This window comes from Bubalus bubalis, chromosome 9 (assembly GCF_019923935.1).
Source record: "Bubalus bubalis isolate 160015118507 breed Murrah chromosome 9, NDDB_SH_1, whole genome shotgun sequence".
In the NCBI taxonomy this organism is placed as follows: Eukaryota; Metazoa; Chordata; class Mammalia; order Artiodactyla; family Bovidae; genus Bubalus; species Bubalus bubalis.
The window spans coordinates 14,977,488-15,121,666 of NC_059165.1; positions in this window are offsets into that span (position 1 = coordinate 14,977,488).

The window sequence follows — 144,179 nt, forward strand, 5'->3', positions numbered from 1 at the left end:
AGGATCTATTAAAAAAGAGAGAGGTTCTTAAATAATAGCAAAAAAAAAAAAAAAAAAAAAGAACTAACTTCCAACCTATGCATTACAAGACTTTCTAAGAGACCATAAGTCATTGTTCACAGTGAAAATATCCTCTAACCCTATGACTCTGAGTCTACAGCTGACATGGGAAGACATAAAAATAATTCAAAAGAACACAATATCCAATTACCAAATGCTATCTAATATAGAGGAGCAATAGAAAATTATTAATTAGGGTGTAAGAACCCTCAGAAGGTGGTCAGCAAGCCATTATGAAATCTGAAGTTGGGCCAACATTCCAGGTTCCTGTCTCTGCAAACCAGTCAGTCTATGATAAAAAATGAGAAGCAGATAGCCAATATATCATGGCCTCCAAACCCACAGTATTGCAATAGTTTGGATGTAATCAACACAGCTGAGCAGATATTCGCAGGAGAGATTGATTCAACCAACAGCCAAGAGTTCAGAAGCTGACCAAAATACCTTTGCTCAGTTTTTCTCACAGGATTCTCAGTTCATCTGTTACTACATATTTTCAGCCACTTAATTAGTATAGATTCACTCTTTCAGTTGTTTAATAGGAAACAAAAATCACAAAGCTCTGGCCTCTGTACTCTGAGAATTTATCCTATAGATACAGAATGATGCTTCAGTAGAAAATCATATGAAAAGATGATAAAGCAATAAACAAACAGGATAAAGAATTATAAAACAACATAACAACAACCATGAAGTTACCTTAAAAATTAAACACAAGAGCCAAAGATTTTCATAAAAAAAAAAAAAAAAAAACAATCAAACTGAGATAGGTAGAATCAGAAAAGAACTCCTGAAGGAAGATAGCTTTTGGACACATTTTAAGGGGACTTGAAGACAGCAATTTTCAGAAAGAAAAGTACCAGCAAAAGCAAAGATATTGTATTTTTTTCTAGTGGAAAACTTGGGTGTGGAGCAATAAAAGATTTACCCAAACCAGAAAATGTAGCAAACCCTATAGAAAGAAATAGTGTAATGAAGAATCTGTAATTCAACTTGAATTTTGTATGTTGGGTGATTTTACCCTTGAAACAATATAGTTCTTATGTAAAAAGTACTATTTTAAAAAGTTGTATAAAACTTTAGCTATTTTATAGCATTTACTTTTTCCCTCTAGTTGTAAAAGTAACAACTGCTCATGGCAGAAATTTTGTATACAAAAAAGAGGTTTAAAATCCTCCATAATATCATTATTTAGACATAACCACTGTTAGGGCTTCCCAGGTGGTCCCATGGTAAAGAATTTGCCTACCAATGCAGGAGACACAGGAGACATGGGTTTGATCCCTGGATCGGGAAGTTCCCCTGGAGGAGGAAATGGCAACCTACTACAGTATTCTTGCCTGGAAGCAATGTCATGGACAGACAGCCTGGCAGGCTATAGTTCATGGAGTCACAAAGCGTCAGGCGCGACTGAACGTGTGCACACTGTTAACACTTACCGCCTTTCCATAATTTTACCATGAATGTGTATCAATAATATGTCTTACTAAAACATAAAATTGGGTATCTCGCTGCACACATTTTTGTATATTTTTCACTTTCAATATTTTAAAACTAACATCTGCTTTATAGGACTTCTTCTGTTGCTCTGATTTCATGGTGTTTGTTTTTTCTTTTCCCAATTCCCATTATGTTTGGCAAGTAAGAGCAATTACAAAATAAAATCCCTAGTTTTATAGTCTGAAAGTAATAACCCTTAGCTAAATTAATCTCTTATCTTCATATTGGCACATTTTGGTTTCCAAGACTAAGATATTCAGAGATAAATTTTTACAGATGGTTGGATGGCATCACCAACTCGATGGACATGAGTTTGAGTAAACTCCGGGAGTTGGTGATGGACAGGGAGGCCTGGCGTGCTGCGGTCCATGGGGTCGCAAAGAGTCAGACATGACTGAGTGACTGAACTGAACTAAAATAGTTGAAGCATCCTGACAAAGGACTAACCCTTTATTACTTGTTCCAAATTTCTTCTGGGCTTCTATTGTGTTCCTGTTTCACTTTGGAAACTAGAAGTCTTGTCTTTAAATTAATGAGAAGATAATTTTCTTTCCTATTGTCAATGTCATTATCAAAACTCATATAAATGAACTGAATCACACCAAGGGCATAAAGTCCCCAGTGAGCCCACTGATTCAAAATGCGGCACTGGGCCACTTTTCCATTGCTCCCTAAGTATTGTGACATGGACCAAAGTCCAGCATGCCCCTTCCAAAATCAGCTTATCCTACTCACACACAAAAGCAGTAGTTCAGTTTTACTACAGTACCATGGGTGGTAGGGGCATACAATTCAAAAGAGAGATTTAAAAAGTACCACTATGTTCAATCTGGCTATTCAAGATGACAGTTCTTTTTCTTCCTGAAAAGGAAGTTCTATTCATTTGTGCAGTTGAATCTCTTATTCAAAAGTTCTATCTATAGCTTGCTTACTTCAGTATTCACCATAGAAACAGACTTAGAGAACTACCTTATCATTTTGTAGTGTGTTTCACAAATAAAAAAAGGTAGCATTGATGAACGTTTCCCTATTAACTGATGAAGCTTTCCTCTGGAGATGCTCATGCGTCCAGCAGCCTTGGGCAAAATGTCATAAGTAGACAAATATTTTATGCCTGGCTCTCCTGTTTCTGGAAACTTGGGGCAATGTTAAGGAGATGGGGCATTTCAATGAAGATTAAGTCCAGGAGAGATGGTATCTATGCTGGCCATGAGGCAGAAGTGGGTACTTTCTTCTACCATGTAGAGTAGAATGACCCTTCCAAAACTTGGTGACTAGAAATGTCCAATGAAAGCTAACAATCTTGGCAGATGACTTCGATTTTTCATTGTAAAATGTACAGAACATATTACTTATACAGGCCACTTGCAAAAGTATTACAAGATGAATATTTTCAGACCCCACAAAAATTGCTTGTCTGGATTACTCCATTAGACACCACAAAGGGAAATTTTCAGACTGGCAATTTCCTCTTGTGCATAGCAATATGTGCTCATTCTCTATAAATAGGGAAAAAGAAATCATATTTTTCAACTTCCTGGGCACTGGGACGAGAACTGGCTCAACTGGATCAATACTAGTCAAACAAAAGCATTCACTTTAAAACCAAAAGTAATAGGGTTTGCAGAATTCCAGGAGAAAACTTCTGAAGTGAGTTATGTTGAGGAAAAATACTGCTAAATTTTAAACCGTAATAAGAGGCCAGTTTTCTTCTCCCAGATTTCTTCCCTGTGTCTCTTCAAACCACTCAGTAAGTATACAAAGGAGCAAGATACAGAAATGAAACAAAACAGAACAACCCTTCCAAAATAGAAAAGACTTAACCCAAGTCAAGCATGGATATAAAGCAAGAATTCCCCAATTTTTTTAAGTTGTAGCCAATTGAACATTTCAGGGAACAGTACAGTATGAATCCTGAGTCACTATGAATTGATTCAATAAAAAGAGTATTTTAATAGAATGAAACTTAAAAATAATCTGACATGTACTTAAATTATGCATCAAGTAGGTGGTAATGATGCCTAAGCTTCAGAAATACACATATTCTAAATACTATTTCAGTTCAGTTCAGTTCAGTCGCTCAGTTGTGTCCAACTCTTTCAACCCCGTGGACTGCAGCATGCCAGGCCTCCCTGTCCATCACCAATTCCCGAAGTTTACTCAAACTCATGTCCACTGAGTCGGTAATACCACCCAACAATCTCATTCTCTGTTGTCCCCTTCTCCTCCCACCTTCAATCTTTCCCAGCATCAGGGTCTTTTCCAAGGAGTCAGTTCTTTGGATCAGGTGGCCAAAGTATTGGACTTTCAGCTTCAGCATCAGTCCTTCCAATGAGTATTCAGGACTGATTTCCTTTAGGATGGACTGGTTGGATCTCCTTGCAGTCCAAGGGACTCCCAAGAGTCTTATCCAACACCACAGTTCAAAAGCATCAATTCTTCAGCGCTCAGCTTTCTTTATAATCCCACTCTCACATCCATGCATGACCACTGGAAAAACCATAGCCTTGACTAGATGGACCTTTGTTGGCAAAGCAATGTCTCTGCTTTTTCATATGCTGTCTAGGTTGGTCATAACAGCATAGCCAAATTATATGCTTCTGGAGTTTTCTGGAAGAAGAAGAAACAACTGAATGGAACTAGTGAAGAGTACTGGATCCATTATACACGGGAATCTACAGAACTGGGCCTGCTCGCTTTGGGAAAATGGGACTCCAGGGACTACATGTTCAAGAACTAAGAACCCACAGATGCTCTCTCCTATACCACAGTCACCTTCCCGCAAGGCTACATTTCTGCACACCCCTGGGGAACAACATTCATGTGACAGGCATACCTTGGAGAGGTTCGGTTCCAGACCACTGCAGTAAAATGAATATTGCCATAAAGCAAGTCATATGAATTTTGGGGGGTATCCTCATGCCTACAATAGTTATGTTTACGGTATACTGTAGTCTTTTAAGTGTGCAACAGCATTAGATCTTTAAAAAAAACCATGCACACCTTAATTTAAAAAATGTGTGTGTGTGCTCAGTTCTATCTGACTCTTGGCGACCCCAAGGACTATAGCCCGCAAGGTTCTTCTATGAGATTTTCCAAGCAAGAATACTGGAATGGATTGCCATTTCCTCCTCCAGAGGATCTTCCCAACCTAAGGACTGAACCCACATCTCTTGCATCTCCTGCACTTACCACTACACCTTTATTGCTTAAAAAAAAAAAAAAAAACAAACTGCCAACCTGACAATGCAGGCTTACGACAAACCTTGAGTTTGTACGAAACGTAGTATTGGTGAAGTGTATACAATAAAGGGAAGAACAATAAATTGAGATGTTATGCCTATACATTCCACATGACCAGTGACCACTGGAGCTGGGCAGCATGGCAGAGATGTGTCCCAGACAAAGGAAAACGTCATGAGGAGTTGGCTACTGTTAGCTCTCCTCCCTCCACGCACACTTGAATCTTTCACTCAAGCATTTAACAACCATTTGTAGAGAATTGTATCCATTGAGTCTCAGTAAGAGATGTCAGACCACCTGACTCAAACTGGCTTAGTCAAAAAAAGAAACTTCCTTTTTCCTGTAACTGAACAGTCCAGGCATATACTGGCTTTGGGTGAACTGCTCAGATCATCAGAACCCTGTGTGTCTCTCACCCCTTGACTTCGCTTCCTCTGTGTTGACTTATGACAGTACTTTGTGAATTGTTTAGTGCTAGACAAACTACTAAAAGGGAAAATTCTCCCAATTAATAGGCATCATTTTCTCCTACCTTTATTATTAATTCTAAACGCAACACAATCATCTTGCGAGAACATTAACCTATTAGTCAATAGGTAAATAAGTATCTTGAGGAATAAAAATGACCACACCCTTAAATGAAATGGAGGCAACTTAGTCTGAATCAGAGTCACTGGGGTGGAGCTTGAGCATTTTTAGCAGCTCTCTAGATGATACTTCTGAGTAAGATCACTAGCCTGCCTAGTTAACAGACAGCACTGAGAACTAACTTGCCTGAAGTTGTGGTATGTTTAAAAGAATTCAATAGTTACTGTGATATTAAAAATGTATCTAAATTAGACTATTATAAAACTTTTTATTTGAAGAGTCCTAAGAATAGATATTTCAAGTTTTCAAAAACACCTAGGACCCACAGAACTCTCTAAGCTTTCCTTAAATTTCACTCTTAATGTCTATTCCCACCTTCAGATAACTTTTATTCACATATAATTTTAGGGTAATATCCAGAGGAAACTTGAAATTCCTGCCTTATTTTAAATATGTTGGGCTATTTTTGAATTATTGATATGTTTCTTTTTTTCTCCCGGTGTTCCCTTCTTTCCCTCACTTCATTCAAAGAAAGAGGATGCCTAAGAGGGGTAGTGAAATAAAGGCAAAAAGCAGAAAAAATCTAAGAGTCTTTCTGACTTTTGTTTTCAAATGTTTAAAAATTTAAATAGAAAATATCTGGGATAGAGAAAAATATTTGAAAGAAACAGGAAGATGTAACACTTATCACCTCCATTCACCCCCACCACACACACACACATTTACACACACAGATAAAAACAGAAATGAGTCCCCTAGTTGATGATGATAGTGGAGATTTTGGAAGGTTCTATAAGGATGACACTATCGCATGACTTGGCAATAAAGCAACACTATGGTGGACCTAAGTAGATGAGAACACAGAAAGTTCAGAATCCCCCATACTTATTCCCACCCCCACACAGAAACAGTTAAAATTCTCCTGAGTCCCACTTACCCACTTCCACCCAAAGTGGTACTTGGAGGAATTGAAAGAGACACGTGGATACAAACAGGATAATTTTGAACTATCTTGCCTCAACTGACTAAAACTTTTAGTCATTTGATACGCGCTCTCTTCTGGGGGGAAATAATGGACTTGACAAATATGGACTACTGTTTGGAGAGTGCAGGACCACAAAACTTGAGCCATTCATTTGCAAAAGATAATGTATATATTTTACAAAGGGACAGGAAAGAAATCAGGGACTATCAACAAAGTCTTCATATCCATTCAGATACAAAATATTTAACTATACTAACACACTGTGTGTATTAGTTATCTATTGCTGAGTAACAAATTACTCCAAAATTTAAAGGCTTAAATTACAGTGACTCTGTATTATCTCATATAGCTTCTGTCCGTCACAAATTTGAGAGTGACTCAACTGTGTCATTTTTGGCTCAGGTTTTCTCATGAATCAAAATGTCAGCTGCAACTAGACTCATCTGACAGCTGAACCGAGTCTGAAAGACCTCCTTCCAAATGGCTCACTCACAAGACTAGAAAGTTCACCTTGGCTCTTGGCAGGAGGGCCTAACTAGTCCCCACAGAGCTGCTTGAGGATTGTTCCAAAGTGAGGAAGCTGGCTTCCCTCAAGACAGAGACCTGAGAGCTGACAAGGCAGAAACCGCAATGTGGCTTTTCTGACCAGGCTTCAGAAGCTGCACACTTGTCACTTACTCTAGGATCCCATCGGTTACACAGGTCAAGCCTACTGATTGTGGCAGAGGATTATCCAAGTTGAAAAATATGACACGACATGGCTCATTAGGAACCATCTTGGAGGCTGGCTACTATAGCTTGCTGCTTTGTAATATTTCCACTAGGGAATAAAAGAGGCTTGCCTCAAATGAAAAAGAAAACATTCTAATTAAATGTCATCCCTGTCAGTCATCTCAGATATAAAAAAGGCAGGCAGTTCACCTCATTTTCAAAAGGAAACAATGGGTTAGGTTGCACTCTTTGAACTTGACTCTGAATAAACTTCTTCGGTCTGTCTTCCAAATAGAAGGCATCAGGTGCGTATGGGAAGCTTCAGGTTTTTGGCTTAGACGAAAGAAATAAAAGTGAAACCTCATGAGTAAAGCATTGAGAAACCAGCATGGATAATACCTGATTTTTATTTAATATTATTTTGAATGGAAAATAAAAGGGGAATTGCTATAAAATCTCTTCAGATTAATGTCTGTTTCTTAAAACCCTGAAACTTTCACTTATTGCTCTATGAAAACATCCAACTAACTTAGGACTTGGCAAGGAGAAGGGCGTTTTTCCCGATCTTTGTCCAAGAATTTCCAGCAGTGACTGGTGTGTACCAAAAACTAAGGGAGGATCTGTCTACTCCCATCCCTGTGCCCTGGTATTGTATAAGCCCCCCAAACCTGTATCTAACCCTGGAAAGGTGGGTAGAACCTCAAACAGCACAATGAAGGCACGAGCTAAAATGAAGATGCAGAAAAAAAATGTAGGTTATATTTCTTTCACACATGTCTAAAATACCAAGTATTCTGATAAAAATGAAACCAATGCTTGAGAGATGGGAAAAATCCCTAATGCTATCTACAGTAAAAAAAAAAAAAATTGGGTAACTTAACCCATTTTGATCATGCCATTTAGTCAACTCAATTTTTCAAAAAATCTTAAAAGAAAGTTTTAAATGAAAGTAGATAGCAGAGTTTTGCCTCTATTAAAAACAGAAATTATAAAATAAATCATTTGTATGCCAAGAACCACACTAGGCATCTCTTTTCATCTCATTTGTCTCCCGACAAAACTGAGAATTGTGCATTATTATTTCCAATTTTCAGATGAGAAATCTGAGAGTCAGAAAGTTTAAATAACTTATCCAAGGATATTTATTAAAGCCAGGTTGGAATTCCTGACTCCAAAACCTATTTTCATTCCACTAAGCACACTTCTCCGGTACAATGGTCTCCTTCTTTGAACAGAAGCAAATTTCAAATACACTGAGGAAAATATTTACAATAGAAACATTGTAAATATATCATATGTACAACACAGAAGGGGAAGAAAATCATGATCAGTTCTAACTAGTACCCACTATGCCCGACCATACTCTATTATTTATTTATTTATATGCATGTGTATATAAATATATGAAATACATATATATCTCCAAAATTAAGCAATGTGGCATAGCAGCAGCAAGAATAGAATGTGACACTTGACCACATGCTGCAACTCAGGCCGCTAGAGAGAAGCCCTCAGGCCGCAGTGAAGATCCTGCTTGCTGCTGCAACTAACATCTGACCTGACATAGGCAAGTAAATAAAAATAAATAAATAAGAAATGTGACACTTGAAAAATTCCTTCCCACACATGGGCTTTGCAGTCCCAGGTACTGACTGCAAAACAGCTCAAATCACATGTAAGGGAAATGGTCTGTTCATTAACCAGTTCACCTCAAAGGAAACCTCAGTGGCCTTCATTCTACAATGTATTCCTTACCTCCCATATTTCCTCATTCTCATTTAGTTGCAAATTCAGAAGGAAAGCTCAACTCTGAGAACTTTGAATGTTTGTCCTTAATAGCCAATCACCTCTTTATCCGTGTTTTTAATAGAGAAACCAAGGCACGGGAATTCAACTCTTCCTAAGCCACACTGCCAAAGAATTTTGCTTCATGACTCCATGTACCTATAGTACTTTACTTGTCCTTGTAACTTAAGTCATATGCCCAAAGTTTCCCAGGTTTTTGGAAAATGAGGCAGCTCATACACACACACACACACACACACACACACATTTTAAGGTTCTAAAACAATGGAGAAGTTTATTATTTTATTACATTGACTTTGGAGTTATAAATATATAATTACTATTTTATCAGATCATTCTGTGCAGCTGTGTCACTGCTTAGAAAATTTTGAAATAGCTTTTTGCAAAGCAGAGAGAAGGCTGCAGGAAATATTTTTTAAGTGGTTAGAATTCAGCTCTCAGACGAATTCTTTTAAGTACTGTTGTACTTTACCAGTAGCATGCTGGCATTGGTAAGAAAACAAAAATAATTATGCAATTATTATGAAACTCCGTGTTCAACAGTACTTTTTACTTCCCAAAAGGGGAAGAGAAAAAAAAAAAAACAGTCCTTTGCCTCCTGTAAATTTCTCCAAAATATTTGAAGCTATATAAGAAAATTTATAGCATTAGGGCAACATGCTTCCAAGATTTGCTTGCCCTTGACAGATGTGCTGTGCAATTTAAAAGCCAAAATCTTTCCCACAAAATAGGAAAGGCTGAAATCCCATCTGAAACTCAAAACAACTTTTTAAAAAGAGAAAAAAATTTAAGTTTAATTTATTTTTCATTTTATTATCTTCAGTATTTTTAAAAGTATTAAAGGCAGAATTACTACTCAAAAACCTCAACATAAAAAAGGTTTTCTGCTTCTAGCACTATAGAAAATATTTTTTAAAATATTTTAAGGTTATAAAACAATGCAGAAATAGAATGACTTTTAAAGAGACAACAGAAATGACTGCTCTGTACTAATCTAGCAAATTCCCTAGTCATTTGAATTTTTTAAATTTCTTAGAAAAGTGCCACTGTCTATACAAATGTGTTTTTATTTTATTAGATCTGTCTGAGCTTTCATTAGAATCTAGAATAGAAGTATATAAAGTTTCAATTTCCTTATCTAAAGTGCTTTCTATAATTCCTATATTCAACAGAGGACCAATGCAAATATAGCTGAGGTTACATGGAATCCCTTAACACCCCAGGAAAGAATTCCAGGGCATGCTTCTTGGTTCTTCCCAACCACTTTCTTTATAAGTTCATTTCACATCGATCTGACACCTTGGAAAAATACAGGTCTAAAGGGTCACTCAAAGGAGAGATTTTCCTCTGTATAATAAGGAATGGAAATTGAGGACTTTGATACTGTCACAGAGATGACTCTTTGTAAATACTGGGCCTATTCCAAGCCAGAATGAACTGGAACAACGTTATCTTTTTTCTTTTCAAATTATGAGATTGGAATATGGACAGAGAGAAGATCTGGTCAAGATGGTGGGAAATAGGAAAAGAGTGTATCTGACAGAATTCCCCCTTTTGCCAGCAAGCCCCACTTTTGGGGCTTCCCCAGTGGCTCAGAGGGCAAAGCGTCTGCCTGCAATGTGGGAGACCTGCGTTCAATCCCTGGGTCGGGAAAATCCCATGGAGAAGGCAATGGCAACCCACTCCAGTACCCTTGCCCGGAAAATCCCATGAACGGAGGAGCCTGGTGGGCTGCTGTCTATGGGGTCGCACAGAGTCAGACACAACTGACGTGACTTAGCAGCAGCGGCAGCAGGGAACTAGAGCCCACGTACTGCAACTAAGAGCTCACACACAGCAACTCAAATATCCCACATAGCGACTAAAAGGTACCACGCGCCACAGTGAAGACCAGGCACATCCAAATAAATAAATATTGTTTAAAAATGCAAGAGTCTTTCCCACTTTAGACAAATCAGAAATTTTCAGAGCAACAAACTTAGGAAAAATCCCTGGATTTATGCTCGGAGGACAGTTTAAAGCTAACGATATTGGTTACCAGGGCAAAACATGGCGTTTTCAAAGCCACAACATAGTCCATATCCTGCCTGTAACTTTAGGGGCTCATTCTTTTATAAAATACTCTATTGATTCTTTTAATATTTGTTTTTTGAGTCCAGAGGGGAAGTGAAGGAAGATTTCTCTACAGGAGTTATCCACAGCATCCATCCATTGACCCTCCCTGACCTTTGAGACAAAGGTACTATCATGGCATTGCTTAAAAGGCCTAGAAAATATTTCTGTAGGCCAACTTCCTGTGGTAACTAAAAACTGACTAGAGAGTATTTAAAGCATCTTAGAACAAGAAAGAATGAGCTGTTACTACCGAATGTTAGCACAGAGAGTTCCATTTTAAAGTAGCCCAGCTTAATGCAATGAGTATTAAATTAATTTTAATTCTACTACTTTGTCCAGGAAGTAGTAGAAGCTGCAGATCTATCAGGCTCCCAAGCCTGGCTTCTTTCCACTCCACCACACTGCCTCCCTTGAAAGGCTTGGCTTCTTGGAAGCAATCCTTGGGAGCCCCAGGACAGAGCCACCTGCCCCCTCGACAGGGGAAAAGATTAACTCAGGTGGTGCCATAGTAAAGAACCTGCTGGCCAAATGCAGGAGACAGAGAAGATGTGGGTTTGATCCCTGGATTAGGAAGATCCCCTGGATGAGGGCATGGCAACCCACTCCAGTATTCTTGCCTGGAGAATCCCACAGACAGAGGAGCCTGGCAGGCTATAGTCCATAGGGTTGCAAAGAGTCGGATATGATGGAAACAACTTAGAATGCAGGCATGGATATATGCAGGAGTGTGGTGTTGTAGGAGTGCTATGCAGGCAACTAGAGACCCGAATGGGCTTCCCAGATGGTGTTAGTGGTTAAGAACCCACCTGCCAATGCAGGAGATGTAAGAGATGAGTTTTCGATCCCTGGGTTGAGAAGTTCCCCTGAAGGAGGGAGGGCATGGCAACCCACTCCAGTATTCTTGCCTGGAGACTTCCATGGGTAGAGGAGCCTGGTGGGCTACAATCAATGGGGTCTCATAGAGTCGGACACGACTGAAGCAACTAAGCACGCATGCACGCAGAGACTATTAGCACCCGAGAGTCCGTAAAAGGCTTGGGGTGTTTGAATATCCCTCAGGATTCAATTTAGGATTAGAATGAGAAGGAAGGCAATGATCCAGGCAATAGTCATTCTGGGAGGACACAGTCCCTGGTGGTAATGAGTGGATTAAGTTTATCTTTCCTCCTTTCATCCACTACACCAAAACAATTCTGTAAGGATACTGTGCTTTCTTTTATTTCCACCCCCTGCTCTTTCTCGCCTTTTCTTCTTAGTGAAACACTAAGTTCATGCCTTTTAGAACTAGCAGTGAGCAGCTGCAGAAAGTGACCCTTCTCGACTCACGTCCCTCCCCACAGTCAGTGCAAATTCTACCTCTAAACTGGTGCATCTCATCTCATTAGAGGAAAAATGGCACCTCCTAAACAATGGCTGAAGAGAAGGGGTGGGGGACACAGATATTTTGGCAATCAGGTTTCTGTCACTGAAAATGCTGATCTGACCATGAAAATAAATTCTGCAACTGACCATTTGTGAAGTCATTTGAGACAGGAACTGAGTTAAATTGACACAGGTTCACTGGTGGATTTATGACACTGGACAAGCAAGATGCACTTGCTTGGGAGAAGGCTAATACTGCACATTTAAGACTGGCAGCTTCAGTGGAGTGTCCTAGGACAGGGCTGAGCTCAGGCTATTTCATTCAATTGTTAAACAGTCTAAGTTGAAGCCTGGACAAGATGAGCATGACACTAAGACTGTTCACCAGCAAAGATGAACTGCAGGGTTCAAACAGCAGCCTAAGTCCTGCCAGTTAAAATGTCAGGGAGGTGGGAAGGACAGGGAGCTTGGGCTCCTCTTGGGAGTGTGTCCAAGTATCCCTGACTAAGGAGATGCACAGAGTTTTGCATTTTCAGACAACCAAGATAACTGAGAAAACCTGTCTTATATGTAGCTGTATATAAGGCAAAAAACACACCACTTCATACTTGAGTCTTTATGAAATTTCTCACACTCTGTGTTTGCCTATTTTTTAAATAGAAGATCAATTAGCCAACATAGACCTTAATCAATGCTAATTTTAATTGCTTGCAGAGGTCAATCTGATGAAACATTTTAAAAATAGGACAGCGAGTAAGCCCCACTTCTTAGATAGTCTGATAAATCAATAGACAATGAGACCTTGAAATCCTTTTTCTTCTTTAAGATCCTTCAGGTAATTCTAAGGGGCAACAGCCAAGGTTGGATCTGGTAAAATCAGCGATTTTTAAAAGAACAGATTTAGTAAATATTCCTAAGGTTATGATATCCTCACAGTGACAAGTGTTAGGTTTCACTTAAGCATTTATGGGTGACTATGTAAAAAGAATTTAAAAAAATACAATGTATGGTTAGGTTGCAGTGATTGTGAATATTCACCTACAAGAGTCATAGAAAATTAAAACTCTTCCTAGTATTACACCAATGGGTGACTGATACTTGGGGTAAAATTTCCATTGATAGCATCTAGGGATGCCTGGTAAGGTTTTTAATGTTACGCACTGCACAACTCCAAGGGGTTGCATTCATACAACATTTGCATCTCATTGGGGAAATAGGAGTGTAGCTTAATATTCAGGCTTTTGTCTTATTTAGACATACATCATAAAATGTTACCCTATTTTGTACAGAAATTATACCACAGGAGATTCTTTTCTCTCAGTATAGAAAATGTGTTTTGCTTCTTGGCTGACAAAGAATAAAATAAAATATTCTGGTGTTGAAGCTAGAGACAGAGAACTAAGGTGAACATCTGTTCTTCATACCCATCCAGCACCCCTTCCTCTTTTCTATGATATTAGACATCCTCCTTGTATTAGGCAATATTCTCCAGAGAAACGGAACCAATAGGATGTATACATGGAGATTTAGTATAGGAATTGTCTCATATGATTACGAAGGCTGAACAGGTCCACAGCCTGCCATCTGCAAACTGGGGAACTCAGAATGCTAGTGGTGTAATTCAGTCTGAGTCCAAAGGCCTACAGACCCGAAATGTTTCTTCAAAAGCGGAAAACGCGGATGTCTCAGCTCAAGCCAAAAGGGGTTCATATTCATGCCCTCCTCTGAACAGTGACATGGGCTAAAAGACAGATCTTCATCCTGAGGTGCGCCATCTTTACTCTGCAGCATTGGAACCAAGGAGTGTGTGTGTGGATCACGGGTGACAGAGGAGCCGCCAGCAACAAAAAAATCTCAACTTTCAGTCTCTTAAAAGGGATTTATATTACTTTTTCAAATTTTCTCTGTGCTCAGTACCTCCTCCAATGTGAGATCACCTCTCATTCACTATCACACTAGCAGCCTGATCATTTTAATAATTTACCGTTTCAAGGAGCCATGGAAAGAGAAAGGAAATTGCTTTTAGACACTGTCTTATTCAAGCAAAAGGAAATGGTTTCTGAACCACAGAAAACAAATAAACATGCCTCTACCTGGAACTTCACTAGTATTTGCCTGTTGTCTGGCACTAAAAGGTGTGCTTTAACATAATGGGGCAGTGTGTGGCTGGAGATTCTGAATGCTAGCAGGGATATCTAAACTCTGTAAGACGATGTTAACAGTCTAGGACCACTGAACTTGGATGAACTCCCAAATGCTGGGTGTCAAACCACGTGCTAAATATCTTTCCATATAGCAAAATGAAATGCCAAATCCTTAATGGCAGTGCAGCTTTCACAGATTCCAAAGAAGTATATTCTATTACTGCTCAAAACGTAACGCAAGCACACTTACATACATGTATGTACACGACCAGGGTGAATGACAACAGTCATAATACAGATGCTGGGCACTGTGGTGACATTGTTAAGTCTTCTAAAGAATTATACATTTTCTATTCTCATGTCATTGATATATCATTTATCCTTTGCCTGTGAATTGAAAAAATGCGTACTTTGGAACTCTGTGGGATCCTGCTGAATTCCTCAGGACCATGGTCAAACATAGTTAAATGGTTATCCTTTTCCATAATGTTATTCTTGGGCATGGAAAGGAGTATCTTTTTAATAAAGGAAAATTGGCAGGGAGATCTCTTGCAATGCAGTCCTGGTTTGGCACAAAATGGGAGGCGCCAGGGATGCAAACATCTCATCTTCAGATCCTTACCTGGAAAAGACACAAGAGGACACATTGCCCTGGCGACGCGTAGCAGTCGGCTGCACCACGGCGGGTCTCAGGCCTTTGGACTGACCCTCGCTCAAATGGTAGAAATCCAAAGTAAAGCAATGTGACCTGGCAAACACAGGATCCTGGAGCAGAGCGTGTGATTTCTTCCATTCCTATGGAGATCCTCATTTGGCTGGAAGTCCACTCCAGGGACAAAGTGTTTCCAGACCTTTGGCAGAAAAAGAAATGCCCTCTTTTCAACTTTCTCTGTTTCAAAGAAGTAGAATGCTGACAAGAAAATATGAGTATCATCTGTACTATTGCTATAGAAATAATAGCCACATAGATTTTAGTGTTGTACAATAGTGATGTTAACAGTGGCTACTTTCAAGATCATTGAAAGAATGTAATATTCTTCTCTGAGCTATAAAACAAGAGATAGTAGGTGAAATATATAGATATGCATATGTGTTGTATGTATGGTATGAAATATGATAAAATATGTAAACATATGCATATATGCATGATATATGTGTGTATACACACATGTGGTCTATTGAGCATGTAGGACTCATGAGGTATAATCATAAAAAGCCATTTTGTTCCAAATTCTCTCAAAGCCCTCTCGTAATACTCTCTTAAGTTCTCCATCTTACAGGATTCTTGCTCCTTCTCAAACTGGATCATCTTCCTGAAAAAATCAACTGAAAATGGATGGTTTTCCTGTAAACTTTTAAACACATCCCTGGCCTTTTTGTAACTACCACTTCGATAAGCCCAATCCAGATACATTTCCTTCACAGGGACTGAGCCAGCTCCTGGGAGACCAAAGATAGCTCTCTTATAGATCGCTTCAGTGTCTTCTTGCTTTCCAGCATCTTCACTCCACTGGGCCCAAGTGAGCCACAATGGAAGGCAAATCTGAGGTTTCAGGTACTCAAAGTCTTGGTCAAAAACCTTGGCCATCTCCTGGCTCTCTGACAAAATCAGGGCCTCCAGCTTCACCTGCCACATCTCCACTGATTTTCTGAACAGTTTCACCCCAGTGTCTGCCACCTCCAGGGATTCTATATCCTTCAGTGTAACATGATGTTACTGGGAGAAGCATTCCGTACAATTTTACTTACAATGTTTCACTTAATATTATGTTGTTTTCCATGTTATTAAATAGCCTTGAAAACATGAAATAAATCCATAGCATTCCACTGGAAAAAAAAAAAGCCATTTTGTTTCTGTATTCTGTACTCCTCTGTGCTTTTGAGTCTGGGGACATCTTTCTCTGCTCCAGATGGAAACACGAACAATCTCATGCCTTTTCTGAGCACACTTAGGATACAGAAAAATCTTACAATCTCTTGAAGCTGTAAAATAGGATCATGGTTCAGAAACTAGAATTGTTAGTCTGAGATATAAATCAGTGTGGCAGAAGCTAGGTGCTGCCCCCAACCCTGTTCCATCTCATTTACAGGGCTCGCACACCCGTCTCTCAGCTGTTGTGCAGGTGGTCAATGAATGGCTCCCAGAATATTCTCAGGAGCCCCTGAGAGAGGACTACAGGTTACACAGCAGACCTCTCCCTCATATATCACACGAAGGCTAGACTTTTACCTGAAATCACATCCTTGTTCTGCTTTTCCACCTTCCTTATCCTTAAACTTACTGACTTCTTCTGAAGAGCATTCCTCAAAAGGTTGTTTGCCCCTGAACTCTACACTCAGTTTCTGCTTCTAGAGAACTTGATCTAAGACAAAACAAAACATCTCTACTTGTATTTAAAGTGATGATTCTCTGCCATTCACTCAAGAGTTGTCTATAGGAAGGTCATCAACCATCAGAGAAGCGGATACTTTCTTACTGCATTTCCAGCTTCCCACTATACTCACTCCACTCACTGACTGCTATTATCAAATATTTTTCCTACATCTCTTGATGTAAATATATGGTTTTTATTTTTAATAATACAACTAATTCACTGAAATTTGCTGATATTGAAATATACTTCTGGTGGTTCAACAAAAAAAGCCTTACTTAGTCATGATGCTCTGCAGATTTTGAGGCTATATTAAGACACATTTACATCCCTTTCATCTTTATTTCTCTCCTCTATTCTAATAATATCTAGAATTTTAGTTGTAGAATGTTAGGAAGCTTTCTTGTTTTGCTTTTTGTTTTCTTCCCTTTCACCCCCTGATAAATTTTTGGACAAATAAACATTAGTATATCTATTTACTTATATTTATTTCTTATATCTTTGGCTGTATCTCCTAGAGTTTTTTTCTTCTTCTTTTTTGAGTATTTCCTCCAGGAGTATTTACAAAGTGGTTCTCTGTGTGGCAAACTTGTTATGACTGTGAACATCTCCACTGGACCCTCCATGGCGTTGTCGAAATCTGATCATGGGTTGTGGGTGGTAGGCACTCATAAGTAAATATCAGAGTCATTTGAGGGGCAGCCAGCTATCTTGGAGCCTCCATATGGCAAAAATTCAGTTTACAATTGCTCTCCTGTGTACCTCCCAGATCTTGACCCCAAAGTACATTCATACTCTCCTACCACTAGGGTCTCCTTGCCTAAGAGGAAGGTCCTGAGAGTTTGCCTGAAGACATGGCAAACCCGGATACCTTCAACCCGTTCACAGGAAATGTGTGTATTCTTGGTCTTCCAAAGTATCAGCTCCTCCCACTTACTGACTTTTCTCCTCACTAACACCTTCTGACTGCCTCCAGCCCGGTTCTCCCAGGCAAGAAAAAGACACCAAACACACATCAGGTGCTTCCAAATACTCTCTTACTCTCTATAAACTTAAAAGAGATGAGAATACCAGACCACCTGAGCTGCCTCTTGAGAAATCAGGAAGCAACAGTTAGAACTGGACATGGAACAACAGACTGGTTCCAAATAGGAAAAGGAGTACGTCAAGGCTGTATATTGTCACCCTGTTTATTTAACTTATATGCAGAGTACATCATGAGAAACACTGGGTTGGAAGAAGCACAAGCTGGAATCAAGATTGCTGGGAGAAATATCAATAACCTCAGATACACAGATGACACCACCCTTATGGCAGAAAGTGAAGAAGAACTAAAAAGCCTCTTGATGAAAGTGAAAGAGGAAAAGTGAAAAAGTTGGCTTGAAGCTCAACATTCAGAAAACTAAGATCATGGTATCTGGTCCCATCACTGCATGGCAAATAGACGGGAAAACAGTGGCTGACTTTATTTTGGGGGGCTCCAAAATCACTGTAGATGGTGACGGCAGTCATGAAATTAAAAGACACTTACTCCTTGGAAGGAAAGTTATGACCAACCTAGACAGCATATGAAAAAGCAGAGATATTACTTTGCCAACAAAGTAAGTCTAGTCAAGGCTATGGTTTTTCCAGTGGTCATGCATGGATGTGAGAGTTCAACTATAAAGAAAGCTGAGCACAGAAGAATTGATGCTTGTGAACTGTGGTGTTGGAGAAGACTCTTGAGAGTGCCTTGGATTGCATGGAAATCAAACCATTCAATTCTAAAGGAAATCAGTCCTGAATATTCATTGGAAGGACTCATGTTGAAGCTGAAACTCCAATAATTTGGCCACCTGATGCGAAGAGCTGACTCATTTGAAAAGACCTTGATGCTAGGAAAGATTGAGGGCAGGAGGAGAAGGGGACGACAGAGGATGAGATGGTTGGATGGCATCAGCGACTCAATGGACATGAGTTTGAGTAAACTCCAGGAGTTGGTGATGGACAGGGAGGCCTGGCATCCTACACTCCATGGGGTTGCAAAGAGTTGGACACGACTAAGCGACTGAACTGAACTGAAACTTAAAAACAAATTTATCTCTTAATAAAATGCTTGTGTTCAGGCATCATTCTTTAACTTCAAACTTTGGAAGATGAGGGTTCTTTTCTGTTTCTATTCTCCTGAAATAGTATTATTGTAACTTTGGTTTAATAAATATTCCATCACCAAACAAGAAAAAAAATTGCAGCTATGTGTTGCAACAGATGTTAACTAGGCTTTATTGTGACCCTTTAGTAATATATACAAATATCAAATTATTATGTCATATTTGAAACTAATAAAATGTAATGTGAATTATATCTAAATAGAAAAATTTAAAATGATACCATCAGAATATGGAAGTGTTAAAATATGAGAGGAGATTTATATAAATTAGAGAAAAGTTGAGTATAATTATGACAAGAATATAGGAAAAAAATATGAATAAGACACTAATTCTAGGAAAAAGTTACCAAAAATATGCAGAAAAGGAAAAGTAATTCTTACAGTACATAGTTCATTTCTAAACAGAGTTTACATGGTAAAATAATTTAAATCTAGAACAGAACAATAATCCAACTACAATTACACTATTTTACAAGAATGGAAATAGGGGAGAACCCTAATCTTCCAAAATCTTTCCAAAATAATTCCCAAAATGAAAAATTAAGAATTGAAAACACAAGCATACTATTAAAAGATAAAAGGGGTTTTGTTAATTTTATAAAGAGTAAAATAATGTTTGTATCTAAGGGCAGGGAAATGGTAAGAAGTGTAGTAGCAAGAAACTTTCATTTTTCATTTTTAAAAATGAGTATAGATTTCTTTGGAAGGAAAGTTATGACAAACTTAGATAGCATATTCAAAAGCAGAGACATTACTTTGCCAACAAAGGTTCCCCTAGTCAAGGTTATGATTTTTTCCTGTGGTCATGTATGGATGTGAAAGTTGGACTGTGAAGAAGGCTGAGTGCTGAAGAATTGATGATTTTGAACTGTGGTGTTGGAGAAGACTCTTGAGAGTCCCTTGGACTGAAAGGAGATCCAACCAGTCCATTCTGAAGGAGATCAGCCCTGGGATTTCTTTGGAAGGAATGATGCTATAGCTGAAACTCCAGTACTTTGGCCACCTCATGCGCAGAGTTGACTCATTGGAAAAGACTCTGATGCTGGGAGGGATTGGGGACAAGAGGAGAAGGGGACGACAGAGGATGAGATGGCTGGATGGCATCACTGACTCGATGGACGTGAGTCTGAGTGAACTCCGGGAGTTGGTGATGGACAGGGAGGCCTGGTGTGCTGCGATTCATGGGGTCGCAAAGAGTCAGACACTACTGAGTGACTGATCTGATAGATTTCTTGAATACCTATATTTTGAACATATACAAATTTGATAGAAAATTAAAAGCAAATTCTTTAAAATCAAAGGCTTAAATGTGGATTATTTTGTAGATGGCACTGGGACAACTGGTTATCCATAAGGAAAAGATAAAAATAAATCTCTAGGTTAATTAGGTCCCATTTGTTTATTTTTGCTTTTATTTCCAATATTCTGGGAGGTGGTTCATAGAGGATCCTGCTGTGATGTATGTCAGAGAGTGTTTTGCCTATGTTCTCCTCTAGGAGTTTTATAGTTTCTGGTCTTACGTTTAGATCTTTAATCCATTTTGAGTTTATTTTTGTGTATGGTGTTAGAAAGTGTTTGAGTTTCATTCTTTTACAAGTGGTTGACCAGATTTCCCAGCACCACTTGTTAAAGAGATTGTCTTTAATCCATTGTATATTTTTGCCTCCTTTGTCAAAGATAAGGTGTCCATATGTGTGTGGATTTATCTCTGGGCTTTCTATTTTGTTCCATTGATCTATATTTCTGTCTTTGTGCCAGTACCATACTGTCTTGATAACTGTGGCTTTGTAGTAGAGCCTGAAGTCAGGCAGGTTGATTCCTCCAGTTCCATTCTTCTTTCTCAAGATCGCTTTGGCTATTCGAGGTTTTTTGTATTTCCATACAAATTGTGAAATTATTTGTTCTAGCTCTGTGAAGAATATTGTTGGTAGCTTGATAGGGATTGCATTGAATCTATAGATTGCTTTGGGTAGTGTACTCATTTTCACTATATTGATTCTTCCAATCCATGAACATGGTATATTTCTCCATCTGTTAGTGTCCCCTTTGATTTCTTTCACCAGTGTTTTATAGTTTTCTATATATAGGTCTTTAGCTACAGCTCAACTCCAGAAAAATAAATGACCCAATCAAAAAATGGGCCAAAGAACTAAATAGACATTTCTCCAAAGAAGACATACAGATGGCTAACAAACACATGAAAAGATGCTCAACATCACTCATTATCAGAGAAATGCAAATCAAAACTACTATGAGGTACCATTTCACACCAGTCAGAATGGCTGCGATCCAAAAGTCTACAAGTAGTAAATGCTGGAGAGGGTGTGGAGAAAAGGGAACCCTCTTACCCTGTTGGTGGGAATGCAAACTAGTACAGCCACTATGGAGAACAGGGTGGAGATTCCTTAAAAAACTGGAAATAGAACTACCTTATGATCCAGCAATCCCACTGCTGGGCATACACACTGAGGAAACCAGAATTGAAAGAGACACGTGTACTCCAATGTTCATCGCAGCACTGTTTATAATAGCCAGGACATGGAAGCAACCTAGATGTCCATCAGCAGATGAATGGATAAGAAAGCTGTGGTACATATACACAATGGAGTATTACTCAGCCATTAAAAAGAATACATTAGAATCAGTTCTAATGAGGTGGATGAAACTGGAGCCTATTATACAGAGTGAAGTAAGCCAGAAAGAAAAACACCAATACAGTATACTAACGCATATATATGGAATTTAGAAAGATGGTAACAATAACCCTGTGTACGAGACAGCAAAAGAGACACTGATGTATAGAAGAGTCTTATGGACTCTGTGGGAGAGGGAGAGGGTGGGAAGATTTGGGAGAATAGCATTGAAACATGTAAAATATCATGTATGAAACGAGTTGCCAGTCCAGGCAATATAAAATATAAAAGTTAAATAAAAGTCAATATAAAAGTTGATAATACCAATAGTTGAAGAGTTTGTGGAAAAAGAGAATTTATGTATTGCTTATGAGAGAACAAATTGGTACAATTACCTTGAAGAAAAACTATGATAATACCTAGAAAAGCTTGAAATGTACACAGGACATTAATTAAACATCCAGGTATAACCTTCAGACCTAGAGAAATCACTCCACTTGTGGCCAAGGAGAACTACACAAAGATGTTTTTTCTTGCATTGTTTGAAACAGGAAAAAATGGACAATAACCTAAATGTCCATAAATAAGAACCAGATGAATTAGACAGTGGCTTATTTATAGAATGGAATACTATGCAACTGCTGAAAAGAATGAATTGGAGGTACATGGGAAAATTTCAGAAACATTACCAAAGAGACAGGACCGATGTGCAATTGGAAATGGTACATATAATTTTACATATGTGAAATTTAAAAACACAACAATTCTATTTATGTTCATAGACATAGATATATAGAGTAATACTCTCAAAATACTTATGGGAATACTTCCCAACCAGGAGCAACAGGCAAGTTTGACCTTGGAGTACAAAATGAAGCAGAGAAAGGCTAACAGAGTTTTGCCAAGAAAACTCACCAGTCATAGCAAACAACCTCGTCTAACAACACAAAAGATGATTCTACACATGGACATAGCCAGATGGTCAATACCAAAATCAGACTGATTGCATTATTTGCAGGCAAAGAGGCAGAAGCTCAATACAGTCAGCAAAAACAAGATTGGGATCTGACAGTGGCTTAGATCATGAACTGCTTATTGCAAAACTTAGACTCAAATTGAAGAAAGGAGGGAAAACCACTAGACCATTCAGATATGACCTAAATCAAATCCCTTATGATTATATACTGGAAATTACAAATAGATTCAAGGGATTAGACCTGATAGACAGAGTGCCTGAAGAACTATGAATGGACGTTTGTAATATTGCACAGGAGGGGGTGATCAAAACCATTCCCAAGAAAAAGAAATGCGAAAAGCAAAAATGGTTGTTTGAGGAGCAGTAAGAAATAGCTGAGAAAAGAAAAGAAGCTAAAGGCAAAGGAGAAAAGGAAAGATAGAGCTATCTGAATGCAGAGTTCCAAAGAATAGCAAGGAGAGAATAGAAAGCCTTCCTCAGTGATCAATGCAAAGAAATAGAGGAAAACAATAGAATGTGAAAGACTAGAGATCTCTTCAAGAAAATCAGAGATACCAAGGGAACATTCCATGCAAAGATGGGCACAATAAAGGACAGAAAGAACAACCTAACAGAAGCAGAAGAGATTAAGAAGAGGTGGCAAGAATACATAGAACTATACAAAAAAGGTCTTAATGACCAAGATAACCACAAAGGTGTGGTCACTCATCTAGAGCCACACATCCTGGAGTCTGAAGTCAAGTGGGCTTTAGAAAGCATTACTACAAACAAAACGAGTGGAGGTTATGGAATTCAAGCTGAGCTATTTCAAATCCTAAGAAATGATGCTGTGAAAGTGCTGCACTCAATGTGCCAGAAAATTTGGAAAACTGAGCAGTTGCCAAAGGACTGGAAAAGGTCAGTTTTCACTCAAAACCCAAAAGAGGGCAATGACAAAGGATGTTCAAAATACTGCACAATTGCACTCATCTCACATGTTAGCAAGGTAGTGTGCAAAGTCCTTCAAACTAAGCATCAATAGTACATGAACTGAGAACTTCCAGACGTACAAGCTGGATTTGGAAAAGGCACAGGAACCAGAGATCAAATTGCCAACATCTGCTGCATCATAGAAAAAGCAAAGGAATTTCCGAAAAACATCTACTTTTGCTTCATTGACTGTGCTGAAACCTTTGACTGTGTGGATCACAACAAACTGTGGAAAATTCTTCAAGAGATGGGAATACCAGACCACCTTACCTGCCTCCTGAGAAACCTGTATGCAGGACAAGAAGCAACAGTTAGAACTGGACATGGAACAACAAACTGATACAAAATTGAGAAAGGAGTACATCAAGGCTGTATACAGTCACCCTGCTCTTTTAACTTACATGCAGAGTACATCATGCAAAATGCTGATTTGGATGAATCACAAGCTGGAATCAAGATTGCTGGGAGAAATATCAATAATTTCAGATATGCAGGGAATTTCAGAAAAGCATCTAAAGACACCATCGTTATGACAGAAAGTAAAGAGGAACTAAAGACCCTCTTGATGAAGGTGAAAGAGGAGAGTGAAAATGCTGGCTTAACACCCAACATTCAAAAAACTAAGATCATGGCACCCAGTCCCATCACTTCGTGGCAAATAGATGGGGAAAAGAAGGAAACAAAGACAGATTTTATTTTCTTAGGCCCCAAATACTATGGATGGTGACTGCAGCTATGAAATTAAAAGATGCTTTCTCCATGGAAGAAAAGCTATGACAAACTTAGACAGTGAATGAAAAAGCAGAGACATCACTTTGCCAACAAAGCTCTGTAGAGTCAAAGCTATGGTTTTTCCAGTACTCATGTACAGATGTGAGAGTTGGACCACAAAAAGGCTGAGTGATGAAAAACTGATGCTTTCAAACTGTGGTGCTGGAGAAGACTCTTGAGAGTCCCTTGAACCTCAAGGAGATCAAACAAGTCAATCCTAAAGGAAATATCAGCCTTTAATATTCATTGGAAGGACTGATGCTGAAGCTGAAGCTCCAATACTTTGGCCACCTGATGCGAAGAGCCTACTCATTGGAAAAGATTGAAGGCAGGAGGAGAAGGGGATGACAGAGGATGAGATGGCTGGATGGCATCATCGATTCAATGGACATGAGTTTGAGCAAATTCCAAGAGATACTGAAGGACGGGGAAGCTTGGCATGCTGCAGGCCATGCGGTCACAAAGAGTTGACCGTGACTGACAACACAACAACAACAACAAGGGAGGGTAAGAGGGATGGGAAAAGATGGAGAAAGGACAATATTAGATGCATTGGCACAGCTTGGTTACAAACCCCCAAACAAAAATAATCTGGAGCAAACAAACAGAAGGCTAACATTTGTTGAACCTATGGAAGTAGAAATACGGGTATCTGAAACAATAGTTTTCTGTATGTTTAAAATTTTGGGCAACAGTTATGTAGAAGAGTATGCACCAGCTGACCATCAGATATCCAGTCCTATTTCTGGTTTCCTCTGAAGGCAGTTTTATGCTTTTAGCCAAATCCCTTAGCATATTTTCATCTCAGTTCCTTTATTTGTAAATGGAAGGTAATAGCATTTTGCCTTGGAGAAGGCAATGGCACCCCACTCCAGTACTCTTGCCTGGAAAATCCCATGGATGGAGGAGCCCGGTGGGCTGCAGTCCATGGGGTCGCGAAGAGTCGGACACAACTGAGCAACTTCACTTTCACTTTTCATTTCATGCATTGGAGAAGGAAATGGCAACCCACTCCAGTGTTCTTGCCTGGAGAATCCCAGGGACGGGGGAGCCTGCTGGGCTGCCGTCTACGGGGTCGCACAGAGTTGGACACGACTGAAGCGACTTAGCAGTAGCAGCAGCATTTTGCCTAGTCTCTTTCAGTGTTTGAGAGATGACTAAATGAAAAAAAAAAAATAGCCCCTTTGAAAACTATTAAGAGCTAAATAATTAAATAATTGTTACTGTTTGTGTGTTGACATGTAAAAAAACCAGATATCCATAACAAATACTAATGCTAGATTGGGAAACTAATATGAACATACTGTGTATATTTTAACTATGGGTTTTGTACTGCTATTTTGACTGCAAAATTATAGTAGTCATCTCATCCTACTCTGGAGGCTTGACAAGGAGAGGGAGAAAATTGAGTCCCATCCTTCTTCCATCTCTGTCCCCTAAATACTCTAAGGATTTGAAAGATTTAAAAGCACAAACGTCAGCCAGGAACCACTGGGAGAAAAAAAAAAAAAAACATGTAAAGATGGTGATTTAGGATATGTCAGTTAGTCAAAAACACTACTGGCAAAGGAACATGATGCTTGCTTCTATTTGGAACTTTAAAAAGTATTTTTTAAAATAATCACTTCAGTTCAGTCACTCAAGTCATGTCTGACTCTTTGTGACCTCATGGACTGCAGCATGCCAGGCCTCCCTGTCCATCACCAACTCCTGGAATTTACTCAAACTCATGTCCATCGAGTCGGTGATGCGATCCAACCATCTCATCCTCTGTCATCCCTTTCTCCTCCTGCCTTCAATCTTGCCAGCATCAGGGTCTTTTCAAATGAGTCAGTTCTTTGCATCAAGTAACCAAAGTATTGGCGCTTCGGCTTCAGAATCAGTCCTTCCAATGACTATTCAGAACTGATTTCTTTTAGGATGGACTGGTTGGATCTCCTCGCAGTCCAAGGGACTCTCAAGAGTCTTCTCCAACACCGCAGTTCAAAGGCATCAATTCTTCTGCACTCAGCTTTCTTTATAGTCCAACTCTCACATCCATACATGACTACTGGAAAAACCATAGCTTTGACTAGATGGATATTTGTCAGCAAAGTAATGGCTCTGCTTTTTAATATGTTTTCTAGGTTGGTCATAGTCTTTCTTTTAAGGAGCAAGCATCTTTTAATCTCATGGCTGCCATCACCATCTGCAGTGATTTTGGAGCCCAAAAAAATAAAGACTCTCACTGTTTCTATTGTTTCTGTATCTATTTGCCATGAAGTGATAGGACTGGATGCTATGATCTTAGTTTTATGAATGTTGAGTTTTAGGCCAACTACTTCACTCTGCTCTTTCACTTTCATCAAGAGGCTCTTCAGTTCCTCTTCACTTTCTGCCATAAGGGTAGTGTCATCTGCATATCTGAGGTTATTGATATTTCTCCTGGCAATCATGATTCCAGCTTCTGCTTCATCCAGCCTGGCATTTTGCATCATGTACTCTGCATAGAAGTTAAATAAGCAGGGTGACAATATACTGCCTTTACATACTCCTTTCCCAATTTGGAACCAGTCCATTGTTCCATGTCTGGTTCTAACTGTTGCTTCTTGACCTGCATACAGATTTCTCAAGAAGCACGTCTGGTGGTCTGGTATTTCCATCTCTTGAAGAATTTTCCAGTTTGTTGTGATCCACACAGTCAAAGGCTTTGACATAGTCCGTACAGCAGAAGTCGATGTTTTCCTGTAACTCCCTTTTTCTATGATCTAGTGGATGTTGGTGATTTGATCTCTGGTTCCTATGCCTTTCCTAATCCAGCTTGAACATCTGGAAGATCTCAAATCACTTACTGTTGAAACCTCGCTTGGAGAATTTTAAGCATTACTTTGCTAGAGTGTGAGATGAGTGCAATTGTGTGGTAGTTTGAACATTCTTTGGCATTGCCCTTCTTTGGGATTGGAATGAAAACCGACCTTTTCCAGTCCTGTGGCCACTGCTAAGTTTTCCAAATTTGCTAGAATATTGAAGGCAGTACTTTAACAGCATCATCTTTTAAGACTTGAAATAGCTCAACTGGAATTCTATCACCTCTACTAGCTTTGTTCATAGTGATGCATCCTAAGGCCCATTTGACTTCAGACTCCAGGATGTCTGACTCTAGTTGAGTGATCACACCATCGTGGTTATCTGGGTCATTAAGATCTTTTTTGTATAGTTCTTCTATGTATTATTGCCACCTCTTCTTAATATCTTCTGCTTCTGTTAGGTCCATACCATTTCTGCCCTTTATTGTGTCCATCTTTGCATGAAATGTTCCCTTGGTATATCTAATTTTCTTGAAGAGATCTCTAGTCTTTCCCATTCTATTGTTTTCCTCTATTTCTTTGCATTGATCACTGAGGAAGGTTTTCTATTCTCTTCTTGCTATTCTTTGGAACTCTGCATTCAGTTAGCTCTATCTTTCCTTTTCTCCTTTGCCTTTAGCTTCTCTTCTTTTCTCAGCTACTTGTAAGTCCTCCTCAGACAACCATTTTTCCTTTTTGCACTTCTTTTTCTTGGGGATGGTCTTGATCACTGCCTTCTATACAATGTCATAAACCTCCATCCATAGTTCTTCAGGCACTCTGTCTATCAGATCTAATTCCTTGAATCTATTTCTCACTTCCACTGTATAATTGTAAGAGATTTGATTTAGGTCATACCTGAATGGTCTAGTGGTTTTTTCCTATTTTCTTCCATTTAAGTCTGAATTTGGCAACAAGCAGTTCATGATCTGAGCCACAGTCAGCTCCCCATCTTGTTTTTGCTGACTGTATAGAGCTTCTCTGCTTTTGGCTGCAAAGAATATACTCAGTCTGATTTCGGTGTTCACCATCTGGTGATGTCCATGTGTAGAGCTGTCTCTTGTGTTGTTGGAAGAGGTGTTATGCTATGACCAGTGCATTCCCTTGGCAAAACTCTGTTAGCCTTTTCCCTGCTTCATTTTGTACTCCAAGGCCAAACTTGCCTGTTACTCCAGGTATCTCCTGATTTCTTACATTCAGTCCCGTGTGACGAAAAAGACATCTTTTCTTTGGTGTTAGTTCTAGATAACATTGGAAAAGAATGTAAAGGAAGGGGGAACATAAGGAGCATCTGGCATATGTACTCTTTCCAGTTGTACTTTTCTTAATAAATGAACTCTCTTCAAAAATATTTGTTAGATAGAAGCAATTAATGCTGAGGCTCTATCCTTGCTCCACTAATTAATTACAGCAAATGAGCCTGTAATGTGCATCATAACAACTTAATAAGCTGGCCCAAACTACTTTAGATTCTGCTATGCTAGTATTTCATCATGGCTGGGCTATTTAAAATAGTTAAGTAATATCTGAACATTAATAGCTTTTGAATGAGCTGTGTCCTTCAAAAGAAACTCTGGCTGAAACAGATGTGCTGTTTACCTGGAAGGAATGACAGCAAAGAATGTTGTAGTAGAAGTGAAGACAAGGAAAGGAGGCTGAAATGGCCAACATGAGAGTTTACACAAATTATCATCTTCGGTAATGTAACATCCCAACCCCCTGCAGCCATCACCCTGGCCAACCAGATGCCACTCCAAAAGGTCCTTCACATTTTCCATGCTTGTTGGACATGTAGAGTTGAGAATCCAATAGCTGCACTAGCCTCTCTTTTTTGACACTGGTTACATTGTCCATTTCTCCCTCAAATGTCTAAGTGAACCTGGATCAAATTGTGACTAATACAAGCTCTTTAGTGATGTCTTTGCTTTTAATGAAACCTTAAAGGCAATTAGTGACTCACTGAGTCGAATAGACTTTGTACATCTGGGGATGACTTAAAATATGGCTTACTGTCAATGAAAGAGCCAAAGGCCCTGGATCAGCTGTGAATTATCTAAGACAAGATTATCTGAAACAAAAGCCCTGATTCCTTTCAAACCAAATGTCAATATGTCTTCAAGGTAATAACATTTGCTATCAGCCTTCAGCAAAAGTCAAGCATATCCTGGTCTCTCCCTCCTTGAAACACAAAGAGTTTACCATCCATAAAGGTATAATTCAGGAATTTACAGAAAGGAAGGAGAAAAAGGGATATCAGAGAGCCAATCTGGAGCTCAAGGCGAGCTCTGTAAGGTGGTCTTTTTGGCAGCCTCTTTTTTCCTGTTTATTTATATCAAATTTCTCTAGAACATATAGCCAGGGCCCTTCAAGACAGAATGGAAAAAGCCTTGAAACAATTCTCTCAAAATATTTTTTAAACATGAGGTGTTTAGAGGCACAGAGAATGTGCCAAGTTGACGAGCCAGAAGAAATTTTAGAAGCAAAGGCCAGTAACAAAGAGAAATAATTAATTGCCTCCCTTCTAATTTGTTGTGAAACCCATTATCTCTAGGAGGGAAATGGGAAAAAATGGAGACACACACAGAAAACAATCTATGTTCAACCTAAGGGCCAATTCAATAATGGTAGAAACTATATTTGATCACAGTTCTTGATGTCTGTCCCAAAATACATTCTACCCTCAAATCTGTGATGCTTCTGGGATGAGAACTGTATGTACGTATGCTTTTAGAAGTGTTATTTTTTGGTAAATTTTGTGGACATAGTCACGACTGGACTGTAAAACTGGCTTTCTCATCCATTTACTCTCTCATACCTTCCCTCTCATCTCCTCCTTTTTCCTCTGCAGGATTTATTTTAGCAAAACCTTACTCAGATGTCAAATGAGAACTATTTCAAGTGTCCTCTCTCAAGTTTACATGTAGTTTTAAAAGTTCATTCCAAAACTCCAAAGCCTCCAAAACTCAAAGGAGTACAGCACCTCTAGAATGACAGGGACAAGGATGAGAGGCAGGTAGATGGTCAGGCCTCAGGGCCCTCTTAGTAGAGCACTGATGCATTTCCTGCTCAGTCCAACCCTGAACACACAGGAGCAAGAACCAACAGGTGAAGAGAGAGAACTGCACTGTGTGTACTCTTGACCCATGGAGTAGAGGTCAAAGGAATTAAAGTCTGGAGAAAGCTGTCCTTGATTTAGACATTTTCTTAAGAATGTTTCCTGTCTAGAAAAATATCCCAACAAGCCATTTGGAAAGATATAGGATCATTTTAAAACCCATTGATGCTTCAAAGGATAAAGAGGTTCAGTCGACAATATATGACTAACTAAAATGTTTTTCTCCAACAAGTAGAGCCAGTCCTTTCTATATACTGGTGTCACTGACTGGCAGGCAATAAATCCATCTGGCATTTTCTTAGAACAGAAAAATGAAGATAGGGCCAGATAATCTTGCTTGTCAGATTTCTGTGACTCTTGCTATTCTCCGGCTTTTCTATTCTCGACCGTCATACTGCCCAGGTGGTCTTGACCAAAGCCCCAAATGATCAAATCTGTTGGCTTAATGAGTTTATCCAACTCACCTAACTGTGGAAGCCTTCTCTGAAGTTCCATCACTGCACTTCACAGAATAGCTTGGCAGCCTTGATTTCCAAAAACAGAAAAGGCCTCTAAAACAATAACTCATTTGATTTGAACCAAATTTTATCAATGACATATCAACTCTAGAACAGTAATTTCATTCAGAAAGCAAACTTCATCAGGATAAGGTCTCTCTAGCTTGCTCTTTCTCTCAGCACTAAGGCTGAGGAAGATATAAATGACATAAAATATCTAAAGTGAAAGTAAAGTCGCTCAGTTGTGTCTGACTCTTTGCTACCCCATGGACTGTAGCCTACCAGGCTCCTCTCTCCATGGGATTCTCCAGGCAAGAATACTGGAGTGGGTTGCCATTTCCTTCTCCAGGGGATCTTCCCAACCCAGGGATCGAACCTGGGTCTCCCTCATTTCAGGCAGACGCTTTAACCTCTAAGCCACCAGAGAAGCAGATATCTAAAGATATATCAATCATACATTCCAAAATAATTGCATAATTTTCCTTCAATCTGTTCACATTTATTATATATTAAGTCATTTAATTACAGTAAAATCCTCCTCTTTACTTTGAGTTGTTCCTTTTATGACCAGGTAACTGAACAATTTAAGAAAATGATTGTATTAAGTTAGCCTAAGAAAAAGGAATCTGATTTCTCCATGACATTAAGCAGCAAAAATGTTATGAAAACTGCTAGTGAAAAAGTAGGATATGAAATTTGTCTCTATGTTATTAAAATAACCATAATAAAACAAGCAACAGAAATTATTATAGATGGCCAATAAACATGTGTGTGCATGCTCAGTCACTTAGGTGTATCTGACTCTTTGTGACCCCCTGGACTGTATAGCCTACCAGGCTCCTCTAACCACGGAATTTACTGGGCTAGAATATTGTAGTGAGGTGCCATTTCCTACTCCAGGGGATCTTTCCAACCTAGGGATCAAACCCATATCTCTTGCATCTCCTGCATTGCAGATTTTTTTACCACTGGGACACATGGAAAGCCCCCAGTAAACATGACAGATGCTCAACTTCATTAGTCACCAAGAAATTGCAAATTAAAATCACAGTGTGATCCTACACATATACCAGGATGCCTAAAATGGAAAGATAGAAAAGGCCAAGTGGAAGTACCAGAGTTCTCATACACTGTCGGTGGACAGGAAAATTAGTACAGCCATTTTGGAAATTTGTCTGGCAGTACCTATTTAAACTGAATATGCACATTCCCTATTGACTGACAACTCCAATTTTAGGTATACTCCCAACTGAAATTTGTATATACATTCACTGGACTACTTTTACCAGATTGTTCATAGCAGCAATTGCAATAATCTCAAATTGAAAACAATCCCAAATACACATCAATGGTTGAGTGGATAAATATTCACACAGCAGAAAACTCTACCACAATGATGGTAAATGATCTACAACCACACACAACAACATCAATGAATCTCACAAGCAGAGTGTTAAACGAAAGAAGCCGGACACAAAAGGGTACATAATGCATGACTCCATTTACATAAAATACAAAGACAGATGAAACTAACTGATGCCTTGTTTGCATTTATGAAGGTTCAAAAAGGGAGACAAGTGCCCAGAGGATGGGAGGACTCGTCATCCTCCAAGATCCCGCCTTCTCCTGTGCAGGGCCCCCACCCCAAGCACTACACTCATGATAAAATGAAGACAGCCTTTTAAGTGAATACTGATGCTGAAGCACATGAAGCAGGCACAGAGCCACAGAGACATGCTTGATGTAGCCTCTGGGGCAGACGAGGACATTGTGCTGCTCCTCCAAACACAGACCCCTGAGACCATCAGAAATCTTTGTCTTTAATTCTCCAATTTACAGCCCCGTTAAAGCACAGAAAATACTTTGATTTAGGCTATGGTTAGAAATGGAAACTTGTTAGTTGTGATGTGGCAGAGGGAATGAGTTGGCAAGGGGTGTCAAAGAAGAGGAGTGGACTTATTTAATGCATTTCTAAAAACCATTATAGACTTTTACTTTACACATAATCCTTTTAAGAGAAGTTGCAGGTAGACAAGGCACTAAGGTTCCTTTCAGTATGGTTAAACTGTGCACAAACAGACCACATGAAGGCTAAAAAGATATAAACAAGAGGATACTGCTGCAACTGAACACGACCACAGCAGAGAGAATCCGACACATGATGTGTCTGGGAGCTAGTTGTGTTGGGAATACCTGGCAAATGTACAAAAATGGAGTTAAACAAAGGTTATTCTTACTTGGTCAAAGGAGGGGTTTTTTCCCCTAATTTTTTTCTTCTTTTTGTTGATTCCAGACCCGACAACCTTCTCCATGAAAGGGACCCTTCTGATCTATCTTTGTGCCCCTACAACGGGGCTGGTACAAAACATTCTCAACAAGTGATGTCAAATGGAAGAAATGTCACTATTGATAATTCACCCTGAAGCTCCCTCTCTCATCAGGGATTCCTGCTTTCCACCCATCTAAAGGTTTGTGACAGAAGCCCTCCCAAAGGGTCCCTCCACATCTGTTTTTCTGTCTTCCTCACCTGCAGGGTCCTTCAGAGGCACTTTTAAACTGCTTGTTTCCTACCCCCTGCAACACTCACCCTTTCTGCCCACAGCCCTCACCTACCTAGCGCTCTAGGTTCGAAACGTCTGAGAGCAGTGCGACTCTGGGAGACGCACAGATGGCTCATAGGCGAGGACTGCTCTCAGCCCCGCCTGCACACCGGAGGCACTCAGGAAACTAGCGGAATGTACTGAGGATGGGACTCCACTCCTAGAAATTCAAACTTGGTTTGTTTGGGCAGATCCCTGGCAGCTGGACTTTTTAAAGTGCAACAGTTATTTCTAGTCAGGTCTTGAGAACCACGGCCTTGAGGATAAATGCATATTCCCTAGATGTGGGGAACAGCTGTGAATGAAGCAGAAAACACAGGGCAGTAAATAATGGACTCTAGACATCTTAAGAAATACAGGAAGGAAGTGGGAGTGAGGAGAGAACTGAGGTCCTGCCCTTGGCAGGGTTTAGGCTCCAATGAAAAGAAGCTGGCAATTCCCAGATACACCTCTACTCAGTCCTAAGCAGCTGCCAACCAGTCAGCCTCTGACGGTTCTATTTGGAGCACTAAAGCCCAATTTTAATCTGATGGAGGAAGGAAAGAGCAGGGACGGAGTATGCGATTCTGCATATGACAAGTTGAGGAGGCCACGCGGAGGAGAACTTCCAGCAGCACAGCCCCTTTGGCCCCTTCTCTTCCTGCCGTTGCCCACCTCCAACACCACCCTCCTGTCCACTGCATGTGTTGTGTCTGACCAGCGCCGGCACACATTCCCTTCTCACTCTCTCTGGACAATTCTTTTTATCATACAGTGACATCTGACAGGAGTGTTTTGGTGGTTGCCATTACTGCTTTAATTTTAAATTTAGATTCTATAATAACTCGTCACCGGGAAGACACCCCCCACCCCAAGTAAACTTCAAGCACAGGCTTTAGAACTAAAGCTACCAAAGTTTGAATGCTGATTTGATCATTTCTCAGTCTTAAAATATGGGCCATTGCTTCCCTGAGCTTCAGTTATTTTCAGTCTATGAGACAGAGACAATATCTACCTTGTAAGGTTTCCTGAGGATTAAAGAAGATCATAAAAAAACATTGCTGACAATGGGAAGGTGCATAGTAAGCATGAGTTTTCTCACTGTCTAGAGAAGACGTCTCTCTGACCTTCACTGTCCAGTATGGTCACCACTAGCCACCTGTAGCTATTTAAATTTTAAATGAAATTAATTAAAAGCATTTAAAATTAGAAGTTCAAGTCCTAGTTTCTCTAGTCACGTTTCAAGTGCTCTATAGCCACACACAGTTAGTGATGTGCACACACACACACACACACACATACACACCCATATTTTACTGGCTAGCACAGATTATAGATCATCTCTGTCACTGTAGAATGTTCTAATGGACAGCATAATTATACCATCAGGCCTGCCTAACTGCAACGACAGTGAAGGCAGGAGCCACCCATGTAACCCGCTGGCCAGCAGTGAGGTTCAGGGCTAAATCCTTCTGTCAGAATAGTCTATTCATTGTGTGTTATGAAAGTTGCTCAGTTGTGTCCAACTCTTTGCGACCCCATGGACTATATAGTCCATGGAATTCTCTAGACCAGAATATTGGAGTGCATAGTCTTTTCCTCGTCCAGGGGATCTTCCCAACCCAGGGATCGAACCCAGGTCTCCCACATTGCAGGTGGATTCTTTACCGGCTGAGCCACAAGGGAAGCCCAAGGATACTGGCGTGAGTAGCCTATCCCTTCTCCAGCAGATCTTCCTGACCCAGGAATTGAACCAGTGTCTCCTGCATTGCAGGTGGATTCTTTACGAACTGAGCTATGAGGGGAGCCATTCCATTCATAGCATTGCTGATATAGAGACTAGATCGGTAGTTGCCAGAGGTGGGGTGGTGGGGAGTGGGAGAAATGGGTGAACTGTTTTTGTTTTGTTTTTTCAATTTAAATAAATTGAATAAAAATTAATTAATTAAACTAAAAGTATCAGCATGCTAAAAAAAAATTAAGTAAGTAAAAAAGAAGATGCTGAGGAACCTGAAAAGAAATATGACTTACTCAGCAATTTTGCCAAGGCTGGACAGGTTATGTTAGTGTTCAGCTCTGGGTAAGCAAATAAATCCATCCAAGGTTGTCAAGCAAAGGGTATATTTGCCATGAATTTTACTTATTATTCACACACAGCTTCTAGACACTGCGTTGGTCAATTTTGAATTCATTTCCCTAGCAACCTGGGCTAAATTAAGCAATACGACAGAGCCATGAGGCAGGGAGCCTTTCAAGAACATCTTAACCCATTATCTCAGACTTTAAACTTGCCTTTTATCTTAGTTGCTGTGCCAACAATTGTCTGCATCCCCAAGTCACTAGTTCAGGTCCTGACTTGTTTAACAGAAACACAAGAATGCGATGGGTCACAGGGTGTGGTTGTACAGGCTGCGCACTGCACAATTCCATGGGGTACCGTTTACAAAGGCCTCATAAATGTGTATACGTAGTCCAACAGCTTCCCAGAAAACAGCAAAGTGCCTTGAATAAGGAATAGCTTTTTCTGTCTTTTTAAAGGTACTGTATATGTTAGCTGCAAGGGCAACTGCACGGGCCACTCTGTAGCTAGCGGCCAGAAACAAAGAATTCAGAATCCTTAATTTGGGGATAATTCAGCATTGGGGCCCAAGAATGTTCTGGACATCCACAGCAATTCTTTGTTTCAATAGCTGCTGGGGAAATTCTGCCTCATGACTCACTAAACTAGACCAGCCTTGACCTCAGATCTAGACACTGGTTTTGACCAGGTTTCAAGACTAATACAGTGTTTCTCAAATCTGGTTCTACAATTCCTTGAGGAGTTTTAAAAAACCCTTTAGATAAAAAAAGTAGATGGGTACTTTCCAGTGGCAGATGGTGAGGAGTGGGCAAAAAGGATAAGATAGTCAAAAGATACAAACTTCCAGTTGTAAAATAAATAGATCATGGAAGTGTAATGCATAGCATAGTGACTACAGTTTATAAAGCCATATTGTATATTTAAAAGATGCTAAGGGTAAATCTTGGGCTTCCCAGGTATCTCGGCTGGTAAAGAATCTGCCTACAATGCAGGAGACCGCAGTTCCATTTCTGGGTAGGGAAGTTCCCCCGGAGGAGGGCATGGCAACCCACTCCAGTATTCTGGCCTGGAGAATTCCATGGACAGAGGAGCCTGGCGGACTACAGTCCCTGGGGGTCGCAAAGAGTTGGATACGACTGAGCGACTAAGGACAGCACAGCACCAAGGGTAAATCTTAAAAGATCTCATCACACACACAAAATTTGTAACTATGTGTGATGACAGATGTTAACTAGACTTATTGTGGTGAACACTTCACAAGGTATATAAATATCAGATCATCATGTTATCCATCTGAAACTACAATAACGCTATATATTATGTATACCTCAATTTAAAGAATTCTGATTCTGAACCACAGATTGGAGCAATAAATTAAAATCACTCTGGATAGGGCCTGGAGACCAGTATTTTATAAAAGTATCTAGAGTCCAGCATGGTGGATAACTGCTCCTCCCGCAGACAGAAAGAACAGGACGGACAGATGGATAAAAGAGGAACCTGATGCCCCAAGTCTGGGGAAAAATTGTCAAAATGGAAGCGGACTTTTAAAATGTGTTGTGCGACCCTTTTAACCACTAGAACCAAAGGTAAACAAAAACGTTAAGCAGCACGATCTGGTATTCACCAGAGCAGAGTGGGTCTTCATCATTTGTTTTTAAAGTTTAGAATTATACTAAAAATATAAACACGTAACATCAAACTTTACTGATAAAACTGTTCTGGAGTGCTCAAACTGAGCTTTAAAGTGTTAAGAGAAGCAAGAAAGGAAGGAAATGACTGAAAAGGGAAGGGGGAAGCCGGGCCCATTTAATAACAGAAATGAGCCCTCAGCTAAGCCCAGCAGGTGGCATGGCATTTCACAGTTTGAGGGCAGGAAGACGGGGCTCACTGTGATGATATGAAAGATAAGTGGCGTAACCACAAGGGAAGCCGACACTGTCTTCCCAAACTGCGGCTTGTTTATTGAGAAGACCTTGTGATTTCCTGCTAAATAATCCAAGTGTGGCCTAGTCCAGCTCGTTTCAGATGAGAATGGCTTAGTCATTTTACCCATTTCAAGAGTTTTCTGTGAGTCATGGGTTATACTCATTTCACATTCAGGTCTAAGATAGACAGGCCCCCTTGAAACCTCTCTGGAATTAAGTCTGCCCAGCTAATCCTTTCTGCACTATCTCAGAGATGAGTCAGTGCTTTGCTGTCTTCCTCTGCCACCCGGAGTTAGTGAAAAATATTCAAAATTCCCAGAAAAGCAGAAGTATTCTAATTGGTTCTTAGTAAAACAGTCAATTTCATAAATGCATGATGTATTTTCAAGTGCATGTTCAGAACCTAAAAATACACATTTACTTTGAATTCCTCTACCGGAGATACATGAGTAAAAAAATTTAGGGAAAAGAACATATTTTCCCTCACCCCCATTTCTTCTTATACAAATCCTTTACTGCTTTCAAAAGCCAGTTTACTTCTCATATCCTCCATTAACTGTTCCCAACCCCAAAATAGCCTCTTCCTGCTCAGGATTCATATTGATTAACTGATCCCTCATTTGGTTTTATCCATATACTGTATTACTACACCTCTCCATAGTCATTTAGCTTATCATACGGAAGTGCCTTTTCCACCTGTTAGATTCTTCAAATATGCCCGTGTGTATAGTAGAAAAATACATACTTTGCAGCATTCACTGAATGTTAGATGCAGTCTCTGTTGTTTCCTGTTTTTATTAATAGTCGCTAAGTTGTGCCCAACTCTTTGTGACTCCATGGACTGTACGCTGTAGTCAGGCTCCTCTGTCCATGGGATTTCCCAGGCAAGAATACTGGAGTGGTTTGCCATTTCCTTTTCCAGGACATCTTCCCGACCCAGGAATTGAACTTGCACTGGCGGTGGGTTCCTTACCACTGAGCTACCAGGGAAGCCCGTGAGATAGTCTAAATTCACGAATCAATTTTATCCCATATTAACTACGCCATCGTTCCCTCTCTCAAAAGGGAGACACAATAATATGTCAGGATATAAGATAAGGTGCCCTGGTTTTCTTACAACTGTTGGACCCAAGCAGCATGGATGCCTGAATTCCTTTAGTGTGTCAGGTACCAGAAACATCGGCAGGGTGAAGGGCCTCCAGTGCTCCCCCAGTTGAGACATGTGTCTTTAAAGAAGTGTTTTTAAAGAATAGGGAGGCATATTGGTAACTAGATGATGGCATGCCATTGACTGTAACACACATCCTGTTAAAAACTGTTAATATATGAAAAAATATGTGTTTTTAAAATCAATGATATATGGTAATTAAATATGATCTTTTAAATGAGGCAACATGTAATAAAAATTAGAAAGTACCTCATTAAAATATTATCATAAATCAGAGAATAATCTATCTTAAAGAAAGATATATCATAGACTTGCTCCTGAAACACTGAGTGCCAGACAAGACAATCAGCCACGCTGGAGGCTAGTGATGGCCTAAATATACCAAGTATGCACTTATGTTCCCAGAAGGTGAAGGTGTCCAAAAGGAACAAGAGCTATGGTGTCCTGTTGCTTCAAGAGTGCATAGAAGTCGCAAAGTGTAGTTCTGAAAGAACATAAGAACGATACATGTTTATACAAAAGGAGGTTGCTGTTTTGTCACTTGGAGTCCTTAAGCAGCATCAGTTCAGTTCAGTTCAGTTCAGTCACTCGGTCATGTCTGACTCAGCGACCCCATGAATCGCAGCACGCCAGGCCTCCCTGTCCATCACCAGCTCTCGGAGCCTACCAAAACTCACGTCTGTTGAGTCAGTGATGCCATCCAGCCATCTCATCCTCTGTTGTCCCCTTCTCCTCCTGCCCTCAATCTTTCCCAGCATTAGGGTCTTTCCCAATGAGTCAGCTCTTCACATCAGGTGGGCAAAGTATTAGAGTTTCAGCTTCAGCATCAGTCCTTCCAATCAACACTCAGGACTGATCTCTTTTAGGATAGACTAGTTGGATCTCCTTGCAGTCCAAGGGACTCTCAAGAGTCTTCTCCAACACCACAGTTCAAAAGCATCAATTCTTTGGCACTCAGCTTTCTTTATACTCCAACTCTCACAGCCATACGTGGCCACTGGAAAAACCATAGCCTTGACTAGATGGACCTTTGTTGACAAAGTAATGTCTCTGCTTTTTAATATGCTATCTAGGTTGGTCATAACTTTCCTTCCAAGGAGTAAGTCTTTTATTTTATGGCTGCAATCACCATCTGCAGTGATTTTGGAGCCCAAAAAATAAAGTCTGACACTGTTTCCACTGTTTCCCCATCTATTTGCCATGAAGTAATGGGACCGGATGCCATGTTCTTAGTTTTCTGAATGTTGAGCTTTAAGCCAACTTTCTCACTCTCTTCTTTCACTTTCATCAAGAGGTTCTTTAGTTCTTCTTTGCTTTCTGCCATAAGGGTGGTGTCATCTGCATATCTGAGGTTATTGATATTTCTCCTGGAAATCTTGATTCCAGCTTGTGCTTCTTCCAGCTCAGCATTTCTCATAATGTACTCTGCATATAAGTTAAATAAGCAGGGTGACAATATATAGCCTTGACATACTCCTTTTCCTATTTGGAACCAGTCTGTTGTTCTATGTCCAGTTCTGTTGCTTCCTGACCTGCATTTAGGTTTCTCAAGAGGCAGATCAGGTGGTCTGGTATTCCCATGTCTTTCAGAATTTTCCAGTTTATTGTGATCCACACAGTCAAAGGCTTTGGCATAGTCAATAAAGCAGAAATAGATGTTTTTCTGGAACTCTCTTGCTTTTCTGATGATCCAGCGGATGTTGGCAATTTGATCTCTGGTTCCTCTGTCTTTTCTAAAACCAGCTTGAACAACTGGAAGTTCACGGTTCATGTATTGCTGAAGCCTGGCTTGGAGAATTTTGAGCATTACTTTACTAGCGTGTGAGATGAGTGCAGTTGTGTGGAGGCCTGGGCAGCATATTCACACACTAGTCCACACCACCATCAGTGGCTAGAATCTGCCTGCATGTGTGTTTCAACAGGGAGTGTGTCTTTTGTACCGCTGTATTTCCTCAAGGGCCTTGCACTTGTGTCTGCAGCATGGTGAGTAAATCCTCAGAGGACTGTGAAAAACACATGTGCAAAGAACTATTGAAGGAAAAACTTAGTTCTGGGGTCAGTAGCTACCTAAGTGAGAAAGTGAAAATGAAAATCGCTCAGTCATGTCTGACTCTTTGCAACCCCCCATGGAATTCTCCAGGCCAGAATACTGGAGTAGGTAGCCTTTCCCTTCTCTAGGGGATCTTCCCAACCCAGGGATCAAACCCAGGTCTCCCACATTGCGGTTGTATTCTTTACCAGCTGAGCCACAGGGGAAGCCCCAATGAACCCATAAAGAATAAAGCATGAGATTGCTGCTTTGCAGAATATTCAAAAAGAAGGGTGAGTGATGCGGTTCTGAGGAGAAGACCCAGGAAGAGTACCTTTCCCCACACACTATCTCTCAGGCTATGAATGAAAAGTAATCCAAAACAATCTTTTTAGCAACTGGTGTCAATATCAATAGTAAATTCAGTCATTTTTGCCTTGTATCCTTTCTATCCCAAGATATCCCAACTTTTTATTTAACTATGAAGTACATTCATATAGATGTATCTAAACTTTTCAGGTGGAAATCTTTCCTTTTTTAAAACCAAATAGACATGTAACCTGCTGATATTCCAGCATGTAATATACAACATATTTAATCAGAACCCAACAGTGCAGGGATCCCTCTACACTGCAGTGTTTGAATCTAAAGCCCAGGAAGCCTTGAGCACAGGATCCTTCTAAACGCAGATAAGAGAACAAATTAATTTTTCTCTTGCCCTGGACTTCTGTTCTTCATCAGGCCTGCACTGAAGCACAGGGATGAAGAGCCCCCAGGCAGCAAAGATCCACACAATTGCTGCTGAAATGTTCCTTCTGGCCTTGCTCTGGGTGCTACTGCCGTGTTCCTTTCCGGGCCTACAGTCAGTCAGGAGCCATCTGGGCTGCCTGGCCTGAGAATGCACAAGGGAAAAAAGATGGCATCATACAGATTTCACCACATCTCCTGCAGGGGGAAGAGAATATAATCCACCTTCGTTACCAATTAAACACCCAACAAGTAGTGCATTCCTGGTCGCCCCTGCCTGGGCTAGCACTGCCTGGTGCTGGTTTCTGTGGGGGAATACTGCAGAAAATTTAGACTCAGTATCAGTCTGCCCCCTTCTGATGTCTATGTCAGAAGTTTTCTCTATCTCTTTTATACTTTAATAAAACTTTATTACACAAAAGCTCTGAGCAATCAAGCCTTGTCTCTGGCCCTGGATTGAATTCTTCTCCTCCAGAGGCCAGGAATCCTGGCATCTTTTGTGGCTCAACAGCAACCTTTCATCTTGGGGGCTCATCCAGGATTCTTCAGGACAAAGTAAGGATGCTTGGAGCTCTAGTTCTTTGTTCTTCTAGTGAACATGTTTTACAGTGTGCTTGTGTGAATGAATGACATGCTCTGCACAAAGCAAGTGAGGAGACCTGCTCTGCAGTTCAGCGGTGACCTCATACGGCTTATGGCAGAAACCCTGTGTGTGAGGGGGAGGGGGGTGGTTTATACCAACCTGCCAATGGACTTCCCTGGTGGCTCAGAGAGTAGAACATCTGCCTACAATGTGGGAGACTTGGGTTCAATCCCTGGGTTGGGAAGATCTCCTGGAGAAGGAAATGGCAACCCACTCTAGTATTCTTGCCTGGAAAATCCCATGGATGGAGGAGCCTGGTGGGCTACAGTCCATGGGGTTGCAAAGAGTCGGACACAACTGAGCAGTTTCACTTTCACTTTTCACTTGCATGCATTGGAGACGGAAATGGCAACCCACTCCAGTGTTCTTGCCTGGAGAATCCCAGGGACGGGGAGCCTGGTGGACTGCTGTCTATGGGGTTGCACAGAGTCAGACACGACTGAAGCTACAGCAGGAGCAAGATGTATACACGTTTCAATCATCTATACTGACTTTCAAAAATGAAGTGGCCAATTGTATATCCAAATAAGATCCTAAGAAGCAAGCAAGAACAACCATTATATAAATGGTTTAAATGACCCATATATTGTTTGAGAACCAGGAAGATGCCTTATTCATATTTGTATCCCCATAGCCTAACATGGTGCTCAATATATAATAGGTATCTTATACTGCTGAAAGAATGATTGAATGAATATCTTACATGAAGATGGATGCCACCTGAACAGAACAGTTCTTAATGCTTAATTACTTGTCCTCAGTTCAGTTCAGTTGCTCAGTCGTGTCTAACTCTTTGCAACCCTATGGACTGCAGCACACCAGGCCTCCCTGTCCATCACCAACTGGTCCACAAATTCATGCTAAGGCCAAAAGATTATGTATAAAGGCCAAAGTACTCTGTGGCACCATGGTTAAAGACAGATCAAAAGGAGTGGACCATATAGGATGGTGATTTCTCAGGTGATGCCAGTGGTAAAGAATCTGCCTGTTGATACAGGAAATATAAGACATGTGAGTTTGATCCCTGGGTTGGGAAGATCCCCTGGAAGAGGGAATGGCAACCCACTCCAGTATTCTTGCCTGGAGAATCCCATGGACAGAGTAGCCTGGCTGGCTGCAGTCTATAGGGCTGCACAGAGTCAGACAGGACTGAAGCAACTCAGCACGTACATATTGGATAGTAGCCAGTAGACTCCGCTGGACGCGCTCTCTCAGAAAGTACCAATACAAGGAGCACAGAGAAGAGGCTCCCAAGCCCTGCTCTTGAATCAGGCGCACCAATGACCGTCTGGAAGACAACAACCCAGAGTGGCTCATTGCCAGCTGTGTACTTACAAGGAACCCTATCGCTCCTGGCAGATTTCCCCTATGTTCTGAGAAACAGAGTTCTAGGAGATGACAATAGATATTGCTTGATAATAGTCTGGGAAATGCCGAATGCCATGTCCTTTCCTGATTATTCGCAATGTCCACTTGCATGTTAAAGTCTCTTAGAAATCTTGCTCAAAAAAAAAAAAAGAGAGAGAGAGAGTTTAAGCCTTTTTTGCAGAGGGACCCACACTCTATTTTGAGGCACACATAACTTCCAAAGTGTAGCACAGGACACCTGATTTGAGAAATAGTGACTTCTATGTATCTCTTTTCTCATAACTTGAATAACTCAAAGTTAAAATTTGCCTTAATTATGGGACTTATAATCATCATTCTCAGCAAATGAGCCTCCAACTTGAAGTAATGAAGCCACGGGCTCAAAATTAGACCAGGCCCTTTTCTGTAAAGCAGTTACTCAAATTGTAACATAAGTCAAAATTTTGGGTTCCAAAATTCTTAAGACTTCATGACTTCATTCAGGAATCCTAAAAACAACTGTGGTCATCATCCATTAAAAATGCAATTTTCACAGTGTTCCACAGACAGGGAGATAAAAGTCCTTTGGGCTGATTTATTTTCATTAGTGCCTTGCCAGTAAATATGTAAACAATTTTAAACCAGGGCAATGTACATGCTGAGCATAATAAAACCCATCTTAATTGCTGCTCTACCAAGGAAAAGAACTCTGAGTACCTTGTCAAATAAATAAATGATCTATGTCTTGTCACTTTTCTTTTCGTCAGTAAGTTTAATAAATAAAATTGATGGTTTTGGAAAGAGCTTTAGGTCAGTTCTTCCAATTGTAACATTCCTTGACTTAAATATCAGTTACCACAGCATTCCAAACTTTGAAGCAAAAGCTGTTTCCTGCATTTATTTTGACACATATCATAAGGCAGCATCAATAGCGCTCAGCCCCTCAGCCCTGGCTGGAGTTTTTCCTGATACATGCCTGCTTTTACTTTTTGCTTTTCTTCACCTCACTCCTTTCTTCTGCCAATCCCCACTTTGCCCCAGAGCATGACTCATTAAGCTCATGGAAGAATAATTACTTTGTTGTGTTTTCTTATTTTTTTTTAATCATTTAATGTCTGCAACATAATCTAAAAGGAAATGCATTTTATTTCACCTAAAAATTTGAATTAGGATCATGAATAACTGAAAAGGTTTAGCAATGAGCAAATATACCTAATATATACATTTAAAAAAATCTTTTTTGGCCTCATCACACTAGAGGCATGTGGAACTCCCCGGCCAGGGATCAAACCTACACAGGGTATTAATCCCTGGACCATGAGGGAAGTCCCAAACCAAACATGCCCAATATAGAAGAGGAAAGGTGAGAATAAACTCCAATAGTTACAGGAATAGAAAAAGCATAGTCCGTAAAGGTATGTGTATGTATGTGCTAAGTCAATTCAGTCATGTCTGATTCTTCATAACCCTATGAACTATAGAGTGCCAGGCTCCTCTGTCCATGGGATTCTCCAGGCAAGAATACTGGAGTGGGTAGCCATGCCATCCTCCAGGGGATCTTCCTGACCCAGGGATTGAACCCGCATCACCTGCAGCTCCTGCACTGAAGGCAGATTCTATACCACTGAGCCACCAGGGAAGCCCCATAAAAATATATACTAGTGATTTAATAGTGAATTCATCAAGATGTAAAACAAAAGCAAAAAGTAAAACAAAAACCTTAAATCTCACCTGCTCCCAAAATAAAATATTCCTGAAATTAGACACTCTTCTCCTATCACACATCAATCAATGCCTACTTTTGTAACTATCAGAATAACTGAGTAAGATTCCAACCACAGATCTATACATGGAAACATGGTTGGCTTTTACCCTCAAGAGCTAAGGAAGTAATGATCCTCGAATTTAGAAACTGATATTCGGAAACTGCTAAGAGAGGAACTTCCAGATGTTCAAGCTGGTTTTAGAAAAGGCAGAGGAACCAGAGATCAAATTGCCAACATCCGCTGGATCATGGAAAAAGCAAGAGAGTTCCAGAAAAACATCTATTTCTGCTGTATTGACTATGCCAAAGCCTTTGACTGTGTGGATCACAATAAACTGTGGAAAATTCTGAAAGAGACGGGCATACCAGACCACCTGACCTGCCTCTTGAGAAACCTATATGCAGGTCAGGAAGCAACAGTTAGAACTGGACATAGAACAACAGACTGGTTCCAAATAGGAAAAGGAGTACGTCAAGGCTGTATATTGTCACCCTGCTTATTTAACTTATATGCAGAGTACATCATGAGAAACGCTGGGCTGGAAGAAGTACAAGATGGAATAAGGATTGCCGGGAGAAATATCAATAAACTCAGATATGCAGATGACACCACCCTTATGGCAGAAAGTGAAGAGGAACTAAAAAGCCTCTTGATGAAAGTGAAAGAGGAGAGTGAAAAAGTTGGCTTAAAGCTCAACATTCAGAAAACGAAGATCATGGCATATGGTCCCATCACTTCATGGGAAATAGATGGGGAAACAGTGGAAACAGTGTCAGACTTTATTTTTTGGGCTCCAAAATCACTGCAGATGGTGATTGCAGCCATGAAATTAAAAGACACTTACTCCTTGGAAGGAAAGTTATGACCAACCTAGATAGCATATTCAAAAGCAGAGACATTACTTTGCCAACAAAGGTCCGTCTAGTCAAGGCTATGGTTTTTCCAGTGGTCATGTATGGATGAGAGTTGGACTGTGAAGAAAGCAGAGTGCCGAAGAATTGATGCTTTTGAACTGTGGTATTGGAGAAGATTCTTGAGAGTCCCTTGGACTGCAAGGAGATCCAACCAGTCCATTCTAAAGGAGATCAGCCCTAGGTGTTCTTTGGAAGGAATGATGCTAAAGCTGAAACTCCAGTACTTTGGCCACCTCATACGAAGAGTTGACTCATTGAAAAAGACTCTGATGCTGGGAGGGATTGGGGGCAGAAGGAAAAGGGGACGACAGAGGATGAGATGGCTGGATGGCATCATGGACTCAATGGACATGAGTCTGAGTGAACTCCAGGAGTTGGTGATAAACAGGGAGGCCTGGTGTGCTCTGATTCATGGGGTCGCAGAGTCGGACACGACTGAGCAACTGAACTGAACTGAACTGAACTAATAGGCATTCTAATCTGAATGTATAAATGCTAAGCTCAGGTTAACGCACAGGAAAATGTAATAAATAGGTGAATACACTTTAGGTGACTAGAAGATCTGAGAAATACTTTGATAATTTGATACCCACACTCTTCCTTATTAGCTAAAATACCTTTCAAAAAAAAAACAAATTAGGTTTCAAATATGTTGCTATCCCACTGACTATTTCAGAGTGTCCATTTTGCTTTCCCTGTACAGATAGAGCTGTAATGATAAAGAGGTAAAGCAGGTGGGCAACAGGGCTCTGGGCACTCAATCTATTTCTGTGCATGTGTTCTAAGTCTCTTCAGTCATGTCCAACAGTTAGCAACCCTATGAACTGTAGTCTGACAGGCTCCCCTGTCCATGGGGTTTTTCCTCTAATTCCAGTTTTAAGAAAAATCTACTCAAATCTGGGCATCAAATAAGTGTTTTAACACATTTGGTTTTAGGAAGCTAAAGCTAAATTCAAAGCCAGGGCCGCACAAGGAAAGCAATTGTCTAAGCTAAGATGGGATAGCCATCACACTGGTGAAATTCAAAATGTACAAAAGGGTCTCGTGCTCGAAACATTTTCTGCCCTTGCCTGGCTATTGTCATTACAGTTCATCACACTGACCAAAACATCCACGATACTGATTTCAGAAATTCAAATGACACTAAAAGCTGTTTGCACTTTAGTATAAGTTAGCTTGATTTGATTTCTATCCTTTTCAACAGAAATGGCAGCTTCTAGCTATTCTCAACCCTGGCCTGCACACTTAGAATCACCCACGAATATCTGATAATGATGCAAATGCCAGGGCCCCACCCCAGAGATGGTGTGGTTCTGGGCAAACTAGGACCTAGGCAGCAGCACATTTTATAAGCACCCCAGCTGGCCCTGGTATGTGCCAGGCTTGAGAATCACTGGTTCAGACACTCTGCCTCCTGTAAAAAGAAGTAATAACATTGGCTGACCATGTCCATATTTTCTGTGGTTTCCATCCTGCAAAGATTAACCTTTCTCACAGTAGGCTATATTAAGAGAGAGAGAAACCATCACAAAATCTACTCTGAAATAAGAAACAAAAGTTGTGTGGAAAGAAGGTTAAAGGGGGGGAAGTCTGTTTTTGGTGATTTAAAAAGAAAAAAAAAATCATGTTATCTGACTTCTTTGGGATATAGGAGACATGATCCCATTTTCTTAAGTAATCCTTTAAATATGATTCACTTTGAACCGCATACGTCTTAACTGCCTGTGAGTCTTTATCAAGTTCTCCACAGCTGCCGTATGATAAGAGTCAAACCTTAACTGGCAGACTCCAGTCATTCTGAGACCACTAGAATTTTGACTACAAAGTAGGTTCAACAACCAAGAAATTCAATTGCTATTTCTTTTCATGATATTTGATCAATAGTACAGATCTGCAATATGTAAGTCAACCTGGATGAAATACCTATATTTCAGGAATCTAGGTCAGAACATTATTATTACTGTAAGAGGTTAAAAACAGACATCCAACTTCACCTAAGGTTCTTACAGGAAAATTTCACATATAAAATAACTCTTTCCATTAAAATGTGAAACTTAGAAGAATTAACAATTAACACTCTCTGCTACTAACTTTCTGTGCAATCAGATAGGTTGCTTAATATTCTGTGAGCCTCAATTTCTTCATTTTTAAAATGGGACTATTATTATCTACCCTACTTCCCTTGAGATTTTCCTAAAGATTTTGTTACAATGCTTGTGCACTTGAAAACCTTCAAAACACAATACAAAGGTAGGCTGTCAGTAGCCACTTAATCATTAGTTTTATGAGGGCAGAAACTGTTTCTCACAGCTTTATGCATTCTCCAAACTTAGCACAATACCAAGCATATGGTAGATACAAAGTAAATGAGCAATATTCATTAAATAAATGAACGTGTGTGTTCTAACTAGCTTCAGTGGCATCTGACTCTTTGCGACCCTATGGGCTGTAGCTTACCAGGCTCCTCTCTCCATGGGATTCTCCAGGCAAGAATACTGCAGTGGGTTGCCATGCTCTCTTCCGGGTGATCTTCCTGAATCAGGGATTGAACTCGCATCTCTTACATCTCCTGCATTGGCAAGTGGGTTCTTTACCACTAGTACCTGCTGGGAGCACTGCAAAATATATGATCATATTGGAACTCACAGAAAACACAGGCTAATGATTATAAGTAAAATGCATTTTTGGGCTTTTTTCCCCCTACCACAAAAGCTACCATTGCCTTTATGAAATCAGTAACCATATATTTAACTTTTTTTTTTGCCACTTTTTCCTATGAGCTAATAGGAAAACCTCTTGAAGAGAAGCTTTCATTGAATGTCCGATAAAATTCTCCAAGAATCAAGTAAGAGTATGTGGAGAACAGATACAATCTGCATTCATCCACCTATTCTTGGACTGTGAGCTTACATTCCATTCCTATCTCTAACACAGAAATGAAGTAGAAAACAACATGAAAAGAGTATACTCTTCAACTTGGCCTCCTAAGTGATGTTAAATGCCAGCGTTCTTGGTGCTGAAAACAATCTTTGTCTAGGGCCAGAGAACAAACCAATTGAGGCATTTTTCAGGTTTTTTGGAATGAAGTTACTCATCACAGGCTTGTATTGATTAGACTTAGGCAAGAAGAAGGCCCTTGACTATTATACCACAACCACTTGCCTCTGAACCATAGTTGAGCTAGTGAGGTCTAAGTTTCTAGAGAGAATGGTGACTGGTTGATGTCAGTGATACACCAATTCATCTTATCTCATCTTTTACTTTCAGAGCCCAGGAATAAGTTTCCAAGACTCCTTGTATAGTAAGCATGCATTTTCTTTGCTTTTATTTAGAGTGTTTCTGAAAGGTTACTACTATGCTTCCTCCTTCCCATTCTTCTTCCAGTGAATCTGGGATTCTTGGACAGAAAAAAAAGCTATCAAAATGTGGTTGGATGAATTTTCTAGGTGTCATCCATCCCAACAGGACTGTACTTTGGAGTAATTTATTAAAATATCATGGGTACTAACACATATGCCATACAGAACTTTATTAAGTAACTTACACACCTTTTTAAAATGACTTTACAATTATGCCATTTATTGATAAGCTTTTAATAAGTTATGCCTTTATGAAGAAATTAGCACAACTGGAAACTGGTTTATGGTCCTGCTATATTTGTGCACTGATGATAGTGTAGAGCAGAAAACAGTCCAGCAAAGAGCAGGTGTTCAACTTTCAACAGATAGGAAGCCTTAGTAAACAGTTAGATTGTTGGCTCTGAGCTCACATCAGTTGGATAAACAAAGATCTGCCCAAGTAAGGAAGGACTGCTCTGTGTTTTTTCCCTGATCTTCCATTAATCAGTACCACATTCTAGAAGTTGGGTTTCCAAAGACAGACACAGTCCCATTCTTCTCAGGGTCATCCCATATCTAGACTGTTGTTGAAGCAGGGGAGCCACAATTCAGAAGAAGATATATTAAGAGGACATCCTGATTCAGACTATCCACTACGTATCTTATATTTAACCTACTCTTTTTTTTTTTTTTTTTTTTTTTAACCAAAAGAACCCTGCTTTTATCTAGGGTAGCAACAAAACATTGCTTAAAAACTACATTTCCTCACCTCTCTTGCATTAGAATTGGGCATGTGATACAATTTGACCAGTAAGAAACAGAAGTTGCTGTTAATGTCTCCTAAAAAGCTCCTTCAAAGGGGAAGCAGACTCAGGAGGCTTGCACTCTATTGCTTTGGGCTCTTCCCATTTTTCCTGCCTGCAGTGGGAACACTGGTGGCTGTAGCCACAGTGGCCACCTCCAGAGCCTGAGAGCGAGAATCACCCCTTCAGGCAGAGGAGAAACCTAGAGATTCCTGGGTCCCTGATGAATCCGCTGAGTCACCACGGAGCTGTCTACTGCAGGATCTCTTCTATGTGAGAGGAGAATAAACTCCCTTCTGTTTTAAGCCTCTAGTTTGGTGGTTCCTATTGGTTCATAGCAAAATATAATTTCTGACTGAAATAAGTCCAGTCCTAAAGTTATCAATCATAACATAAGAGGACTTGAAATCATGTCATTTGAGAAAGGTTGAAGGAACCGGGGATTTACATCTGGAAAGAAGGAAGCGGAAAATATAGAAAATAAGTATATTCAAAGTTGTGAGTCGCTGATGTATGAAGAGCCACAGAAGCCAAGTTAGAAAGGATGAGTGAGAACAAGAGGAGCAGACTTCAGCCCAAACTAAAAGATTTTTCACATAATAAGATCTAGCTGTTCATGGATGGGGTTCCATCAGGGGAAGGGTTCAAGTATTAGGATGAATGTCTATTCCAAGGGAATACAGTAAGGACAAGAAAACACTAAATGGGATAGTTGGGAAGGATGATATTTACTTTCATTTCCACACCCAATCCAGAGAGTCTATAAATCTATGAGTTCCTAATACTTAATCATCAATTCTCTCTAATATAACAAATATTTTCTGAATGCCTGTAAAGTGGATTTTATTGCTTTCCTCTGTTTATTGTGTTTAATTCACCTAACTTATGCCATCTGTAGGCCTCTTTCAAGGACAACTGCCTTTTCACTTAATCTTAGAAGTGTCTTTAGCTTGTCAGAATTTGAAAAGAAATTCATTTGCAGCTAGAACAGACTAAGCAGAAGTTACATTCGCTGCATCTAATTGCATGCCAAGCACCGAGCCATGTGCTTTAAATTCATGACCTATAATTTCACAACAATCCTATGAGGAAAACAGTTTCATTGCTTCCATTTTTAAAGGAATAAAATAAGGCCAGGGAGCTTAAAGATCACATAACTAAGGGTGATGCCAGAATGGAACTTGTCAATCAGACTCTAGAATCCCATACTCCTGACACCTATTCTATATCTGGTTTCAAAAAGACATATACATCTAAGGATCATAGTAAAACCAAGAGTGAATTATAGGAACCATAAAATCAAAGTATGACGTCAAATACCCTGTGGTTTCTGAATATGTCTTTTTTTAAATTTATTTATTTTTAATTGCTTTACAGTATTGTGTTACTTTCTACCAAACATCAGCATGAATCAGCCACAGGTTTATCGTTGTCCCCTTCCACTTGAACACACCTCCTTGAATATTTCTTTACCAATACTTTCTTCTTTTATATTCAATGTCACTTTATCCTTGTCCCTAAATATTACCTGGTAAAAAACAAATCTGAAATAATGCACATTGAAAAGGTATATAGCAGCTATGTGACAAAGGGTAGTACTTAGTCTCTGGATAAATTGGTGAGGGGTTATAAGGTCAGCCTTTCTCCACAAACAGCTACAATTACCTTTGTAAGCCAAAGCAGCTCCAACCGAAATCTTCTCCCATCGATGACTGAGTGGAAGCCCACAGATTAAAAAAGCTTGAAAGTATAAAAACACAGTAATTTTTCACAACAAATCTGACAACAAAATTTAAAAGTCAATATTTGAAATTAACTTAATATTTGAAAAACAAGACACTTTTTGCAAAGGTCCTAAACTTTTCTCTTACAGCATCGTTAACACAAGAATATGAGCCGGCACAGTGTTTCCTCATGAATCCTTGTCAGGACTTAAAAATCTCTCCCTTAAAAGCTGAAATAACTGCTTAATTGTTTTTTGTTTTTTTTTTAAATAGCCACTGACATTGAAGCTGAACAAATTAAATATTAATTTATTAACTTTATTCTAACCTCTTTTTTTCTGGTTTCATTTTTAAATCATTTTGAAGCTCTATCGCATTTTGCCACTTGTTCTGATACACTCTGATTCTGCCTTGTATGCTGATCAGTCAAGATAAACTCAGGATCAGAACTCTGAAACCGCGGACTTCAAGTATGCCCAGACATATGCCATGCATTTCATGTCACAAAAGCCTGGCACATTGTGACCCTCTCACCATGGAGACCATCCCATTTAGTGCACCCTGTATCATCCTGACTACAGACACAGAGACCCCGATGGTCATGAATACGATTTTCCCTCTCTTTACACTCAGTCAATGTGCATCAAGTAGTTAAACAAAATATACTTTGGAACTAGGTCCAAAGGGAATAAGGAGCAAAGAAGAGAGAGGCAGGAAAAAAGAGAGAGAAAGAGAGGAAGTAAGATTTGTAAAGATAAATAAATAAAGGTGAAGCCAAGAAAGCTTGGTGATGGCTCTTATTTTTTGGCAGGTGGATTTATGGTGTTAAGCAGAAAGCCAGGAGGAAGTCCTTCTCACTGACCTCAAAAATACATGCATCAATTACGGGCTTTGGTAAATATGTATCCTATAAGCAGTGGCCCTACCTGTCACCACCAAGGGGTCTACTATGACTGAGCCTGTAAGTTAGGAACGTCCTTCCTCCTGTCCCCCAGCCAAGTGTCTCACATGGCCTCTCTGGGGCACCAATCGCCTTGCTCAGAACAGCCAGGGCAGTGGCAGTTTTTCTCTGCACATTGCGCCTTGGCCCTTTGCTCCCATAAGATAACCCTGCAGGTGCTTTTCCTTGCTTAGACTATCAGTATATTTAAAGGAGCTGCATTTTCCTAAACTACCAAGCATGCAAGGCACTGTGGAGTTATGACAGTTGCCAAGCAGTTTTTCTGGGGGCAAAGTAACAGGAAAGAGAGAAGTCAGGTCTCCTTTCTGCTGCAGCCCAGGACCCAGCATGGCTGCCATCCCGAGAGGGAAAGAAAAATCACTGATCGGACTGTGTCTGCTCCGCATTCCAGCTGGACATCGCATCCTTTCTCTCCATCCTGAGCGTGCGAGACAGGAACATGCTGACACATGTGGACACATGCTTGTTCCAAGTTTTACATTCTAAACAATAACTCCTCAGCGATTCAGAACTAACCACTGCAACAACACAGGGTCCTCTGAGACACAATCATGCAATCAAAGCAAACAAGTAAACAAAACCTTCTGGGCAGCCAGAATACAAGTCACAATATTCCTCTCCCAGAGCTGGACAGTGACTCTCAGGAAGGATTGCCAGAGCTTTGCCCAAAATCCAGCTCATTCTAAATAAGACCTAGTTCTCAGCAGTTTGGCTATGTGGTAGTACAGCCCACAGAGATCAGAAACAGAAATGAAAGCTTGTGTACATACTGACAGCAGCACAGAAACAGCTGGCTTTCAAGGAAAAGGCAGAGCTAACAGCAGCACGCAAGCAAACCAAAACCCGTAACAACATAGGATTAAAATGCAGGAGAAAATTATCTGCTTCAATGACTTCCATAATATACTGCATAGCTCAGGAAAATAAGTCATATTTTAATGACAATTCTGAATCATCAGGAAACATACAAAGCTTCAATACTTGGTGAAATCTGAGGAGTTTTAACATTTAAAAAAAAAAGTTATGGCACTTCATTAGGTAAAGTTCCATCTTCTGCAATTCCCAAGTAATTTTACTGAAATGATTATACACCAATATGTATCTTTAAGGTACATGGTTATTAGCCACTTAATAAGAGTCAGACGTGACTGAGTGACTTCACTTTCACTTTTCACTTTCATGCATTGGAGAAGGAAATGGCAACCCACCCGTGTTCTTGCCTGGAGAATCCCAGGGACTGGGGAGCCTGGTGGGCTGCCGTCTATGAGGTTCACAGAGTTGGACATGACTGAAGCAACTTAGCAGCAGCAGCAGCAGCAATAACCGGTCAGGGCAAAGCCAAGCTGCAAAATGGGGAAACTGGATGAAAATGTCAAATTCAGATTACCACGCAGCAAAGCTGTCGATTTGAGAGAGGTGGGTGGAGGCTTAATAGAGGCGGATGTACTGAGAAGCTTTCCCCGAAGACAAGTCTTACTCTTCCAGAACATGGTGGTGGTTATTCATGTGCCCTACATGGCTGCAACCACGCAGGTGGAGCAAAGAGGGAGGGTCACTCCTTCTACACAAAGAACTTAGAATAGTAGCGTGGAATTCTAGCTGATCTCCAGGTTAAGAAGGTAGATTTCCAGGATCCACTCTTGGATATGCTAGCTTGGAATGTCTGTCTGGGTCCCTGGAGCCTGCATCTTTTAAACCTTGGCCAAGCTTGGTACCACTGACCTGGGATGCTGCTCTGGGGAGGGGCTCTGTGTGCCTGGACTTCTCAGCTCTGCACCTCCCACCGGAGGGACCGCTGATCCAAAAGGCACGTGGTGCTGCCTCTGGGACATACTCTGTTCAGCCTGCCTCCCATGTGAACACGCAGAGACCACCCTCTCCCAGGGGAGCCCGGTGAGACTCTGAGCCAGCACCCTCGAGCTAGGTGCAACTAGCACCGAGCTGGCTGCAAGAGATTAAGGCAGAATAAGAAACATAAAACTAGCCACAACTTGGTTTTTTTATATTATTATAAGGTAATTGATCCCCACCCTCCACCACCAAAGAAAAGTATCTGAAAAAAATCAAAAGGAGATTGAATATTTTACTGCATCAAAAGCAGTTATAAGAAAAATACAGTTTGGGGTGTTTTTTTTTTAAGTTTCTTCAGGAAACTGACCACGGTGATCAGAATGTTCCAATTCTAACCACTTTCTAGCCTTCTGGCTGTCTGTTTAATAAAAATAAAAGCTCACACTTAGGTACTGCTTAGCCTGTTTATCCCTCGATCATTTATTCAGGCATTTGTACTCTCTATTTGGCTTCATTCTTTAATGAATCTCTTTTATTTTCTTTTATCAATTTGATTTCTCCACAGAAATATTACAGTCTCCCCAACCACACAGATTTTTCAAATACAATCACACATAGACCAAGTCTTTAAAATAAAATGAATCACTAGTAATGAATTTGAATATACATACAAAACCTTCCAGAATGGGTAGAACCAGAGCCTGGCTATGCTTCTTTGGCATTTCAGCCATACTCATTACCATTATGGTCTTTTTCCATTACATAGAAAGCAAACATTGATATCTCTGAGCACACAGAAAATTTCTTCTGCTCAAACTAAATAAACTCTACTGTCAATGAGGGCAGCTTGTTTAACCTCTTCCCTTCTATTGCTAAACAGGTATACTACATAGTGTGAGACTGAAGGGAAGGAAAAGATTTAAGTTTACAGTATTCTGTACCTTTCTGAAAGATCCCCATTATGAGTGCTAGCAAAAGCAAGAATAAAGTGCTTGCCTGATTTGTTCAGAGATGCTATGAAAGTTTCCACACAATCATTAGATTCTAGTTCTTTGGAGGGTGGGATGGTGGCTTTTCATCTCTGATGTGTTTAAAACTGTAACAGCAGGATTGGTAAATTTGGGACTCTATCCAGTTTCTAGAAGTTTCTGGCTGTCTTCATCAAATAACACCCTTTACATTATTCCTGCATAGAAATACCCTGAAATTAAGTGAACTAAAATTCTCTAGAACATGGTATGGCTTCTAAACACACGACTATATGCATGCATGTTCGATGAGTAGGATAGATTGGGCTCAGGGGAACAATGAAAAATATTTCTCTGGAGTCAACTGAAACAAATTTTGAGTGGATTATCTGAACAAAAATGAAAATCAGCTATTATTCTTTCCTTGATTAGTAGATATATTTTACATTTATTCTAAATAATCTGCAAAGTTCCTTCTTCTACATACTGCCATCCCCACTTCCTAAAACATATTCTCTGAGGCTATATTTACTACATTCATAGAGGCCTTACCCACACAATCACTCAGTACATATTTAACCAAGGAATGAATACACACCATTTAAAAGTCTCAACCAAATATCTCAAGTATCAAAACAGAAAGATTTTTACAATTTGAGAATGCTACGTTGAGTCATTGCAGGAAAGAGTACAGGTTTTGCAGTGATTAGAACTGGGTTACAAGGCTCGTTAGAGGCTAACTAGTGTACAAGCCTCAGACATTCAGCTTTCCCATCCATCAAATGAGGTCAATACCATTTGCAGAGTTTCTAGAAAGATTAGAAATAATATCTGGAAATCTCTAAGCACAGTGTCTGCATATATCATTTTAATGATGATGACGATGAGTTTTCTTTAAAAAATAATACTAAGAGCACGTTATTTCCATCATTTTGAATGTCCCAACTTTTTCTATGCCAGGTAATCCTACTAATATTTTATTTTGCTTAACATAACTTCCCAGAACAGTAGAGCAGCATATTCAGAAGAAATAAGAACACACACTCCAAAGTAAATATAAATAATTTTTAAATCTTAGAATATTACTGAATTCCAATGTTTGGAACTGTACTGAGAGTTTTTCTTTATCCATCAGGATTCTTGGATTGCAAGAAGAGAAAGTTGAGTCAAAATGAATTTATCAGAAGGATACAGGGTAGTTCACAGAATTGGAGGAAATGCTTTATAATCATGCCTTGGAGGAACTGACAGAACTAGGTCACTCTGGAGACCAGGGTTGAGGAACTAGGAGTGTGCTCTAGGGCAGCCGGGCGGAATGTTCCAAGTCTAACCACTTTCTAATGTTCTGTCACTCTGCTTAATAATAAAGTTCACACTTGTATACTGCTTACCCTGTGCCAGTACTGTTTCTAAGTACTATGCATGCATTAAGTCAATCCTCACTTAATGAGGATTTATGAGACAGGGTAATTCTCAGGAAAAAAGCTAAGTCTCATCAGTGTAGCTTGAGTTATGTTCCTATGCATTGGGTAAGGATGTATCTCATCTGATAGTCCCACCAAGGTGAGATGGAATAGCCAACACCATGATAATTTTAGCAAAAGAAGGGTCAAGTGTGGCTGGGCAGGTAAAATCCACAAATATCTACTACATATGATAGAACCCATATGCCTGGCTCTGAAAGATTCTATGTCTCTATTTCTAGTTGGCAAAATATTTTCTATTAGTGATATGCACGGATGAGCATTTCAGCTCAGTTCAGTCGCTCAGTCTTGTCTGACTCTTTGCAACCCCATGAATCTCAGCACACCAGGCCTCCCTGTCCATCACCAACTCCCGGAGTTCACTCACACTCACTTCCATCGAGTCAGTGATGCCATCCAGCCATCTCATCCTCTGTCGTTCCCTTATCCTCCTGCCCCCAATCCCTCCCAGCATCAGAGTCTTTTCCAATGAGTCAACTCTTCGCATCAGGTGGCCAAAGTACTGGAGTTTCAGCTTTAGCATCATTCCTTCCAAAGAAATCCCAGGGCTGATCTCCTTCAGAATGGACTGGTTGGATCTCCTTGCAGTCCAAGGGACTCTCATGAGTCTTCTCCAACACCACAGTTCAAAAGCATCAATTCTTCGGTGCTCAGCCTTCTTCACAGTCCAACTCTCACATCCATACATGACCACAGGAAAAACCATAGCCTTGACTAGACGGACCTTTGTTGGCAAAGTAATGTCTCTGCTTTTGAATATGCTATCTAGGTTGGTCATAACTTTCCTTCCAAGGAGTAAGTGTCTTTTAATTTCATGGCTGCAGTCACCATCTGCAGTGATTTTGGAGCCCAAAAAAATAAAGTCTGACACTGTTTCCACTGTTTTCCCATCAGTTTCCCATGAAGTGGTGGAACCGGATGCCATGATCTTCGTTTTCTGAATGTTGAGCTTTAAGCCAACTTTTTCACTCTCCTCTTTCACTTTCATCAAGAGGCTTTTTAGTTCCTCTTCACTTTCTGCCATAAGGGTGGTGTCATCTGCATATCTGAGGTTATTGATATTTCTCCCGGCAATCTTGATTCTAGCTTGTGCTTCTTCCAGTCCAGCGTTTCTCATGATGTACTCTGCATATAAGTTAAATAAGCAGGGTGACAATATACAGCCTTGACATACTCCTTTTCCTATTTGGAACCAGTCTGTTGTTCCATGTCCAGTTCTAACTATTGCTTCCTGACCTGCATATAGGTTTCTCAAGAGGCAGGTCATTAGAAAGTTCAAAAATAAAATGCCTATCTTCCAGAATTGGAAGTTATACTTTGTCTTCTATTATATATGTGGATAGAAATACAGAAATACTCAAAATGAATATATGATTGCACACTGATTCCAGTGATTAATAAAATTAAAAAATAGGTATTGAACAACAACAAAAAGAAACTGTAAATTCAGTCAAGTTTAGCATTCCTGATTTCACTGGGTCTAGGAGCCATAGAAGAGAGAAGGAAATTCTCCCTCCATTACCCCAGGATTAGCGAGATAAACATTCTCCCAATCTCTTGTAAGCCCCTAGTAAAACAATCCCTTCACTGAGTTACTCAAATAAACGAGACTTCCACTGCCAGAGAAAAAAAGACATTCTATTATCCCACAAACTTTCATTTTCAAAAATCAGTTCTGATGTTTGACCTGAAAAAGGGGGAAAAAAAGCAGTTGCTGCCAATAAACTATATGTGAGGTTCCTGCGGGATAGTAGGAACCAAGTCAAAAGTTATAAGTGAAAAGAATAAACAGTCGAAGCTATTTCAAGAGTAGTCCCCATTTTTTTCTAATCAGAACCTGATTGTCATTACTACCATTTGAAGTATCTTAGAAACATGAAGAAACCTTAAAGTTTTCAACACATGAAGAATAATACAAAAGTTATACAATGATAATTCATATCCTCTAAGTTCAAGGTGATATTCATCCTTTGTTTCGTCATTACATGTTCTTTAAAAGCCTGTGACATTCAAGTCAATAGGATAATGTTAAAAGAACTCGATATGTGAATCAAAGCGTAAGTGCCTCACACCCCCTATTCTTAGATTTCCACTGATGTTCAAAGGGTTATCAAAGGTGAGAAAGTCACTTTCAAATTAGAAGCCATGGTAATAATCTTCCACAAAGCAAACACTTAGAGGAGTTTCAGCTATATATGAAGTAGATAAGATATAAAGCATACAAGAACAGTCAAGGAATAACTCTCAAATTCTCCAGCACCTAGTCACTTATTTGTAAGGACAAGATCTAATACCTGGGTGTTCTAAGACAGCAGAGAGTAAAAACACATCCCTTCAATTGGTATCTCAAAGATTTGAATAAGCACCATTTGAAGCCCTCAAATTGTTACAGAGGCCATATCAAGTTGTAAGATTGCAGTTGGGCATAGATGCAGCTTGCATGAGGCAAGCTGGCTAACAAACAGGCAGTCAAGAAGCCTGGACCCAGAAATCCGACACCTGCATAGCACCTTCACCAAATATGGAGAGAAAACACTGCCCAATTCACCTTCCTCTACTGGACTACACAGGTGTCCCTCTCCCTTCCTTCTCTCTACAGTCTACAGGAGAGGAATCTGCTAATCAACAAAATAACTAATACCAAGCTTAAGAAAGCTGGAATCTAACCTACCAGCATGTGGGGAGAAAACAAACATGAATAGCCCACTGCTCACAGAAAAATGAGAAACAGGGAGAAAAAAATACTATGTATGATTGGTTTATAAAGACATTCTATGGCATAACAAATTGAAGACAGCATTCAAGATTTTTTTTAAATCAAACTTACATACCTACTACACAGGGAAATACAAGTAAATGTTAGAAAACATGACCTTCATGTCCCCAATAAGATTAAGAATACATGAAATGGGGTTAGATTATAAATTCGATGGAAGTTTACTTGGTTAAAAGGGGGAGGTAATATCATATGGAGACCAAAAGATATAGTATCATAACTTTAACCTATGTGGACACTGCAGAAAATAAAATTAGAAATACCAAGGTAGTTGCACAAAGAGGTATGTATGATCATTTTTAAGGCAGTATTTTTATTGGCTCCTCCCTTATTACTTTCCTAGCCCTTATTAAACAGTGAACCTATTAATATAGGAAACAGGAAGCATATTCAATATTTATTAATATTTATATTCATGAATATTCATCAGTATAAATATTCATCAGTGGTGGATAGTTTAAATAAATTATACTATATCCAAACTGTGGAAAACTATGCAACTATCAAAAATGATGAATAGGAAAAAAAAAATAAAAAAAAAAATGATGAATAGGTTTTAGTTTTATGACATTAAAATTTATCTAAAAATTGAAGAAATGCAAAATTGTATATAATATGATGTCATTGAAAAATATGTACAGAGAGAAAACGAAAGCAGAGGAAAGAGAACAATCCAAAACGATATGCCCCCAAAGCTTAACATTTGTCAAACCAGGTTATACAGATTACACATTTTTCTTATTTCCACTTTTCTCAAAATGATTTGAAAAAAGTAGCATTGTATTTAATTTTTTCTTAGTTAAGGGAGATGGTTTAAACTTTTGGAATATGCTTACATGATCTTCCATTATTAAACCAAGAAATAATGAAAATGAAAGAATTAAGTATACAATTTCAATAAATTAGAAGGTAAAGCAAACCTGAAGAACAAAAAGAGGGACTTCCCTGGTGGTCCAGTGGTAAGACTCCACACTCCTAAGGTCCAGTGGTAAGACTCCACACTCCTAAGGCAGGCAGCACCGTTCCATCCCTGGTGGGGAAACTAGATCCCTTCTGCATGCATGCTGCAACCAAGAGTCTACATGCTGTGACTAAGCCTGAATGCTGCAATCAACCGTCCTGCATGCCTCATTAAGACCAGTGCAGCCAAAATACATAGAATGTATTTTGAAAAGAACAAAAAAGATGTATAAAGGTAAAAATATATCTTAATAAATTAAAAAATAGAAAAATAAAATAAAAAATGAATCCATGAACAAATCCTTTGGATAAAAATAAGCTTCAGGAAAAGTTAAGAATGAATAAGGAGACAAATCAACAGATACAGAGATATTTTTTTTTTCCCATTGCTAAAATACGTACATTCAATTTTATGAAAAATAAACTTGAAGTGTGAATAAAAATGATACGCTTAAAGAAAAACATACCAACTTCCAAAATTCAGTCAAGAAGATAGAGGCAACCTCAATAGATCAATGATTATGAGAAGAATTTAAGACTTTGTCAAAGATCATTTCCAGAATATGGTTCCAGGTCCCTTTTATTTTTATGTACAAATGATAGAAAATGTCCAAGGAATTGATTTTTCAAACTACCAGTGATTGCTTCCACAAACTTCTGGACAACATTTTAAGAAACCAATTTACCCCTAACTCCCACATTAGGCAAAATTCGAAAACAGATATATCTAAAAAAAATTTAAACACATATTTGAAAAAGATTCATATACGTAAAATTCCAGCAGAGACAAACCAAGGATACTCAACCCTGTAGGAAGGTTCTCAGGTGGCTCCTTATGCCAGCCCTCTTCTCAGGGCTGTTTTTTTCCTCTCACTACAGAACAAGACTCTTGAGAGTCACCACAGCCCCCGGTGCAGATTCAATGTGGACAGAACTCACACAGTTTTAGTTCCTGTTGAACATCAATGGATTTGAATTGCTAGAAGGCCAGAGGGCTGAATTCAATGACCAGAAGCACCTGGGTCTCAGCTTCTCTCTGAGAAACGCTTCCATCACTGTATGTTAAACACACAAAGAAAACTAGGGGTGGGCTAAAGGATTCAGTGGAAAAAAATTTACTTCTGATTGGAAGGATGAGGAATCAGGAAAGAGATGGTGGCATCTGAGTTGGTATTTCAAAGATAGAGTTCAGACATGTTCACATTATCACACCTGGGGAGGAACGTAACAGTCAAGGAAGAACAAGAACCCAGGTCCTGTCAATCACAAATAGTGTCCAACGTAGGCCCGCCAGATGAGATACATGCCACTCAGTTAACTTTGAATTTTAGATAAGCAAATAATTTTTAGTATGTGCATGGTAAGTCGTTTCAGTTGTGTCCGACTCTTTGAGACCCTATGGACTGTATTCTGCCAGGCTCTTCTGTCCATGGTATTCTCTAGGCAAGAATACTGGAGTGGGGTACCATGCCCTCCTCCAGGGGGTCTTCCCCACCCAGGGATGGAACCCACGTCTCTTGCTTCTCTGGCATTACAGGCAGCTTCTTTACTGCTGAGCCACTGGAGAAGCCCAGTTTTTAGTATAAGTATGCCCAAAACATGCAACCTTGGGTAGAAACCACCACAGAGCTAGGAATGGAACACCAGAAAGTTCAGCAGGAATGCCTTTGACTTGCTCTTTGGACATTCAGGGCATGATTTTGTTTTGCCTTTCCTCCATTCCTTAGCCCTCAACTGAGAACAATTCAGAGAGATACACTGGAAGTGCCATCCAACCATATAACTTTGGGCTAAGAAAAGGAAAGCCCTCCAGGGTACCTTCAGAAGGCAGTCCTAGAGAAGCACGTGTGTAGTGAGTCCAGCTCCGGTCACCACCAGGACACAGAGTGCACCAAGCTCTCAGAACTGGTGACTGCCCACTGGGCCAGGCCAGCGAGCAGAGAGCCAGGCTGAAGGCAGAGAACCCAGGAGCTTGGCAACGACAGTCGCTTTTCCTGGACATATCACTGAATTGTGAGTTTTAAAAGGGAAAGAGAGCTAACCATTATGGTATTTGGGATTTCCACAAAACTGTGTCCAAAGACGGCTGTGATAAATATTTCACAAGAATAGGTAATTCCAAAAACAACCACAGTTGAGCATAGTGGTTTAAAAAATGGGGTCTGAAGTCAGAGTTGGGTGTTAGTCCCCACCCCACCCACTGTGAGTCAAATGACCTTGGACAGAGTGTAAGTCATCTCTGCAGATTCAGTTTCCTTTCTATAAAATGGGGAATATCGCAAGGTTATTAAATGAGATAATATAAAAAAAGTCCCTAGCTCATGGGCTTCCCAGGTGGCTCAGTGTGTAAAGAATCCACCTGCGACACAGAAGTTTGTGGGTTCCCTGGGCCAGGAAGATCCCTTGGAGAAGGGACTGGCTAACCACTCCAGCACTCTTGCCTGGAGAATCCCATGGACAGAGGAGCCTGGTGGGCTACAGTCCATGGGGTCGCAAAGAGTCACACAACTGAAGTGACTGAGCACACACGCACACACACCTAGCTCATAGAAGTTACTTAGTAAGAGGTAATCCCTATAATATTCCAGTATGTTCTAAGTAACCAAAGGCATAACAAATGACAAGAAAAGTTAGAACTGTTGCTCTTCTCAGTATTTCCTTAGACCCCTGAGAGAGCTCAGGAATCATGTGGTCCAGAATCAAAGGGCCATCACCTAGGACCCATTCCAGCATCCCTAGGCATCTGATGTCTCTAGAGTGCTCGGAGTGTTCTCAGGTTCTCGCTGTTAGGAGAGGAAACCAGAGTTACCCACAGAGCAGGGAGGGGTGGGGAAATACACTCCAGTCCCTGAGCAACTTCAAAATAGAAGAATTTTCAGAAGCAGGGAATTTCTGAGATTCCAAGAAGATATTTGAGAACGTTCTTCCCCCAGAGGGAAGAAACTAGGTCATGTGCTCTTAACCCAATGAGGTTTAGGGTCACAGTGGAGAGGGAGAGAGAAGATAGTTGGCCTTAATTAGCTCCCAAAAAAGCCCAGGACTCCTGGGATTAATCCAAAAGCAAGCAGAACTTCTGGTGGAGAGATCCAAGCTCCCAAATTGTAAGTACTAGTTTCGGTAGGATGAAACCAAATCTAGGACAGCTTCTGAACAATTACCATTTTAACTAGCATTTCCATGCTATAAGGACTAAATTTACCCTGACCACAACTCCTGTTTATAGAAAAGGCTCAGTCACCACCAGAAAGTACGCTCTGTGAAGGGACGGACTGTGTCTACCCTTTTCACTGCATATGCTCAAGGAATGGCAGCGTGCCTGGCACATAGTTGGTACTTAATAAATATTCATTGAGCTGAATCATTCAAAGCCACACAGCGAGTTAGTGGAAGGAGCTGGGATTTGAACCCTAGTCTGACACTCAGAACCACACTTGCCCCTGTGTCATACTGCCAGGCAAAACACACAGGCCAGAAGCTATTGCAATGCAAGTTTTTGCCCTGGTTGTCTCCCTCCGACCTGTCCTGGGGTCCACCAAGTTTTTCTACCAACTGGGAAAACCACTTGGAAGGACACCCTGTGGAGAATCTACGAAGCAAAACATTGTGGCACATACTGCTCGTGACCTCTCAAGTATCTTATTTTTCCCTTGCTAAAAGAACTTTGATCTATTCATTCATCTATAAGAAATGTTTGGTAGCTTAACTATCGTGAAGATTTCATAAGTGTACATAAGTCTACTAGATAGGGTTTCCATTAAAGCTATTGTGATACTGTTCAATTTGAATATTAATAACACGAAATTCCACTCAATCATTTTAATAACAGGGCCTTCCTCAGCTCTACAGTGAGGTCCTCAGTGTGGTTTAGAAAATGTGTCTGTAAAACTACATGGAATCATGAATTGACCACAGCCCCTGACAATAGCAGAGGTTTTGCTATCTACATATTGCTTCCCTGATGGCTCAGATGGATGAACTCTTGCCTTTGAGTTTCCCTTTTCTTTCTGTCTAGAGGTGAAACAGCTGTCCTGAGAGAATAAGGACAGAAGCCTCAAGCTAAGGCCAGTGAAACAGCAAGCTACAAGGAACCTGATCACTAGTCCCTGGTAACTATCTGGAGAGGCTGCACCTGCCTTGGCCGGTCCAAAAATAAATCTCTATTTGGTTGACCTGACATTGCATGGTTTCTTCAGATGCTGCTTGCAATTGCTGAGTGACAGTATTCCCAAGCATAGCATAAAGAAGAGAACACTGCACCATTCCTCAAAAAATCTTCAGTTTTAAGACCCAAGCCTCCCTAGTCTTATCTCCTACTATGGCCTTTCATAAACATGTCCTTCCAACCCTAGCAGGCTCTTTCCCTTATTCCAAATAAGCAATGTATTTTAAGATTAATGCTGTTTTCCTAACCTGATATGTCTTTCTTCCATAATCTTTTACAGGCCTTGGAAGATTCAAAGAATTTATGTCAATCACAGTGGCCAGTGGAAGACTTGAGAAGAAAATTTGTCTTCTAAATATAAGCCAGATGCTTTTGCCTTAAATATCCATTTCTGGAGTAGGAAAATCAAATGCTCTGGTAAGAGACCTGATTTACTCTTGGCTTTTTTTTTTAATATGAAAGACTATCACCTTTAAAAAAATGATTAATAAGTTATGTATTTGGAATGTTAGAATGGAAAAGCTCATTTACAACAGTGGTTATGAGAAAAATCAAACTTTTAAGAATATTTTTCCTATTCTACTGTATCTGATTATACATGAAGATATAAAGTTTTATATATGTGACAGAACATATAAGTAAATATGTTATGATAAAGACTTATCACTGTGATCTAACATTCTGTGTGGTGGCCAAACCCACAAATTATTGACCAAAATATTTCGTTTCCAGAGCTACTTGTTATGTAACTGGGAGAAACTAATTAAACCTCCCAGTTCACCCATCTGTCAAAGAGAAATAATATTATATTTGCCATCTGTGCAGCCTTCAGGTATGGCAAATACTGATGAGAGGATTTTAACTAAGTATAGGGCTTTGTGTCAGCTCATTTCAAAACTTTATCAGTACTGTAAACTCCAGAAATCAATTTTTATATATTGATTTTATTTATTTACTCTTTAAATAAAGTATTCCAGACACAGCTAAAGCGCTAATCCCACCCCAGGGTTTCTCTCTCTTCTTTCTCCAGAGGTATCCTAAATTTGGGGGGAATCAATTCCATGCAAGACTGTATAATTTTACCACATGCATATGCAGGAATTAATATATATTATTATTTTTGTTTTTAAATTTAACTTGCATGTATTTTGTTTTATAAGTCTATTCATACTGATATAGGAAGATTGACACAGTACTTTATTTTAACTGTTAGCTAGTAATAATCTACAGTTAACTTATCCATTCCCTGATTAGTGGAGAGTTAGACTGTTCCTCATTTTTTACTATACCCAGCAATGCTTTAAAAAAGAATATTTGTGTACATATACACAAGTGTTTCACTAAAATATGTGACTGTATTTTAAAGTAGAATTGCTATGCATTTCTGTGCATTTTTACCAAAGGCTCTATAGGAATTTTTATTGGAATGGCATTCAATTTTTAGATAAATTTAAGGAGACTTAATATTTTTAGGAATCAACTTACCTGTGAATATGGTATGTCTCTGAAAATTCCAAGATCATCTACTTTATGTCGGTAAATAAAGTTTCATAATTTCATGCATGAAAAAAGGAAAAGTTTCTGTGAGATTTTTCCCCCTAGATATTGTATATTTTCTCTCTCCACACTGTTCCCCATGCTTTTTTAACTTATTGCATTTTTGAGTTACACTTTACCATTTTTCATATTGCATTCTTACAAGGTTGTCCTGTTATACACATACTCTGCTGAGTTGCTTTTTTTTTTTACATTGAATTTCTGTTGTTAATTTTGTATTCAGCAAACTTGGTGAACACGATAAATTCTAAAGGTTCTTTTATTTACCTCGGGATGTTTCTGGATTTTCCAAAAGCTTTTGTCTGCAGATTCCCATGGGTTCTCTTTCAGAAACATATTATTTGTGGATAAGAACATTGTCACTTCTTTTCAATCATTGCACATTATCTTTCCTATCTTAATTTGTTAGCTAGAACTTACATTATCATATAGAATAAAAGTTTGGGGGAAAAAAAAGTATCTTTGTCTTCTTTTTGCCTTTAAAAAATACAGCTAATGATTCTAGGTCTAATGATCCTAGTTGGTTATCAATTACTATCATTAATCAGTGGGTCATTTTATAAGTTTCTAAGTTTCAATATCAATGTCCAGAAATAGGGTGTTTAGATAACAGATGACCATAATGAAAAATTTCTTTAAATCTGATTGTTCTAAATAAACATGGATAATAATTTTTCTATACATCAGGTCATATCTTGAAGCCCCAGTCCAAAATTCCTTCAAAAAGTCTGGGGAACTTTGAGAACTAAATAGTTTAAAAATGAATTTCAAATATTAACAGGAATTTTTAAAGTCATCTCACTTGAAGAAACAGCACATAATTAATACCTTTCATCTACTAATACAATTAACTCTTTTGATAGGACATAGGCAAATAATCAAAATTAACTCTAAACACTTAAAGCAACTTTTTAAAAGTCCAGGTTGGTAGGAAGATTAAGTTGGTGAAGCCACTATGGAAAACAGTATGAAGATTCCTCAGAAAACTAAAATTAGAACTACCATAGGATCCAGCAATCCCACTCCTAGGCATACCAGGACAAAAGTATAATTCTAAAAGATACATGCACCCATACGTTCATAGCTGCACTATTCACAATAGCCAAGGCATGGAAACAACTGAAACATCTATTGACAGATGAGTGGATAATGAAGATGTAGTGCACATATACAATGGGATACTGCTCAGCCACAAAAAAGAATGAAATAATGCCATTTGCAGCAACATGGAGGCAACTAGAGATTATCACATTAAAAGTGAAGAAAGACAGAAAGAGAAAGGCAAATCCCATATAATATCACTTATACGTGGACTGTAAAATATGTCACAAATGAAAACAGGAACAGACTCAAAGACATGGGGAACAGACTTGTGGTTGTCAAGCGGGTGATAGGGTGGCGGGGGCAGAAGGGAGGAAGAGGGATGCACTGGGCGTTTGGACTTACTAGCTGCAAACTATTACATCTAGAATGAATAAACAACCAGGTCCTACTCTATATCACCAGGAACTACATTCAACCTCCTGTGATAAACTGCAATGGAAAAGAGTATAAATATGGGTGTAATTTCTGTATCGCACAATACTGTAATCAACTATACTTCAATTTAAAAAAACAGAGAATAAAAAGGCAAAACATGGTAATATCCCACTTTACTGTTATTACTGGCTTGTCTAATCTGTTTGGGGTCATTTTTCCTAAAGATGAGGCAACTTCTTGACTGCTTTTTGCCCAAAAGATAATCTACTTGTTAGGAGCAAATGATCTTAAAATTCATTTGTTAAGCAGATTATCATGCACATGCAAAATATTTTCTAATGGAAACATTAAAAATAGTTAAATTCTCACACTAACTCATAAAAATCTATTTATTCCATGATATACCAGAAACAAGTACAAAATATGTTCTTTCAACTATACCAAGCCATCACTTATAACATACCTCTATAATGGTAATTTATAAGAAGGTCACTTTTAAGACCTTCATGATCAGGGTAAGGAGTTATGCATTTGTTGGGAAGGAAAGGTGAATGACCTTGAGTGACAACAGTTTGTCTTCTTTAAATCAGATCCTTTAATTTAAACTGTTAAACTATTTTCATTTAGAATTACAATAAAAACCTTGATTCAAGATTCTGAGATTCTCAGGCTTACCTAGCCCAGTATTGGTTGCTCAGTCATATCCAACTCTTTGCAACCTCATGGACTGTACATTTGTCCATGGGATTTTCCAGGCAAGAATACTGGAGTGGGTTGCCATTCCCTTCTCCAGGGGATCTTTCTGATCCAGGGATCGAACCTAGGTCTCCTGCATTGCAGCTGGATTCTGAGCCACCAGAGATGATTCAAATTAAGCTTTGTTACATTCTGCGACTTCATAGAATAGAAATCATAAATCCAATCAATAGGGCCTTCTTGCTTAGTGTCAGTGTTCAGAATTACCTAGTTAACTATGTAAGGTATGGATATGTTAATTAGCTTGATGTGTTAATTAGCTTGTTATTTCATAATGTATATGTATACTGAAATTTCAAGTCCAGGTCATTCTCTTTAAACACATACAATGCCTATTTGTCCATTATAACTCATAAAGACGGAAATAAAAAAGTCACCTAGCAACATTAAAATTCCTTCCATTTTTTTTGTCACCCTACCCTGCAAAGATATTGATTCATAGGTCTAGGGTGAGATTGATAAATTTTCATTTTTGATAAGTATTCTCCGCTCAAAATACCGATGGGAATTGACCCTGATTCATAGAAACACTTCTGTAGATAAAGTATACACCCACAGTTGTGGTCTCTATACCAAATCTCTGATTTTTAGTCCTTTTACCATCAACATATAACATATTCTTTAAAGCACAATGACCCTATTGGCATCTCAACTCTCTCCATTCAATCCTGATTAGTAAAAAAAAATAGGCTAAGCATCTGCTTAATTGAGATTGGCATCCTGCACCAAGTTCTTGGGGCTCCCCTGGTAGCCCAGTCAGTAAAGAATCTTCCAGCAGTACAGGAGACCCAGCTTTAATTCCTGGGTCAAGAAGATCCCCTGGAGAAGGAAAAGGCAAACACTCCAGTATTCCTGCCTGGAAAATTCCATGGACAGAGGAGCCTGGAGGGCTACAGACTATGGGATCACAAGAGTAGGACACGACTTAGCGACAAAACCACCACCAAGTTCTTATTTTATATAAGCTTCTGGCTATCTCTTCTGCTCTGACATGCAGTGCTTTACTGAATAGCATCTAAATACCTAGGTCACTGCCAAAATTCAATATGCATGTTTTTGCCTTTCTTTTTTAATATTTTTATTTATAATCTAATCATTTTGGTCTACAATGAAAATAATAAATCATAAAGTATTAATGTCATTGTTTTCAGTTTATTGATCATAACTATTTTTAACAACTTTATTAGGATATAATTTATACCATAAATTTCACGTGTTTAAGTATATATAAGTATATAATTCAATGGTATTTAAAATATTTACAGGATTGTGAAACTTACTATATTCTGATTTTAAAATACTGTCATCATTCCAAAAAGAAACCCCATGCCCATTAGCAGTCACTTCTCATCTTTGTCCCTCTCTTTCCCACAAACTCTGGTCAACCATTAATCTACTTTCTGTTGTTACAGATTTGCTTCTTGTGCGTTCTTCATACAAATGGAATCACACAATATGTGGTCTTTTATGACTGGTTTCTTTCACTTGGAGTAGTGTTTTTGCAGTTCATCCATGCTGTAGCACATATCATTATTTCTTTTTATGGCCAAATAATATTCCATTGTGTGACAATATAACATTTGTCTATCCATTCATCTGTTGATGGATGGTTAGAATATTTCCACTTCTGGGCTATTATGAGTAATACTGTTATGCATGTTCATGTACAAGTTATTATTTAGACTGTTTTCAATTCTCATAGGTATATACCTAGTAGCAGAATTTCTGTATCACAGTAACTCTGTGTTTAATATTTCAATGAGCTGCCAAACTGTTTTGCAGAGTGAATGTATCATTTTACATTCCCACCAGCAAAGTATGAGAGTTCCAATTTCTCCACATCCTTGACAGTACTTGCTATTATATATTATCTGTCTTTTTTATTAAAACCATGCTAGTGAATGTGAAGTAGTATTTCATTGTGACTGTGATTTGCATTTCCCTAATGGCTAATGATGTTGAGCATCTTTTCATATGCTTGTTGGTAATTTTTATATATATTTTTTGGAGAAATGTCTATTCTTATCCTTAGCATATTTAAAAAATCTATTGTCATTTTTTATGGAGTTGTAAGAGTTCTTTATATAGTATGGATATATGTTTAAATATATGATTTGCAAATATCTTCTCTTGGCCAATAGACTGTCTATTTTCTTCCTAATGATGTCCTTTAAAGCACGAAAGTTTTGTGTTTTGTTTTTTGGGGTTTTTTTTACTTTACAATATTGTATTGGTTTTGCCATATATCAACATGAATCCACTACAGGTGTACACGTGTTCCCCATCCTGAACCCCCTCCCACCTCCCTCCCCATACCATCCCTCTGGGTCATCCCAGTGCCCCAGCCCCAAGCTTCCTGTATCCTGCATCAAACCTGGACTGGTGATTCGTTTCTTATATGATATTATACATGTTTCAATGCCATTCTCCCAAATCATCCCACCCTCTCCCTCTCCCACAGAGTCCAAAAGACTGTTCTATACATCTGTGTCTTTTTTGCTGTCTCTCATACAGGGTTATCATTACCATCTTTCTAAATTCCATATATATGTGTTAGTATACTGTATTGGTGTTTTTCTTTCTGGCTTACTTAGCTCTGTATAATCGGCTCCAGTTTCATCCACCTCAATAGAACTGATTCTAATGTATTCTTTTTAATGCCTGAGTAATACTCCATTGTGTATATGTACCACAGCTTTCTTATTCATTCATCTGCTGATGGACATCTAACTTGCTTCCATGTCCTGGCTATTATAAACAGTGCTGCGATGAACATTGGGGTACACATATCTCTTTCAATTCTGGTTTCCTCAGTGTGTATGCCTGGCAGTGGGATTGCTGGATCATAAGGCAATTCTATTTCCAGTTTTTTAAGGAATCTCCACACTGTTCTCCATAGCGGCTGTACTAGTTTGCATTCCCACCAACAGGGTAAGAGGGTTCCCTTTTCTCCACACCCTCTCCAGCATTTATTGCTTGTAGACTTTTGGATCGCAGCCATTCTGACTGGCATGAAATGGTACCTCATTGTGGTTTTGATTTGCATTTCTCTGATAATGAGTGATGTTGAGCATCTTTTCATGTGTTTGTTAGCCATCTGTATGTCTTCTTTGGAGAAATGTCTATTTAGTTCTTTAGCCCATTTTTTGATTGGGTTGTTTATTTTTCTGGAATTGAGCTGCAGCAGGAGTTGCTTGTATATTTTTGAGATTAGTTGTTTGTCAGTTGCTTCATTTGCTATTATTTTATCCCATTCTGAAGGCTGTCTTTTCACCTTGCTTATAGTTTCCTTTGTTGTACAGAAGCTTTTAATTTTAATTAGGTCCCATTTGTTTATTTTTGCTTTTATTTCCAATATTCTGGGAGGTGGGTCATAGAGGATACTGCTGTGATGTATGTCAGAGAGTGTTTTGCCTATGTTCTCCCCTAAGAGTTTTATAGTTTCTGGTCTTACATTTAGATCTTTAATCCATTTTGAGTTTATTTTTGTGTATGGTGTTAGAAAGTGTTCTAGTTTCATTCTTTTATAAGTGGTTGACCAGTTTTCCCAGCACCACTTGTTAAAGAGATTGTCTTTTCTCCATTGTATATTCTTGCCTCCTTTGTCAAAGATAAGGTGTCCATAGGTGTGTGGGTTTATCTCTGGGCTTTCTATTTTGTTCCATTGATCTATATTTCTGTCTTTGTGCCAGTACCATACCATCTTGATGACTGTGGCTTTGTAGTAGAGCCTGAAGTCAGGCAGGTTGATTCCTCTAGTTTCATTCTTCTTTCTCAAGATTGCTTTGGCTATTCGTGTTTTTTTTGTTTTGTTTTGTTTTGTATTTCCATACAAATTGTGAAATTTGTATGTTCTAGCTCTGTGAAAAATACCGTTGGTAGCTTGATAGGGATTGCATTGAATCTATAGATTGCTTTGGGTAGTATACTCATTTTCACTATATTGATTCTTCCAATCCATGAACATGGTATATTTCTCCATCTGTTAGTGTCCTCTTTGATTTCTTTCACTAGTGTTTTATAGTTTTCTATATATAGGTCTTTAGTTTCCTTAGGTAGATATATTCCTAAGTATTTTATTCCTTTTGTTGCAATGGTGAATGGAATTGTTTCCTTAATTTCTCTTTCTATTTTCTCATTATTAGTGTATAGGAAACCAAGGGATTTCTGTGTGTTGATTTTATATCCTGCGACTTTACTATAATCATTGATTAGCTCTAGTAATTTTCTGGTGCAGTCTTTAGGGTTTTCTATGTAGAGGATCATGTCATCTGCAAACAATGAGAGTTTTACTTCTTCTTTTCCAATTTGGATTCCTTTTATTTCTTTTTCTGCTCTGATTGCTGTGGCCAAAACTTCCAGAACTATGTTGAATAGTAGTAGTGAAAGTGGGCACCCTTGTCTTGTTGCTGACTTTAGGGGAAATGCTTTCAATTTTTCACCATTGAGGATAATGTTTGCTGTGGGTTTGTCATATATAGCTTTTATTATGTTGAGTTCAAGTTAACAGTCTTCTCTTCTATTGCTTATGCTTTTGCTGTTGTGTTTAAGAAATCATTGCCTAATCCAAGATGAAGAATTACTTCTGTGTTTTCTTCCACAATTTTTATTAACATGACTACTTTTATAGATGTGAATGAATGGGAAGTGAAATTTAAACTGGTATAATCAAATAACTACCCAGGGAAAATATTTCAATTACTTAATTTTACAGATAATAATTACTAGGATTATGGGATAGTTCCTGGGCATTAACTTCAACTACAGATAAGTTGATAGAAGAAGTATAAATAAAGAGAGAACTGCAAAGTCATGGTGAACCTAAAAACACTTATGGAATAGGTAGGAACCTGGATTAGTGAGAAATCAGAGGACTTTGTCTCTCTGCCCAGGGCACCTCTCGGGGACATTCCAAAGCAGTTCTGATGGCTGCCAATCATAAAGGAGAAGTCAGGAACCCTAACTCCTGCCCTCATACTGTAGGGTATCAGCTAGAGGGAATGGAGTCACTTCCAGGCTATACAACCAAGTTCAGGCTTGACACCATACAGGCTTGATCAGTCATTTGTCACCATGAGAATGAGAGGTTTCTTTCTTCAACTGGTTAAGAGGTATATCTGAGCACAAGGAAGTATCAGCTTTGTCACATCCCTGGATGGTGACACCAGGGATGTCATCATGGATCACACCAGGCTCACCATCCATCCATAAGATGCTACCTTTTAGGTCCAACAGCCAACTACCAAGAGTCATTGGTCAACTGTTCTCCTTGGTCCAGATGAGAAGAAGAACCAGGAAGATACTATTATTTTATAACAGAAGGAACATGGGTGAGGATAAGAGAAGAATGTACTGATGGCCTGTCAAAATAACTTCATCAAAGAAATGAGTATCATGGGCATTTTGAATCTACTTTCCCCTTCACATTTCTGGTACTATGTGAAGAGTAAATGTCTCCTAATTCAATGAATGGATCACAGGAGTGAAAAACAGCACACACTATATTGAAACCTTATTCCTTCCCTTCAAAACACAAAAGGAACATAAGGGTCACTGTAAACTATTTGATACAACTAAGTCACCATACCCTGAAGGAATTCTAGAAGGCATCATTTATGAAAAACAAACCCAGTCACAACACAATGGTGAAATGTAAAGGTCATTTGCCAGCCTAGTGGAAAACAAAATATCTTCTAAGGACCTGATGGGGAAAAGAGCAAAGTGTCGTCTGTCTGGCATCCTTCATGTAATAATCTAGAAGTACTCAACACATGATGTGATACATCTTCATAATACAGGATCACTCTCTATTCTGTAGAGAAACAGAGAGCATTTAGAAGAGAATCTATCCTCACCTAAGTGGAATGGTTTGACAGGTTCTCTTTTGAAGTTGCATAGTTGATAACCTGAATTTTTCAGTCTTTCCAACCATAGGATTCTGTGGAGTCACAAAATGGTTGTTTTAAAGAGAGAGAAAACCAACCAGAAAAGGTGTTTTTTTTTGGGGGGGGGGGGGGCTTGTTTTTACACAAAAAGGATAGATATAGGAACAGAACTCAATATTCAGGTAATTTTCATCTAAAATTCCCTATATTTTGATATGTTGTCTCCTACATATTTTATTCTTACTTTCAAATTTTTCATAAAATATTTGCTCATAGTTTTATATTTTGGTATAATGTCATCTACTTGTTCCTTAAAACAGTCTCCAGGATAGAAATTCAAGGTTTTGAAATACAATCAACTTTGCAAGCATGCTGACATATTAAATTCTCTCTGAGTATTACAGTGACTCAGAATAGTTATATCTTCTTTTCAAATCAAGGTTTTCAATATGTAAATGAATCATACAATAATCCAGAGCTTACTTTGTCAAGGCTTTCTGTGCAGAGATGGATTATAAACTTTACATAAGTTTCTTTGGATAAATGGATTGCAAAATGCAGACACTAATCAACAGGACAAATAAAATTTACTGGAGTCCCATACTTAAAAACAGGTTTAATCAAGACAACAATCCATTCATTCATTCAAATAATAATCTAGTGATGGAACAGGGTAGAAGAAGTGGGGAAAACATATGAAATAAGAAATTAGAAGGCTGGAGTCCCACACTTAAAAATAGGTTTAATCAAGACAACAAGACATTTATTCATGCAGAGAATAATCCAGTGATGCAACAGGGTAGAAGCAGTGAGGAAAACATATGAAACAAGAAATTAGAAGGCTAATCAAGTAGTGGAGTCAAGACTGTTACCATGTTCTCTTATGAACTTGAGCAGATTAATTTCTTGAGATGTATTCGTTAGAAATGTGCAGAGATATGAGTAATAGAAAAACTGATGAAAAGTGGCTTAAGAAAGAAAGACATTTAATTGTCTCACAAAGGAGAAGAACCAGAGACAAGATGTTCCAGATATGGTGCAGTGGCTTGCTGCAGGAACCAAAGACCCAAGCTCTTCCCATCCTTCTGCTCTGTGGTCACCCCATCCCTAGTCTTGCCACCTCACAGTCCCTAGATGGCTGCCGACCTCTGAGTATTACACTCCTATTCAAAAACATAAAGCCAGGGAGGCTGAGAAAGATTTTTATCTTCCATCTAGCTACTTCCCCTTAACAATGAAAAGATTGTTTTTCTCCCAAAACAATCCAGCAGATTGTTCCTTTTATACTGTTGGCCAAAGATTGGTCACATGGCCACCTCTATATACAAGAGAGTCTGGCAAAGTGAGGATCTGGCTTATCCAGTCTCTTAAAGAAGATGACAGACGAGGAAGAAGGGAGCCTCATAGCTCTGTCTAAAAAATGTGGGAATTGGATCAACTGATCTCTCAGGCATAGCTCTAGACTAATGAATGAAAAACAAGTCATCTGACTTCTACTTTATATATTTTTCAGAGGCTTCAGTTTTTATTTCAAGCTTCCTGTGAGGGAACTTTTCCTCCATCTAAAAACAAAACCAAACAAACTTCCTCCATCCATGAATCTGAAGTTCTAAAGTGACAAGTGTTTCCCCTTTCCTAACTAGGGGGGGAAAAAACGCTTTTGAGTGGTCCAGACACTGAGTCATTCAATTTAACTTTGATGGGGCTGCATCTATTTTTGAGGTCTTGCCATCGTGGTTTAAGAGCACTAACTGTCTACAGACACTTCAGATGATTTTCCCACCACCTCTCTGAGTTTACTCTGCACTAAATTTGAAATGGAAAATTGATGATGTAAAAGGTTGAGTAAATAATTCTATTGGAAAAACACGAGTAATCTTTTTCTTTAAAAAAAAATCCAAAGAATTCAAAATGTATTGAATTTGTCCAACTGACATTCCATTTATGATGTCTCATATGCCCATGAAATATTACAATGTACCTCTACTTTATTTTTTTTTACAGAAAATTACACAGCAGTCTTTTCTTATTAAAAGCATCCCAACACCAAATATACGTTCACACTAAAATTAAAACAAGGAACTAAATGGGAAAAGCTTGGAGGCTAGAATATTGCCAGCTGTGTACATGAGGTATGATTTAGAATGACAGCAAGCAATGCTCCCATCAGCCTGTTGGTTAGTTAGAAACTGTGGACACCCAGATGATATTCCGCCTGAATACACACCCAATGGTGTACTCAAAACTACTGTGCAAAAATGCTTGTTTTACCCAGGTATCCTATGAGAATATTTAGCTGTTACATTGTAAATGCTGTTATTTTGGTTTCCAAAAATGTCATGACAGGAAATGATTCCATGGCATAGTTGCCAAGATGGCTGTTAAGCAGAATCAAGAGCAGGGGGGTGGGGGGAGTTAAACTTAGACAACAAGAAACTGGAAAAGGTGAAAATACTACTTACTTTCTGCAATAAAATAATTCTTATAATCCAAAATAATTTGATTGTTTCCCTCTAACTGTCATCACCCAGAAGGCTGTTTATGCTTAAAGAGCCCCTACTGCTCTTTGTCCCAATGGTTATAAAATCTGTCAGCTTCGGGTCAATTACCTGGTTGATAAATGACTAAAGAAAGACATCCAGTTTGTATAGAGACAAGAGATGAGTCCTTCTCGTCCTTATTTCCCAGCTGCTACAGCCAACGGGCAATTGAGGTCTTTTGGTAAGAATTTCTGCAGGTTCAGAAAGACTCATGCTTGTACTGATTCTTATTCTCACCCTATCTGAGAAGTACAAGGTGAAAACAGGTAAAAATAGAGGCTGCTCAGGAAATAACTATAGTTATTGTATAACTATAGTTATGCTGCTGCTGCTGCTAAGTCACTTTAGTAGTGTCTGACTCTGTGCGACCCCATAAACGGCAGCCCACCAGGCTCCCCCGTCCCTGGGATTCTCCAGGCAGGAACACTGGAGTGGGTTGCCATTTCCTTCTCCAATGCATGAAAGTGAAAAGTGAAAGTGAAGTTGCTCAGTCGTGTCTGACTCTTCGCAACCCCACGGACTGCAGCCTACCAGGCTCCTCCGTCCATGGGATTTTCCAGGTAAGAGTACTGGAGTGGGGTGCCATCTAGTTAGTGCCATATTAGGAGTTTGACCTTCCTCAGAGGGATGCTAAGTTAGGTAGTTTAGTAATTGAAGAGCTGTAGACATTCAAAAACATAGAAAGGGGAAGGGATGGGAGGATGAAAGAGAATTATTAATAACTAAATTGGTTTTTCTTCCTCAATAGATTCATATTATAGAATAGCTCTAAGTATAAACTTCCTGATACAGCCAACTTACTTCCCATTAATAGTATTTATCAGTCATAGTGGCTCAGTTGGTGAAGAATTTGCCTGAAATGCAGGAGACCCAGGTTTGATCCTTGGGTCGGGAAGATCCTCTGGAGAAGGAAGTGGCAAGCCCCTCTAATACTCTTGCCTGGAGAATCCCATGGAGGGAGGAACAGAGGAGCCAGGAAGGCTACAGTCCATGGGATCACAAGTTGGACATGACTGCAACTAACTTTCACTTCATTTATCTTTAAGCAATAATTTGTCTTCATTACTCTTTCTGTTAGATCTACAAATATTCAAAAACCACAACAACAAAAAATCACCCAAGAGAGATAACTAGCTATCTACATTCTTAAGGAGGTAGTCATAGTTCATAAGTAACATCTTTTCAGAAAACTTCCAACATATTTAAAGTTTTACTTTCATTGCTTTCAAGTAAACTCAATACTCTCCCCTCTTCTACAGCAATATGAGTGAGCTTCTCCCACCCTTTATTTTTGGACTCCCATTAACTCTTTACTATTTAGTAGGTTCCTCTTGTGTTTTACAGTTTAAGTTGCATATAATTTTATTACTTGTATTGTTACATCCCTTTATCCTCCCTTTCAATTTTCTTTTAAATAATTATTAAAAAAAAAAGACTATTACTGGTATTGATTACTTAAATGTGTGAAAGAAAATTCACCTTTTACATTCTATATTACAATGGATGAGAGAATATAATTCAAATAGATCTGAAACTTGATTTTTCATTTCTTCACTGGGTGACTATTGACTATTTTATTCTTTCTCAAGTCATTTGGATTCATCTGGTGTTGGTCTACTTCACATATCTGAGGCATCCCTTATAAAAATGCATGTCCTGATTATCGGCCAACAGTATAGATAAATGTCAAGTTCATACACCTAAGGAGAAGAAGAGGGTTTCTAACAATCTTTCCTTCTGTCTTCACTGAGGACAGAATATGTTGTCATTTAAATGTTAGGTGGCACATATATTGATTACTTGAATGTGTGAAAGAAAATTCACCTTTTACATTCTATATTACAATGGATGAGAGAATATAATTCAAATAGATCTGAAACATAAATTTCTGTTTCTTGAGGCACCTATAACACAAATATTAAAGGCCAAAAACAAAGCATTAAAGACCATGAAGATACATGTCTGCTTGCCACTATTGTTTAAAAAACGATAAATTTCATGGCACAAAGAACAGAAGCTACTGATGCACTGGCTGAATAAAACCTGAAAAGAGCAAGCAAATGACACACCTCTTTAAAAAAGCAGGTATATCTTCTCCTTTAGTCTTCAAAGTTGCTCTTACAACACTTGATCTAGTGATTGCCTCAAAGCCCTACCTGCTGATCAACATGAATTTCTTGACAAACAAAATTTCCATATATATGAAATATATTTTAATGAAATGAATATATATTGAACATTGTAGGCTTTGCTATAATGATGAAATAAAACATTGATTATGTTTACATCATTAAAAAAATGAGGTGTGGTGCATAAATAAAAAGGTAATTTGATGGAGAAAGTAAAAGGAAGGACGTGTATACTGAGTTGGTACATAACAGATAAGATATTATAGAATTGAAGTCATACTGTACCAAATTAATCTGAATGTATTCTAGATGTATTCCTGGCTAATTTTGCTATTACAGTAAGACATTTAGCGCTATAACACTAAATTTACTGTAAAGTACCCCTTTAATTTTAAATTCAACAACACCAACAAGAAAATATTATGTACAATTTGGGCCACCAACTAAAAATAAACATTTCACTAACCTCCAGGAATTTACAGGAATTTTTCTCCTTAAAAAGACGAGAAGCCAGATAAATACAAAACAAACCATAGTGTAGTACTTTAAATGATCTAATAAATCCAAAGCAAACTAATAAGGACTGAGAAAAGGATAGCATCAAGACATGAAGGAATTCTGGCAGGGGTCATATGGTAGATACTTGTTGGCTCGGAGCTAACTGGTAAACTTCCTTTAGGAAATCAGTGCAAGTGGATGGGCGGGCCTTCACCCCTGAGTACGTGACTCAGATGCAGCCAATCAGAACAGCTAATTACCTAGACGGTACCAGTTGATTCAGGGGTGGGCAGGTGATCCAAGCTGGCCACGTCAAAGTGAATTCTACCACTTGTGTGCAAGCCATAACAACAAATGCTGTCTTTTTCAACAGACTTGAACCCTGAGGAGAGCTCTGACAAGCAACTTGCCACCGTGTGTCATCTGAGAAGATGAATTAGTAGTCTGTGGCGGTCGTAACAAATTACCACAAATTTGGTATCTTAAAACAACAAAAATGTATTTTCTCACAGTTCTGGAGGGTAGAAGTATGAAGATCAAAACTGAAGTATCCTCCGGGCCATGCTCCTTCTAAAGACTCCAGGAAAGACCCTTCTCTGCCTCTTCCTAGCTTCTGATTCAGTTCAGTTCAGTTCAGTTCAGTCGCTCAGTCATTTCTGACTCTTTGTGACCCCATGAATCGCAGCACGCCAGGCCTCCCTGTCCATCACCAACTCCCGGAGTTCACTCACACTCACTTCCATCGAGTCGATGATGCCATCCAGCCATCTCATCCTCTGTCATCCCCTTCTCCTCCTGCCCCCAATCCCTCCCAGCATCAGAGTCTTTTCCAATGAGTCAACTCTTTGCATGAGGTGGCCAAAGTACTGGAGTTTCAGCTTCAGCATCATTCCTTCCAAAGAACACCCAGGACCAATCTCCTTTAGAATGGACTGGTTGGATCTCCTTGCAGTCCAAGGGACTCTCAAGATTCTTCTCCAACACCACAGTTCAGAAGCATCAATTCTTCGGCGCTCAGCTTTCTTCATAGTCCAACTCTCACATCCATAGCTTCTGGTAGTTGCCAGCAATCCTTGGTGTTCCTTGGCATGTAGACACGTCACTACCATCTCAGCCTCCATCTTCACATGGGACGCTTCTAGCGTCTCCTCTGTGTCTCTGTGTCCAAATCCCTGCTTCCTCATAAGAACATCAGTCACTGGATGTGGGGCACACCCTAATCAAGTAGAACCTCATTTCACTTCATCATATCCATGAAGATCCTATTTCCAAATAAGGTTATATTCACAGGCATCAGATGTTAGCACGTCAGCATATCTTCTTAGGGGACACAAATCAACCCAGAATAGGCTACAGAGGACAAAGTGACCTTCAGGTCATTCATAATGACCTGACACTGCTTAATTTAGCACTGAAAATATATCCTGTGAATGAAATTAACTATAATCTCCTTCAGTAAAGCATAAACTTTATATATATCATGGTACCAGAAAGTGATACAGCTCTTCTTTCTCTGATAAATGACACTGGCCAAGGGCATCAGAGAAAATATATTAGGTCTATTTTCTTCAGAATAAGTGAAATCATGGTACTTTAATTTCAAATAACTTATTAAACTCAAGGAAGACTGTCATAAGAAAAGAATGTCGGATAATATCACTAAATAGCCAACTAAGTTCAGAACTATTTAGAAATAAAAATGAACCAAACAAGCTGAATCATTTTAGATAGTCAACTTAACTAGTCACAAATATTTTCAATGGCATAGCTACATATGAGTGATGTCTTACTCATCAAGGAATGTCTTCTGGAACTAACACTGAATATAGTCAGAAGACCCATGTTTTAGTACAGGATCTAGCCAGCTCTGTAACTTTGGGAATCACTGTTAATTGCTCTGGGTTTCTTTTCTCAGTAAAACGAAGAGTTGATAATCAAGATAATCTCAAAAGTCTCTTTCTCCTAAAAAATATTTGCATAAAATTATATTTTTTACTATAGTCATTTTATTTACATAGCCTGTGCTTCACAGATCAATAAAAGAGATTAATTATAGTTAAGTTCCAGTGTGCCTGATGGTATATTTTATCATGTGAAGATAAAAATCATGAGGAAGAAATTCCCTGGCAGTCCAGTGGTTAGAATTCTGGGTTTTCACAGCCAAATGTCTGGGTTCAGTCCCTGGTCATGGAACTAAGATCCCACAAACCATACAGCATGGAAGAAAAAAAAAGTATAAGGGAATTTTATGGTCACAAAATGGCTGCTACAGCTCCAAACATCACATCTTCACAAATCAATGTCCAAAGCAGGAAAGATAGGAAAGGTAGAGACTCTTCTTATGTATCTTTATAATAAGAGGTGAACCTTTCTCAGAAGTCTCCAAGGAAACTTCTCCTCTGGTTCCATTAGCCAGGACTGATTCACAGGCCCACCCCATAACAACAAAGGAGGAAGGTAAAATTAGTATTTAGCATTTTCTGCCTCTGCCATGACAGATGGCAAGGCAGAAAGGGGAGAGAAAATTGTTTATCAGGCAACAAATAGGGCCAGTCAGAGGCCCCCAAAGAAAGTGACTTTAGAACCTTTGTGACAGATTCTGATGGCCTCCTAGCAAGAGACAGAACAGGATCTTCAGTGGATTCAGTGAGAGGAAGAATTTCAGAGATATCAGTTTTGTCAGTCACACCAACAACTTCGGCATGGCCTATATAATATCACTTATTAGCTTTATGACCTTGGATTAATTACTTAGTATCCTTACAGGGCTCAGTTTCCTCATCTATAAAATAGGCATAATACTTACTTCAGAGGTATATTCTGAGGATTAAGTGAGAGAATACATGTAAAGTGCCTAAATAGTGCCTGAAATACAGAAGATTCACAATAAATGTGTTTCCCTTCTATTGCTCTTTCTTAGAAAGCCCTTAACATAATTAATTTATATTAATTACATATACTCTGCTGTCTCACTTTCTCTTCATTTCCTACCTACATACTGAATGGCAAGGAGCTGTGGGCAAACAACCCTTAAAAGTAGGTTATTAATGGCCTGGCAGAGTATATACCATGATTCCTCACTCCACTCTCTCAGGAATAAACTGAAAAGACCTTTTCCTGATGAGATTCCTGAAGAAAGGCATCTAACGACATGGTCACTTTCAACCCATGAGTACTGCTTTTAATATTCTGTGTGATATAAAGTATGCATAAAGGACCTCAACCGCATCCAATGTTCAGTTCAGTTCGGTCACTCAGTCGTGTCCGACTCTTTGTGACCCCATGAATCACAGCATGCCAGCCCTCCCTGTCCCAGAGGGGCAACTCCCAACTCCCAGAGTTTACTCAAACTCACGTCCATTGAGTCGGTGATGCCATCTAACCATCTCACCCTCTGTTGTCCCCTTCTCCTCTAGCCTTCAATCTTTCCCAGCATCAGAGTTTTTTCAAATGAGTCAGCTCTTAGCATCAGGTGGCCAAAGTATTGGAGTTTCAGCTTCAACATCAGTCCTTCCAATGAACATTCAGGACTGATCTCCTTTAGGATGGACTGGTTGGATCTCTTTGCAGTCCAAGGGACTCTCAAGAGTCTTCTCCAACACCACAGTTCAGAGGCATCAATTCTTTGGTGCTCAGCTTTCTTTATAGTCCAACTCTTACATCCATACATGTCTACTGGAAATACCATAGCCTTGACTAGATGGACCTTTGTTAGCAAAGTAATGTCTCTGCTTTTTCATGTGCTATCTAGGTTGGTCATAACTTTTCTTCCAAGGAGCAAGTGTCTTTTAATTTCATGGCTGCAATCACCATCTGCAGTGATTTTGGAGCCCCCAAAAATAAAGTCAGCCACTGTTTCCACTGTTTCCCCATCTATTTGCCATGAAGTGATGGGACTGGATGCCATGATCTTAGTTTTCTGAATGTTGAGCATTAAGCCAACTCTTTCACTCTCCTCTTTCACTTTCCTCAATAGGCTCTTTAGTTCTTCTTCACTTTCTACCATAAGAGAGGTGTCATCTGCATATCTGAGGTTACTGATATATCTCCCCGCAATCTTGATTCCAGCTTGTGCTTCAACCAAACCAGAGTTTCTCATGATTTACTCTGCATATACAGGTTTCTCAAGAGACAGGTCAGGTGGTCTGGTATTCCCATCTCTTTCAGAATTTTCCACAGTTTATTGTGATCCACACTGTCAAAGGCTTTGGCATAGTCAATGAAGCAGAAATACATGTTTTTCTGGAACTCTCTTGATTTTTCGATGATCCGAAGGATGTTGGCAATTTGATCTCTGGTTCCTCTGCCTTTTCTAAAACCAGCTTGGACATCTGGAAGTTCATGGTTCACGTATTGCTGAAGCCTGGCTTGGACAATTTTAAACATTACTTTACGAGTGTGTAAGATGAGTGCAATTGTGCGGAAGTTGGAACATTCTTTGGCATTGCCTTTCTTTGGGATTGAAATGAAAAGTGACCTTTCCAGTCCTGTGGCCACTGCTGAGTTTTCCAAATTTGCTGGCATATTGAGTGAAGCACTTTCAAAGCATCATTTTTCAAGATTTGAAATAGCTCAACTGGAATTCCATCACCTCCAATAGCTTTGTTCATAGTGATGCTTCCTAAGGCCCATTTGACTTCACATTCTAGGATGTCTGGCTCTAGGTCAGTGATCACACCATCGTGATTATCTGGGTCATGAAGATCTTTTTTGTACAGTTCTTCTGTGTATTCTTGCCACCTCTTCTTAATATCTTCTACCTCTGTTAGGTCCATACCATTTCTATCCTTTATCGAGCCCAGCTTTGCATGAAATGTTCCCTTGGTATCTCTAATTTTCTTGAAGAGATTTCTAGTCTTGTCCATTCTATTGTTATCCTCTAGTTCTTTGCATTGATCGCTGAGGAAGGCTTTCTAATCTCTCCTTGCTATTCTTTGGAATTCTGCATTCAGATGCTTATATCTTTCCTTTTCTCCTTTGCTTTTTGACCACTTGTCAAGTTTCAATGTAGTATCAAAAAATATCCACATTTATCTAAAAAAGAAATAATGAATTTACCTATATGAGGCTGGGATTTCTTCACATGCTTTAAATAAAACATATATCAATAGATCACTGGAGAAGCAGGGGTGATACGCCAGCTACCTTCTCAAAATCAACTGTCAAAGAGATTGCAAAATGTAAAACAGGGCCACTATTCTCACTAATTTTTTGTTTGGGGAAAATAGATTTTTAAATAAAAATACGCTATTTGCACTAGCATGCAATGAGTTTAGCATTATTTTTTAATGTTTAAATATTTTTTAAATTTCTCAGTTTTGTGTAAGAATACAGTAAACATGGATAGCTATAATCTACATACTCAAAAGCCCTTTAGAGTCCTCAGTAATATTTAAGGGCACGAAAGTCCTCAGACCAAACAGTTTGAGAACCTTTGCTGTACAGTATTTCATTGTGAGCAAGGATTTAATTTTAACAGTAACTTCTGGGAATATCCTTGAGATAGTATATATTTAGCTTAATTTCCTCATCTGGCCTTTCTGCTTGTGGTTTCTTCTGCTCTCCAACCCTTCCTGCACCGGGCCAATCAGATCATCGTCCAGTTCAGTCCTTACAGTGGCTGTTACATCAGGTGCGCTTTCTTCCTCCTGGCAGGAATATCCCAGAAGGCTTTACCAAGAATGTGGGACTGTGCTGTGGCTTAAGGATCTGGCCAGAAAGAGGTCAGAGGAGGACAGAGCAAACTAGAGCAATGTAAGCACAAGACTTTTTCTTGGATTATGGATATGATTTCCTGGGCTTCTCCATTTAACAGCATCTCCTAACACCAACTCTAAAATATTCTCCCTGTGTCTCTGTAACACATAACTCTTGTTTTGTTCTCACCGAAATGCTGAACACTACCTGTTTTTTTTTTTTTCTTGATTTTTATTCCTTTGTTTTCATTCTTCCTCACTACCTTCCCCAGAATATGAGCTCTAAAACTGCAGGAAACTTGCATGCCTTGTTTATTGACTGGAACTGTGTCAGGGACACAGTAGGTACCTAATATATTTTTGTTTAATAGATTAAACATCTCCTCTTCATAAATCTGTTTATTCTGCAATTCATAAAAGGCAAATGAAAATTCCAAGATTTAAAATTGTCTTTTAGTTCATGGGATATTAGGCTTTTCCAATCTGGCAATGTAAGAAATAAGAGCATAAAGTATTCTACAAAGTTTCCAGGAGCTATATTTTTACTTACAATATAGCCTTTCTTTTTTTTGTTTCATTCCATTATTCTTAGCCATGTATATATTGATGCTCAATAACTTCACAACTCCCTGGAAATTTATGATTTATAAATAGATTCCCATCATGTTTCTTATAGATTATTTCTTATTCAAGCTATATACATTTAGCAATTTACATATTCCATGATAAATTATATTCTCAATTCTGTTCCTTAAATGTCTTCAATTCATGTAGATTTTCAGATTTAATCTTCTTGTGCAGAATAGCACACTTACCAAGACTGGCTTTTTTTTTCTGTATGTGTGTAGCACAGTTTTATTAAAGTAAGAAAAGGGACATAGAAAGCTTTGGACAAAACATCAGAAGAGGGAGGGAGAATGCCCCCTGAGACTGGCTTTTAAGACTTTTGAAGCTAGAAGAAAATACTTTTGTTTATATGTTACCAGCATGCTCTATATATACCAACATAGAAAGATCTCTAAGATATGGTATTAAGTATATGCAAAGAAGGCTTCCCCAGTGACTCAGCAGTAAAGGATCCATCTGTAATGCAGGAGGTCTGGGTTTGATCCCTGGGTTGGGAAGATCCCCTGGAGGTGGGTATAGCAACCCACTCCAATATTCTTGTTTGGAGAACCCCATGGACGAGGAGCCTGGTGGGCTACAGTCCATAGCGTCGCAAAGAGTTAGACACAACTGAAGCAACTTGGCACTCCCCCACATACATAAAGCAAGACATAGGACAGTATATATACTTTGCTCTTGTTTGTATTTTCTTTTTAAAGAAAAGATATACAGTCCTATAAGTATTTACATGTACGTAGAATGGCTCTGACTTGGAGAAGGAAATGGCAACCCACTCCAGTATTCTTGCCTGGAGAATCCCAGGGACAGAGGAACCTGGTGGGCTGCCGTCTATGGGGTCGCACAGAGTCGGACACGACTGAAGCAACTTAGCAGCAGCAGCGGCAGCAGAATGGCTCTGAAAGATGATAGAAGGCTGAAGAAGATAGTTGCTTAGATGGGAAGACTAGGGGAAAGAGTAGAAGGAGCCTGATTTTTAATATGTTCTCTTTGATATCTTTTGAATTTTGTACACTGTATTACTTATTTAAGGTTTATAAAATAAATGTCATACATAAAAGTATGTTTATATGCCCTAATTACAGATAGAGATTAGCAGTGGGATTTAAAAAACATGACCCAACTATATGCTGCCTATAAGAACCTCACTGCAAATATAATATACATAAGATGAAAGTAGAAAGATAGAAAAAATTAATCATACAAACATTATTCAAAAGAAAGCAGGAGCGAGGCTTCCCTGGTGGCTCAGTGGTAAAGAATCCGCCTGCCAAGGCAGAAGACACAGGTTCAGTTCCTGGTCTGGGAAGATCTCACATGCCACAGAGCAACTAAGCCCCTGCACCACAACTATTGAGACTCTGCTCTAGAGCCTGGGAATTGAAACTACTGACCCTCATGCTGAGAGCCTGTGCTCTGCAACCAATGAGAAGCACACACACTGCAAGGAACAGTCGCCCCCTCTCCCCATAGGAAAAGCCTGTTCAGCAACGAAGACCCAGCACAGCCAAAAATAAATAAAGTCTAAAAAATGAAGAAGAAGAAAGCAAGTGTTAATATCAGATAAATTAAGGAGCAAAGATTTACCAGAGACAGAGAGTGACATGACAAAATGATAAAAGAGTCAAACCATCAGTAAGACATGGCAATCCTGGGTAGGTAAACAGCAAAGCTACAAAATATCTGAAGCAAAAACCAGTGAAATTGAAAGACAAAACAGAAAAATCTACAACTATAATTGAGACTTCAACATCCCTCTCTCGACAACTGGTAGAACAACTATATAGAAAATCAGCAAGAATATAAAAATAATTCAAAACACCATCAACCAACAGAATGGATTCAACATTTATGGAACAGTCTCCTCAACAACAGCAGAACTCACATTCTTTTATAAAACTATGGAACATATACCCAGATAAACCACATCACAGGCTATAAAACAAACCCCAACAAATTAAAAAAATTTAAATCATACAGTTTGTTTTCTGACCACAATGGAAGTAAAATAGAAATCAATAACAGAAAGAACAATACATTTCTAAATAATCCATGAGTCAAAGGGGAAGTCTCAAGAGAAATTAAAAATAACACTGAACCTAATGAAAATTAAAGTAGAATATATGAAAACTTGGGAGTCACAAATAAAGCAATGCTGACAGGGAAATTTATAAAACTAAATGTTTATATTAGAAAATAAGAAAAGTCTCAAATCAATAATCTAAGCTCCTACCAGAAGAACCTAGAAAAAAAGAAAAAAGCATATCCAGAATAAATAATAAAGATCAAAAAGAAAAAAAAGAGAATCCACAAATTAGCAAAATTAGGAATTATACAAGGGATATCACAATAGGCCATGGATAATACAGGAGTACTGTGAAAAATTTTATACACGTAAGTCAACTTAAATGAAATGACCAACTCTGAAAAGCACCAACTACCACAAGTGATACAGTATTAAATAAATAATTTGTATAGCCCAATAACTATAAAGGAAATTAAATTCATAATTTAAAATCTCCCAAAAAGAAATCTCCAGGTCCAGATGATTTCGCTGGAGAATTCTTCCAAATATTTACAGAAAAATTAGCATCAATTGTACACAATCTCTTCCTGAAATAAAAGAGGAAAGAACACTTCCAGATCATTTTATGAAGCTAGTATTACCCTGATACCAGACAAAGTGAGTACAAGAAAAGAAAACTACAGGCCAACATCACACTTGTAAAAAGCCATAAAGGAAACACTAAATAAAATCTAGCAATAAATAAAAGAAATTATATACCACAAAAAAGTACAGTTTATTCCAGGGACACAAAGAGAGTTCAATATTTGAAAATCAGTCAATGTAATCATGGAGAAGGCAATGGCACCCCACTCCAGTACTCTTGCCTGGAGAATCCCATGGACAGAGGAGCCTGGTAGGCTGCAGTCCATGGGGTCGCTAGGAGTCGGACACGACTGAGTGACTTCACTTTCACTTTTCACTTTCATGCATTGGAGAAGGAAATGGCAACCCACTCCAGTGTTCTCGCCTGGAGAATCCCAGGGACGGGGGAGCCTGGTGGGCTGCCGTCTATGGGGTCGCACAGAGTCGACACAACTGAAGCGACTTAGCAGCAACAGCAGCAGCAGTGTAATCTAGAAGGGGAAAAAGCAGAAACAGTGACAGATTTTATTTTCTTGGGTTCCAAAATCACTGTGGAAGGTGACTGCAGCCATGAAATTAAAAGATGCTTGCTCCTTGGAAGGAAAGCTATGATAAACCTAGACAGCATATTACAAAACAAAGACATCCCTTGGTGGACAAAAGTCTGTATAGGCAAAACCATGTTTTTTTCAGTAGTCATGTACAGATGTGAGAGTTGGACCATAAAGAAGGCTGAGTACTAAAGAACTGATGCCTTTGAACTGAGGTGCTGGATAAGACTCTTGAGAGTCCCTTGGACTGCAAGGAGATCAAACCAGTCAATCCTAAAGGAAATCAACCCTAAATATTCAGTGGAAGGACTGATGTTAAAGCTCTAATACTTTGGCTACCTGATGCGAAGAGCTGACTCATCAGAAAAAGCTCTGATGCTGGGAAAGATTGAGGGCAGGAGGAGAAGGGGGCAGCAGAGAAGGAGATGGTGGGATGGCATCACTGACTCAATGGACATGAATCTGAGCAAACTTTAGGAGATAGTGAAGGACAGGGAAGCCTGGTGTGCTGCAGTCCATGGAGTCACAAAGCATCGACATGACTTAGTGACTGAAAAACAACAAATGTAGTATACCAACAATTCAGTTCAGTTCAGTTGCTCAGTTGTGTCTGACTCTTTGCAACCCCATGGACTGCAGCACACCAGGCCTCCCTGTCTATCAGCAACTCCTGGAGCTTGCTCAAACTCATGTCTGTAGAGTCAGGGATGCCATCCAACCATCTCATCCTCTGTCATCCCCTTCTCCTCTGCCTTCAGTCTTTCCCAGAATCAGGGTCTTTTCTAATGAGTCAGTTCTTCGCATCAGGTGGCCAAAGTATTGGAGATTCAGCATCAGTCCTTCAATGAATATTCAGGACTGATTTCCTACAGGCTAATAAAAATATCATGATAATATCACTTGATAAGAAAAAACATTTGACAAAATCCCATAATAAAATCCCATTCATAATAAAAACTCTCAGAAAACTAAAAATAGAGGGGAACTTCCTCAACTTGATAAGGCTTATATTATAGTTAATAATGAAAGACAAAATGTTTTTCTACAAGATCAGAAACAAGGCAAAGACACCCATACTCTTATTCAACATACTACTGGAAGTTCTAGATAATAAAGGGAGGGAAATAAAAGGCATACTGATCAGAAAGAAAGAAATAGGACTACCTACTTACAGATGACATGAATGTCTACATAGAAAATCCCAAGGAATCTACAAGAAAGCTTCTAGTAATACTATGTCAGCAAGGGCATAGGATACAAAATAAACTGATTATACAAAAATCAATCCCACTCTTATATACTAGAAGTAAATATCAAAATTAAAAATATAATACTAATTACAATCATTAAAGAAAACCCAAATACTTAGGTGTAAACTTAACAAGATTTGTATATGCTGACTACTACAAAATGCTAATGAAAGAAATAAAAATAAAAAATATTTAAATAAATTTAGAGACATACTGTGTCTTGTCAAGCCTGTATATTGTCACCCTGCTTACTTAACTTACATGCAGAGGACAACATGCAAAATGCTGGGCTCGATGAAGCACAAGTTGGAATTGCGATTGCCAGGAAAAATATCAATAACCTCAGATATGCAGATGACACCACCCTTATGGCGAAAGCAAAGAGGAACTTATGGGCCTCTTGATGAGGGTGAAAGAGGAGAGTAAAAAAGCTGGCTTAAAACTCAGCGTTCAAAAAACTAAGATTATGGTATCTGGCCCCATAACTTCACGGCTAATAGATGGGGAAAAAATGAACCTCAATGGACATGAGTTTGAGCAAACTCCGGGAGACAGTAGAAGACAGGAAAGCCTGGCATGCTGCAGTCCATGGGGTTGCAGAGTTGGATACACCTGAGCAACTGAACCGAACTGAACTCACCATGTCTCTGGACTGGAAGAGTCGACATAGTAAAGATGTTAGTTCTCCTTAAATGAATATATAGATTTAATTCAGTTCTCATCAAAACCCTAGCCAGAATTTCTGTAGATATGTTGTTGTTGTTCAGTTGCCAAGTCGTGTCCAACTCTTCATGACCCCATGAACTGCAGCACGCCAGGCTTCCCTGTCCATCACCATCCCCTGGAATTTGCCCAAGTTCATGTCTATTCAATCGGTGATGCCATCCAACCATCTCATCCTCTGTCGCCCCCTTCTCCTTCTGCCCTCAATGTTTCCCAGCATCAGAGTCTTTTCTAATGAGTCACCTCTTTGCATCAGGTGGCCAAAGTATTGGAGCTTCAGCTTCAGCATCAGTCCTTCCAAAGATATAGGCCAGATTATTCTTTCTAAAATTTATGTGGAAAGGCAAAATAATTAGAATAGCTTTTAAAAAAAATTTAGAAGAATAATAGAGGAGAAATCAGTCTAGCCAATTATTGTATATCTACAGTAATCAAAATTGTGGGGTGATGGAAGGACAGACATACAGATCAGTGGAACAGAATAGAAAACCTAGAAATACACCCACACCTGACTGACTTTTGACAAAGGTGCAAAAGAAATATAATGTAGGAAGAATAGACTTTTCAACCAATGGTTCTGGAACAATTGGATAAAGAAAGAAGGAAGGGAGGAAAGGAGGGGAGAGGGAGAAAGAAAATAAATAGGTAGAAACCTCAACCTAAATGTCTTATACAAAAATTAATACAAAATGGATCATGACCTTAAATGTAAAATGTTAAACTATATTACCTTCTAACTAGTAGGAAAAAAACAGGAGAAAATCTTTGGGTTTGAGATCCAAGCAAAGAGTTCTTAGACCTGACACAACCCATAAAAAGGAAAATCAATAAACTGTCCTTTCATCAAAAGGAAAACTCTGCAAAAGACCAAAAAAGAAGAAAAAGAAAAACAGACTGGAAGAAAACATTTGCAAACCACATATTCGACAAAAGCCTATTGCGTAGGAACTTTCAAGGCCGAACCGTAAAAAAGCAAATCATGCAATTAGAAAATGGGCAAAAGACATGAAGAAGTGTTTGCCACAGTGGTTGTTGCCAGAAGACTTGAAGACATAAAAAATATATGCAGGTATGAACTTCGCTGAATGTTAGAAGAGAAATTGAAAAAAAAATAGGCTAGACTTGGGCATTTCTACTCAAGATGTTATTTTGTACTAAATAATCCAGAATATACAGATGATGAACTAATAAATTACAGGCTAATCTCTGTGGATATAGCTTGGGTCTTCTCCATACAGTATTTTCACGGTCGATCCCAGGAAGGGTTGGAAATGTAGACTATGAGGAGCAGGACTTTCACTGAGAGAAGAGAAATTCTCTTCTGTCTGGGGACTTGTGGGGAGTATTTAACAACGCTCCCAAACTGAGCCAGAGAGTGAGAAATCCCTTTAGCTGCCCTGAGGGAAGGCTGGTCCTAGATATAAGTTGTTATACTCTGGGTGGTACTTCCCAACATTACCTGGCCCACATCCCACAAAGGGTGAAGTTTTGTGGGAACTTGCAGCCTGGTCTCTGCTGTGTGGAATTAGGAGAACTGGTCTGTGCTTGAGGCACAGAGAAGACTCCTGCACACCTGCCCCCACACCAAGTCAGAGAGGTAGAACAAACATCTTCGCATCAGCCTCCTGAGGGTGACTGACAACAGAGGCAATGCGTGGTGGCTCTGCAGAAGGCCCAGGTGGAAAAATGTGAGGATCTGCTCTATCCTGTGCATCCCCAGGACAGCATCCTTGGGGAAGGGAAGGAAACTTAGAGGAAACCTTGTGGGAGGGGCCAATTTCAGGCAGGCAGGCCTGTGAGACCAGAGCTTGTATCGCTTGGGTATTTAGAGGAAATAAGATAATATTTCATAGGGCTTCCCTTATAGCTCAGTTGGTAAAGAATCCGCCTGTAACACAGGATACCCCGGTTGGATTCCTCGGTCTGGAAGATCCGCTGGAGAAGGAACAGGCTACCCACTCCAGTATTCTTGGGCTTCCCTTGTGGCTCAGCTGGTAAAGAATCTGCCTGCAATGCAGGAGACCTGGGTTCAATCCCTGGGTTGGGAAGATCCCCTGGGAGAAGGGAAAGTCTACCCACTCCAGTAGTCTGGCCTGGAGAAATCCATGGACTGTCCATGGGGTTGCAAAGAGTCAGACACAACTGAGCGACTTTCACTTCACTTAAGATAATATTTCATGACTAGGAAATATTGGTTGTTGAAGCAGGGACATTTGGTTTCACTAAGCTAAGAGAAAAGTTCACTCTCCCCTTTTCAATAACCCGTTGTCTTTTCATTAGAAGCCTTAAATAGCAGGGTTTTTCTCTGCTCTTCCATTCCTTTGAAACCCTACTCATAATTAGCTTCCCACAACTCTCCTTGGTTTCTTCCACCATTACTCATCATCCTGGTCTATTTGTGTTACAGATTATGATTCTCAGCCTCCATTGGTTTCACCAAGTTTAGTACCATTTTGTTATTTTAAGTCCATATGGCTAATCTTTGGGAAACATACAATACTTCTCCCTGATTACTAGTTTCAGTGCTCTCAATAATCTGATAAATAATCTTTTTAATCTGATAAATTTAGTAAGGTTCTTAATCTGAGGCCTGTAGCAATGAAGGTTCACATATAAAATTCAAGCTATCTGTGAGTCTGGAAGGGACACATTTCACATCTTTATTTTTACTAACCTCTCACTGAAATTGAGTGTTTCCTTCTATCACTAAGATCAGCAACAGATTACAATGAAGTAAATGGAACATAGCAGCTACTATTACTCTAATTGCTTTAGGTATCTCAAAATTCATTTATTTTTATCACCAGTTAAAATTATTGTTGTTATTAGATGTGCCATTAGATCTTGTTATTTAACAAGAGGCACATGTATCACAAATTTTAAAAAAATATTTTGATAATCCTTTCGATATAATTGGTTTCTTCTGTTAGCCTATATTTTTATGCAAAAAATTATTCTGAGAAGGGATTCACAGGTTCAACTAAACTGTCCAAGGCAATAATGGCACAAAAATGATTTTAAATTCTTGAAATGGCCAAAAGTGTCTACAACATAATAGTTAAAAGATTAAAAGCAACCTAAATGCTAATAACAGATTAGTGAAATGTATTATGATATATACATACAGCAGAATATTATGCAGTCACTAAACAAAATTCTATAGAATACTAATGGCTTACATGATAGATGTCACAATATATTGTCTAAAAGAAAAAGTGCATATAATCAGTTTTTTGTAAATCACACATACATACACATATATACATACTTATAGTATACATGGACAGAAAATATGTATCAAGACACACAAAAACACTAATGGTGGTTGCTTACAGTTGGTAGGAACTGGAGATAACCTTTTTATCTCATTTGTAAAAGGTTTCTATACATTTGTAATTATTTTTGCAAGAAAATTTTTTTAAATTATTATTTTTAAATAAAGCCCTAAGGAAATCTCCATAAAGAGATGCTATTCTTACTTCTGGTCAGTTCTGTGTACATTCATTCAACAAATAAACCTCAGTTCAATGGTCAATGTTATAAAATGAATTAATGCTATCTATAAAATCTACCATCATTATGGGAAAAAAATCTACTGATTTTCATACAATGATTTAGCAGCTGAACTAGTAGAAGGGTTACTTAAGCACCATTTATCAACTTTATAGGCTATGAAACCTAAAGTAAATTGCCATTGGCACAAATATCATATACTCATCACTTTCAAAATTGTGTCCCACCAATCATTAAATAATTTTATCTTCACAAAGTCCTTTTTGTTTTATTTTGTTTTGCTGATTGGCATTTTTGGTTTTTGAATGTCATTTAACAAAGTAAATATAAATTTAGATCCCCTCATATCAATTCTCCTCTTAAAAATCAGCATATTTTATAACAATACATGTTTCTGAATTCACATTCCTGGATACACAAGCTTTTCCTTTCTCTATGATTGTGCCACACCATACAATTTTGATTGATTCTGGATCACATTGTCATTGGCACTGGAAAAACTATTCCCTGTTATTTTATTTTTATATCTGGGTATTAGGAATTCCAAAATGCATATCATATCCCTTTATGCTAACATTTTGTTAGCTGGAAAAAATATGCTAGGTTTTAATAATGCTCCTAAATGAGGTTTATGACTTTTAAATACAACTTTTCTAAAAGCAGACATTCATCTAATATGCAAGATGTGACTTTAAGGAATTGGCCTGATATAATTCTTTTTGTTCATAAAAGCACCAGACTTTACATAGGAAATGCATGTCATCTTCTCTGAGCAGTCACCTTGGGACACCTCAGACAAACCTTGATGAGGTTTGTCTTTGTTCAGAACAATCTTAGGACCTCTCTTTTAGACTTGATTGTGCTCTGTTCCTTTTTAAAAAAAACAAATGTCTTTAAAGATGGCAAAGCATTGCCCTTTAAAGTCAGGTAAAGGTAATCTAGAGTAGGAGATGGGATCCTAGGTGCACCAGGTTAAAAAAAACAAACAAACAAAAAACAGTGAATGTGACAGGATTTCGTGCGTGCTCAGTTGCTTCAGTCATTTATGACTCTTTGCAACCCTATGGACTGTAGCCCACCAGGCTCCTCCGTCCATGGGATTCCCCAGCCAGGAAAAATGGAATGAGTTGCCATGTCCTACTCCAACAGATCTTCCCAATCCAGGAATCAAACCAGTGTCTCATGTGGCCCCTGCATTGTAGGCAGATTCTTTACCCCCTGAGCACCTGGATTAGGGGAAATGCAACGTGACACTAAATGTAATGTGACACTATGGGCTTCCCGGGCAGCTCAAATGGTAAAGAATCTGCCTGCAATGCGGAAGCTCTGGGTTCAGTCCCTGGGTCAGGAGGATCCCCTGGAGAAAGGAATGACTGACTACCCACTCCAGTAGTCTTGCCAGGGGAATTCCATGGAACAGTCAGACACAACTGAGTGACTACCACTTTCACTTTCAATGTGACACTAAATTAGGGGTGATATATTAGATACTCAACAATAGGTATGGCAGGGCACAGATCAATCAAAACAGATGTCACTGAGCCAGGGGACTTTGACCAAGATCCAAATACTGACTCTTTAGTGGCAGGACTGTGAGTCCTTCTAGAGGGTCCAATAGGGGAAACTGTAGTGGTGGGGGTGAGTGGGCACCTGGGGATTTCTGAACTATGGCAATAACCAACCAATAAAGGAGATTTGGGGTATTTTAATGTCAGTTGAATATTGGTCCTTCCAAAAGTAGAGACCACTGCTGTTTTTATGGGGTTTGGGCCTTGCCCAAAAGTTGTTTGAAGGTGTTGAGAACAACAGCAGCAATATTGGAACAAATGTATAGGATCTCAGGATAATGTCTTTGAAGGGCATTGCTTATATGGATATTTCTCTAAACTTATTAAGAATAAGCACCATACTTTCTTTTTTTTTTTTACTTTTTTCTCACTAGCACCTAATACAATGCTTGAGATATAGTAGTTGTTTAGTAAGTATATGCTGAATGAACACCATATTTGTTAATGAAAAGTAACTTCTAAACAAAATCTCATCTTTAAGGTTTTTAAAAGTTATTTTTTTAGACCCATAAACCCTCTTTATTTTATTGGAAATAATTCTAAAAATCTCTTTGAAGAAAGAAATCCACGAACATTTATTCCTGACTCAAAACCTTTTGATAGCAGCCTACTTCTTTCTCTAAAGCAATCCTTTACAATGATCTTTTAATTATTACCTACCTTGAAAAGTCATGGTAGCTGTCAATCTGTCTTTAAACCCCTGGGAGCTCCTATTATTTCCAACCAAAAAGAGTCTTCCTTTTAGCCCATAGGACTTGAGCTCTCCTGGGCCTAGGGCTACTATACCGTAGCCTGCTGGCCAATATTTTTCAGGCAGTGGGGGTCAGGGCTTCCCTGGTGGCTCAGTCAGTAAAGAATCCGCCTGCAATGTGGGATACCTGGGTTCGATCCCTGGGTTGGGAAGATCCCCTGGAGGAAGGCATGGCAACCCACTCCAGTATTCTTGCCTGGAGAATCCCCATGGACAAAGGAGCCTAGTGGGCTGCAGTCCATGGGGTCACAAAGAGTCGAACACGACCAAGCAACTAAGCACAATGGGTGTCTGGTGCTGTGCACTTAATACAACCATTCCCTCTCCTAACCACCCTTTTTGTAGCTGAGGAAATTCAGTTCTAGAGTAGCTCTGCAATTTCCCCATATTTACACAGCTAGACAATGGTGAAGGTACCAGTTGAATCCAAGTAACTTGATTTCAGAGCTGAGCACCCTTGACCAACACAGTATAAGGAGTCAAGGCTGGCTCATCTTCAGTCAATCAGCAGGGTAGGAATTGAAGGATTTCTCATACCTGGAAAGTACCTCAGAGCTCCTATTACATTGACATTTAGAAACTAGGTTTCAGAAGGAAGATTTCATTACACATTAACAAGTATTTACTGAACATATATATATGTGGGCACTGTTCTAGGTTCTGGGAGGACCGGCAAGGGAACCACCATCTCCTTCTGCTTGTTACATGCGGCACTTTTAACTCAAGTTTCCTAGGGCTCTGTTTTCCTCGACTTTTAAAAAGGGGAAAAAAAACTAAACCTCTGTATTGAGTTTGAATTCTGGATCCTAAGCAATCATCCTCCTCGATGAACTGCAAAATAGACATACCTCTAGAAAGGAGGAGATCTACCACTTTCTTCTTTCTGGATCCCTCTAGGGGAGTATTTGATCTCCTTTGACATCCTGTCCTTGTAAGGAGAGCAACAGGGGCAGGAGGAGGAGGTGGAAGTTAGGACTGACGCACGCAGACAGTATGGAACACAGACGATTTATCTATATAAACAGTTCATTGACATGGCAGCATTTTCCTGTTAGTGGAGGATTACCCTGCATAATGCTGATATATCCAAAGTCAAGCTAATTGTTTGACATATGAATTTTTTGTTTTAGGAGGCATTTTTAGTTATACAGTGGTCTTATATGCTATCATAATTGGGAACAATAGAAACATGAACTGAACTTTGTACCTTCCTTGGAAGATTAAGTTGTTTAAAGGGAAGTTAAACAATAACCAACGAGAAGACTATCAAAGAACTGACCTTAGAATAGTAAACCATACTAAATGCCCCAAGCAAGCTGAGAGTTTAAGAAACACGAACTTTTCACCAAAAATTATCCTAAACGTGCTGAAAAGCTAATCTGCTATAAGGGAGTTAATAAGTTCACCCCACTCCTCACCCCAGTAATATTTCAAGATAAAATAAGAATTTCTAACAACAATTCTTGGAGAACGAAATGACAACCAGCTCCAGTATTCTTGCCTGGAGAATTCCATGGACCAAGGAGCCTGGCCGGCTATAGTCCATGGGGTCACAAAGAGTCAGACACAACTGAGCAACTAACACACAACAACAACTCTAACAAAACAAAGAGTCCTTTCCATGTCTCCCTAAAGCACCAAATTCTCAATATTAGAGTCATCCTAATATTCTCAATTATTTATTTTTACTGTTTTTAATCATATGAGGCATGGCCTTAAATCTCCCATTCAGAAGAAAGTACAAAAATAAATTTTTAGAAAGAAGTAAACAGACAAACAAATACATAAATCAATAATTGGGAGGATTTTCCACTCTTTCACCTAAAGATTTGATCCTTGTGAAACTATATCATTCTTTGGGAGAGAAAGATGGTGTTTTAAGCAGTGTTCATCATTTTCACTTTAGTATAAACATGTACTTGAGGCTTTCTTAAGAACAGATTTTGCTAGAAGATAAAAAGTGAGACTTTCTTCCTCTTTTCCTAGAGGCAGAGAAGCCAGAACGTTCCTTGTTCTGATTTTGGCCCAAGAACAGGGATGCTCTGCCTTTAAGACTGAAATGCCAAAATCTCTCTCTCAAAAGTAAAATATTGATGTACACTCATCTTCTATTTCTTGGAATAGAAATTATATTTGTATCTCAAATGTAAAAGAAACTTCTCCCTCACACTCCTTTCTTATATTCAAAAGCAAACAATCAAGTTAACTTGTCCTATAGTCACATCACCTATAGGAATAAACTGTTAAAGCATTTTTGTCAAAGAGATTACGGAAAATCAGTCCCTTTATCTCATGAAGTGTTTCTGAATTTTCTGGTCCTTTAAGCTTTCCCCTCTCCTGTGTTAAAGTCAAAACATTGGATCAATAATACATGATGCTCAAGCCTTGCAATTTCAGGCTCATGACTGATATAGAGGATGCAAAATGGACATCACAGCACACAATTGTGCTCTGTGGAAACTATGGCGTAATACCCTGAAAAATAGCTTCAAGTCATAAAAATGCAGTGCACCAACCCCCCGGAAGGAATTGTGTCCACGGTCCCAGAATGATGTCTGTTGTCCAACACCCTCACTCCACGTCTGAGCCCTTTTGCTCCATGTGGTTTTTCCCTCAGGGATCATTATTGGGTTTCATAATGATTAGTTTGTGTATGAAAAAGGAAAGCTCAAGACTATAATTTTATACATACTTAAAAAAAAAAACATATAAAGAAAATTCAGTAGCGAGACAAGCAATCTCCTGGAGCCTGCTGTGAGCAGGAGTATACCTGTAAGAGCGACAAGCTGATAAATGAATGTCCCAACACCCAAGGGGACAAACCACAGAGAGGAAAGCGTTGTGTCCCCGTAGCTTAGGGAGCTCTGCTCTCCTGCTCCTCGCTTCAGACATAACGAGAGCACCCACAGAGAAGCAGACGGCAGCTGGTGAAGCAAATGAGTGTTGGACCATCTGAGTCGGGAATTCAGGGATAAGGAGAGGGGGAATGTTTCTTGTCCTTTTGGCAGCCAGATGATGAAAGAGATACTTATCAATAAAGACCCAAGGGAAGGATAGATAGACGCAAAGTGGGGCTGAAACAAGGCCCAAGGGTGACCTCAGAGAGAGACCGAAGGAGGAGACAGGGCCACACTGGAAGTCAGGAAGACAGGACACCTACCTGGTAAACGGGTCTTCAGCACCACACCTGCAAAGGTTCCCTTCTCTGCAGATCCCCAAGTCCTCCCAGCTACCTAAAGAAGAGAAAATCCTGGGTGACCCCTCTCAGTCTGTGGCTGGGTTCCCAACCTCCAGGATCTAATGCCTGATGATCTGAGGTGGAGCTGATGGAATAACAGAAATAAAGAAATGCAATGTCCTTGAATCATCCCCAAACCATTCCCCTACCCCAGTCAGTGGAAAAATTGTCTTCCACAAAACTGGTCCCTGGTGCCAAAAAGGTTGGTGACCGCTGATCTATGGGGCCTTGAACCAATCACTTAATAGTTCTGAACCTCAGTTTCCTCATCTGTGAAGAGGGCTAACAATAAGAGAATCAATCCAAGAAAACCCTGGGCAACAATGGTTGCCACATAACAATCACTCAATAAACTTTAGATTTTGTTATATTCTTATCAACTGTCACGTCAACATATTACTTTTCTTTTAAAAAAAAAAAGTGTTAAAAATGTGTCCCCACCCCCTTCAGCTCTACCTATGATTTAATAAAAAGGAAAGGTAACTTGTTCATCCTCCCTTCCTCCAGTGGAATAAATTAAGGTGTTTCCTTACATTTTTATTTATATTCATCTCTGTGTTCCTCCACATACAAAAAGTAAATCCCTCAAAATGACAGGATAAAAATTAAGATCTGTGTGTATTTTAGAGTAGATGGATGAGAAGGGGAGCAGTTGGGTGGCTATGTTAACCTCTGGGGACAGAAATTAAAAGGTAGAAACTAAGAGGAAGGAGCCTGTGGAGAAAAAAAGGAAATGGCAGAAAAAACTGAGTATTGGTCTCTGGATTTTAACTGGGATACACGTTTGGCCTATAAAGACCAAGTTTTCTTGTTCAGTCATCTAACCGAGTGATTCTCAACTGAAGGCAGTAGTAAGCTAAGAGCAGGGAGAAAGGAAACTGATGATATTTGCTAGACATGTGAACATCAAGGCTGAAAAAAGAAAACTCAAGAATCAAGTTGTACGAGTCACACGCATGACTTTATTGATTGTGAATGTCTATTGAAAGCAGCATATATGTAATTGTCACACACATTCTCTCAGTTAAAAGCTTTATTCTAACAAGCAGGCATCATGTATAAACTGAACTAATGCAATAGCCTTCGAGCTGGTCTTCATTCCACTCTGACTGGGGTCCCTTCTCTACACAGAGCTGGAGTTATCTCTGTAAAATACAAAAGTAAAAAGACCCTGATACCAGGAAAGATTGAAGGCAGGAGGAGAAGGGGACGACAGAGGATGAGATGGTTAGATGGCATTGCTGAGTCAATGGACATGAGGTTGAGCAGGCTCCGGGAGATGGTGAAGGACAGGCATGCTGCAGTCATACATAGGATTGCAATGAGTCGGACACAACTGAACAACTGAACAACAACAAAACCACAACTTCACTGCCTAATTAGAACCTATCACATTTAGAATACATTCAAACTCCTATCATGGCCTGTGAGATTCTGCATTATCTAGCCCTTGACTTCTTTTTTTTTTAACTTCCTTTTGTCCCCTCCCCCCAAAGTTTTCATTACAATGGTACTATATTAACCTCTCAATTCCTCAGCTTATTCTGACCTCAGGGCCTTTGAACTGGATACTGTCTCTCCCAGAAGCTTTTCTCTCACAACTGCTCAGGTCTTGGCTCAAATATCACCTCCTTTTCCAAACCACTTCATCTAAAGAAAAGTCCCCCAACAGTTCTCTGATCCAACTGATTTCCCTTATAACATTTGTCACTAGCTGAAATTCTTATATATTTACCCACAATCTTATTATCTCTTTCCTTTTATCAGAACATAGCTTTCTGAGAGCAGGGGTCTTATTTACCCAATACCTAGCCTTGTGCCTGGCATAAAGTTAACTCCCACTAGGTTTCTGCTGAATATGTAAATGAATAATATTCAAATAGAGTCTAGATGCTAAGAGAAGGAAAATATGTTTATGAGAAACATTTCTAAGGCATTGAACAGCTCAAAAGATATTAGAAAAATTTTTCTCAAGAGTTAGACTTTCAAAAAAATTTGAGCAATGTTTATATATTCAATTGATTGATGGCATCTGTCTAGTTTCTTATACCTGTAATTTAAGGCCTAGCCTCTTGTCAACAGTTGAAAGCCTTTTAGATCATCTATACAGAGAAGACTGGAACAGAAACTCAATAGGAAAAAAAAAAAACCCTCAAAAGAGATAAGACTAGATAAGACTAGATAAGTCCAGATAAGACTAGACTCTAAAAACTACTCAGAGGACTTTTGGGCTACTCTTCTAGTCTGCCTTCATAATGGTATTACTGAGACAGTCACTCAAGCTATAATAAAATGAAATACTCAAAAAGGAAAAATTACTTCAAAATAACAAAAGTCCCAATTAAAGTCCTCTTCTGCAAAAATAAACATATATTTACTACCATTTTAAACTAATAGGTTATTTGAAATTGGAAATAATGAATCACTAATCCCTATAAATTAAAAACTTTGGCACAAACATGTATCTGTTTGACATTTTTACATATCCATATTTCACAATCAGGTCCATAACTCTTTTTCCTCATGTGAAGCTAATTCCTCTTTCAAGCTCAAATCAAACCATATTTTAAAGCCAGTTCAGTGCTTTTATTTTGTGTTGATGGTCAGATAACCAGTTGTTTCAGATGTAACTTTTAAATAACTAATAATAAAATGTGATATTAAGTGGATATTCAAATGTTAATGTCATTAAAAAATGCTCTTTTTATAAATTTTGTAGAATCTTTCATCACAGATGCTTCAGGATGTTGGGAGTTCACTTCATATAATTGTTTTCCCCAGCAGCAGACAATTTAACTTACAGTCTCCTGGGCTTCCCTGGTGGCTCAGATGGTAAAGCGTCTGCCCAAAGTGCAGGAGACCTGGGTTTGATCCTTGGGTTGGAAAGATCTCCTGGAGAAGGAAATGGCAACCCACTCCAGTACTCTTGCCTGGAAAATCTCAAGGATGGAGGAGCCTGGTAGGCTACAAAGAGTAAGACACAACTGAGTGACTTCACTTCACTTCATTCCACTCCTGGGGTACCTATTAAACATACAGATTCCTTAGTCCTATTCAGAGAGTTTCTGTTTTTATGGATCTAAGCAGAGATCCAGGAATCTCTACTTGTTTAAAAGGCTTTCCAAGTTGTTATTAAGGCCTTCCAGGCTTCACAAACAGTGATTTTCATCCAGCTTCCAACTTAGACCAGAACACTTTTATTCAGATTTTGTTTTTTTTAATTTGAAGTATAGTTAATTTATAAGTGTTAGTTTCAAATATATAGCAAAATTATTCAGTTATATATATATATATTCTTTTCCAGATTGTTTTCCATCATACTATCTTATACTACTACTGTGCTACAGAGTAGGTCCTTGTCACTTACCTATTTTATACATAGTAATGTGTATATGTTAATTCTAAACTCCTAATTTATCACATTTCTAAAAAATTGTTACTCAGACGTGTTCTGAGCTCTTCCAGAGGAGATAATCCCATCTCCATGTAGTTTGTTAACATCTACTGGAAAGGTCTGATTGTCAGAAAACTTTGTTTACTTTAAACTGAAATGGGTCTGCTGGTGGCTTCCTCCCACAGGTCTGCCCTCTGGCACAACAAGGGTTATTATATATGACAGCTGTTCATGCATTTCAATGCAGTATTCGGGGACCCACAAGTTTTTCTTCTATAGCTGGACACCCGGTTTCCCAAACAACTGCTCTCAGATCCTGTATCACCCGAGGTATCTCTGCACGCTACCACACCACCCACATTCTCTCTTCAGAGCCTCTCCTCCACCAGTCAGTAGAGCCCCTAACCCAGCTATGAGCCTTTTGGCCCCGTCCAGCAGTGGAGCAGCATGTTGGGAGATCATATGGAACTGTACACACCCTACACCGTTGCCTCTCAAAGGCTGACATGCCAAATGACGCCACAGGCTGAGGGAAAATGGTGAAAGGAGAAAAATAGCTAAGTTCATTCCATCTAAAAGACTCTAGTACTTTCTTCCTATATCATGATCTGCCCAGGTCCTTCTGAAATTTTTGTTTTAAATGAAACTAGAAGGATACTAGTTTGCTTGGCTGGTTGGTTGGTTTTACTAGAACATTAGCCATCCTATGCTGATGAATTCTATTTCTTGAAGAGCTGTAATGGTCCATAAAGATCAAACTCTAGGAACCACTGCCCTGGACTTGCCTCTTGTGTTACCACTGTTCTCTAATCCAGCTCTTGCCTCTGGAACACCTATCACCTAACAAGACACAGTGGCTCACAAATCATTAGATCATTAGGAATCAATGGAGTTTTATGAAAATACAGATTCCGCCCAGGGCCCCCCACCAGAAATTATGGTTCAGTAGGTCTGATGTGAGGCTTGGTATCTGCATTTTTAAAAGCTCCCCAAAGATTCTGATGCTCATCCAGAATTAGAAAGAATTAGAATTAGAAAGCACTGGAAAAACCATACCTTTGGTTTTTTATCATAAATGATATGCATTTATTCAGTGACTCTCTCCCGTGTATTTATAGCTTAGTATCACCAGGGAGCAGAGTTGATTAGGAAAGCAGGAGTCTGATCAAGTGTTAATACAGCCAAGCAGGTCTTGATACATGAATGTGTAGTCAGCTTCCTCCCTTAGATACGGACACATCTGCAATTGGTATCCTTTCCTCCTCCTCTGTAAGAAGGTAAGCCTTCTCTTAACAGACCAAGTGTTCTCCCTTCAGCTTTAGACATACTTGCTCTATCTGTCCAATTCTACCCAATAAACTGACCTCAACACTCTTGGGTTTTATCAATATTCCTATTAAAGGATAATACTTGAACAGGACATAATATTAATGCATAATCACCCCTTAATAAACTGGATATTAAATATCTACTATTATTATAGCTTCAAATTACCTTCATTTTTATAGAGGCACCAGCAAACTGATGCTATCTGAGGTCTGGACCAATCCATACTATTTGGCTTTACTTGAATTTCAATAAGCAGTTCTCCTTTATCCAATATAACTGATGTTTACAAATACAACTTCAAGTTACATATTTATTCAAGTTATACGTGAAATTATTCAGAACTTCAGGTTTTAAAATCTATCACATATTTTCAGTACCTTTTCAACAGATTACAGCATTTTCAATGCTAACTTTTCCATCCAACACATTGAAACTCTTTTCCAGAGAATTATCTTATGTAATGGTCTAATGTTAAATAAACTTGAGAAATACAATTTCTATACAGTTGTTCAAATAATTGATAACATATATTTTAACAGGGATAGCAGAAAACACAGAGCTTCTTAAAGATTTTGTTTGAAAGTGGCTAATGTCACTTTTCACATTCCACTGGCCATAGCAAGATACATGGTGAAATCTGGCATTGATGGGGTGGGAAATAGACTCTTTCTACACAAAAGGGCCTAAATGAAAGGTTCATGCAGGAAAGGGGAGTAAATATTTAAAACGCACAACATAACTGATCATCTTTACTCATTTGAAATTGGGGCCTTACACACCTTTCTCCAATCTTTTGTATTTTTTTCTGTTTTTTCCAAAATTTTCCAAACAATATGATAGTACTATGATCATATCAATAAGATTGTTTATTGCCTAAAATGTAATTTGTCTGGGCCTGGAATTTGAGCTCATCTAAAATATTTAAGTTATCAAAAGTTTCTCTTACCCTGGATGTCAATGACCTCTAAACACAATGATTTCTCAGTGTTGCCAGCTTAAAGGTCATCTTTCTCGGTATAGACAGGAAAAAAAAACCAACAAAAAAACGGAAGTACTGTGTTTTCTTTTAACATGATACCCTCATTCTCAAGCAATGGACCTATAATTTTGATCTATCTATTGTTCTGAAAATAGCTCTAAAAATTGCTGCTGCTGTCTTTAGTGGTTTTTGTGAGCCTCAGCTAATCCTTGGCTTTAACTCTCTTGAAACTCTTGTCCTATTCTTTTGTATTCCCCTTGGTTATGTATTCTCCTATCCACAAGTTACACAGATATTTTCCAGCCTTATCAGTTTTCAGTGCAAATATGCCAACTTCTCTTCAGGCCTCCCATTTTCTTTCCAATGAGAGTACGTTTAATTGTGTAGCCAGAATTCCATAATTCAAATATTCCTTGGGGGCTTCCCTGGTGGCTCAGATAGTAAAGAATCTGCCTGCAATGTGGGAGACCTGGGTTCAATCCCTGGGTTGGGAAGATCCCTTGGAAAAGAAATGGCAACCCATCGAGTATTCTTTATCACCACAGAATTGTATTCATCTTTTATCTCTTTTGGAAAGTGTCTTTGTTTTTTAAAGAACATATTTTATCAGCTATTATTCAATATTCCATCCATATTCTATCCTCATGGCTTATGTTTTTTTAATGATGTGATTATGAGAGACAATATGGCATAAAGTTTAAGAGTTCAGTCTCAGGAGATGAAATCTGAATCTTGGCTTTTTTTACTCATGAGTTGTGTGACCTTGAACAAGTGAGTCAACCTTTCTGTGCCTCAGTTTCCTCATCTATAAAATGGGGACAATTACAATATTTCCCTATACTGTTATTGTAAGAACTGAATAATGCACATAAAGTACCTGGAACAGTGCCTGTCATGTAAGTGGCTCTCAGTCAGTTCAGTTCAGTCGTTCAGTCGTGTCCGACTCTTTGCAACCCCATGAACCACAGCACACCAGGCCTCCCTGTCTATCACCAACTCCCGGGGTCTACTCAAACTCATGTCCATCGAGTTGGTGATGCCATCCAGCCATCTCATCCTCTGTTGTCCCCTTCTCCTCCTGCCCCCAATCCCTCCCAGCATCAGAGTCTTTTCCAATGAGTCAACTCTTTGCATCAGGTGGCCAAAGTACTGGAGTTTCAGCTTTAGCATCAGTTCTTCCAATGAACACCCAGGACTGATCTCCTTTAGGATGGACTGGTTGGACCTCCTTGCAGTCCAAGGGACTCTCAAGAGTCTTCTCCAACACCACAGTTCAAAAGCATCAATTCTTCAGCACTCAGCTTTCTTCACAGTCCAACTCTCACATCCATACATGACCACTGGAAAAACCATAGCCTTGACTAGACAGAACTTTGTTGGCAAAGTAATGTCTCTGCTTTTTAATATGCAATCTAGGTTGGTCATAACTTTCCTTCCAAGGAGTAAGCGTCTTTTAATTTCATGGCCGCAATCACCATCTGCAGTGGTTTTGGAGCCCAGAAAAATAAAGTCTGACACTGTTTCCACTGTTTCCCCATCTATTTCCCATGAAGTGATGGGACTTGATGCCATGATCTTCATTTTCTGAATGTTGAGCTTTAACCCAACTTTTTCACTCTCCACTTTCACTTTGTCAAGAGGCTTTTGAGTTCCTCTTCACTTTCTGCCATAAGGGTGGTGTCATCTGCATATCTGAGGTTATTGATATTTCTCCTGGCAATCTTGATTCCAGCTTGTGCTTCTTCCAGCCCAGCGTTTCTCATGATGTACTCTGCACAGAAGTTAAATAAGCAGGGTGACAATGTACAGCCTTGACGGACTCCTTTTCCTATTTGGAACCAGTCTGTTGTTCCATGTCCAGTTCTAACTGTTGCTTCCTGACCTGCATATAGGTTTCTCAAGAGGCAGGTCAGGTGGTCTGGTATTCCCATCTCTTTCAGAATTTTTCACAGTTTATTGTGATCCACACAGTCAAAGGCTTTGGCATAGTCAATAAAGCAGAAATAGATGTCTACAGGGAGTCATCAAATGTCCTTCAATAAAACAGGTACACTGGTTCACTCATACACACATAGACACACACACACACAAACATACATCTAACACACTCAGGACCTCTGCATGTAAAAGGCAGTTCAGTGTTCACTTCTATAACAGAAAAATAGTGCAGGCACCTAAAGGAATTGAGCAAGCTGCAGGGGAAAAATACAGGTTGCTAGTATGAGCCCTGGTTTCTCAGTCTTTCATCCACTCACCCTTGTGAAAATTCTGCAGATAATAAGCCCTACGTACATAGAAAGAGCCTTCACTTCAGGGGAAGAGGCATCCTGGAGAAAGAAAGGACCTACAGAGTAGTCAAGGAAACCTGCACCCCAACCTGGAATAATCAACCTAAACATTTAGTCTAAAATAGGAACTGATGATCAAAAACTACCAGCATATGAGGAAGATTAACAGCATAAAATAGAGAGCTCAAGATCAAATCAGAGCCATAGTTCCAGGAGAACATAACAGAAATGCAAGGAACAGAAGAACACTTTATCTTAAATTCCAATTAGACTCCTAAAGAGTTTTTAAATGATATTATAACCTTAAAAACAAGATCTACAAAAAAATGGGGTAGATCACAGTAAGAACTAATTCCTAAATTTTTTAAATGCAAAGTTCAAAAGTTCATAAACGGGCAGTAAGATATCAATAAAAATACATCAGAACATGGAATGGAAAAATTAAAATATGAAACAAATCAAGAGCTGATAAAAGTCATAAAATATCAACATACAAATTTCAATGTTCAACCAACTGGGGTTCCAGAAAAAGAACAGAGAGAACAGCGAAAAGTAAAGTTTTCCAAAAAATGAAAAAAATATAAAAAGATACAGCATCATAATGAAACGCTTATGAATATTATCACCATCTAACTTAGTACTGATTCAAGAAGTACATCTAAAGCGGAGGGGAAAAAAATGAAACATACTACTGACATTATTGCAGGCATGGACAAGTAACAACAGAAAACCAAAAATTAATAATATAATACCAAACACTAGAAGAAAGAAAATTCAAGTAGTGCTTCAAGAAGTTAAATCCACAGGATATAGAGCAGGAAAACATCACTAATTAAAGTTTATTTGATCAAGAAATAGCTATAAATATACTACCATATTTATGGAAGAAACTATTGAAAAAGTTAGGAGTGATTTTAACTGAGAAGAACGCACTCTCCAAAAAGGACAGAGAGTAGTATCAGTTCAGCTCAGTTCAGTTCAGTCGCTCAGTCGTGTCAGACTCTTTGCGACCCCATGGACTGCAGCACGCCAGGCCTCCCTGTCCATCACCAGCTCCTGGAGTCCACCCAAACCCATGTCCATCGAGTAGTATATTTTATTACTAAATCTTTCTACACTAGATGGTTTTTTACTTGGCATCTCAGTCTCTGTTCAGGCTAGTACTCTTTTGGTGCAACATAAAGGTTTAGGCATATAGAGTCATCATGTAATGAACATGTAAGGAAATAGTAGTATGTTCTATGGCCAGGCTCTATGGGAGAATGCAGACAGCCCCAGATGGGAGAGTGGACCAGTGACTGGCTAACCAAAGTGAGCCAGTCATTCCATGGGTGACTACATCATTCCATGGGTGACTACAAAAGCATTTGAGTCTCCTTCCAAAACCCCAGGCCAGGCAAGAATCTGTTTTCATCTTGACTGAGCTGCCAAGATTCCCATACCTTAGTAAGATGACGTTCATTACTGGACATCATTCTGTCACTATCAAGCCCAAGTCTCAGTACTTCGAGTAAGCTCTAACTTTGCTCTGGAATTTAAAAGAGATAAAACATAAAATTTTTGTAGTTGGTTTTAACTTCAGTAATCTCAGCAGCTGAGTTGAGCTATTCAACAAAATTGACTGAGTGCCTACTTTGCACAAGGCACCATGGGAAACACACAGATAAATAAAACAGATATGTTCTCTCAGGGAGCTTAGGAACCACTGAGCAAGAGAGAACTGAATGCAGCTAATCTTAATACAAGATTGAATGCAAGTGGATTGGAGCATAAAGAAGGAAGAAAGTGTGTCCAGCTTAGAAAGGGATCAGGAAAGACTAAGTCAAAGTGAGGCGGAACCCTGGGCCTTTCATCAACAGGATGCCTGCAGGCTAGTGCCATGATGCCGCTGTGACTTGGAATATAATCTGAGAGCAAAATTATCTGATCTGTACCTGCCCTGCCAAGGACAATGTTGGGATCTCCAGTTTGGGGTGCTCTGAATTTCTGATTAAATGATTTCTGATTAAATTTAATTTAAATTAAATTAAGTGATTAAATGCTACATTCATTTCAAATGCCTCACTTACCCACATACAGGCATTTTCCTTGGAAAGTATGAATTGGTAAAGTATAAATCTAGCACAGAGAAGTCTGTGCTATGGTATAAGCCAACCAGAAGTCACTCGTAACTCCAACTAAATCCAAAATTCTGGGTACTTTCTATTTTGAATATTGTATCTCAACATGTGTTTGTGGCCATGTGTCTACATTGTCCTCTCAAGTCCCAAAGATAGAAGAACCAGAGAACATTAAAATTGGAAAGGACCTCAACTATTATTCAACACAATCCTATCATTTTACAAATGATGAAACTAGGCCAAGATACAGTAAGTGTGACTTCCCAAGGTTACGCAACCACAAGGAGCAAAGCCCGGATGTAAAGCAAGTTTTTAAGTGCAGGTCCAGAAGCTCTTTTTTCTGGATACTATACCGAAAGGAAAACTGAAAGGATAGGGAAAAAAAATCAAAGATAATAAAGAAATTAAATGTAATGCTTAATTTAGTCATTGCCAATAGATGTAGAAACATCAGTGTTTCTGAAATAAATTTCAAAAAAGCTTTTAAGGGATCCATATTTTTTAATATGTTTTCTGCTGCTGCTGCTACTAAGTCACTTCAGTTGTGTCTGACTCTGTGTGACCCCATAGACGGCAGCCCACCAGGCTCCCCCATCCCTGGGATTCTCCAGGCAAGAACACTGGAGTGGGTCACCATTTCCTTCTCCAATGCATGAAAGTGAAAAGTGAAAGTGAAGTCGCTCAGTCATGTCTGACTCTTAGCGACCCCATGGACTGCAGCCCACCAGGCTCATCCACCCATGGGATTTTCCAGGCAAGAGTACTGGAGTGGGGTGCCATTGCTCTTTTCTACTTGGACAAAATAAATACACACTGGTTACCAAAATACAAAATATTTCTTTTCAAACTATTTTAACTAATTTTTAAATAATTATTAAAAGCATAAATTTGTATTCTGTTAAAGTAGCCAGGGAAATGGTAATTAGCTAATCATCCACATACATAAAATTTTTGCTTTCTAAAAGCAAAAACAGGAAATATTTTAAAATAGGTACTCTCAATATTTAAAATAAGTACTCTCAATAATAAATAGACACTTTCAATATCTCAGAGCCAACCCATTGGAAAAGACCCTGATGCTGGGAAAGATTGAGGGCAGGAAGAGAAGTGGGTGACAGAATGAGATGATTGGATGGCATCACCGAATCAATGGATATGAGTTTGAGCAAATTCCAGGAGATAGTTGGATGGCATCACTGACTCAATGGATATGAATTTGAGCAAATTCCAGGAGACAGTGAAGGACAGGGAAGCCTGAAGTGCTGCAGTCCATGGGGCTGCAAGGAGTCAGACATGACTTAGCAACTGAACAGCAACAACAACTCAATATTTATTTAATATTTATATCTAAAGACACTGTATTTTAAAAATAGACTAGAAAAATTAGAACAGAGTCTGTGCTGTGTCTGCTTACGACTATCATCTACCAGCATCTATCATAGCAACTCCATAGGTCCATGAATCAAGGCAAATTGGAAGTGGTCAAACAGGAGATGGCAAGAGTGAACATCAACATTCTAGGAATCAGCAAACTAAAATGGACTGGAATGGGTGAATTTAACTCAGACGACCATTATATCTACACAGTGGGCAAGAATCCCTTAGAAGAAATGGAGTAGCTGTCATAGTCAACAAAACAGTCTAAACTGCAGTACTTGGATGCAATCTCAAAAACACAGAATGATCTCTGTTTGCTTCCAAGGCAAACCATTCAATATCACACTAATCCAAGTCTATGCCCAGATCAGCAACACTGAAGAAGCTGAATTTGAATGGTTCTATGAAGACCTACAAGATCTTCTAGAACTAACACCCAAAAAGATGCCCTTTTCTTTATAGGGGACTGGAATGCAAAAGTAGGAAGTCAAGAAACACCTGGGGTAACAGGCAAATTTGGCCTTGGAGTACAGAATGAAGCACGGCAAAGGCTAATCGAGTTCTGCCAAGAGAATGCACTGGACATAGCAAACACCCTCTTCCAACAACACAAGAGAAGACCCTACACATGGACATCACCAGATGGTCAACACTGAAATCAGACTGAGTATATTCTTTGCAGCCAAAGATGGAGAAGCTCTATACAGTCAGCAAAAACAAGACCGGGAGCTGACTGTGGCTCAGATCATGAACTCCTTATTGCCAAATTCAGACTGAAATTGAAGAAAGTAGGGAAAACCACTAGACCATTCAGGTATGACCTAAATCAAATCCCTTACAATTATGCAGTGGAAGTGACAAATAGGTTCAAGGGATTAGATCTGATAGACAGAGTGACTGAAGAACTATGGATGGAGGCTAGTGACATTGTACATGAGGCAGCAATCAAGACCATCACCAACAAAATAAATGCAAAAGGCAAAATGGTAGTCTGAGGAAGACTTATAAATAGCTGAGAAAAAGAAGAGAAGCTAAAAGCAAAGAAGAAAAGCAAACTCTCCAAAGAATAGCAAGGAGAGATAAGAAAGCCTTCCTCAGTGATCAATGCAAAGAAATAGAGGAAAACAATAGAATGGGGAAGACTAGAGATCTCTTCAAGAAATTTAGAGATACCAAGGGAACATTTCATGCAAAGATGGGCTCGATAAAGGACAGAAATGGTATGGACCTAAGAGAAGCAGAAGATATTAAGAAGAGGTGGCAAGAATACACAGAAGAACTATACCAAAAAGATCTTCATGACCCAGATAACCATGATGGTGTGATCACTCACCTAGAGCCAGACATCCTGGAATCTGAAGTCAAGCGGACCTTAGGAAGCATCACTATGAACAAAGCTAGTAGAGGTGATAGAATTCCAGTTGAGCTATTTTAAATCCTAAAATATGATGCTGTAAAAGTGCTGCACTCAATATTTCAGCAAATTTGGAAAACTCACAGTGGCCACAGGACTGGAAAAGGTCAATTTTCATTCCAATCCCAAAGGAAGGCAATGCCAAAGAATGTTCAAACTACTACATAATTGCACTCATCTCACATGCTTGCAAAGTAATGCTCAAAATTCTCCAAGCCAGGCTACAATAGTATGTGAACTGTGAACTTCCAGATGTTCAAGCTGGATTTAGAAAAGGCAGAGGAACCAGAGATCAAATTACCAACATCTGTCAGATCATCAAAAAAGTAAGAGAGTTCCAGAAAAAAAACATCTATTTCTGCTTTATTGACTATGCCAAGCCTTTGACTGTGTGGATCACAACAAATTGTGGAAAATTCTGAAAGAGATGGGAATACCAGACCACCTGACCTGCCTTCTGAGAAATCTGTATGCTGGTCAACAAGCAACAGTTAGAACTGGACATGGAAAAATACACTGGTTCCAAATCGGGAAAGGCGTACGTCAAGGCTGTATACTGTCACCCTGCTTATTTAACTTATATGCAGAGTACATCATGCGAAATGCCAGGTTGGATGAAGCACAAGCTGGAATCAAGATTGCCAGGAGAAATATCAATAACCTCAGATATTCAGATGACACCACCCTTATGGCAGAAAGTGAAGAAGAACTAAAGAGCCTCTTGATAAAAGCGAAAGTGGAGAGTGAAAAAGTTGGCTTAAAGCTCAACATTCAGAAAACTAAGATCATAACATCTGGTCCCACCACTTCATGGCAAATAGATGGGGAAACAATGGAAACAGTGACAGACTTTATCTTTTGGGGCTCCAAAATCACTTTGGAAGGTGACTGCAGCCATGAAATTAAAAGATGCTTGCTCCTTGGAAGAAAAATTATGGCCAACCTAGACAGCATATTAAAAAGCAGAGATATTACTTTGCCAACAAAGGTCCATCTAGTGAAAGCTATGGTTTTTCCAGTGGTCATGTATGGATGTGAGAGTTGGACTATAAAGAAAGCTGAGTGCTGAAGAATTGATGCTTTTGAGCTGTGGTGTTGGAGAAGACTCTTGAGAGTTCCTTGGACTGCAAGGAGATCCAATCAGCCCATCCTAAAGGAAATCAGTCCTGAATATTCATTGGAAGGACTGATGCTGAAGTTGAAACTCCAACACTTTGGCCACCTGATGCGAAGAACTGACTCATTGGAAAAGACCCTGATGCTGGGAAAGATTGAAGGCAGGAGGAGAAGGGGATGACAGAGGATGAAATGGTTGGATGGTATCACCGACGTGATGGACATGAGTTTGAATAAACTCTGGGAGTTGATGATGGACAGGGAAGCCTGGCGTGCTGCAAGTCCATGGAGTTGCAGAAAGTTGGACACGACTGAATGACTTAACTGAACTGAATCATAGCATCTGGCTTATGGAATATATATACTCAATATATCTTAGTTGAAGAAATAAATTAGTTAATACTGTCATGCTGTCCTCCAGGATTAAAATTTTCCAGCAACCTTTGTATATTACATATTATGTCCAATATTTAGATGATAAAATTCTGATATGTAACACTAAAACTTGGAAGAGTTCAAAACTTCAGCTACCCTTGATTTAAAAGCAATCCAGGGAGAGGAGCTAAGATGGCAGAGGAATAGGACGGGGAGACCACTTTCTCCCCGACAAATTCATCAAAAGAACATTTAAACGCTGAGTAAATTCCACAAAACAACTTCTGAATGCCAGCAGAGGACATCAGGCACCCAGAAAAGCAACCCATTGTCTTCTAAAGGAGGTAGGAAAAAATATAAAAGACACAAAAAGAGACAAAAGAGGGAGGGACGGAGCTCCGTCCTGGGAAGGGAGTCTTAAAAAGAGAGAAGTTTCCAAACACCAGGAAACACCCTCACTGCCGAGTCTGTGCCGAGCCTTGGAAGCACAGAGGGCAACATAGCAGGGAGGAAAAATAAATAAACAATTAAAATCCACAGATTACGAGCCCAGTGGTAACTCCCCCAGCGGAGATGCAGTGCAGACGCCTGCACCCGCCACTAGCAAGCAGGGGCTGGGCAGGGAGGCGTGGGCTGCATCGCTTAGGTAAGGATCTGGCCTGAATGCCCTGAACGCTATCTGAACAAACTAATTTGGGCTAGCAAACCAGACTGGGATAACTACCACGCGAAAAGCCAGCCCTAACCTAAGACACCGCCAGGCCCGCGCATGGAACAAAGGACTGAACAGAGATAGTCAGCTGCAGACCATCCCCCTCTGGTGACAGGCAGCCAGAGCTGGAAGGGGGCAATTGCAGCCCCAGAGAGACATTATCTACAAAACTGTAAGCAGGCTTCTTTGCTAACTAAGACTTCTTGGGGTTCTGGACGGTCAACACCCGCCTGAGAAGGTGCGCCGGTTGTACACCCAGAAAACCGATCGGCGGGGAGGCGATAAGTCGCAGCAACTGCGCTCACCAAACACCTCATCACTTGAGCTGCTCAGACCTGGGAAAGTCACAAAACGCAGGCCTAACTGAGTCTGCACCTCTGAGGACTACCCGAGGGCCTGAACCTGAGTGGCTTAGACCTGGGAAGTGCAGGCAGCCCAGGGCTGGCCTCAGATGGTTCCCAGCGAAGCAACCTAGAGCCTGAGCAGTGTGGGCAGGGAGGCTACACATGCCGTGAGCGGGGGCAGGCCCAGTGTGGCTGAGGCACTGTGAGCACATGCCAGTGTTATTTGTTTGCAGCATCCCTCCCTCCCCACAGTGCGACTGAACAAGTGAGCCTAAAAAAAAAAAAAAAAAAAGCGTCCACCACCACCCACTTTGAATCAGGGCAAAAATCAGACACCGAAGAGACCAGCAAACAGAAGAAGCTATAACAGAGGGAACTGCCTTAGAAATGACAGGCAATAGATTAAAACCCTGTCGTTAGTACCGACTACATAGGAAGGGGCCTATAGATCCTGAGAAATATAAGCCGGACCAAGGAACTAGCTGAAAATGAACTGACCCCACAATACCCACAACAACACCAGAGAAAGTCCTAGATATGATATATTTTTACTATTTTTACGATCATTCTTTTTTTTAATTAAAAAAAAATTTAAATCCTCTATTACTCCTTTAATTTTCACTTTTATAACCTACTATTACTTTGCAAAAAAAAAAAAAAAAAAAGCCCTATTTTTTTTTTTTTTTTTAGTAGTTCAAACACAGATTTATTTACTTTTAATATTCAAAGACTGGTCAACTGGGTTTTATGCTTAGGGGTTTTATTTTTCCTTTTAACAACAGGTCTATTCAGAAAATTTCAAGAAATGCTAGTTTCATTGAATTTTTTCAGGTAATAAAGCAATAGTTCAAATGTAAAATCTATAAAAATTGCCAAAATTATTGGGTAATTTTTAAGGACATCTGTCATGAATTATTTCACCATTTTTTTTCTGATTGGAAGAAAAAAATTATAAGGGTCATCAGAATCACAGTTTGAAGATACAAACTAACTTCTTTTTTTTTTTTTTAATTTTATTTTTACACTTTACATAATTGTATTATTTTTGCCAAATATCAAAATGAATCTGCCACAGGTATACATGTGTTCCCCATCCTGAACCCTCCTCCCTCCTCCTTCCCCATACCATCGCTCTGGGTCATCCCAGTGCACTAGCCCCAAGCCAACTTTTTTTAAAAGCAAACTTCACATATATTTTTTTTATAATTTTTGTGACCTTGTTTCTTTTTTTCTTCTTTTTCTCTTTCTTTTTTTTTCTTTTCTTTAACATTGTAGTTTTGATATTCCAAATTCTAATTAAGATTTTTAATTTTAACTTTTTGGTATTTGTTATCAATTTTGTACCTATATTTTTTTTATAATTTTTGTGACTTTTTTTCCTCTCTTTCACTCCTTCTTTTCTTTAATATTGTATTTCTGAAATTCCAAACTCTACTCTAGATTTTTAATTTATGCTTTTTCATATTTGTTATCAATTTTGTACCTATATTTTCTTTATAATTTTTGTGACTTTGTTTGTTTTTGTTTGTTTGTTTTTTCTCTTTCTTTTTCTTCTTCTTTTCTTTAACATTGTATTTTTGAAATTCCAAACTCTACTCTAGATTTTTAACTTTTGCTTTTTGGTATTTGTTATCAATTTTGTACCTATATTTTCTTTATAATTTTTGTGACTTTTTTTTTCTCTCTTTCTTTTCCTTCTTCTTTTCTTTAACATTGTATTTTTGAAATTCCAAACTCTACTGTAGATTTTTAATTTTTGCTTTTAGGTATTTGTTACCAATTTTATACCTTTAAGAACCCAATCTTCAGTCCAGCAACACAGGAACACAGCCCTGAGCTCCAATATACAGGCTGCCCAAAGTTACTACAAAACCATAGACATAACACATTACTGGACACGTCACTGCACTCCAGAGAGAAGAAAACCAGCTCCACACACCAGAACACCGACACAAGCTTCCCTAACCAATAAACCTTGACAAGACACCTGTACAAACCCACACACAGCGAGGAAACGCCACAATAAAGAGAACTCCACAAACTTCCAGAATACAAAAAGGACACCCCAAACTCAGGAATATAAACAAGATGAAGAGACAGAGGAATACCCAGCAGATAAAGGAACAGGATAAATGCCCACCAAACCCAACAAAAGAGGAAGAGATAGGGAATCTACCTGATAAAGAATTCCAAATAATGATAGTGAAACTGATTCAAAATCTTGAAATCAAAATGGAATCCAGATAAATAGCCTGGAGACAAGGATTGAGAAGATGCAAGAAAGGTTTAACAAGGACCTAGAAGAAATAAAAAAGAGTCAATATATAATGAATAATGCAATAAATGAGATCAAAAACACTCTGGAGGCAAAAAATAGTAGAATAACAGAGGCAGAAGATAGGATTAGTGAATTAGAAGATAGAATGGTAGAAATAAATGAATCAGAGAGGATAAAAGAAAAACAAATTAAAAGAAATGAGGACAATCTCAGAGACCTCCAGGACAAAGTTAAACGCTACAACATTCGAATCATAGGAGTCCCAGAAGAAGAAGACAAAAAAAAAGGCCAAGAGAAAATACTTGAGGAGATAATAGTTGAAAACTTCCCTAAAATGGGGGAGAAAATAATCACTCAAGTCCAAGAAACCCAGAGAGTCCCAAATAGGATAAACCCAAGGCGAAACACCCCAAGACACATATTAATCAAATTAACAAAGATCAAACAAAAAGAACAAATATTAAAAGCAGCAAGGGAAAAACAACAAATAACACACAAGGGAATTCCCATAAGGATAACAGCTGATCTTTCAATAGAAACTCTTCAAGCCAGGAGGGAATGGCAAGACATACTTAAAGAGATGAAAGAAAATAACCTACAGACCAGATTATTGTACCCAGCAAGGATCTCATTCAAATATGAAGGAGAAATCAAAAGCTTTACAGACAAGCAAAAGCTGAGAGAATTCAGCACCACCAAACCAGCTCTCCAACAAATACCAAAGGATATTCTCTAGACAGGAAACACAAAAAGGGTGTATAAATTCGAATCCAAAACAATAAAGTAAATGGCAATGGGATCATACTTATCAATAATCACCTTAAACATAAATGGGTTGAATGCCCCAACCAAAAGACATAGACTGGCTGAATGGATACAAAAACAAGACCCCTACATATGTTGTCTACAAGAGACCCACCTCAAAACAGGGGACACATACAGACTGAAAGTGAAGGGCTGGAAAAAGATTTTCCATGCAAATAGAGACCAAAAGAAAGCAGGAGTAGCAATACTCATATCAGATAAAATAGACTTTAAAACAAAGGCTGTGAAAAGAGACAAAGAAGGTCACTACATAATGATCAAAGGATCAATCCAAGAAGAAGATATAACAATTATAAATATATATGCACCCAACATAGGAGCACCGCAATATGTAAGACAAATGCTAACAAGTATGAAAGGAGAAATTAACAATAACACAATAATAGTGGGAGACATTAATACCCCACTCACACCTATGGATAGATCACCTAAACAGAAAATTAACAAGAAAACACAAACTTTAAATGATACAATAGACCAGTTAGACCTAATTGATATCTATAGGACATTTCATCCCAAAACAATGAATTTCACCTTTTTCTTAAGTGCACACAGAACCTTCTCCAGGATAGATCACATCCTGGGCCATAAATCTAGCCTTGGTAAATTCAAAAAATTGAAATCATTCCAAGCATCTTTTCTGACCACAATGCAGTAAGATTAGATCTCAATTATAGGAGAAAAACTATTAGAAATTCCAACATATGGAGGCTGAACAACACACTGCTGAATAACCAACAAATCACAGAAGTCAAAAAAGAAATCAAAATTTGCATAGAAACGAATGAAAATGAAAACACAACAACCCAAAACCTGTGGGACATTGTAAAAGCAGTCCTAAGGGGAAAGTTCATAGCAATACAGGCATACCTCAAGAAACAAGAAAAAAGTCAAATAAATAACCTAACTCTACACCTAAGGCAACTAGAAAAGGAAAAAATGAAGAACCCCAGGGTTAGTAGAAGGAAAGAAATCTTAAAAATTAGGGCAGAAATAAATGCAAAAGAAACAAAAGAGACCATAGCAAAAATCAACAAAGCCAAAAGCTGGTTCTTTGAAAGGATAAATAAAATTGACAAACTATTAGCCAGACTCATCAAGAAACAAAGGGAGAAAAATCAAATCAATAAAATTAGAAATGAAAATGGAGAGATCACAACGGACAACACAGAAATACAAAGGATCATAAGAGACTACTATCAGCAATTATATGCCAATAAAATGGACAATGTGGAAGAAATGGACAAATTCTTAGAAAAGTACAACTTGCCAAAACTGGACCAGGAAGAAATAGAAAATCTTAACAGACCCATCACAAGCATGGAAATTGAAACTGTAATCACAAATCTTCCAGCAAACAAAAGCCCAGGTCCAGACGGCTTCACAGCTGAATTCTACCAAAAATTTAGAGAAGCGCTAACACCTATCCTACACAAACTCCTCCAGAAAATTGCAGAGGAAGGTAAACTTCCAAACTCATTCTATGAGGCCACCATCACCCTAATACCAAAACCTGACAAAGATGCCACAAAAAAAGAAAACGACAGGCCAATATCACTGATGAACATAGATGCAAAAATCCTTAACAAAATTGTAGCAATCAGAATCCAACAACACATTAAAAAGATCATACACCAAGACCAAGTGGGCTTTATCCCAGGGATGCAAGGATTCTTCAATATCTGCAAATCAATCAATGTAATACACCACATTAACAAAATGAAAAATAAAAACCATATGATTATCTCAATAGATGCAGAGAAAGCCTTTGACAAAATTCAACAACCATTTATGATAAAAACTCTCCAGAAAGCAGGAATAGAAGGAACATACCTCAACATAATAAAAACTATATATGACAAACCCACAGCAAACATTATCCTCAATGGTGAAAAATTGAAAGCATTTCCTCTAAAGTCAGGAACAAGACAAGGGTGCCCACTTTCACTACTACTATTCAACATAGTTTTGGAAGTTCTGGCCACAGCAATCAGAGCAGAAAAAGAAATAAAAGGAATCCAAATTGGAAAAGAAGAAGTAAAACTCTCACTGTTTGCAGATGACATGATCCTCTACATAGAAAACCCTAAAGACTCCACCAGAAAATTACTAGAACTAATCAATGACTATAGTAAAGTTGCAGGATATAAAAGCAACACACAGAAATCCCTTGCATTCCTATACACTAATAATGAGAAAATAGAAAGAGAAATTAAGGAAACAATTCCATTCACCATTGCAATGGAAAGAATAAAATACTTAGGAATATATCTACCTAAAGAAACTAAAGACCTATATATAGAAAACTATAAAACACTGGTGAAAGAAATCAAAGAGGACACTAACAGATGGAGAAATATACCATGTTCATGGATTGGAAGAATCAATATAGTGAAAATGAGTATACTACCCAAAGCAATTTATAGATTCAATGCAATCCCTATCAAGCTACCAACGGTATTCTTCACAGAGCTAGAACAAATAATTTCACAATTTGTATGGAAATACAAAAAAACTCCAATAGCCAAAGCAATCTTGAGAAAGAAAAATGGAACTGGAGGAATCAACCTGCCTGACTTCAGGCTCTACTACAAAGCCACAGTCATCGACAGTATGGTATTAGCACAAAGACAGAAATATAGATCAATGGAACAAAATTGAAAGCCCAGAGATAAATCCACGCACATATGGACACCTTATCTTTGACAAAGGAGGCAAGAATATACAATGGATTAAAGACAATTCTTTAACAAGTGGTGCTGGGAAAAATGGTCAACCACTTGTAAAAGAATGAAACTAGAACACTTTCTAACACCATACACAAAAATAAACTCAAAATGGATTAAAGATCTAAATGTAAGACCAGAAACTATAAAACTCCTAAAGGAGAACATAGGCAAAACACTCTTCGACATACATCACAGCAGGATCCTCTATGACCCACCTCCCAGAATATTGGAAATAAAAGCAAAAATAAACAAATGGGACCTAATTAAACTTAAAAGCTTCTGCACAACAAAAGAAACTATAAGCAAGGTGAAAAGACAGCCTTCAGAATGAGAGAAAATTATAGCAAATGAAGCAACTGACAAACAACTAATCTCAAAAATATACAAGCAACTCCTACAGCTCAACTCCAGAAAAATAAATGACCCATTAAAAAAATGGGCTAAAGAACTAAATAGACATTTCTCCAAAGAAGACATACAGAAGGCTAACAAACACATGAAAAGATGCTCAACATCACTCATTCTCAGAGAAATGCAAATCAAAACCACAATGAGGTACCATTTCATGCCAGTCAGAATGGCTGCGATCCAAAAGTCTACAAGCAATAAATGCTGGAGAGGGTGTGGAGAAAAGGAAACCCTCTTACACTGTGGGTGGGCGTGCAAACTAGTACAGCCACTATGGAGAACAGTGTGAAGATTCCTTAAAAAACTGGAAATAGAACTGCCTTATGATCCAGCAATCCCACTGCTGGGCATACACACTGAGGAAACCAGAATTGAAAGAGACATGTGTACCCCAATGTTCATCGCAGCACTGTTTATAATAGCCAGGACATGGAAGCAACCTAGATGTCCATCAGCAGATGAATGGATAAGAAAGCTGTGGTACATATACACAATGGAGTATTACTCATGTAATGTAATATAATGTATTAAAAAGAATACATTTGAATCAGTTCTAATGAGGTGGATGAAACTGGAGCCTATTATACAGAGTGAAGTAAGCCAGAAAGAAAAACACCAATACAGTATACTAACGCATACATATGGAAATTAGAAAGATGGTAACAATAACCCTGTATACAAGACAGCAAAAGAGACACTGGTGTATAGAACAGTCTTTTGGACTCTGTGGGAGAAGGAGAGGGTGGGATGATTTGGGAGAATGGCATTGAAACGTGTATAATATCATATATGAAACAAGTCGCCAGTCCAGGTTCGATGCATGATACTGGATGCTTGGGGCTGGTGCACTGGGACGACCCAGAGGGATGGTATGGGGAGGGAGGAGGGAGGAGGGTTCAGGATGGGGAACACATGTATACCTGTGGTGGATTCATGTTGATATATGGCAAAACCAATACAATATTGTAAAGTTAAAAAATTAAATTAAAAAAAATAAATAAAAGCAATCCATCCTTTTCCAAAGAAGATTCCATGATTAAGTCTTTCTCTAGACCCACCTGTAATTAAGTCCCAGGTGATAGCCAGAACCTGAATCTGAAGCAGAAGTAGAATCCTGCTTTCCTCTTTCCTCACCCTAACCCAGAGGAGGGCTCTATAGGTGAAACTCATGCTTGACTTCAGACCCTACTCCCAAGCACGAGTGAGGACTTCTTGACTGGCCACGAGTGTCCAGTTCATATCACCAGATGCCTTCTCATTAGTGCCTTACAGGCCACTAACAGACTAACTAGGAAACACCCTAAGAAATATGAAGGGACTTCTGATCCAGAGGGCTATTTGCCAGGGCATACAAATGGAAGAGAGAAACTCAAAGTTTTTTCAAGGATATTAAGAACCTCACTGAGAAAGTTAAAGATGGAAACTAAATATGAAATGCTTTTTTTAATCACAAGGACCTTATTTAAGTGTTATGCATATATGTATGTATATAAGAAGTTAACACACCTTTGTTATCTTCCTCATCTATTTTATAGAAATGAGAAAAATGTTGCGTTTTGAAAACTGGTGTCACTGAGGTTTTCCAATTGCTTAAAACAATAACAACAGGGGCAGAGGAAGGGATAAATTTGGAGATTGGGATTGACATACACACACCATTATATATAAAATAACTAATAAGGACCTGCCGTATAGCACAAGGAACTCTACTCAATACTCTGTAATGACCTCTTTAGAAAAAGAATCTAAAAACAGAGTGGGTTTACATAAAACTGACTCACTTTGCTGTCCTATACTAACACAACATTGTAAATCAACTATAATCCAACAAAATGTTTTAAAACAAAAACAGATAAAGCTGCCATTTCTAATCTTCCTTTGAATGTTTTATATAGCAACAATGAATGTTATAACTTCTGACTTTTCCTATTTAGTGTCTGTGTACTTATGCAACTAACTATAAATGAAATATTGCAAATCTGACTCTTTTTCCACTTACCTGTGTATAAAGTCATTTAAGTATTAAACCATATTTCCCCTACTCCACTAGTAAAGAAAAAATCTGAGAAATACTGAGAAAAATAAAAACACAGGAGCATGAGTTAGGGAAAGTGAAAGTGTGAAAGTGTTAGTCACTCAGTTGCGTCTGACTCTTTGTGACCCCATGGACTGTAGCCCACCAGGCTCCTCTGACTATGGAATTCACCAGGCCAGGATACTGGAGTGGGTAGCCATTCCCTTCTCCAGGGGATCTTCTTCTACAGGGGATCTTCCAACTGAGCGATCAAACCTGGGTCTCCTGCATGCAGGCAGATTCTTTACCACTTAGCCACAAGGTGCTTTTGAACTGTGGTGTTGGAGAAGACTCTTGAGAGTCCCTTGGACTGCAAGGAGATTCAACCAGTCCATCCTAAGGGAAATTAGTCCTGAATATTCACTGGAAGGACTGATGTCAGAGCTTAAACTCCAATACTTTGGTCACCTGATGCGAAGAACTGACTCATTTGAAAAGACCTTGATGCTGGGAAAGATTGAAGGCGGGAGGAGAAGGGGACAACAGAGGATGAGATGGTTGGATGGCATCACTGATTCGATGGACATGAATTTGAGTAAACTCTGGGAGTTGGTGAAGGACAGGAAGGCCTGGCGTGCAGCAGTCCATGGGGTCGCAAAGAGTTGGACACGACTGAGCGACTGAACTGAACTGAACTGAATTATGCCAGAGTTAGGGAAGCTGTTGGCTAAGCAGTAAAGAATTTGCCTGCAATGCAAGAGACATGGCAGGAGCCATGATTTTGATACTGGGTCGAGAAGATCCCCCGGAGAAGGAAATGGCAACCCCCTCCAGTATCCTTGCCTGGAAAATCCCATAGACTGAGGAACTTAGTAGGCTACCATCTGTGGGTATGCAAAGAGTTGGATACAACTGAGCAACTAAATAACAACGATTCTTCCTAAACTAGCTTCTTCTACTGAGTCACCAGTGATACTCCAGTTGCCTGCACCTCACTTTTCTCCATCCGAGAAACAAAGACCAGAGTCACAGTTACATCATAGAGAGAAATGAGAAAAAATAGCAAATGGTGGCTTGCAAGTCTTACCAACCTTCTTGGGAGGTTAACTGTGGATCCTCAAGACCATTTGATGCCTGGTGTCCCAAGTCCACCTCAGAAGGTAACAGCAGCCCCAGGAAGGAGGCAAAGGACAAAAACAGACCCTGATACACAGAATCTGGAAACTCATCAGGATTTGCCTACATTTTCATTTGAAGAAAAATTTTGCACTGACTCCAGAGGGAGAAAAATCTTGATGTATAAATTTTGAATTTTTCTAATGAAGCTGCATCAGGTACTAAAAGTAATCTGGAAAATTTCACCCCAGATGAAGAATTTAAGAAATTCTGTCAAGAGAATGAAGACATAACAGCTTGATCATTTTAAAAATGTAAGTATGTTTCCTGTTGTGAATATTCTCAGAGATGCCCATGCATTTTTTATCTGATGGCAAGAAGAGAAAATAGGTACATTAACAGTGTAAAAAAGAAAAAGAAAAAATAGGGTTCCATATGCTATTGTGTGTTTCTATGAAAAAACTTTGGTTGTGAGTGCTAAGTCACTTCAGTTCAGTTCAGTTCAGTTTAGTCGCTCAGTCATGTGTGACTCTTTGTGATCCCATGAATTGCAGCACGCCAGGCCTCCCTGTCCATCACCAACTCCCGGAGTTCACTCAGACACATGTCCATAGAGTAGGTGATGCCATCCATCCATCTCATCCTCTGTCGTCCCCTTCTCCTCCAGCTGCCAATCCCTCCCAGCATCAGGGTCTTTTCCAATGAGTCAACTCTTCTCATGAGGTGGCCAAAGTATTGGAGTTTAAGCTTTAGCATCAGTCCTTCCAAAGAACACCCAGGACCGATCTCCTTTAGAATGGACTGGTTAGATCTCCTTGCAGTTCAAGGGACTCTCAAGAGTCTTCTCCAACACCACAGTTCAAAAGCATCAATTCTTTGGCGCTCAGCTTTCTTCACAGTCCAACTCTCATATCCATACATGACCACAGGAAAAACCATAGCCTTGACTAGACGGACCTTTGTTGGCAAAGTAATGTCTCTGCTTTTGAATATGCTATCTAGGTTGGCCATAACTTTCCAAGGAATAAGCATCATTTAATTTCATGGCTGCAGTCACCATCTGCAGTGATTTTGGAACTCAAAAATATAAAGTCTGACACTTCAGTCATGTCCAACTCTTTGCGACCCCATGGACTGTAGCCTACCAGGCTCCTCTGTCCATGGGATTCTCCAGGCAAGAATACTGGAGTGGGTTTCCATGCCGTCCTCCAGGGTATCTTCCCAACCCAGGGATTTGAAACTAAGTCTCCTGTGGCTCCTGCATTGCAGGTGGGTTCTTTCTCACTGAATCACACACAACTGCATATAGAACAATTATCTTTAATAAACAGATTTGCTTGGCAGCTTGGTTCTAGATCCAGTTCACACTCTCCCAGGACTCTGGAGGATTGACAGCTGAACCTGCTGGCCAGGTCAGGGAGGTCTGTCTGCTCACTAGCTTGATCCAAGCTGGATTTACTTGTTCCTGCATCCACTGTTTGCATGAAGAAATTACACTTTGCCCATTTTCTTCAATGATGGTAATTAAATATTTCTACTGAGTTGGCAACCTATTTTACTTGAAATTGTGAATTTGTTTTATTTTTCTAAATAAATATGGTTTTTTTTCTATTTTTTATTATTTATTTACCTCAAATTTTAATCATTTTTTCCTAAACATTTTTTTAAATGTCTTTCCTTTTCTATTCTCATTTTTCAAATGTTCCCTTTTCTCATTGTAACTTTTTTTTTCCTTTTGTCACTTTCTAAGCAGTCAAAAGTGGGAAAAAATGGAAATAAGCTGAGAAAGCTCTCAGGAGTAAATGCATTCAACCTGACTTTTCCATGTAGCATTTCGTAGACAGGATCCACAGGAAGGGGATAAGGGACTGAGAGTTATGAAGGACTCTTTGGCTCCCAGATCAAATTTTCAAAGTTAGACATTTGACATAACCTCCCAAGGAGGCTCTACATATAGCCCTAGAGACATGCAACAATAGTAACAAGAGACATTTATTTCACAAATTTTAATCTGTAGTCCAAGTCCATTACCTGATCATACCTCTTACAGTCTACAAAAAAAAAAGTCATTCACATATATATGTGTGTGTGTGCTATATACATATTTATGTACTATATTTCTCGTATGTGTATTCAATTACTTCTCATTAATAATAACATCAAACTGCATTGTAATTTTTTATGTCAAAAGGGCTAATTTGTTAAATGTAAGTATATAAGAATATTACCTTGTGTAATTCTGTTCAGACGCTGCTTCAGTTTTAACTGTACCTAGAATCTCAAGAAAAGCAACAGGAAGCATTTCCAACCCTTGAGAGAAGCTGGTCACAGATGATAACAAATGTTATGACACAAATGTGTCATAACTATGAGTATGGTTCATGCCACAGAATTCTGTATGTCACCTTTGATTCTTTAGCAGCTCTAAACCATTGGTAGTTTCTCTAAACATGGCAAGTTCTCTCAAGCACCTGTACATGTTATCCTGTCTGCCTCAAATACATTGTCTTATTTCTCCCTCAAGAGTGAGTCAGTTCGTGACTTTAATAAACAAACCTTGATGAGTCTTATGAATATATTATGTGGAACTTTGGAGAAATTAATTTTGAATAGGAATTAGTCATTGAAATGATATGAAACATTCCCACTGTTCTTATTCCTTTAATTTTAAAAGTTTTCATTAAAAACAGCACTACTTTTCAAATGCATGTACCCTGTTTATGGTAAACCAAATCCTAATATTATATATTGCCTACAATAAACAAAAGGAAAATTAAAAAATGAGTCAGTTCAGCTCCACCTTCTCTGTGACTTTCTCCGATTACTCTTTGTGTTCATTCACCTGCAACTCGCTAGGCACTCTGCTGGATCCTGAGTAAGTAACACGAAAACAGTACTCCTGCCCTCATGATGTGTGATGCATGGTGGTCAGAAGAGGTAAGGTGGGAACATTTCGTGATGGGGCCGGGGAAATGTTTCCTGGAGGAGGTAACAGCTGGATCAAAATCTGAAAGCTGGGCAGGAATTATCCAAGAGAAAAATGGATGAGGGAAAGGCATTCAAGAAAGAAACTAGGAGGAAGCAAGGGTGGAGAGAAAGAATGCTGGCTGAGAGGTCAATATGTCCTTCAAGGGAGTTTCAATTCTACTTTTTTTTTCTAGAAGGCAATGAGGATCCTTTGAAGCAGAAGAATGAGATAATTAGATGTATTTTTTTAAGAAAGTGTGGAGATTAGAGAGAATGAGACTGGGGCAGTTAGGAGACCTATTGGTAAAGAAAATAACATGTGTACTTTATATGGGAATTAACATGGGAGAGAATTTGACAGAGATGAATGAGTGAGAAGGGAAAGGACTTAGTCATGGATGGGCCATGGTACACGAGGCACAGAAAGACAAGAGGGAAACCCAGGCTTCTCTGCCTTCTTGCCAAAGTGGACATGAGACTCTCACTGAGATCAGAAACTCAGGAGGAGGTGGAAGAAGTGATGGGTTGAGTTCTGAATCTGTGTAAATAAGAGAGACCTGTGGGACATACACATGGAGAGGTCAGTGATCCTTCTACTGTGTGCTTGCCACCCTGTTGCATTACCTCATGTTTCCATTGTTGGGCTTGTCTGTCTTCTACCTCTGACTTTCTCCAGACAGGAAGGACCAATCCCCAAACCTCCCCTTCAAGGTGCCCTCAACTAGCCCAAGACAAACAAGGCTCTCTCATTTTTCCTGTCTCCCATTCAGTTCAGTTCAGTCACTCAGTCGTGTCTGACTCTTTGCAACCCCATGGACTGAAGCACGCCAGGCCTCCCTGTCCATCGCCAACTCCAAGAGTTGATTCAAACTCATTGAGTTGGTGATGCCATCTCATCCTCTGTCTCTCATCAGAGCAGTGCTAACTTAGAAGAAATATCCTGCAAGGGCTGAAGTTCATCACCCCTTCTAGAGAGAGCAGAAACATGGACTGAGAAAAGAGAAATGCTGGTTTGCCTTTATTTTAATATCACCCATTTTCAAAGAAACCATTGTTTCAGGAGAACTGAATACTTTCTAAGGTAAATAGAGTGAATGTGAATAACAATCTTGTTTAAGATTCCAACTTGTTAACAGAAAACATGTGTAGACTTGAGAATTAAAAATAAACATGCCTTTAAAGATGACCTGGAAGGCTTCTTACCTGCCAAGAATAGAGTTCAAGACCTTAGAAGGCCTACGTTTTCCCAGAAATGGTAGATTATATTGCTAATGATGGGTGAAGGCATTAAACCATAAGGGGTTCCCCACTATAATTTTGATACTATTTAGGTGAGTTTTGTAATGAACTGAAATAAGAGAAGAAATCTGAAGACTGATCTTGGGTCGTGGATATTGGGTCTATGATTTTATCCTTTGGAAGAATGTTTCTATTACAGTTCCTGATTATAGTTCTTGATTTTTATACAGTTTTATATATATATAATATACGGGATGAGCCCCTCTCATAATTCAAATTACATTTTCGTGATCTTGGTTGTCTTGGTGTATACAAATATAAATTTATTTTTAGTTTCTCATCATATATCTTTTAGTTCAACTGAACATTACTAATGAAGAGTATTAGTTCTTCTTTCAATATTCTTATTCATTCCAAATTAGAGAAGGATTTCTGAGGGTTGTTATGAATCAACACAGCAAATGCCAGCAGCAGAATGTCTCCTAATGGACCATAGCAAGGGGCAGACCCAGAGGCAATTCCTCTTGCGGAAGAGAAATTGATGTTGTCCTCCACATTCACTGACTTGTCTGGTTTTCATATGACAAACAGATGAGTCAGTTTCTCCCTTTTCTAAGGGACTCTACGTGATTAGGGGCAAAGACTCAGCAAAGGAAAAAAATCTGCAGTTTTATAAGAGTGGAGCTGATGAGATGCCAAGGTGATTCACTTCAAAGGTGCTGGCTATTTTTAAAAGACAGCTGAGAAACCCTGCTGTTCTCTGAACTTGGGAGGCTGGTTCCAGCACATGCACAAATTCGGCTCACCATATGAGCAAAAGTGAGATCATACGGTTGATGCTGGCAGAGTCTCTGAGAGTGCAGTAATTCATGCTGTCAGTTACTATCAGCAGCAATTTGCTTCTGGATTGGTTCCTGTGAGCACTCATGTGAGCATTCTGCACAAAGGACCAGAGTGCAATATTCTTTTGGATTTCAGGGATTTAGTGCAGTTTCAACATATAATCAAAAGTGCCACGTAGTTCACCACCTCGCATTTTGTGTTAAAGAGACAGGGCTTAAAGTTGGTTTCCTTTCTGCTCTCCAAAAATAGGTAGTTGATGGCAATTGAGAACTTATCTTTACAGCAATCGGTCGGTGCTTCACTGGAATCTACTCTATTGGTTAAGTGTAGTTTTTTGTTCTTTTTTTTTAAACTAAATGTTATTTCACTGTTTCCATAATAATAATAATAATCAAAAATTTGCTTTAACCACAAAACTTCACTTCTTAAATTCAACTTACATATGTGACCAACTCTTAATTATGACAGGACAAATGCACTGGAAAATGAGACGTTCCCTTGAATTGCTATGTATTATAATAGTATATTCCTCCAAATTTAGCACAGCTTTTGAAAAGTTCTATAGCAGAGAAGCTATAACACTGCAGCCATAAGCTTAAAGGCACATTACTACAGAATCTCTGTGAAATAATACAATTTCAGTGAGTTCCAAATAACTTTAAGATATCAATAGTACCCTTGCTACCAGTCTATCCACCAATCTCTTTCTATTTCATTAATACTTACTATTGAGGATTCAAGAGATTCAGGCTTTCGGAGCAGTCCTGATCAGAAGAGGTCTTTGTGTCTGTGAAATGGTAGTTTAGTTTCACTCAGAAAAGTGAAAAGTATGTCACAATCTCAAGTGCCATTGTCAACAATATATATATTCTGTGGTGTTGACTTATAATCTCTTGAGTGTTCTCAGATGAAAAATTGTTTTCATAATGCATCAAGCTCAAAAATCCTGCAAACCTTGGCATCCTACTTGATTAAAAAGTGTTCTGTGTTTGCTATCAATCTTTCTCCACCACTTGAATATAGACTGAATGAGGGCGGGGGCTTCCGTCTGTTCAGTGATATGCCCTCGGTGCTAGAACAGCGCATGGTGCACAGGAAGCACTTAATAAAAATGTGTTGAATGAGCATTGTCCTTTTCTTCATCTAAAGTCTTACTTTCTTAACAAGATTCACCAGTCTCTCTTAATTCAGCCTTGCTGGTGTCATCTCTCTTCCCACTTTTCCTCTTGTGCTGTATCCTGCAGTCAAATTCAGGTTATTGTCTTTCCCTAAATGCATCATGTTCTCTCTCCCTGGAGACCTTTGCACCTGTTTCTCTGTATGCAAGACTTTTCTCTCCTGCTCCCCTGCTCCTTTGCCTGGGAAACTCCTCTTGCTCCTTCAGGTATCAGTTTAGAGGTCTCTTATTTCAAAAAAGTTTTACTTGGTCTCCAAAATGGAGCTAGACAGGCTTATAACCCCCTGTGATTTCCACTGTGGTAACACTACTTGGACTATCATTGCTGCAAAGCAGCAACATAACTAGAAGCATAATGGTATTTGTAAAATTACCACTCAGTAGTTAGGCATCAATTGGGAGCTCAAAAGGAAATTAACTATGTATTCTTGATAGTGGCATAAAAGTTTTTAAATTAGTAAGGATATATCAGAAGAAAATCACAAAGGTGTGAGAGAACTAATACATCTCTGGACTTATTGCTCCCACTCAAGACATGCATCCCCCCAGTCTAACCTTTAAAGTGTAAACAAGAATGGCAGATGCATGGAATGCTAACAGACTAACTGGTTTATTTTTACTTCTCCCCCTCTAGATGATACTCTCCACAAGAGCAGAGACCTTGTATGTCTAGTTCAGTGCTTTACGTTCCCAGAACCTAGATGATTGCTTGGCATTCAGCAGATGTGCAATAATTTTTTTTTTTAAATAAATGTGCAACAAGAAATCTCAATTAAAGTAATTTCCATCTTGGCCAGTAGGATGGCTTCAGTGGCACTGGTTGCCCAGAAAAAAAGAACTGGACACCCATTGCGCATTATCAAACATTCGTATGCACCAATGGGCTCTTCTCATCAACTAATGAGTCCTAACCAATGAAAAACCACTGTTGGGTACTGTACTGCCTTCACTCACTCAAGCGTAGTATTTCATAATTAGGTTATACTACATGTTCTGAGTATTACTCTTGGATATAAAAGTAAGAAACATTTATGTCTTGGAAAGTGAAAAAGTTTATGTTGATCTTCTTCTGTTTTGATACATAAAAAGATATATATGGGGCTAAGTATTTTTTCACATACATTGAAATATCCAGTCAAAATGTGTTATCTTCCTATTGACTTGATTGCAAACTACTAATCTCAGTTTGCCTAGATAAATCTGAAATTAATAAAAAAAAATTGATTGAGGACAAAAGTTTTTAACTTGTTAAAAGCCAAAAAAATTTAAATATATACTTTGGTGAAATGTTAGGATACCATATATCCAATCTGGGGGATGAATTACAGGGATTGTATATGGTCAGATCCTATTAGTTCTATGGCAACAATATGGAATCAATAGTCTACTCATTTTTATTGGTTAGAAAAGAAAAGATTAATAAGAGTACAAATCACAAGTTAGAAGCTACACAAAAGGAGAGAGAGGAAGGGAGGGAAGGAGAGAAGGAAGAAGAACAAGAGGGAAGGGCAGGGGAGAGAGAAATTGTATTTCCTCTAAAAATTCATTAACAAATTAGAGGCACCCCAAAAAAGTGTTCCTATATTAAACTACTGACTCTGACTAGAGAGGGAAACTTCTCTAGTTTATAATTTTATAAACTGAAATTATAACCTGTGTCCAAACATAAACCTTTATAATCCAATGAGCAGTAGACTTGCTACACGATGAGTCTGACACGGCTCTTCTTCCCCTCATAATGGAGAAGGGAATGGCAACCCACTCCAGTATTCTTGCCTGGGAAACCCCATGGACAGAGGAACCTGGCGGGCTACCGTCCATGGGGTTGCAAAGAGTGGGACACGACCGAGCGACGAACACTTTCATTTTTTCACTTCCCCCTCATAAGCGAGAGAAAGAGTGACCTGGCAGAAGTGTAGCAGTGATGAATGACCAGCACATGACCTTGTTCACAGCTACTCAACAAACACTTGTGAATTGATTGTTTAACAGACTATGCAAATTGGAGGATATCCTTCAGAGCAATAACTTGACCTAGTGGTGTATGGTCCAGAAAGAGGCAGAACTGAAATTTCTTTGGTGGAATAGAACCAAATGCCCAGAGCAGAGCAAACTGCTAAGTTTATGTAACCCAAAGAGGTTCCTGGGTATCTCAAAATCTCTCCGCATGACTTTCTCCGTGTCGTATTTGATAGGGAGCCCTTTATCCAGATTCTCATCTTCATGAGATTTGAAGCACAAAGAAGTCTGAATTAAAAATGAATCACCTAGTAGGTATAGGACTTAAATTTTATTTTTTTACTTCTCTGAGACTTAGGTTCCTAAACTAACAATGAATTGGTAGGTCATTCTGGCCCAAGGGAGCTGACTATTACAGTTTTAGGAACTTTTCAGTTATTTGTTAAACACCACCATGATTAACAATTAAATTATAGAAACTTACAACTAAATTTATTATATTAAAATTAAGTTAATAAATTCTCTGCTGCTGCAGCTGCTAAGTTGCTTCAGTCATGTCCGACTCTGCGACCCCATAGACGACAGCCCACCAGGCTCCCCCGTCCCTGGGATTCTCCAGGCAAGAACACTGGAGTGGGTTGCCATTAAATGTATTAAAAGAAAGGCCATAAATATACAAAATTAATCATTTTCTAATTATTTTGCTACATTTACTGCTGTCTATTCTCTTGTGGTGATTTATATCTTTTGTATCTGAACTGGAGGAAATGGGCCATATGTTTCGGTATGTCGCTGCCCTTTGCTTGCCAACTGCATGTTCAGTTGACACCACGTTATTTACACTATGGAAACTGCCAAAAGCTACCAATCAGGGATTGATTTATTGTTTTGTTAATTGTTTAGATTTAAGAAAGTGATGAAAATGTTCATAATAAATGATGAAAGTGAGAAAATGTTAATAATGCAGATAAAATTCAAAAGTTTGTCCTATTTGTAGCTATCAACTTATGAATAAAACAAAAACAAAAGCCAACAAACAGAAGCTCTTCAGGAATTCTTCTTCTGGTATTAGCAAGTTCAGAAGTAATCATAACACTGACAAACCAGTGAAGTTCTAACAGTTGTCATTATTGATCTACCTTTGTTCTACTTGTTAACTTAAATGAAAATGAAACCGACATTCATGTCAGAGCTATATGCTCTTTCATCAGTTACAACCACAGGCTGGCTAAGGATATAGGAATTCAGCAAAAAGTCAATAAAAGCAGTCGGTGAGAATCCTTTGGTTATATGAAATTTACAACAAGGAGTATTGTGCATTTCATTATGTGAAAATTGGGTGACATATATCCTTCATATCAAAAAAATGCATAAAAAATGTGTGTACATAAATATATATATATATATATATATATTTTTTTTTTTTTACCAGCATACCACTAGGTATATGGGAAGTTACTCACCAGGAAAAAAAGAAGAAATTATATGTCCTAATACATTGGTCACCTGATGTGAACTGCCAACTCATTGGAAAAGACCCTGATGCTAGAAAAGATTGAAGGCAGAAGAAGAGGGCGATGGAGGATAAGATAGTTGAATGGCATTACCGATGCAATGGACATGAACTTGGGCAGACTTTGGGAAATGGTGTGGGACAGGGAAGCCTTGTGCGCAGCAGTCCATGGGGTTGCAGAGTCATATACTACTTGATGACTAAACAACAATAACAACAACAATTAGTACTTAAAAAGGAGGAGGGGATGAAAGGAAGGGAGCGAAACAGGAAGAGAAGGCAGACTTACGACATAAATGAAAATGGTGAATACAATTAATTCTTACATTATGCAACTCTTTAAAGTTTTTAATACATTTTCACACAAACTTTCTTGATTTAAAATCTGTCCTCAGTCAACCTCTACCCCTCTCCATACAAATATCCTTCCCAGCGGAGGGCACTCAGCCCAACTGTGGCTCAGGTTTCTGCTCTATCTTCCTTCTCTATTCGTCTTCTCTTATCACCAACCCAGACACTATCTCTTGAGCTAATAAGGTAAAAAGAGGGAGGAATTTGCTGAGTTGTCAGCTTCCACTGCTGCTTTCTCCTCTCCTATCACCCATTTGCCTGATACCTCTCAGAGCTCTCACTTTCTCCTCAGCCACTTCTGATCTTCTCAAAATCAAAATATTTAGAAATATAACCATAAATGGCAGCATCTTCAGTCTAGAATCATGCATACATCTCTTTCCAGAATTCCTATTCTTCATGTCCCACCACACTACCAAGACTGCCCACCAATTTTCTTCCCCTTCCCTCAGCCTACCTCATGCCAGGTTCTAGACCATTCCAGAATCTATTTGTCACTACAGGTCCTAGTTCAGTTCAGTTCAGTCACTCAGTCGTGTCCAACTCTTTGCAACCCCATGAATTGCAGCACGCCAGGCCTCCCTGTCCATCACCAACTCCCAGAGTTCACTCAAACTCATGTCCATAGAGTCGGTGATGCCATCCAGCCATCTCATCCTCTGTTGTCCCCTTCTCCTCCTGCCCCCAATCCCTCCCAGCATCAGAGTCTTTTCCAATGGGTCAACTCTTCGCATGAGGTGGCCAAAGTACTGGAGTTTCAGCTTCAGCATCAGTCCTTCCAATGAACACCCAGGACTGATCTCCTTTAGGATGGACTGGTTGGATCTCCTTGCAGTCCAAGGGACTCTCAAGAGTCTTCTCCAGCACCACAGTTCAAAAGCATCAATTCTTCAGCACTCAGCTTTCTTCACAGTCCAACTCTCACATCCATACATGACCACTGGAAAAACCATAGCCTTGATTAGACATACCTTTGTTGGCAAAGTAATATCTCTGCTTTTCAATATGCTATCTAGGTTGGTCAGAAAAGGCAGAGGAACCAGAGATCAAATTGCCAACATCCGCTGGATCATGGAAAAAGCAAGAGAGTTCCAGAAAAACATCTATTTCTGCTTTATTGACTATGCCAAAGCCTTTGACTGTGTGGATCACAATCAACTGTGGAAAATTCTGAAAGAGATGGGAATACCGGACCACCTGACCTGCCTCTTGAGAAACCTATATGCAGGTCAGGAAGCAACAGTTAGAATTGGACATGGAACAACAGACTGGTTCCAAATAGGAAAAGGAGTCCGTCAAGGCTGTACATTGTCACCCTGCTTATTTAACTTATATGCAGAGTACATCATGAGAAACGCTGGGCTGGAAGAAACACAAGCTGGAATCAAGATAGCCGGGAGAAATATCAATAACCTCAGATATGCAGATGACACCACCCTTATGGCAGAAAGTGAAGAGGAACTCAAAAGCCTCTTGATGAAAGTGAAAGTGGAGACTGAAAAAGTTGGCTTAAAGCTCAACATTCAGAAAACGAAGATCATGGCATCAAGTCCCATCACTTCATGGGAAATAGATGGGGAAACAGTGGAAACAGTGTCAGACTTTATTTTTCTGGGCTCCAAAATCACTGCAGATGGTGATTGCAGCCATGAAATTAAAAGACACTTACTCCTTGGAAGGAAAGTTATGACCAACCTATACAGCTCCTAGTACTTCTGCCTAATTCACAGACAGATTCAACATAAAGAGAAAATAACAGGAAAATATTAGATCTAGACTTATGTATTCAGATTCTGCGCCAATCCAAATCATAACAGTGACCAGGTAAAGTTACTTTTTTCCCCAGTTTATTCTCTCTGCATGATCTCCTGCTTTCTGGTTGACCATGTTCTTCACAAAAACAACTTCCAGACTGTTGGAAGGCAGAGATCACATCTGTCTTGTTCTCTTCCATCGCCTCATTGTTCAGTACAAAGGGGAGAGTCAGTAAAGATTTACAGATAGATGGTTAACAATCAGCCAACCATTTTCCTGATCTGATTTTGTGAAGCCTCCTCCAGCAAATCTTACTCCTCATGGCTTCTATTGTTTCAGATTCTACGAGATGAGAGGTTAGCCAGACAAGTCATCTAGACTAAAGCCATAATGAGACTGCGCCCAGAATATACCTTCATTTAACCCAAAGGAAACAACACTTCAGTTCCTGCCCTTTAATGGTACCTGACACTTAAAACTTTATATTTGTAGGTGACTATGTCTCATTTTCCACACATCTCTGGAAGCAAAGGGATTCACTGATAATTGTTTTCTTATCTTCTATATTCCACTTATTTTGTACTTAGTGCATTTTATCAAGTGAGTAAATTACATATATTCATATATATCTATACATATATATATACACACACCTATATATATGATATCATATATATATATATCATAGAAAGATTAAAATGAGAAATTAATAGAGGAGAAAACAGCATTTTTAAGAGAGCCACCTACTGACTATCCCCACAGTTAAGACTAGCCCTACCCACACTGGCCCTCCCAGGCAGGGAGGGCAGAAGGCGCAAAGAAAGGGTGCTGACTCAGAGAATCTCCCAAATATCCAGACTGTAAAATATAAGCATGATCAGCATCCTCTCTGCTTATTTAACCCTGAACATGCTGTAGGGATTTCACTGGTATCTGAAAAAAAAAAAAAAAAAAAAAACTACACTAGAGTATATTTCCCACAATGGAATATCATGATTTAAATTTTTTCTTTTTAAATCTAAAGGAAAGTTTATATCAGACTTCAGCTGACTAATAGACTTTGCCTTTCTCCCCAGTTTGAGCACACTTGGTAAGCAAAACACTTGGCTTGAGCAACTGAGGTCACAAAATTCAAAGTTATTAATGCTACTGAATCAATCCAAGTATTTAAGTCATATACACAGAGAACTAACTGGACTTTTAAGACACAAAACCTAAGCATGAAATAAAAACAACTAGCGTTTCCTTTACATTCTTCTCACTGAAGGCCAGAGTATCTACTTAAAGTGCTGACAATCCCTTTCATGTAAAGCATATTTGTCCACTTTCATAGGAAATCTCCTTCTGTGTTTAACCACAGCATCTACATCTGTTTACAATTAGATGCCCATGCTGACTACACATTCATATTTTCTATATGACAAAAATAAAGGCATCTTTTACACAAAATGTCAAATGTGTTATCATCAGTGTTATAACAATAATCCCATGGAAAAGAGAACAGCTGTGACACTATAATTTATGGTCCTTGCCTGGGACAGAAATATAAGATTCTTGATTTTTCATTTCCTGTATAATTACTGCCAACCCTCCTTAATCATATTATAACAGATCCTTAAATATAATGTGAGTAAAGACCTCTGGTCCTGAAAACAAATGAAATGATGGTGAGGGTGGCATAGAGATGCAGTTATTAAAAACTGGTTAAACCAGGATCCTCCTAGCGTTTCACATTGGCTAAGGAAGCAATCAAAGGCTGTTGCTGACAGACACAGATTGTATGATAAAACGCAGTAAGAGGCATTGGAATAAACTTTGCTGTAAGTCTTTCTGGATCAGTCTGTGCTTACAAATTAAAAATCCATGACTGATTCTTTTCATGGCCTCTCCTCTCTTTGCTTAGTCATAAGTCTTTCCAGGATACAGACTGCATATGGGTGGCTGCCTAGGTGTGGCAGGATCTTAAGTTTTAGCTTGCATTGTTAGGCCAGTTTTTGTCTTGAGGTTCTGTTTGCTTTGAGGGGGTTTTTGTCTGCTTTCATGACTGCTTTTTCTTTTGTTTCGTTTTACTGGTATTATATAGCAGGAGATGTTGTCTGTTTCTTTTGTGCAATTTTTGCCCTAGGAAAACCAACAGAATAAAGATTATATAAATAACCAATGGGAGACTTCCTTGATCAAAATCTGTTCTTTAGATGAATGTTTATTGTTACTATCATGTCCTAAATCCACCTGCTTGAGTAAAGAAAACATTTAAAATAATCAGCTTGAGATATGTTCACAGGATGTGACGTTTGTATTTTTTATGCGTCTATTTCTCTAAACGTCACAGCTCACACACAAAGGATTAGAAAATAAAATAAGGATTTTCAACACAATGCAACCAATAAAAGTGCAGAGGCCGACTGCTGGCATGTTCAGCTAAAAATTATTGAACTCACTCTCAGCTGAGGTTCCCTTTATGAATACTGCTGACAGTTTCATGAATCACATGTGCAACCAGCCTCCTGCCGCCGTGATGCTTTAGGTGTGGCATCCCACAGTGGCCACCCCACAAACTACTATCTGAGCCACGCAGCAGAAAGATGGTTTAGGACACCAAGCCTCTAGAGCATTTGTCTTTGGGGAGTTTTCCCAATAAGTTTTTCTAAATTCATAATATCCATGGTCAAATTAGGACACCCTTCTCAAACTCAGAGAACATCTGGGAGATTTGCCAAATCAAATCCTATCATCATCCAAATTATAAAGTTGGAGGGATATTAGAAATCATCTAGTCCAAGCCCTTCCTTTACGGATGAGATAAGCAGGGCTTGGGCAAGTAAAGTGTCTTGCTGCTTATCACATGAATGGGGCAAAAGCAGACAAGACTCCAGTTGAGCAAAGGTTCCGTTGTAAAGAATAACTTTAAAAAAAAAATTCTTGACCTTAGTTCAAATCTAATGAGAGAAAAAGAAAACATAAACCAATAAAAATGTAAATCATGACTGACTATTTAAAAAATACTTCAGGATACAACAGATTTTCACAAAGCAGTACACAAGAAATTTCCAAGTGAACTATGTAAAGACTTTTATGAAATACATAATGTATTATTTTGGTAGTAAATATATAAAGTATATTATAAGACTTAAAATGTCAAATAATTTTTATGGATAAAGAAAGGGTAGTTGCTCAGTTGTGTCTAATTCTTTGCAACCCTATGGACTGTAGCTCACCAGGCTCTTCCGTCCACGGGATTCTCCAGGCCAGAGTGCTGGAGTGGGGTGCCATTTCCTTCTCCAGGGGGTCGAACCTGGGTCTCCTGCATCACAGGCAGATGCTTTACCCTCTGAGCCACCAGGGATACAGGTTTGACAAAAATGTTGACAGACTTTTGCTAAAGGCAATTAAACCCAATGACTTGTGCTTTAAAGACACCACAGAAATCAGGCCTGAGGGGATTGTGTCCCCAGGCAAGCCTTTGAAAAGAAGGTCTCTGAGAAACTCCAGTCAGTTCAGCAAGTGGCATAATAATATGGTGAATTATAAACTTACGGTGAATAATAAACTTATTTATCTAGTCCTTCTTTATGTTTAATTTTTGGACTTTGAAAAACAGACATGACCAAGATCAGAGAGTGGTTTGAAATATTTTATTTCTTCAATGCCAACATGCTTAATTATTTCTCCTAATTGGAACTCAAATTCAGGCAGTTATTTGAAGATTATTCATCATCTAAATTATCTATACTTTTTTTTCTCAGAAGTTCAGACCATTTTCAAGACATCTGCATTATTTCTCTAAATTAGGTGGAAGAGATAGGATCACCCATAGTATACTAAAGACATGTGGGCAATGAAGTCATAGGTTGCAGATGGGTTAAGTGAAATTAATAGAAGAGAAATTTCCTGACCTGTGCTCCTTTGAAGACTGAAATAGGAAAAACATCACTGAAGATATATTCCTGTCATCCCATCTAAAACAATTCTGGTGCTCATACCAACTAGGGAATTCACCCTAAGATCATTATGATATTGGCTATTAGGCTTTAGAGGCAAGTTTGAACAGTAACATGTCAATATTAGGTCACACTGTGGCCCTGATTACAATGAATGCCTTCTTGGGGCATCAGTGAGCAACTCCAAAAGCTAGAAAGACAACCTTGAGACTGTGTAAGCATTATGCTAGTAATCAGTAAGTGGAGGCTAGAGCTTAATTCTGGAAGGCTCCTATGACCAATATGATACAAAATATATTTAATAATATTTAACTTTCCCTGCACATTAAATATCAAGACTCCTCTTCAGGTTGGTAAGTTGCAGCTGCTTTCAGCCACTTCCATGTCCCTTTACACATCCCTCAGTGAGTCCCCTCCCACTGGACCCTCTGTACCTAAAGATATAGTGCCTGGCACACAAAGACACAGCTGCAGCTCCAGGGCCCAGGTTGTCACACATTTTGAATACTATCCCTGAGGAGAAGCAAGTTTCAGAAGCCATATAGAGACCAAAGGGGAGCTAGGACTAGAAGATAAAAATCTTAAGAGGGTCTCATCTAGCTGGGAGGCAAGGTAAGTGAGAAGAGTCGAGGAGAAAAGGCTTAGCCTGGGACTGTGTGGCACATACGGGGCATCTATGAAGGAAGTGGGAACGTAGGAGGGTGGAACGGGTCTCTGGTGACTATGGGAGGTGACTCTGCAGGCACAGAGCAAGAACCACTTACACTTCTTTCTATACACACCTCTCCTAGTAAGTAAAAGGAAAAAAATAATGCCAACTTAAGAGTTTCTATGAAAATGCATATTTAAAAAGGTCTAACAAATACACAAAGAGGAAAATCGGTCTTATTTTTAAAAACTTACACTCTTAACTCGGTCAATCATCGTATCTCCCAGTATTTCCTTTCAGGATAAATTTGTTAAAAAGGTATGGAAACAACCAAATGTACTTCTTATTTAGAAATGGAAAGCCAAGCCAGGTATGATGGGAGGGGGCCAGCCAAGGCTCTTGGAAACAGGCCACCAATCCTTTCCTACTAGTCCCTTTCATTCTTTCTTCCTATGATGCTGCTGCTGCTGCTGCTGTTGCTACTAAGTTGCTTCAGTCGTGTCCAACTCTGTGCGACCCCATAGACGACAGCCCATCAGGCTCCACCGTCCCTGGGATTCTCCAGGCAAGAACACTGGAGCAGGTTGCCATTTCCTTCTCCAATGCATGAAAGTAAAAAGTGAAAGTGAAGTCACTCAGTCGTGTCCGACTCTTAGTGACCCCATGGACTGCAGCCTACCAGGCTCCTCCGTCCATGGGATTTTCCAGGCAAGAGTACTGGAGTGGGGTGCCATTGCCTTCTCTGCTTTCTTCCTATAAAGAACCACAAATCAGTCTCTTCTGTCACCAGCGGGTACAGGGAGCAAGCATGTTGTAAGACTTTTTTAGATACAGTGCTGGTTCTGGTCCATAATCCTTTATCCACAATACCAAAGATTTTAAAGAAAGAAAGAAAAAAAAAGATTTCTTAACCCATTTGGCAGCAAAATCTGATTTATGGAAAGAGGAGACCAATCTTCCATGCAGACGAATTCCGAACAATTTACAGATACTCCCCACTCTAGCAGGAGGGCCTTAATTCCTTGAAGTATGGGTTATGCAGAGTGACTTCCAACAAGTACAGAATGAAAAGGCAAGAAAAAACAGGAGAGCAACTTTTCAGTGGGAAAACTTGACAAAACACTCCCACAACCAGGTGATAAGGTTGTGACTTATCAACATCAACAGTGATCATTCATGCTGATAGTACGTACCCTACAAATGTGACGAGATTGGCATTTTTGTGGTCTTCCTGCCCAAAACCCATAAGTGAAAGTGAAGTCGCTTAGTCGTGTCTGACGCTTTGTGACCCCATGGACTGTAGCCTATCAGGCTCCTCGGTCCATGGGATTCTCCAAGCAAGAATACTGGAGTGGGGTGACGTTTCCTTCTCCAGGGGATCTTTCTGACCCAGGGATCAAACCCGGGTCTCCCGCATTGTAGGCAGACGCTTTACCCTCTGAGCTACCAGGGAAGCCCATAACCCCAGTCTAATCGTCAGAAAACTGTCAGACAAGTCTCAGTTGAAGGACATTCTAGAAAATATCTGACCAGTACTCCTCAAACTGCCAAGGTGATGAAAAACAAGAAAAGTTTAAGAAACTATCATCACCAATAGGAGTTTATGGAATCATAACAACTAGAAACGTAATGGAGTGTCTTGGATGGAATCCAGGAAGAAAAAAGGAAATCACATAAAAGTAAAGGACATTTGAATAAAGTATAGACTTTAGCTCATAATAATATATCAGTACTGGTTCATTAGTTGTGACAAATATACCACAGGAAAGCAAGATGCTAACCATATGGAAAACTGGACACCAGAATATGGGAACTCTCTGTATCATCTTCACAATCTTTCTATAAATATGAAACTGTTCTAAATTTTTTAAAGTTATTTTTAAAACAAACCAGCCTGAATTGACAAGAGGCCATGTGTAGTCTTTATTTACCACACATTCACTCAATAGGTTTCACGATAAAAATACTAATGTATTTGATAACATGGCCCTGTCTCAAATACTCTAAGCATGATGCAATATATAATTTATGTACATAGTTCTAAAATCCAAAAATTTCTGAATTCTGAAAATATCTGGCCCCAAAGGTTTTAGATAAGAGACCATATGTACCTGAAATACTGTTGGTGCTAATAATGCAATTAGCAGTGCATATCAGTTGTAACACGCACTGTAATACGCAAAATGTCTGTGATTTAGCAGACATACTGAGTTTAGCCTGAAACTCTCGCCATGATTGGTAGCAGTGATAAGAACTTATCGTTTACAATGTTCCATACAATTATGTTTATATAATAATCTGACTGGATCCCTAATATCTGTAAGATAGGAATTCTTATGCACATTTTCAAAGGAGAAGAATGAGTTTCAGGAAGGTCAAGTTGCTTGCAAGCAATATGACCGAGACTCAGATACAAAGGCCCCACCCCTGACACCCTCAGGACTCAATACAGAGGACACGTGGAAGTCCACAGCCCACCGCCCCATCCTCCTCTTCCTCACCCCACACCCGCCCTGGTCAGGCCCCACCCTCCAAAGGGTGGATAGCCCAGCCAGCCTGTCCCAGGCCCC